At 43.7% G+C, this 144,179-nt stretch overlaps 2 protein-coding genes, 1 long non-coding RNA gene and 1 other non-coding gene across 9 annotated transcripts; 2 read left to right on the forward strand and 2 right to left on the reverse strand.

Moving 5' to 3' along the window:
- Nucleotides 1–1,937: 1,937 nt before the first annotated feature.
- RPL21 (ribosomal protein L21) lies at nucleotides 1,938–6,899 on the reverse strand. Its single transcript, XM_068424992.1, has 6 exons — nucleotides 6,805–6,899; nucleotides 5,617–5,695; nucleotides 4,962–5,023; nucleotides 3,731–3,843; nucleotides 2,929–3,079; nucleotides 1,938–2,074 (listed from the first exon to the last, which is right to left on the reverse strand). The coding sequence occupies exons 2-6, from the start codon at nucleotides 5,681–5,683 to the stop codon at nucleotides 1,985–1,987; spliced, it is 483 nt and encodes a 160-aa protein (XP_068281093.1). The 5' UTR covers nucleotides 5,684–5,695; nucleotides 6,805–6,899; the 3' UTR covers nucleotides 1,938–1,984.
- Nucleotides 3,539–3,671, reverse strand: LOC137660698 (small nucleolar RNA SNORA27). The gene has a single exon (XR_011047762.1). It is a non-coding gene; the product is annotated as a small nucleolar RNA SNORA27 (small nucleolar RNA).
- Nucleotides 6,900–7,314: 415 nt separating the features above from the next.
- LOC137660420 (uncharacterized) lies at nucleotides 7,315–19,524 on the forward strand. Its single transcript, XR_011047687.1, has 4 exons — nucleotides 7,315–7,425; nucleotides 7,559–7,698; nucleotides 16,440–16,543; nucleotides 18,735–19,524. It is a non-coding gene; the product is annotated as an uncharacterized lncRNA (long non-coding RNA).
- Nucleotides 19,525–24,603: 5,079 nt separating this feature from the next.
- USP12 (ubiquitin specific peptidase 12) lies at nucleotides 24,604–97,273 on the forward strand. Of its 6 annotated transcripts, none has more exons than XM_068425038.1 (10): nucleotides 24,604–24,808; nucleotides 37,208–37,288; nucleotides 45,521–45,734; nucleotides 49,259–49,485; nucleotides 57,360–57,436; nucleotides 57,641–57,724; nucleotides 60,715–60,912; nucleotides 61,769–61,897; nucleotides 63,410–63,488; nucleotides 97,224–97,273. In XM_068425038.1, the coding sequence occupies exons 1-10, from the start codon at nucleotides 24,761–24,763 to the stop codon at nucleotides 97,245–97,247; spliced, it is 1,161 nt and encodes a 386-aa protein (XP_068281139.1). In that variant the 5' UTR covers nucleotides 24,604–24,760; the 3' UTR covers nucleotides 97,248–97,273. The 6 variants fall into 6 exon arrangements, with proteins under 6 accessions (XP_068281139.1, XP_068281140.1, XP_068281135.1 ...); XM_068425039.1 differs by lacking the exon at nucleotides 97,224–97,273 and adding an exon at nucleotides 78,079–79,024; XM_068425034.1 differs by lacking the exon at nucleotides 97,224–97,273 and adding an exon at nucleotides 74,328–74,661.
- The last annotated feature ends 46,906 nt before the right edge of the window (nucleotides 97,274–144,179 follow it).

Below are 144,179 nucleotides of genomic sequence, written 5' to 3' on the forward strand. Positions count from 1 at the left end.
TGGAAGCACAGCTCTCAAATGAGACCACTGCATACTGTCTGGTCTTATTATTCCAAATTGTTGAAAATAAATTCAAAAGTTTAGAACTACCCACCACTTATACTGTTAACCATTTCATCATGATGCTACAGCTAATCTGCTCGAATCTTGACGGGTAAGTACAAAACACAGAACCAAAATAACTTACACAAGCATGCATCAGAAGAAAATTTAAAATACCATCACCAAAGATCACACCCAGTAAAACCTCCCACTTAACTCCTTCAGACACAAAGCCTAATGGAAAACGGTGCTTATCTTGTGAGTTAAATATCAATTTTAAATTGCTGTGGAAATCCACAAGCCAAAGAAGCCAATAAAGGGTCTAAGGCTTAGTATACAGATCTAGCCACTCCAAGAAAACCCCACTTGGTCATAAAAGCTAAGTGCATAAGCTGCAACAGAGAAAGTTAAGGGTTCATCACCCTTGCTTCAGGAGATGGTGGTGCACTCCACGCCTGATTACATATGGTGTCAAAACACAGTACTAGTGTCACGTATCAGTGTTGATGGGTAAGATTTGTTCCATCTTCAAGGCATTTCCGAAGTCATTCCAACTCTACAGCCTGCTCCATCTTCTGACATGGAAGCTTGCAGAACTTCCAAACATAGTGCCTGCTCACTGTGACTTTGAACCTCCAGTGCCAAGCCAGACAATGACATCAACAACCAAAAACTACATTCCATGAGAATGGGAACACCCCCAGTTGAATGTCAGGTAAACGCAAACAGGCATTAATCCCTTAATATATAAGCAATCTGTATGCAGTTGGACACTTCTGCTTACGGCACTTCAGAATTGAGGGGTAGTGCAAACCCATTACCTCTCCATTTCTTACTCCCAAACTTACTAGCTGTCCTACAATTGACTATTCAATAATTTTCAACAGTCAATACCAACAAATTGCTTGAGGTCACTACCTTCTCTAGTATTTTACTCTCTCTACATGTAGACATTAGTTTCACATCACTTACTTGAGGTAGCTAAGCAATGCCTTACATCACACTTAGAAAGGTAAAATATTATTTATCCATAAGACGGTTAAGCTTGTGTTTACGCACCTTCAAAGCTCAGTAAGCAGGTTAGCTTCAGCAGTTCCTTTAGCAAGCTTCGCACTGTTTCAAACAAAGCTCACAAAACCAGCATCAGTTAGCAGCAGTCGGCAGAAGGTGTTCTTCCATTGAAGGAACACTGGGCAGGTTTTTGTGAATTACCAATGAAATCAGTGGCATGAGAGGAATGCATTAGAACATCCAGGTCAATGTTTAGATTCCACAGACATGCAACAAACAAAATGCAAGTGTTCAGCTATGCCAGCCAATTCAAATGATGAAAATCAAATTACAAAGGATGGCAGTTTTGGAATTAAAGCCTTGTTTCTAAACTACTACTATTTCTTAAGAATGCTTATTGGCCTAAAAATGTTCTAGCACTCCTTCTTTTACAGGTTACAATGGTAAAACACCAAAATCCACCCACATCCGTTCCTCAAATGACTGCTTTCAAAAACTGTTTCCACAATTTTTCTCTGGTATTAATCTGAGTCCTCTTAGCCAAAAGCTTTTATCAATGAAATCTGAAGTCCATTACCCCTTTTCCCACAAAAAAATTAAACCTTCGAGTGACACTGTACAATTCTTGGTATATACTCTTAGTTTGTTGGTGAAATATTCTATGTTCTCTTATATTACCTCATGATCACCACTAAGCATCAGCAAATTTCAGTGTCGCCAGGATTTATGGTCTATATAAACAGCTAAACCGATCAGCAAAAGCCGCAGGTTATTTAAATGACCAAGCACTATGTAAGGCAAGTCAAATAAACTAACTTCAATAAAAGAAAAGTTTTCTAAAGCGTCTGTTCCAAAAAACTAAAGGAATTAGCCACAGTCACATACACTTGTCCAAAACCAGATCTTTAATTTATTCTTTTTTAAGCACGCATTATGCCATGAATTCATAGGGAATTGGCTCCAGCAGCTCTGGATCCTTGCCATTAGTTCTCACAAAGTGTGCTTCTCTTGGTGGAGCAGGCTGTAAACAGGGGAAAAAAAAAAAGAAAACTCATGGCACTAAAACTCAAAAGCAACCTTACACAAAATTCATTCTGACAACCATTTAACACAATATTATATAAACATTACAGCAATTTTACCATTCCTAGTCACTTTAAAATTTGACTCAAAGAATAGCAGTAAGAAAATGATCTCCTAGAAAGTGTGCTTGACTTTCATTGCTGAATGAAAAAACCTACACTCTACCCTCTGCAATTTACTAATCCAAATTATCACAAAGTGATGTATCCTGGGGTTCTGGAAGCAACAGCCATTATCTCCTCTCTAAAGTCTAGTTATTCATTCTTTTCTTAAAAGGGTTGCAACAGAAACTGTTGTAGCTAAATTCAACTAAACCAAAGACAACTCTGATCCTAGAAATCAGCCAGAGCTTCTGCTGGAGGTCAGCAACAGAACAGGAAGCATCCGTCCCCTTATTCATAGCCAAGGATACAATTTCCATCCCGGAACAGTGCAGTTCTGTTCAAGCACCAAACATCTCAGCTCAGATGCTGACACGCTGCATGTTGCCACTCTACTCTTAAAAATAAAAAGTAACCTCCCGTAAAGGATTGCAAACCCAACTGAGAGTGGTAGCAACAGACACCTCCAGCAAAAACTGCCAGACACACGGGTTTTTCAGAATACTGTAAGCAGCTTCATTAATCTCAGGTGGCTTTTTTTTGGTTTTGTCTTTTAAGGACAGAAAGAGCTCAGTTTACAGCATAACACACTTCTTTTGAAGAAAACATTTTACTCAATTTGTTTGGTTCTAGCTGGTTGTTGTCTTGGTGAACTGAATCAATGATGCGTCAACTACAATAAAAATATTACCTGACGTTTCAGTTGAACCCAAATGCCTTTTTCTTTTGCTTCCTTTTTCTTCCTTTCATTCTCCTTCACACGCTGCAGAAAGCTGTCTCTGCTCTTCGAATGTTTAATATGCTCAATACGCACATTAATTCTCTTAGCAAGAATCTTGCCCCTAAGAAAAGAAATCCGTTTTTTATCTACTGCACTTGAAAAAAGGCTATTTCAAAGCTAGTTTTATGGCCCCTACATGAGTAACTCCATAAGCTCAATAGCAGATAATTTTTATTTAAAGGGCAATCACTCAAAACACATTGCTGCAGAAGCAAATCAGATACAACTTATATAACTGAAAGCTTATTAATATATAACAATATGTGGACAATTTAGGATTAAGGCTGTGGAGAACACGTAATTTTAACCTTGTAGCATACAAACGAAGAATTGTATTACCACTGTACTCCAGTCCAGTTACTGGAAGAAAAACAACTTGTCCTTTTCTGACTAAACTATGCAAAACCCAGCTGAATACAGCTACAAATTAGTATTTCAGAAGGGCCCCAGTATCAGTGTGGAAGTCAGCTGAAAATCCCCATTAGGTAATGTCACTTTAAGTGCTGCTCAGAAAAGTAAAAACTGTTTCCTCTGACAGGATCCAAGTCAAATGAGCATCATTTGCTTGGGTTATAAAAAGGATATATACTTTACCCACCTTGAATGACCAATCAAGACAATAACTGTCTAACTGGCAAAGTGAAAGGAGGGTGCAATTAGAGATCAACTTTCCCAAATACAAAGTTTCAATAGATGGAATTTAATTACTTACTTAACCTGCTTGTTAACAATAATGCCCACAGCGTGCTGAGTAACATTATATACCCTTCCAGTCTTGCCATGGTAACACTTGTGGGGCATACCTTTTTGAACAGTACCCATACCCTGTTAAGACGTAAAACAAGAAGAAAGCATAAACTTTAACTTGGGGAGGTGTGTGTGGAAAAACAACATCAAGAATTTTTCTTTCAGAAGGCATTTAAAGTACACATTTCAAATTACCTGAGATTGTTTTAAAATTATTCCTATTTTACTAGTATATTAAAATTTATCACCATGCATTTTGTATCTGAAGACTACCAAATTCTGCTATGACAATTCTGGTTGCTTTCAGTGTCGGTGAAATGATTGATCACTTTGCTTTCAGCAAGCAATCATGGGAGAACATCATCATCAAGCTCCAGTGTGTCAAGAAGTGTTAATTCTGAACAGTGCAGCACTCTAATTGTCAAATAACAAACAAGCAAATTATCATCTTCTGTGTGATTGTTACGAAAACTCTGCATTTCAAATGAAACTAAAGGGTTCAACAAAGTTGGAATCCTTGGTGAAAGGCTCTCAGATTCACTACAACTTAATTTTGAAAGTACAGTTGATTTTAAAGGACAAGTTCTAGAAAATACCAAGTGATGGGAAATGCTGCCTCACTTTTTTCCCCTGTATTAATATATATGACATAGCCTTACATTTATTTCTTTCTAGTTTTAATGTGGCTTTGCAATCACCACCCCTGTACATACTTATTTTAAATATAGTCCTACAATGATACAGAGACACAGACATAACTATCAGTTATACCACCACGAACGACGGCTCTTCTGAAAAGCACGTACAAGTCAGGCAAAACAGAACATCTACTGAAACGAGAGCTGGGGTTCCTATGAAAGTAGTGCTAACAGGCACCATACAGCAACCAGAGTGTTAGATATGGCATCCTTCACTCCCTTTTTTCAGGTGAACACACAGTAACAGAGCATAGGCAAATACATAAAATACATACATACACACACACATACATAAAAAACCCACATAAAACAGCATGTGACACTGCTGCTGAACCAATAGAAATGCTTCAGTCATTCTATTATTGCTTTGAAAATGAGCAGCGGGTACTTGTGTTGACACACATGACCCGAGTAACAAAAAAGACTACCTCAGGAAACTGGAGACTGTAAAGGTTTACACTGCCCTAGCTTTTAATTACATAGCACCGTAGAAAGTACCTTGATATCAACTATATCACCCTTCTTGTAGATGCGCATATAGGTAGCCAGAGGGACAACTCCTGTTAAGAGATACAAATTTGGATACTCATGAAGCTCACAATTTCACACACACACACAGACACACACCCCCCAAATGGGGTGGGGGACACAGATCATGCACTTGATAAAGTTTTCTTAACCTCAGCCTCAAATTTAAATTTAATTTCAAAAATGTAAAACTGAGAAATCAAACCATCTTTTTTTTTCCAACTAAGGAAAAATTACAGCTTTAATCTCTTTCGTAATGCAGAAGTTGAAAAGGCATCACAACTGTCTGCTACTTCATTGTGAACGCAGCTGTTATCACTGCTCATTGCTAAGAGGCAACAAACTGTACATTTTAAGTAAGTGTAACTGTTGAAGTATTTTCTTCACCTTCAAATTAATTTCAAGCATTGACAGAATTAGCATTGTTACTACTGTGAAGCAACCAGAATACCAATATATAAGCTGTAAGAGCTGAGAGTTTACTTACATGCTGTTCTACAGTTTTTAACCCAAGCTGTCAGATATCCTTTCACACAAGCCTTTGTTTTACAAATGCTACTTAGGGACTGCTGACATCCAACAGTCAGTAATTTAACAGGGTGTTCTTACTATAAGGTATACTCACCATGTTTGCGAAATGGCCTTGAGAACATATAACGTGTCCCCCTCCTCTTCCCCTTTGTGTTCGTCATTTTGGCTGATTACTGTAAAAATGAATGCAAATTATTCAGAGCTACTAGTTCATTCACTAAAAATTTGACTGATAGCATTTACAGACATTTCAGAAAAATCAAGTCTTTAAGCCTATTCAGAATGACACCACTTCCAAATTGCTGGGTCAATTCAAACAGTGTTATTAGCTTAGACATTCATAGAAAACAGTATTAAGAAGACCATAGGGTAAGTCAGGTTAGAAGGGATGCTAGCAAGCCACCTAGCTCAACCTCCTGCTTAAAGCAGGCTGCTCAGGGTTTTGTCCAGTCAGGACTTGAAACCCTTCAATGATGGAGGCACCACTGCATAGCCTCCCTGGACAGCCTGTTTGGAGGCCTGGCTGTTCTTATGATGAAAAACTTCTTTATATCCACCCTGAGCTTCTCATTTTGACTTGGGCCGCTTGTACCATATTCTGCCACGTGCCCCTGTCAAGTACCAGAATACGACTTCTTGATAACAGCGCTGTTAGGTGTCCCCCAAATACACCTCTGCTCCAGGCCCAGTAAGCCCAGCTCCATCAGCCTGTCCTCGCAAGGCATCCAAAAGGCAAGATGTCCACTAGCAAATTCATCGGCCACTATTATACCTGACACACGGCGCACATACCCCGCTGGCCGACAGGGACACCAGCCACCATGCACGTTAGCAAAGCCCAAGCCCCGCCGTACCGGGTGGTTCCCACTCCGTGGCCTACCTGGGAAGCTGCCCCAGCCGCCCGGCCCGCGCAGGGCCGTTCCCCAGCACCTGACATCCCGCCGGCGGCCGCGGAGCTTACCGGCCCACGGCCACGTGCTGCCGCCTCGGCGGAGCCCTGCTCCACCGCGCCTGCACCCGCCGCCGGTCTCGGCGGTCTTCTCCCTTTTTTCCTCCATCCCTCGGTAGCCTCCCGGCGCGGCCCCACCCGGCCCAGTCCAGCCCGGTCCAGCGCCCCGCACCGCGGCCTACAGGCCGCGGCCTCCCCGCTCCCTCAGCTCCCCTCCCCGCCTCCGCAAGGCTGTTCCGCCCCTAGCCGGAGCCGACGGCCACCCGGCCCACCGCCAGCGCGGCGCGGCCCGCCCGGTCCCCTTCCCGCCGCCACCCGGAGCCGCGGAGGCACCTGAGGCCGGCGAGCGGGTCCCGGCGCACCGTCCCGTGACTGCCGACAAAATGGCGGGTCAGGGCAAAAGGAAAGAGGCGGTGCCGCGGCCGCCCTTAACAGCGGGGCCTTGGCGGGGTTGCCCGAGCCGCGCCTGAGAGGAAGTCCCGGGGAGGTGCCCGCCTGCCTGCCTGCCTGCCTGCCTGCGAGAGGTAGATCTGCTGAGGGGAGCCGTTGTACACTCATCCTGATAAACAACCACGGAACTCCCCCGGCAGAAGTCTGACCCTTTCGCTATAGCAGGGACAAAGGCTTTTTTTTTTCATGGCTGTGCCGTGAGACGGGGCTAGGAGAGGTGTGAGGGCGGGGTGGCAGGAGAGCGAGCCAGGTGTCTGTCAGGGATGCGGAGGAGTGCGGTGTGTGGCCGTCCGTAAGGAATTATGTTTGGTAATGTAAAATATAAGCAGCCATGAAGTTGTTTTGCGACATTAGAGAAGTACACCGAAATTTAAATTTGCAGTAATGTGAGCCTTCCGCTGCTGTGTGTCAGTCAGAGCTGCCTGACTGGAGACCCAGGCGGTCCTGGGCAGGGAAGCGTGGTGGGAGAAGCCAACCAACAGTAGAAGCAAAGAGGCTGCTCAGGTTTGGAGTTTCTTATTATTGTAATGGGGTTTCTTCTTATTATAATGCCGTAATCTCCAGTTTGTGTGGCAGATGTTTCCACAAAGATAAATAAAGTACCGATTCTGAACAAAGGGCCTTTACACGGCTACAGGTGACATCAGCTCTGTGGTGTCTGAAAATGAAGCGGACTGGTGAGCACCTTCCAGAGGCGACGGCGTGACTCACTGTGTTTGTGCATCGCAGATACTACAGCGGACAGGAATCATCATGGGAAGCTGACTGCAGGCAGGAGTGAGTCAAAAGAGGGCCTCCCTCCCCTGAGCTAAACATGCACGGACAGTTCAAAACTTGTCTCAGCGAGAAGTTGCCCTACTGCAGGAATTTTTGTTTTGAATGAAAGAAGCACTTATTTCATTTAGGGGAGGGTTGATTACTTAAATTGGCATATAAAAACATATTTGATCCTCTGACTAACTTCACAGTTATTCTAATGTTGTCTTGCTAAACTTAAGCCCTTTCTATCACCATTTTAAAGCTAGTTTAATATTTGTGGATCGCAAGAATGGATACAGAGGATTAAATACACTATCAGGTTCTGCCTGCAAAGCTAGCTGGCAGGGCATGTTATGACGGACAGAGGCCCTGTCTCCACACAAAATCTCTTGGAGTAAAGTGTTATATTTAGAAAAAAAATGTGTTTGTATTCCAGCTCTGAACCATGAAAAATCTAGAATTTACAGCACCTGATATCTACACAGAGAAAAATCTGTATAATTTAATATGCATTCAGCCTAGGTTTCCAAGCGTGAAGATAGTTATGAGCCTGAACAACTCTTAGGTGAGGAAGCATATTGGCAACAGAGAGAGACATTTCAGGGAGGATATCAAGCAAAGTAAAGACAGGAAGCCAAATCCTAAAAGGCATTATTTAATAAAGGAAGACAGGCATTTTCAGTGAGCTGAACTCCTTACTTATGCCAGTGATTTACATAGAGGGCAGATCTTCTCCACATCAAGCAGGAAAGAATGGGGAAGAAACTCCATGTGTTGAAACTCATGTCTACATATAGAGCATGTAAGTGTAATTCATAAGGGAGCAGTAACTGTGAACTTAATTGAACTCTGCTTTATTTGGGGCCAAGACAGACATTCAGGATTTGCTACATTTTTTTTCCTGAATAAATTGTGTGACAGGTTTATTCAAAATTTCAATAATGTTTTGATTCATAAAATTAACTTTGATTAGTACATTCCCAGGATCCTTCTTTAGCTCAAGATTTCAAAAAATCATGTTTCATAGTTTGTCTCCATTGAATCATTCACTGGGCATGCTGTCTAAGTCTGATCGAGAAGTCCATCCTATCTACCAACATTTTATACATGGTTTCCCAAAACTCTGGCCTACTGCAGAGCTCTTGTATGTTGCTCACAAAAGGAGGGGGAATGATTTTAAGCTGAAAGAGGGTAGATTTAGATTAGATATTAGGAAAAAATTCTTTACTGTGAGGGTGGTGAGACACTGGAACAGATTACCCAGAGAAGCTGTGGATGCCCCCTCCCTGGCAGTGTTTAAGGCCAGGTTGGATGAGGCTTTGAGCAACCTGGTCTAGTGGAAGGTGTCCCTGCCTGTGGCAGGGGGGTTGGCACTAGATGATCTTTAAGGTCCCTTCCAACCAAAATCATTCTATGATTCTATGATTCTATGATTAATAATGGCTGTCTCCAGCAGATAAAGGTACACAAGTTGTGGGGTGAGTTCTGGTGTGGAAACTGGAGCTAACAGCCAAGCAGATGTGGGGGAGACCTGCAGCTCTACATTCCAGACTGCAGGTGCTTCCTTTACTGCCCTGCCTCATCCCCTTAGAAACCCAGCCTGAACTGCTTCTTCCTTGATGAAACTGTAATTGTAGGACCCAGATTCCACTTTCTCCTAGGCTGTACAGCTAAGACCACATCTGTTCCTGCTTCAGAAACACCACATCCTCAAGACCGGGGTGAATGCGAGTGGCAACACTGATCTTAACGTGAAGATCTACAGCCCCATGAAGGTCCCAGGCTGGTGCTCCACCCATTAATGTACTCTGGAAATCTTACTACACCATGGTAGACTGTGTTTCCCTCCTACTCTCCCTGGCTTGGAGGTAGAGCAAGACAGGGAAAGCAGCTTCAATGGCAGCCAGTTCAAAAGTTGCTGGAGAAAGGAGCTTGAAGGGCTCATTAGAAGTTTGAGGAGTGGGGACGAGATAAACATCAGTTTGTTTTTCAGAGTGGAAAGTACCATGCCAAAAAAAAAAAAAAAACTTTTCAAGTCCCCAAGCTCCCATAGTCAGGATTCTGGTATCTTCTCTGGGGGAGCCCCTTTTTGCTTCTGACACTTCTCTGCAGCATCTGTCTGGATGCTCTCTAAAGAATAAATGCGCTATGACAATTCTGTGCATGGGGTTGTCAGGAATCCTTCACTGACATTTTAATGCACAGTAGGATCTGGCTTGCTCTTACGCTCAGAGGACCAAGTGATACACACAGAGATCTCGAGTGTGACATTCCATTTGTGTTAGGTTATTCAGCAGGGGAGTGGAAGGAATTTAAATTAATGAGAGTTTGTAAAGGCCTTTGAGGTGAAAAATGAAAAATATTCCCCTTCAGTAGGGTGTAGGTCTCCTGTGTCTCACATAACGCATTCATTACATGAAAAAAAAGATAGCTGATTATGACTGGAGCAAAATTTTAACAGAAATAACTGAGAATAGGTGTTAAATAGGTGTTCCTCATGCAAGTGGTAAATGAGCCCACTAGAGGAGGGGCCCTGCTTGACCTGTTGTTTGTGAACAGAGAAGGACTAGTGGGAGATGTGAGGGTCGGTGGCCGTCTTGGGAACAGCGACCATGAAATGTTAGAGTTTTCGATAGTGGGGGAAGTAAGGAGGGGCAAGAGCAGAACTTCTGCCTTAGATTTCCGGCAGGCTGACTTTAGCCTGTTTAAGAGGCTGGTGGACCGAGTCCCTTGGGAGTTGGTCCTGAAGGACAAAGGAGTCCAGGAAGGCTGGACATGCTTCAAAAGGGAATTGCTAAATATTCAGGAGCAGGCTGTCCCGGTGTATAGGAAGACAAGCCGTCGGGGAAAAAGACCGGCCTGGTTAAACAGAGAACTTAGACTAGAACTTAAGGAAAAAAAGAGAGCCTATTTGCTCTGGAAGGAGGGTCGGGTAACTCAGGAGGTCTATAGGGACGTGGCCAGGTCGTGTAGAGAGAAGATTAGAAGGGCCAAAGCTCAGTTAGAGCTTGATTTGGCTGCTACAGTCAAAGACAACAAAAAAAGCTGTTACAAATACATCAACAGCAAAAGGAGGGTCAAGGAGAGCCTCCACCACTTGCTGAATGAGGAGGGTAGTGTAGTGTCAGGGGACGAGGAAAAGGCAGAGGTGCTCAATGCCTTCTTTGCCTCGGTCTTTAATGTTAAGACTGGTTGTCCTCAGGAGACTTGGCCCCCAGAGCCTCAAGTTAGGGACGGGGGGCTGTGTGAACCCCCCGTAATCCAGGAGGAGATGGTTAGTGACCTGCTGCGCCAATTGGACACCCACAAGGCTATGGGCCTGGATGGGATTCACCCCAGAGTAATGAAGGAACTGGCAAATGAACTTGCCAAACCACTCTCTATTATCTACCGGCAGTCCTGGAAAACTGGAGAAGTTCCAGCAGACTGGAAATTAGCAAATGTAACGCCCATCTACAAGAAGGGCCGGAAGGATGATCCAGGGAACTATAGGCCTGTCAGCCTGACCTCGGTGCCAGGCAAGGGGATGGAACAGATCATCCTGAGTGCCATTACACGGCACATGCAGGACAATGGGGGCATCGGGGCCAGCCAACATGGATTCATGAAAGGCAGGTCCTGCTTGACCAACCTGGTCTCCTTCTATGACCAAGTGACCCGCTTAGTAGATGAGGGCAGGGCTGTGGATGTAGTCTATCTAGACTTCAGTAAGGCATTCGACACTGTCTCCCACAGCATCCTCCTAGACAAACTAGCTGCCGGGGCTTGGATGGGTGGACTCTTCAATGGGTTAAAAACCGGCTGGATGGCCGAGCCCAGAGAGTGGTGGTGAATGGGGCAAAGTCCAACTGGCGGCCAGTCACTAGCGGTGTTCCCCAGGGCTCAGTTCTGGGGCCGGTGCTGTTCAATATCTTTATAGATGATCTAGATGTAGGGATTGAGTGCACCCTCAGCAAATTTGCAGATGACACCAAGCTGGGTGGGAGTGTCGACCTGCTGGAGGGTAGGAAGGCCCTACAGAGGGATCTGGACAGGTTAGATAGATGGGCTGAGACCAACGGCATGAGGTTCAACAAGAACAAGTGCCGGGTCTTACACTTTGGCCACAACAACCCCATGCAGCGCTACAGGCTGGGGGAAGAGTGGTTAGAAAGCAGCCCAGTGGAAAGAGACCTGGGGGTGCTGATCGACAGCCGGCTAAACATGAGCCAGCAGTGTGCCCAGGTGGCCAAGAAGGCCAATGGCATCCTGGCCTCTATTAGGAATAGTGTAGCCAGCCGGTCTAGGGAAGTGATCGTCCCTCTCTGCTCAGCACTGGTGAGGCCGCACCTTGAGTACTGTGTCCAGTTCTGGGCCCCGCACTTCAAGAAAGATGTTGAGGTGTTGGAGCGAGTCCAGAGGAGGGCGACCAAGCTGGTGAAGGGTCTGGAGGGTCTGACCTACGAGGAACGGCTGAGGGAGCTGGGGTTGTTTAGCCTGGAGAAGAGGAGGCTCAGAGGTGACCTTATTACAGTCTACAACTACCTGAAGGGAGGTTGTAGTGAAGTGGGAGTTGGCCTCTTCTCCCGGGCAACTAGCGATAGGACAAGAGGACACAGCCTCAAGCTTCGCCAGGGGAGGTTCAGGTTGGACATTAGGAAGAATTTCTTTTCAGAAAGGGTTGTTAAACATTGGAATGGGCTGCCCAGGGAGGTGGTGGAGTCACCATCTCTGGATGTGTTTAAGAAAAGACTGGACATGGCACTTAGTGCCATGGTCTAGTCGACAGGGTGGTGTCAGGGCAACGGTTGGACTCGATGATCCCTGAGGTCTCTTCCAACCTGGTTGATTCTGTGATTCTGTGATTCTGTGATTCTGTGAAATAAAGTGGATTGAAATCTGCAGTTCCTCTTGTCATAATGCTGCAAAACCAAGAGTCTAAATTGAAAATCAAGATTGCAAAGTTAATTGGTTACCCCATGGCAAGCTCCATCCATAGAAGTGCAGCATCTACCATGCACTTTTGATCAAAAAGTTACTGACCAAAGTCATCTGTGTCACCTCTTAAGACGACCCTGTTGTTCCATTGTTCACTCTTTCCAAAAGGATCTTGTTATGTGCCATCTCAGAGTCATGCTTCTGTCCCCTTTCATGGTCTCTTTAGCTCCCCGATGAGTCTAGCTCTAACAATCTTTTTATTTTTGGTAGTCAGTTCAACTCCTTATCCATAAAACCCATTCTGTAAATATAAGCCTGAGCCTAGTTTCATGTGAGCTAATAAAATTTGTGTCTAATCAACCAATCACCTCCCAAAAATGATGGTTCAGACAAACTCCTTGAATGGTCTCACTGGAATTGCAGAAGTGGCAGTACAGGTGGCTGTACTGAGTGCATTGCCAGTGCTGCGTTTCATGGAGGGAGGAATGGAAAACAATGACAGCGTGCCTTTGAGAGAAATGAAAAGGCAAAAGCTGTATAGACCAAGAATTCTGATGGGGCCCAGCACGTCACACATGGGTGAAAGTTTTCGTTACAGTAATGTTACTTATACATTAATTGCTAATTCAAAATGTTACTAGATGCAGGTAGATTGATACTGAAGCCAAACAAATGGCCTTTTTTCCATCATTATCTTAACTGCCGCATAAAACCCGAAATACTGACAAGTTCCGTCATTCAACTGTATATTTGAATAACATGATATTCTACTTGTATATGTACATCAGTGAATACTGCATTACTGACCATACAGTAATCATCAGGAACTTGCAGCGAAGCTGTTGTGTAACTCTGACCAGCTTCTCACGGGTACCAAATGATATAATCCATTTATCAAACTTCAGATTTATCAGAACTCATTTCAAAAGCAATGCATGTCCCTTTCCTCCCTTACTAACCTAGTGGCTTCTCAGGAAGCTGGTTTCATTAATTCAGTGTTTTCTCAAACTTCTTGTAAGTGTTACTACTTTTTGAGGTCACCTGTCTCTGTGTAACCTCCCCTGAGTCCAATCCATCTAGCCAGGAACAAGCAACTCCTCATATTGTCAGCATCAACTTTGCTGTATATTTAGTTGTTTTGACTAAAATATATTTTTAAAAAATACGATCTTTCACAATCCTCCTTAAGCCCTTCGCTAGCCCTCCTGGGAGCTATTAACTACAGTTTAAGAAATAACTGGCTTAATGATTAGGAACATACTGCTATTTTCTGTTCATTTGTTTATGTCTGATCTTATGTGTACTTCTAGCTGGGAAAACAACAATGCTTGCCCTTCTTCTGTAATTATTTACACAGAAGAATGATATCCCCTTACACCTTTGTTCTACTAAACTAAATAATCCAGGTGCTTGGAGCCTCCAGGCACATAGCAGGCTCTGTGCATTTGCTCCCATTCCCACACGTCTCCCTTGAGTATTAGCGATCAGATTTGTACACAACAGTCCCAGTTAGCTTACTTACCATGCACCAATTATTTCTGAGATACTTCCTGTTACTACTGAAGATTATCACAATCCACGAAACACGAAGCTCCTGGGGCTGAAACATTTCAAGTGCTTGTCTTTAACCTGCTAGCTGGGAACTAGGAAGCAATTTTTTAATCTCACACTCTTGCAACAGCAGTCCTCTCAGTGATTTCAGTGTCACAAAGCCAGTTCTTGTATATTGATGATTTTGCTCAGGCAAAACTTTCGGTATCTTCAAAGAATTTTTGTCTATAAGGAATAAACAGGACAATTGATCTTTAATCACTTTAAAATAGATTGGCCAAAACGAAACAAATACACTCTAGGAAAAAACCACAGACTGGTGACGGCCAGACTTAGTTGACCTTTTCCTTATCTGATTTCTAGCATGTGACTATTTTATTCACTATAAAGTATAATTTTAACAGAAGCTCAACCTATGCCAATTGCTCTTTCAAGACAGGCTTAACTTTGGAGGGCAAAGAGATTTTGCTTTAAGTAGATCTGAATATGAGCTTTGCTGCTGAAATGTAATACCTGATGTAAAGTATCATATATTAGAACAGTTTTTATAATGGCACACTGAGTTTGAACTGATAAAATCTCACTGAAACTGTATTACAAAACAATTTTTTGGTGCTAATTCTCAGGTGAGTTTGCAGATGATACCTAATTGTTGGGAGCGGTCAAATCACTGGAGGGCAGGGCTGCTATTGAGAGGGACTGAGACAGGCTGGAGAAATGGGCTGACAGGAGCCTTGAAGTTCAGGACAGGCAAACAGAGTATCCTGCACTTGGGCTGGAATAGCTCCATGCTACAGGACAGGCTGAGGGCTGGCTGTATGGAAGGGGGCTTTGCTGAAAAGGACCTGAGGGTCCTGGTGGATGACAACAATATGCCCTTGCTGCAGAGTCAACTTCATCCAGGACTGTATTAGCAAGAGGTTAGCCCGCGGGGTAAGGGATTCTTCCTCTCCATTTGGCACTTGTGAGACCACATCTGGAGTTTGTGTCCTGTTCCAGGCTCCACAGGACACAAAAGACATGGACATACTGGAGCAAGCCCAGTGGAGGGCCACCAAGATGGTCATGGGGCTGAAGCACAGGGACATATGAGAAGAAGCTGAAAGAGCTTGGTTTGCTCAAGTGGCAGAGGAGAAGGAAATCTTATATATCTCTTCTGCTATCTCATAGGAGGGTGTGGAGAAGATGGAGACAGATACCTCTCAGGGGTGCATAGTAGAAGGACAAGAGGCAATGGACAGAAGCTAGAACATGGGAAATTTCTGACTCAAGATAATGAAAACATTTTTAATGTAAAGGTGGTCAAAAACTCAACCAGGTTTCTCAGAGAGATGGTGGAATTTACATCCTTGGAGCTATTTAAAACTCAACATGGCCCTGAGCAACCTGATCTATCTGGACCTGCTTTGAGCAGGGGATTGGACTAAAGACCTCCACAGGTGCCAAAGATTGTTTTGAGTCTATGATTCCAACTTCTCAACATCCAGTGCTGTAGTTTAAAAAGGCAACATGCCTGATGGATGCAACAGCATAAAGTAAAAACATAAGTGGAATCATTCTCTATTGTATACTCTATGGCATTGTATTAGCATATTGGTATCTGAGGTAGCCATTTGTATTTCTCATTAATTGTTCTAATCAGAGCCATGAACATAATCGTTTTTTAATTGCTTATGAAATGGCAAAGAACCTTGCTGGAAGGAAAGGGCTATATAAAATATTGCTAGTTTTATTGCAAGTGAAGGAATGTTTTCTACTTAGTGTTAGCTGAATTCCAGTAAGCACAAAGTTAGATTTATCTTCAAACTATGCAAAATTAAATGTTTTTCTGTATGAGTACATAAAGACAAAGTAGCATGTTTATGATTTTAATAGTGCTACAAAATGCTTTTTTTAATAATGCATGAAGTAACCAGTTATTGCAAACTCAGGTACTGAGCAGATTGTAACAATCTTTCAGTAAACATTATCGTCTTACTCTAGTTCTACATATCTTCTGGATGCTAAAAGAAAATCCCATCCTGCCTTCATAGCTTCTTGAAAGAAGAGGAAAGATGAATCAAATACAGAAACTAACAGGACTAAAAGGGGGTTGGACTAGATGGTCTCCAGAGGTCCCTTCCAACCCTAACCATTCTCTGTGTGTGTGTAAAAAGCACACTGTTCTCTGCCTTAAAGCACTTCACATGTGATTATAATTCCAATTATATATTCTTTCCTAGGTGCTTTAGCAGAGTTTGAATTTGTGATCAGAAGGTGTCAGCCTTCACTGAGTGATTTGCTTTTTGCAGGTCAGCCTCCTTTCCGAAATGGGAAATGGTCTGTAGGTTCTGCGGTCTCACACATACCAGTATCTTAAATGATGAACGTGAGACAGACCCCACAACATCACAAGGTACAGATGCTTTAAAATAGTTGTATTTTAAAAAAATACGTATGCTTTTATTTTCACCTTGTTTTGAACATTTTCAGTCCTGCCATCACATTTTTCAGTTTTCTAGCTTATTGAGCCATAAACTTGTTAGAATAAGCAAAAGGTTAATTTCTCAAGTAATCCTCATCACCTGAACCCAGGAACTGTGGTTGCAAGGGAACTATCAAGTATCACAAGGCTTGCGACAAAATGAGAGTTGGCTACGCTCTGACAACCCCTGTCAATGAGACAACAACAGCTGCTCTGAACAAATACTACAGCCCGAAAAGAACAAATTAATGGTCAGTCAAGGAGAAGTGAAAAGAAGAATTAACAAGGGATAAACTTCACCAAGCTACAATCAACCAAGGATAAACTAGACCAACTTTCCCATATGTATAATAGGAATAATAGCACATATTTATGGAGCAGGTTTATTGTTAAGGATCAATTCATATTTGTGAAATGCTGTGGAGTCCTTCACGGAATATGCAAAATAGTAATGTGAGATAATTAGCACATGTGCTGCTCCAAGGTAGCCACAGCTTAGCCAAGGGAGAGAGACATTGCAGGTGAAGGGGCATAACAGGGGAAAACAAACACAGGGCAAATGGCAAGAAGTGCTGCAAGAGGAGAAGAGGAAATGAATTCGCAGGGGAAATGGAAGGAGGAAATGAGGCCATATGGGACAAAGAGGTTGTGCCTGGGTTACTGCAGTATAAAGACCCAGGGCACAAACCTGTATGAAATTGAGCTTTATTAGTTCTGCTGCTCATGCAATAACCTGTGGTTGGTTGTTTGTTTTGGGTTGGTTGTTTGTTTTTTTTTTCTTGTTGGTTTTTTTTTTTAGAAAAAACTAAGTATAACCAGAGAAAAACAAGTATAACCAGATGAGAGTATTTAACTGACCATCTGCAAGTACAGAGGGGAACTGTGGGTTTTCCAGGGTATAAATCTTCCAAGAGAAGAAATCAAAATCATTCTACTTCTGTATTGCTGACAAAGAGAGCATTGTTTGAGAACTGATTGCAACACGCACTTGAACAATAGCTTTAGATCAGCGGAAGCGCAAACTATTGCTAACTGTGACATAGGTTTCAATTAAAACAAAAATAATTAACCACCCATTAGTGTAATGAAAAACACAGGCTGTTAACAGTAAATGCCTTTTAGCAATTTTATTATCTCCACAAAGCTGTTTCCAGTATTTTTTCTACCTCTTATTGATAATTTTTTCCACTGCGTAGCTATCTGCATGCTGTTTTACATATTCCTCCTCAGCTTCCTTTATATCTTGGTACTGTAGAGAACTGATTAGTGAGGGAGACTGTAATGATACAAGGACTCTTCACGCGGAGGCTGCCTGTTGTCACATTGTGCGTCACTGTTGTTATTACTTGACAGCTAATCTTGCTTTTGGAGAACTGCTGCAAAGATCACAAAAATACTGTCTTGCTGACTGCAGCCAGAAGCTTTGTTTGGTATTCTGGTAGAGAACACAGAGACTGAAGAAGCATCTTGTACTTCTCACCTCTAGTAATGGATTTTCCAAGTTAGTGTTAGAGCACTGTCACTGACTCCTGAGGTTTTCACACTAAGGAGAAACTGGAGTTACTGAGACAATGGTTTGCCTAGTGGCTGTGTCAAGGATCAAAGCCATTAATTTTTTAAGAAAAGCTTCTATGATTGAAAGTATTTCATTACAATATTAAACAACCTTATTTCTAAAGATACTTGTGGCCCTATTCCTCCAAAAGATTCTGTTTAGAACAACGCCAAAAAGCACAAGTGTTTTCGTGCCTAGCCCACATCCTTTCATATTGAGATCACTGAGACCCAAACTATACACATTTCTCTTGCAGAATACAATGACAACCTTCAAAGGAGTTACCATTTTATAAGTGGACTCTTTTTCTAAGAACTGTAACTTTATTTTCAGTTAGAATTACACCTGCTTTTAGGAGTCTAAAGACTCAGTGATAACAGTTTAGAAATCTACTGTTATTTTCAACACAACTAAATTCTTATATTTTACAGTCCTATTGGACATCTCTCTTAACTGATGTATATTTTAAGTGCCATTGGTAGAAATTTGTATTCAGTTTAGTAGCACAAAATTTTTTATTTTCTCTTCTAACTTTTCAGATGTTGGTAATCCTTTCTGTAATAACAGGTTAATTGTTTGCCAGCTATATATATATAACAAGACGCCCAGTATCAGCTGAGCTGTGAAAATGAAAGCATCAAAATGTCCCCATGTGTGAACTCTGCAAGAAACAAATATTACCCTCTGCTTAAAAAAAGAAAAAACACAAACCAACAAAGAGCAACATCCGAACTGAAGAAAGCTTTGGTCTTCTGAAATGAGTGTAAAGGAAAAATCATCATGAGCAAATTTTACCCTGTCAGAGAACTCTCACCTAATTTATTCTGTTTACAAATTTGGTCTAATAATGATTATTTCTCACACCTCTTTGTAAAATATTCTGAGATTTACTGACGAAAAGTGCTAAGGAATAAAATTATATTTATCTATTGTACAATTACAGTATCATAATTATAGTTTGTATAGTTTTCTATGAGAATTTATTAATGTCTTGCTGATGATTACAATAAAGACTGAATTTATTCTTTTGAATCTATGAATAAAATGTATCACTTGTTTAACTACTTGCTCAAATCCTCCCATATCCAGTTAGTCTACCATCACCCCCCTGTCATGGCTCCCAGAGAACATGTACAACTGTTATGAAAATAGTTGTATTTTCTGAAAATGTACCATTAACATAATTTACAAAGATTAATCTACTAATATAGATGCTTAACCACCTGTCAGTCAGTACAGGATGGTTTGATATAACATGACTTTCTAAATACATTTCCTGTTTGTCTCTTTTGTTCCCCAGAAGGATCCAATTTCACTCACATCATGTGTTAAGATGCCAGTTCTGTTTAATTTGACGCAGCTTCATGTTTTCTCGGAATTCTGAAATACAAGTTGGGGAAAATTTCCTTTATGTCTTACTCTCTGTTACTCATAGCACAAATCCTGCAACACCCGTTGCCCACAAAGTAAGGTGCATTTCCATAGCAAGGCTCGTTAATGTATCGTGAGAATGGTGGGTGACCTTCACTGGGCTACATGTCAGTAAAAATAGAGATGGTGAATTCAGATGTTTTTCTTGCAAGGACCAAAACCCCCCACTATTATGTCTGGATCCAAATTTAAGAGCTTCCAGAACAAGTAACGAGGTATATATACACAAAGCAACCTGTTCTGACCTCAGATCTGACAATGCTATGAGCAGAAGGTTGGACGAGAAACCTCCAGAGGTCCCGTCCAACCTGAATTATCCTGTGGTCCTATGACACTATCATCTTGCAGTCATGCTGTATACTAGTCCAACAACAGATGTGGTATGTCTGCATTCAGATACTGCAGCAATAGTCCGACCAGTTGGTGGTTTGACTGGTTAGCGGAGCGGGTAAATAGATTCACGGGACAAATTCTGTTGTCAAGCAACATTAATAAAAACCTGACATGTCCCAGACTCAGCAAAACCATCTGTAGTCCCAGACAGATGATGCAGGCACAAACATACCTGTACCATGCCTATTCTTCAATTTCTAAAGCCAGCCTACCCACGCACCCCAGAGTAAGCTGGGCTTCTGCCAAACCACAGGATTATGAAACAAGGAGAGGCACAGGATAAGCAGCAGCAGTTTACACTTAGTTGTATTTTCTCTTTGCTCCTCTGTGGCTATTGGTGTCTCTGTACATTTGGAGTATAAGTTTTTCAGAAGATAGAATGGTGTTTTCTCTTAATGTCTTATGTAGTTACTAAGGAAGTGAAGGGCTCTGGCCTCTGACTTCTGTTTCTAGGTGTTATAGTAATTCAAATACTATGTAATGACAACAACTATACGCTCTGAGAGACTTTTAGGGCAGGGAATTAATTCTCTCTGTTCAACTAATGTACTCCTGTGAGAAAAGTATCTATTCTTTGACTGAAGCCCTTAGGAGATACTGGATGTGCCATTTATCTTGGCAGAATATTCCAACCATTAATGTCTTCCACTGTTAAAAAATGTGCGTAATTTCTAATTTGAATTTGTTTTATTTCGGTTTATAGTTATATTTTCTTGTTACTTGTTTATATAGTTCTATAACTATATAAAATATAGTTATATTTTCAAGATTAAAGATCACTGTAGCCACCTTCCAGTCTTCTTTTTGATAAGCCAGACAGATTGTGCTCTTTAAGTCTCTCCATGCAGAGAATTTTCTCCAGCCTCAAATAATTTCTCAGCATTCTTTTGACAACAAGGACACCAGATGCTAGTGCAGTATTACCACAAAAGTCTCCCCAGTACCATATGTACAAGGAAAATAACATCTTTTCCTACTTGCCACATCTCTGGTTGTATAAGCAAATAATGGAATCCTTGACTATACCATAACATTAGACTGGAAACTGATTTTTACTGGCTTGGCCAGTGTCAAGTCTTAATTACTTTTCAGTCACTGCTCTCCACAACACAGCCCCTCATCTCTGCAGACATGACCTGCTCACTGTATTTTTAAGTAATTCTGCTCGTGCCTATATTAAAACACACTGTATCTGAATGGGATGAATTTACCAAACAATATACATCTTATGATAACCCCAGCCTTAATTTAATTTTCTATTTAGCCACACTTTTTCTCTTCACAGCACATCAGTTTTGCTTTCCCATTGCTGAAAACACAAATACATTTATTTGTTTTTCTCAGTATTAGGATCCTTGTGCTCTCCTGCCACATTTCCTGAGCAACTTTACCCTTCGGAGCTGCTGTTCAGTGGATCCCACCTACCAGTTTCCTGAATAAACTGGTCTGTTCCTCTAAAGCCAGGGTCTGTATACAGTCTACTGCTGTCCTTCCTCAGCCCCCACAGGATCATAAACTCCACTCCTCAGTTGCTACAGCCCAGGCTTTGATAACCAAGCCACTGATTACCACATCCCCCAGTTCTTCCTTGTTAGTGAAGAGCAGATCCAGCTGTGAATCACCCATGGTTGGCCCAGCCAGTATCAGGACGTTGTCCTGGATGCCCTCCAGAAATCTTGACTGCTTGCATTCTGATGTGTGGTGCTTGTAGCAAACGTTGAACAGGCTGAAATTCCCCCAAAACCCAGGGTCTATGATCAAGAAACTTCATTGTTCCTAGTTAAAGTTCTCCTCAGCAGGTTGGCTAGCCAGCTGGCAAAGGTGGTCTTATCGCATTTTGTCAGGTGGATCTTGTCTCTCCCCAGTGATACAACTGATATCTTGTCTCAGACAGAGTTAGTTTCCATACTGATCTTCCATTACTGTCACTCTGTAACTGTTTCCAAAGCTCTGTCTTCTCAAGCATACACAAACACACGCACACACATCTACCTGCTCTGTTTTTCCTTAGCTGGTCAAATACCTGCAATAATTAATTTGTGAATAATGCCAATCACCCAAGGGGCTTAATGAAGACAATTAGTGATAATTTCCAATTCTCTTACTTGTTGCCTCATTTTATCTCATTTTAATGGTCGATGGTATAGAAAGTATTTCTGTATTTCCCCTCATTCTATGTGGCATGAGTTCAATTTGCTCATAACGCAGCATCTCGGTTTACACGGCATTTTAAAAAAAAATCAGCCTCTCTGTATGTTACCAGTTTAGCATCTTCCGAGCTCCTCTGCTTAGTCTCCAGCCACGATTAGCCCACACCTGTCAGATGCAGGCCAGCATAGCCATACATCCCCCACTCTTTTTGAAATGCGGTTCCATACTCCACAGTACCTAAATTTTCTCTTGGAACTACAGACAGAAAGAGCACTTCACATGAAGCTTTCTCTAATTTATGGGTAGGAAGAAACTTCAAGGCAATCTCTGGCTTTCTGTTTGAGTGCCTTTCAAGATTCCTGCCGTTTCCTGTGGCCTGTATAGTTCCACTTGATGCCACATAATTGGTTCTAAACTGAATTATCTCCCAGACAATCTTACAAGCTTCTGCAACAGTGCAATTGGTTTTTGTGGTTTTGCTTTGGGGAGACAGCATGCTGTCATGTTTTTGTTGTGTCATTTTTTGAAGACTTCATCCACTCTGGATTATACAGGAGTATCTCTTGTAGCACATCTGATTAATACTGTAAGGAATTGTATTACAGATGTGTCTTGCAGCGTTGTATTTCAGTAGATGAACTGCTGGATATCTGAAGGTTTGACACTTCTAGCTGGCCAAATAGCCGTTCTTGCTTTTTTGCGCATAAATGGCCAATCCACTTCTTTTGTTTCTATTCTTTCTTGTCCTCCTGATGCTGTCCTCCCTCATGGTTTCTGTGGCAACAGTTTCTGAATGGAGTCATCCAAGAGGCATTCACTTTCTCAAATACTGTACTTTTGAAATATACACTTCTAGAGCACAGATATTATTATATAAAAGAATTCCTTGAGGATATTTCAGGTTGCAATAGAGTTCAGTTTTAAGACTTTCTAAAGTCATATTCTTTATGTCTCAGCTGAATGAAAATTTACTATTTCCATTAATTTAGTTGCTAAAGAATGTTTACTTCTGAAGATTATAGAAAGTATATGATTTAATGTTATAGATATTAAAATATCTTTTTTACAGTGAAAGGATGCATTTATGATCTAGGCCTTACGTTCATCGACATTATTCTTAATAATAATGCATCTTGATCTGCTAGATGTTTCCCGTATATGAAAAAAAGACAGGGTGGAACACTCCATGTCAAACATTGGAACAGGCTGCCCAAGGAGGCAGTGGAGTCACCATCCCTGAAGGTATCTAAAAGACATGTAGATGTGGTGCTCAGCGACATGGTTTAGTGGTGGACTTGGCAGTGCTGGGTTAACAGTTGGACTTGATGATTTTAAGGGTCTTTTCCAACCAAAACAATTCTGTATCTTAGCTAGCTTTATGCTTCTTTAATGCAGATATCAACATCTTGAACAAGTCATCTAGATTTCTGTTACAGTCTGCAGATGAACAGGCACATCTAGAGGATTCACCTCACTCCCAAGCAGACACCTCAAGTTTTTGATATAAGTGACTCCTATACAGGCCAGCTTCATTTTCCAAGATGTCTGAGGCTGGGGCACATACACCCAGACCTACACAAACCAAACAGCTGGTGAACTAAAGATGAAGCAAAAAAAGGAAAGACAGGAGGAATTCACAGGTACATGCCTCTCCACATCCCCCTCTTCCTGGGAGGGACCTTCAAAGAATGGCTCTCACAAGACAACTGCTGTTCAGATGTCAGAAGTCACTTTGAAGTTAGTTTGGCATTTGGGTGATTAAATTGATAGGAGGCAAAAAAGTTTTCTTAGTTATTTTTTTAATTTGCTTGCATCGTTTGGCCGTGAGTTACACCTGCTCACTCTCCTCACCTCACCAGGCCGCAAGGGAACTCCTTCCCTGGCAGCTCAGCACCTGCATTAAGGAAACACCCACCAACTCCCCACGCCCCAACCTTCCACCACCAGCGCTCACCCAGCAGACGCCCCTTAGATTTCAACTCTGGGGCCAGAGGAGAAATAAAAAGAAAAGTAAAGCCTGAGCGCCGCCAGAAGCGGCCCGCACGCCCAGCGCCGTACCCACCGCCATGCCGAGGCTCGACTGCCCGGCTGGGGAGGGCGAGGCTGCGCCCCCGCCCCTTCCAGCGGCCCTGCGCGCGCCCTCGCCCCGCCCCCTCCGTGCCGCGCATGCCTGCTAGGCGGCGCCCCGCGCCTCGGGAGGCGGGGGGGGCGGAGCCAGGCCCGGAGAGGAGCAGGCCGGGGGCGGGGCGCGGGAGCGCGGCGCGAGGCGGCGCCGCGGCGGCAGAGGAGCGAGTGGGGCGCGGGCCGCTGACCCGGCGGCGCTGGGGCCCGGCGGGAGGCGGGGCCGGACCGGGCGGGGCGGGGCTGGCTCGCGGGGTGCTGGCGGCGCGCGGGGCGAGGGGGAGCGAGCTTCTGTGGCGCCGGTGGGAGCCGCGCGCCCGGCCGTTGGGGCCGCCGGGGCCGCGTGCGCCCCGCGGCGGGCGCTGGCGGGGGCTGTGAGGGCTGCGAGGGCTGGCCCCGCCGCCTGCCTCCCCTCTCCTCCTCTCCTACTCCCGCCCGGCCCGGCCCGGCCCGGCTCCGCTCGGCGCTGTGATTGGGCGGAAGATGGCGCTGGGCGGATGGAAATCCTAATGACAGTCTCCAAAATCGCCTCCATCTGTACCATGGTGAGTGAGGGGCCGGGCGGCCCTCTCCTGCCCTGCCGGCTCCGCGGGGGTGGGGACGCGGGGCGGTGGAAGGGGCTGAGGGGAGGCCGGGTGTGCGCGGCGGCGTGGGGACGGGGTGGCGGGGAGGCGTCCCCGGCTGGCGAGCGGGAGCGCTGCCGGGGGCGGGGATCGGGGCTAATCGGCTTTGGGAGGCTCAGCCTTGGTGCAGGCGCTGATGGGATTGCGTTGGGCTGGGGGCGAGGGGGGAACCCTGAGTGTGGACGGTGCCGGGAGCTGGGAGGAAGAGCTGTGGGACATTGCCTCGAGTCCGGGGTTGCTTGTTGCGGGGATGTTGTTTTTAGGGCACGGTTTCTAAAAGCGCCGTCCTTCTCCCGATCCACTTCGTAACTGTCCCCAGCTCTCCGAGCACGGTGCTCGTGGTGGGGCTGTAAGTGCAGTGCCGGTCAGCAGCCGGGTGCTCCTCCGGTTACCCGGAAATATGTGGGCATCCCGCGTGATCTGTACGGCCGGGCACGCTCCGCGTTGGCGTGTAATGTCACTTGTTTGCATCGATCCGAGTCCCGGTAGGAGGCTTCTTCCAGTGATGGCTTTTTCATTACTCTCTCCCTTGGTAAATTAGAGCTATAAGCAGATACACAGATGTGATAAGGCTCTCTTGGGGTTTTTTTAAAGAGGGGTGGGGAGCTCAGTAGATTCAGTGGTGGAGGAATGCTGAATTTAAGGAAGCAAATATCCCTTAGTCAGTAGAAGTCACTACTTGTCATGGCAGAGATGTGTTGGTGGTTCATAGCTGAAGATCTTGCATTTGTGCTCTTTTCTACCTATTCCATGGCCAAATTAAAGTTCTTGTTCCCAAATCTGTTTCCATAGAGGAAGGGAAGAGATGATTAATGGTAGAATCATAGAATGGTTTGGGTTGGAAGGGACCTTAAAGATCATCTAGTGCCAACCCCCCTGCCATGGGCAGGGACACCTTTGCACTAGACCAGGTTGCTCAAAGCCCCATCCAGCCTGGCCTTGAACACTGCCAGGGAGGGGGCATCCACAGCTTCTCTGGGCACCCTGTGCCAGTGTCTCACCACCCTCACAGTAAAGAATTTCTTCCTAATATCCAATCTAAATCTCCCCTCTTTCAGTTTAAAACCGTTACCTCTCGTCCTATCACTACATGCCTTTTCCCCATGTTAAGGGGAAAAAAATGCAGTCTGTCATCTAGTTTGTTAATTTGCTGAACTGGGATTATAACATATAATAATGTCAAACAGTGGGAAATGCTTACATTTTGTATTATTGGAAACTGATTTATGGTTTTAATAAATCTTGCTGCAGAGAGGCTTTTAACATCTCAAACAGTTATTTCACAGGTGGCCCATGAGAATTTTGAATGAATGTCTGTAAGCCCATGGGATGAGATTGCCAGATTGCCCAGGTGGTTGCTGATCAGCTGGAGTAAATGTTTTTTTGTGATATGGGAGATCACATCTTTTCATTTGGACTTGGAGAGTCTGACTTCTCGGATTCGTGAGCTGTATACCAAGATTTTTATATGGCCAAATGTTGTAAGACGTACACCATGTACTACAGGAGTTTTCGTTCTCTGAAGTAGTTAGATTTTAGCTTAGACTGTTGAGGAGTCAATGGGATTGATCCTTGACCTAGGATGATCTCATTTTATTGCAATTCCAGCTAACATGTTTTCACCCACGGCTGACCACTAGCCTTTGTATCAATGCAAATTCAGTGCTGGCCTCTCGATTTAGGTCCAGTATGGGACCTCACTTTGCTGCTGCTGGAGAGCATAGAAGTTGTAGATCTGGACTGGCCAAGCAGCTGGTTTTAAGATTATTCGGTATGTATGGTTATTAGAAATTACATTATGTCATTGACATTTAAGTCAATCCCAAAACATTTTTTTCAGCTAAAAATCTTCTTATGATTGAAGTGACTATATCCATGAAGCTGAAATTCTGATGGCATTCTGTCCAATGCACTGAGGTGGATAAACTCCAGGCATAAGATATTTCCTGTGCCTTTCTGATGCATGAGCTGTGAGATGGGACAGCTAGCATAGGATACCTGCTGTAAAAGTTTTTTCAACACTTAAAAGGTAATATACGATTGTGCTTAAAAATATTTCAGTAAGGAGAGTGTGAAGAAGCACTTGGTATTTACTGTGGAGTTGTTTAGAACAATGTGGTTATAGTCAGGCAGATCTTTTTAATTTTAACAAGAGTCATGTACTCATGTTTAAGCATATATTTTGCAAAAGCAAAAAGGAATATAATTGCTAAGTAATACTGTCTTTTTTCTAGCAATTCTTCTTTGTGTCAACCGACTGTTTGATAAACTGCCAGACAACTTCCTAAAAATTCTTACAGGTTTTTCGTGCCATTCCCAATGTTTCTTACAAGAACTCTCAGGCTGTTGCTTCTCATCTTGTATTTGGTTAGTACAAAACCAGTAACAGGCAATTTTTGTCAAGAGACAGTTTGTGCCTATGCAAACCTAACATGCACGTACACTTATAATCTGTAACAGAGCAGTGTGGAACTATGCTGAAGAAGCTCTTCCACTGCAGTCCTGCATTTCATTACTTCCTTTTTTGCATCCAAATTCAAGTTTCGCTTCTGCTGACTCACTTATATTTTATGCATCTTATCCTTGTTCAAGCTGTGAATATTAGAAAGCAATATGTTACGTTTTACAGTACTGGCAGGCTGTGTGGGTACAGTGAAGAGTGATATCCAGTATTTTTAGTTTGTTAACCACGGCGCCTTTTGAGATGGTCTTACAAGAGCATATTCTGTCTATAAAGGGTTAGTTCTTCTGTATGCTTCATTAGTTCATTGATTATACTCCAGTGTTCATACCAGTGATGGCAGAGCTCTTCCTGTAGTACTGTCTCCTAGTGTTGTATCCCCTTTAAGCTTCCTTGGACTTCTTTTCTGTACATCACTACTCCTGTGGTTCCTTGTGCTGTAGTAAGTCTTAATTACATGGCTGGAGATTGTGGAAAAGCACTGGAAAATACCTTTGCCCTTGAGTGGTTTATCCACTGTTCTTGTTGCAAAATGGATGAGGTTAAAAGTGTATGGTCTTTTTTTTTTTTAATGTCTTTGCAGTAAAGGTAGAACTTGGTCTTTTACTCTCATTCATGCACTAAACTGCAGTCAGTCTTACCTGACTGAATTGTGTGGGGTTTTTATGCATGGCTGAGAAGTGGGAAAGTAACTCGTGCTGACTGCAATGAAGATGTGCCCCAAGCTATACTCACCATAGAACAGAGACTGAATCTAGTACTTCTGACTTTTTCTTCTGTTGTCTAGAATCCAGCAAACACTTACCAGCAGTTGAAAGGCATCAAGTCTTATAGTAGCTGAAATAAAGAGAAGATAGAAATTATCTTTGTAGCTTAAAAGCTACAAAGACATCCGTGTCAGGCATACAGAAGGAAGTTGTAATGGTAGTAGTACTTGTTTTTCAGCGTTTCTTCTAGAAACTGGTTGATTATGTTAGCACAACCTGAAAAAGTTTAATGAACTTTAAAACTATGCTAATCTAGAAGCTGTAGCATCAGACATGAAAATAATTTCCTCATGTTTCAGGTATCTATGTGTTCCCTTCTCTATCTGCTAGTTTAGCATCTTATATAGAGGGTCAGTGTCACTGAATGTCTTCAGTGATTGATTCAGCCCTTCAACACTGACATCAAATACATAGTTGTAGCTAGATGTGGATTGCATGATGTAACAGTGTGTTCTGCATAAGAATTCTGTTCATATCTTACAATTCAAATTTTTGTTTTCCTTTTGAAAGGAGTAAGGCTTGTGGAATCGTGCTGAATGGCTGGCTATTGTCCTTTTCCTGCCTGTCTCCTGTTTAAGGGTACTGTCACGTTTGACAAGGGTGAAGAAGTATTGGAGATACTTAAGTTCAAACAAGCATGTGGGGAAAAAAAGGCAACTTAGAGGAGACAGACCCTGTAAGTGCCCAGCTGAGGGAAGGTTGCAGTGCACCTACTTCAGATGTCATAGCAGAGAGGCTTTATAAAAACACTTAATTGTACAAAAATTTTATAACTAACTGTGAGATAGGTATAAATATATGGACTTCATTACTGCTTAAGGAATTACTTGTTCACAATAGGGTTTTCAAACCTGATTGTGAAATCTGCACTTAATGTAAATTAATGTTTGCCAGAGTTTGCAGTCAGCCAGAAATGGCTATGATGTACTCAATCCTGTTCCCTCTAATTGCACTGTCTCCTCTGAAGCACAAATTATAATACTTAAACATTAATTGATGATCAGGTTAACAGATTCCACAGGAAAGTGTACAGAAGACTCGTGCTGGAAGAAGTGAGAATTGAGAGTTGCAGCAAGAAAAGAAAAGTTGTGGAAAAACAGCTTCAAAGTGAGGAGGTGATAGAAAAGAAAGCAGAGGAGGAGAGGACTAAAGTAACACAGAGAAAACAGCAGTGTTATGGTATTCCTTTATCCAGCTGTCTGACTTGCTCATGTAGCAGAGTTGGCAAGAAGGAACATGTGCTGTGTCTCAGACACTGCGTTTCACTCTGGCATCATGACCTGAATCCGCCTTGATCAGCGGAGTGGAGTGTTCAGGCACGTGTTCTGTTGTGGTGATTCTGTTGCAAGCACATTAAATTTTGGAGAAATATTTGTTAGACAGTTGGAGTAAGAGCTTAAACCACAGTAGGGAGGTTCACTCGTCTGTTGGAGTTCTTATCAGGAGAATATTTCATGATAAATATGACACTAAGACTCAAGCATGATTGTGGCATTTGTCATCATCGTTTTTGTAACATGGTACAATATGATAATAAAAGATGAGTCTGTACATTTGCTCTTTAAAATACTGGGTTTGTGACACTGCTTAGTGTACTAATTAATTTAGACAAATTTGTTTTAAATTTACATCAAAATACAAATTTGACTCTAAATTAATATAAAACAAATGTCACATGTGAGACACGAAGAAAAAATTCCTGAAGTGTGTAGCTGTAAAGCAATATTTATACCAGCACAGAGAATTATTTAGTTGGCATATTACTTAGTTGGATAATTTCAATTATATAAATGTTCCTTTTTCTTTTTACCTGTATGTATACATACACTCATCTTGCAAGTTCTAAGCACGAAGAAACAATGAAATACGAACTTGGACTCTAGTCTTGCTGACAGAATTTTTAGCTGTGTCAGTGGGAATAACTGATCCTATTACTAGAAAACCTTGAATATTTAGATCGGTTGTTTATATAGTCTTTGCATTTACTTTTTAAACTACTGAAGCAACTAATTTGCATTAAAACTTCTAGGAATGTTTCTGTAGAAGTGTTGTGAAAGGGTGTCTGTCCATTAACTGATATTGTCTACTTTTCTCTTTCAAATTTGTTGAAGGAGAGAGGTGTATAAAAGACCTGTACAGGGGGTAACTTTTGTTTTCCTAGCTTAGGAAGTTTGCTAAAGTTAAATGCTTTGAACAAATGATTTATTTCAATAAGGTCTATCTGCTCTTTCAGTTGAGTAAAAAAAAAAAAAAAAAAAAGAGATCTTTTTGTAGCATAGAACTAGAATGATGTGTTAATATAAGTAGACCAGAACTGGAAAACATTTTTACCATTTTTTTCGTAAACTCGAATTCTTTTTATAATTCCATGAAAATGGGAAATTATAGAAGCAACATACTTCTTTTTATGAAACAGAAGTTATGTGGGTTAAAAAAACATGTGAAACACACCACAGTGTGCAGTTTATCAACAAAAGCGGTTGAGCAAATGTGTTGGGTTTTTTTCCTTTTTTTTTCTTCCCTCTCTGCATTTTGGGTGATTAGGTAAGTCTGATTTTTCTAAAAGATTAATGTGATGCTTATAACTGTCTATACTTTTTAGGCAGTGAAAGATTTCTAAGGCCACCGTCAGATCCTCTTTTAAATACATCCCGCAGACTTCCTATCTTGTCTGCTAGTGTAATTCAACCTTTAACTAAAAGTCTTTGAAGGTAGTAGTTTTGATCTTTTGGGACTCCACTTAGTGGATTATGAGATGTGTTGCATCAATGCTATTGAAAATCCATCTGACTGGAGGAAACTGAAGCAAAGGCACCTGATCTCATAAGCAGCGTTACCCTAGGAATTTTCTGGAATTATACAGTATAAATGCGACTTATCTTGTTGGCAGTATTTTAGTTTTTAACAATATGATTTCATTCTGTATTGGGCGGGTAGTAGACGAAGTCCATTTCAAGTCTGGCAGCAATTGAGGAAGAACTGTAGAAGCCCAGAGCCCTAATTCTACGAGTCAGTTTCATATGTGAGAGTAACTTTGACTTCAGTATTCAAAACAGAAGGAGATATGACCATAATCTAGTTGCTATGAATGAAAATGTTGTGTATGCTCAGTGGGGCTCAAAATGAAGGGTGTGGTAGACATACCGAATGTGAAGAGAAGGTAATTTTGTGCTATGCTATCATTTTCCTTGCCCAGGCAGAGATGTTTTTACTTTGTACTCAATAAAAAACCTTTTGTCTTAGCTACACGTGATTAGAATATACAAAAGTATGTCTTAAACTAATTAGTTAAGAAAATAAGTATTTTAAAAATATGAACTGAAGCTATCCAAATATTTCATAATTAGATTATCAAGTTGTGTAGTACTAACGCATGTTGTTTTGCAAGTAAATAAACAAGGATTATTGAATTCCACTCAGCGTATTTCACTTCTGCTTCCTGGTCTAGAAACAGTATCGAAAGAAATGCGTTTCCATTTTGGTTGCAGTTGAAACAACAGATATAAACTGATTTAATATAGGTATTCTGTTTGCTCTTAATCCTGATCTATATAAATACATGGAAAAGTATGAATTCACGTATTCTGATAAAACATAACTGGAAGTGTAGAATTACGTATTTCTTCTTTAACAGACGATTCCATCGGTCACAGTGCATTAATTAGTGTAGGCTATGAAATTCTGTATACTTTCACTAGTGGCACAGACAAGGAAGAGTCTTCTAATACATGGCAAAAAAAGTGAAAGCACTAGTAAATGAGTGCTTCTATACTGAGATTTGCTAATTATGAATAATTAATTTAATTTTACACTTGTTTTATTCTTGTTCAGGGAAACATTGCTATTCCTGGTTACTGATTTTCCTTTTACTTGTAATACTGTCACTAGAAAGAATAAAAGTTGTTTTGTGGGTTTTTTGGTTGTTGTTCACTTACCTATAGCTAAGGTCATGTTTAAAAAAATGGGCTTACATATACCTATGCAACATGGCTTAGTTATGTGAGTCACCTTTTATCTTTATTGTCCCTTGCTTCTTGAGGGAGGTGGAGAGCATTGTAGGGAAGGATCTAGCATAGTGCATGTGTGAAGGGCGGAATGGATCTTCAGAATTTTGACAACAAATGTGTGTTTTGAGATAAGAAATTTCTTTTAATGGATCTTCAGAATTTTGACAACCAAGTGTGTGTTTTGAGATAAGAAGTTTCTTTTAAAGGTGCAATTTTTGGATTTACTCTGGAAATTTATAACTCAATGCAGCTAGAGGATAAAACTGTTACAGCAAACTACTGAAAAGATGACCCACTGAGTTATCAACTGACATTTATTCTAGAAAGGGATAGATCAAATACCCCTATCCCACCCCAATAAGACTAACACCAGTTTAATCTTCAAAGCACATTAGGCTGGTTATGAATCAAGTCTTTGTAAGACAAATGCTGGCTGCTAGCTTGGGTGATAACAACAAGGTAGGACACTTTAAAACTGCAATTGTTTGCCTGCTTGCTGACATGTTTTTAGACAGTATTTTTAATATAGGGTGCCTTTTTTTTTTCTTTAGACAAGTGCTGGGTGCATTTTCGTCAGTGTTTTAGTTCAGGTAAGGTGTGTGCAACTCTGAAGTGAGTCTCCCAGGCATCCCAATTTACCATACTTTGGTTTGCATCTTGGAGGGATCTTAGAGTACACAAATTAGATTCCTTTTGGAGGAAACTAAATCAAGAAACATGATTCAGCTGCAACAGGGTGTTCAGTCACAGAGCCAGCCTAGAACTGATCTGGCAAAAACCCTCTGAATCCCAAAGTGTGTATGTCAGATCATAAGCACCAACTGATGTGCTTTACAGATTGGCTCCAATTAGCTTATTCATATGTTAGCTGTTAGTGTGTCTCAGGAGCACTAGTTCAACATGTAGCACCACAATAGTGTGACCTCTGAGGCGGTGAGAAAGGCAATAATAGAAGTGGAAATAGCATTTAACAATCTTACTGCTTTAGCAAGTGAAAAACTAAACAAACAAACAAAAAACCCCATCATATGTCTGCACTTTATTTTTTCCCCCCTTTTCTATTGAAATGTACAATGTCAGAGGTTTTTTAGTTTATTTTAGACCTTTGGGAGAATTTATATCTGTAAAACTTGAAAATCAGGAAATTTCAGCTGTACTTAATTAAAAGATACTACACTTTCCTCTCCCACTGTTTTCTGGGCTTTGATTCCACTAAACTGAAATAAAACACTCATTTGGTTAATGTTAAATGTGTTAATTTATAGAAACCTCAAGGTCTTTCAAAAATAAAAGTTGAGAAACTTAATTAAGAGCCTTCCATGGTAAACATGGATTTTTATCCCTTCTTTAAGAAATTAACATCTAAGGGGATCTTTATTAAATCCAATAATACAGCCTTTTTCTTTAACTGCATGAGCGAAATAAGCAATAAATGTTCAACTTATTTGAACATAGTTAAACTAAGATTACTCATGATTTATCTTGTATCAGTTTGAAGTTAAACACAGGATGAAGTGTACAGTAGTTCAGCTTTACTTTCATTATGTATGAGAACACTGTTTTGTAACCATTGGTATTTTAACATTGTTTCCAGAATCATTTTCGATACGAAATAGAAGTTAAGCAAATCTTGATTTCATACTGTGTTCTTGTATACACGTCTTAGCTGCTGAACTTCCCACTTTATAAAACTGTATTGCGTTAACTATGACAAATACGTGTTCTGTGTGCCTGTATAATTATCTCTGTGCTGGAAGCGGGGTAATGTAAGGCCATGTTTGGTGATGTAAAGGTTTTATACTAATATGGTGCAAAAACTGGTAAGTGCCAGTACTATCACAATATTAGCTTTTCTGGACTTCTGTTGTGCCTCTGTTCCTTCCCACTGCTGGGAAGGAACCTTACGTGCTTTTGCTCAGAAGGGTGGGGAAACTGGAGGTGAGTGTACTGACTGAAGTTTATGATGTTCCTTTCTGTCCTCTGCACCATGTCAAAGCCAAGTTGCTGTGTGGGGACTGAGCAGCTATTGTATGGGTTGTTCAGTGAGCCCCCAAAAAGAGAGGTTCACATTGGGATCTTCCCACATCCCAGTTAAGTGTCAGAGAAAGAAGTTCTATGCTCTGCAGCATGCATCACAGACTGAAATCTCCCAAGTCTAGATCCCAAGCCCAGTAAGTCCATCTTGGCTGGTGGAAAGAGATAGACTCCACTTCTGCCTTAAACCTCTGCTGTCCTCTTGTCCAAAAGCTGATATGGTACCATAATAGTTGGTGGTGTTGCGGTGCTTCCCCTCTGCACCTGTATTTGCATAATGGAGGAGTCAGCTGGGACTGATAATGTGTTCTGTAATGCTGAATGGGAAACCTTTTGTAGCAAGGGATAGTTAGGTTTTAAAATAGCTTTTACAGATCAGGTGTGAATTTGCATTTTAGCATACTCTTCCAAGCCCCTGCTGCATACTATGTTTTTACTCTCTGCAATCAACACACTGTGCACAGTATAAATGATTCCTTTGAGGGGAGGAATAACTTCCTTTGTGATAGACAAAAAGAGAGCTGTAGAGGGAAGTCTTAACTAGCTTGGGGGGTTTTGTATTGATGTAAAACATCCGAGCTGGTTTGTAGTAATAAAACATTTGTAAAAACTGCATTCAAACATAGGTAATGCTGTGCTTTGAAATCATGTGAAAGTCTAAGCCTTGAATGAAACAGCCTTGAATAATCAGAAAACCATAACTATATTGGAGTATCTTAGCATGTCTTTCTAATTGTCAAGTCAGGATCTTTATTGTACTAGAAAACTAAATACAGTGTTTAGGTCTGTACAAAACAGAAATATCAAAGTTTATACCATAATTTTCTTCCTTCTAAAGATAGAATAAAGCAACTACTCCACCCTAGCTTTGAAAAGACAAAGAATTTCCTAAAAGTCTGATCTTTAATTTATTTATTTTTAAAGAAGTAGAGATTTTAACAATAGGATGAAAAAGCCTTCACAGATCCTTTTTTTCTAGTTTATTTGTAAATAACATCCACCTTGCCAGAGCTTATGAGTGTATTTCAGTAAGGCTTCAAAACTAAATATTCAGAAGTTGTGGAATGCGTTAGTCGTGAGGATTTATACCCCTTTTCCTTACCACCAACATCCCCATTTGAGAACAGCTACTGAAGTAGTAAGCCCCGCAGCCAAATCCCCAGTAAAGGAGAGGCTTTATCGTAATTGCAGGGGATATGACTGATGAAAAAGCAGCTGGGGCCATGTTGTGAATGGAGCAGAGCTGTACTGTCTCGAGTGTGGAGTTAAGCTATCTTTTGCTCTATTCTAGTTGAAGTTGTTACCTCCTAATGGGCCTTTGACCATGTGTTTCCAGTTTCAGAACTACTAAGCTAGATTGTGTGACCACTCTGAAGTTCTGCAGTACCGCAGTCACGTCATGGCAGATACCACGTAATAGAGTTTCATTTTAATTTTATACATTTTGATACAGTCCTAATTTTAATTCTGTCCCCCTTCCCCCTATCGGTAATTAATCTGTGAAATCCTGCATGCTGTCTTTAATGCAGTTTGTGATTTTGATTTAATTTTATTGTTGTAATATCCAGGGCTATTTGCTACATCTTTGGTGTAAAGAAAGAACTTGTTGGGGAGGAGCCGCATCTGTTTCTAAGATTCTTTGTTGTATACTATGTGCTATTTTAGCTTGACTTCGGCCTGACTTTAGACTGGAATATTCATGCTCATGTATTAGTTTGATGGAGGAGATATATCTTGGTGGTGTTGTATGCAACAAAAGGGATTTAGAGTTGGATACATTTGCTTTTCTCTAAAAGCAATCAGTGTAAGAGCTCATAGAAAGCTAGTGTTTTTGTTCTCTGAGTTTTCAAGAGTAGAGGTTTTTCTGTCTCTAAATAAAAAACCCTCTCTTTCCTTTGAAACCCAGTGTTTAATTGTACCAGTTCAGTCAACAGTCATCGGTTGGAACCGCAGAGTAACCAAAATTACCTTATCTGACTTCTCTTTGTGGATCAGACAGATTTGTTGGGCAAAGGCTGCAGCATTTGTAACGCACACCAACACTAGCTGTACTGTGTTGTCTTTTAATTTTACAAAGTTCAAGGTATTTAGCAAAGCACTTTGAACATTTTATAAAATTTCCAGTGCAAGTGGAACAGACCAGTCTCTTTGCTTCCTATGAACAATCTGCATTTTTTAACTTCTTTCTGAAATGCGCTACGCAGTATGAAAATTGCACTTGTTAGGAAGAGCTCACCATTTGGTCTTGTATCACCTGCTTTGCAATACTGTATAGTTTGCAATTGTTATTAAAGAAGCTCCACTCTGAAAATAATAAATACAGAACAACAAAGCATTGTAATTGCATGAAAATACATGAAAATGTCACTTACTTTGAGATGTTTTTGAATACAACGTATTTGGAAACACATATCTCTAAGGTATTTTGGTTTATGTTGAAATAATTTTCTTGTGGTGGAAGAGTATAAGTATCAAGTTATGGCACAGAAGACTTGCAGTCTGCTTTAAGACCTGTGTGACATGGTTTTGTGGACAATCTAAACATTCTGAGACTGCAAATCAACAGAGAACTCAAAGGACCGATTTTTCTACGTTCATGGCTGATATTATCTTACCTACAACCTTGCATTAAGCAATAGACTAACTAAACGAATGTTGTTAATTTGCCGTGTATGATTGTTGAGCTGGGTCACAAACTGCCTTTCTCCCCACCTCCAGGGTACAGACAGGAAGGTGTTTCATCTGTTTTCAATATTTTCAATATTTGAATATTTAGTTTCTCATTTATTTTTGTTTTCCTCCCTCCTGACTAGAGAGAACTTCAGTGTAAGTAAGTTTAGTAAACCCGAAGTCTTATGCTCTGAGATCTGAAGACACTGGTTTGGTGTTGGCAAGGTCTATAGATGTGACCAGGGTTTTGGGGGGTTTTGGTTGGTTGGTTGGTTTTGGTCATTTATTCTAGCCAAAAAACTTCGCTTTTTTTCCTCAACTATTTAAATTCACTGTGTATGTAGTTGCAACGCTAACATTCTACTGCTTTTGGTTTTTCTAGGGCGCCAATGCCTCAGCTTTGGAGAAAGAGATTGGTCCGGAACAATTTCCAGTCAATGAGCACTATTTTGGTTTGGTTAACGTAAGTTTTAGTCCATAACTTCATTGCTTTGTAATGCCACGAGTGGATTTGTTAAATTACAAGACTGCGACTGAGTGAATAATTAAAACACTGAAAGATATAGTCACTGAATATATATACTTACTGAAATGTGTTTCGATATTTTTTTAAAATATGCTACTGAAATAATTTTTGAAATTGGACTGTGTATTTAATACTTCATTTCATTTTACTAATTGTAGAGTATTTTTAAAATCGCTTTCTTGGTATTAAAATGTATAAGTCCTAAAAAAAAAAAGCTGTTCAAAATATGTAGCTTGTAGTTCATAATATGCCAATCTAAGTTAATAAATACAGTAAAAGAAAAAAAAAATCTGTGAAAGGCAGTTGATGATATGAAGTGTTAACATCTGGTATTTGTATTAAGATTTTAAAAAAATACTGAGCCCAAAGGGGAAAGCAGTTATGGAAAAAACACACTGAATTGTTCAACTCAATCATTAGTTTTAAGGAATAATTTAAATTTTAATTTCTGATGTTACCCATGAAAAGTATATCTTGTTAGAAATTGCATTATTCTGAAATGAAATATTAAATTATTTTCTTTATTGGGGCTTCAGAAAGTACATACTTAAACCCAGTTGATTTAACAAGAGCTATCATCTTGCATTTCTTAATGAAACTAATTACTTGTAATGCTGTCCTGCTACTATAACACATCTCCACCTCTAGGTTCTTAACACTGACATGGGTCAAGAGTCTGCAATCTGAGTATACACTGTGCAGTCAGTAAACACTCTTACTGATAAGCTGACTTTCATGCATCTCAAATGCCGTGACTTAAATTAGTAATTTTTTTTCTTTCTCATGAAAGTTGAAATACCTTCAAAATGATGGGTTGTTTCACTGAAAAGAGGAAATACAGTACTTTTAACTGTTAATACGTGTTGTTAGTTCTGTAGCAGAGCTTAGGCTTTCCATCAAAGCTGTTCTTACCTTTTCTCAAATCTGTTATTCTGTTGACAGATAACCTGTTTCCCTAATTTCTTGTCCACGTCCAGAGAGGATTTAAGACTTAATAGTAAAATTGTATTATATGCCTAATCTTGAAGTTTTACATATATTGTACTGTTAAGAAAAGTTTCAGTAAAGGACAATCTTCCTAATACATAATGAATATCAACAAATTCTGGCTTTCTGTAGTCCAGAGGGAGTAAGAAATTTGAGTGGAGATCTGTCTTTGAGTCATTACCCTCAACCATACACATAAGAGGCAGGTAGCTAAGATATCTGAGAGTGCTCTTAACTTTCTGTGTAGTACGGAAATGTTGCTTATTTTAGCTTCAAACAATAAAGTTTTATGCACCTAAATTCTTTGAATTGTAACAAATAGTAAAATAGGATTCCATTACATCTATGGCATGCTGGTGCCGTGGTTTTCAGGTACAGTGGTTGGCTAAGGACGTACAGTCATATTGTTGCTTTAAATCTATCAGGAAAAGGAAAGGTAGTGACCTCTTCATTAGCAAACTATGGCCAGTGGCCATTCAGAAAGAATGACAGAGCTAATGATAATTAAAAGAAATATTAGATAATTAGATAATAAATTAAGAGTACTATTAGACTGAGAAGTGATAGAAATCACAGTTTTTTCCTTCATTGATTTCTCTAATTGTTTTATAGCAATTACAAGAAGTGAAGCTCTTAGACACTCATTAACATTTACTGCTAAATTTTTCTAATTTGTTTATTGATTTTGTTTGTCCTAACTTTGTTTAGAGTAATGGAAAAAATGGAGATAATGTGGAAATCAATAGCTCTCTTCAAACTGTGTGATAGCTAGCCATTTGAGATGTCTGGAATGCGGGACAGGATTTTACATAACGATGACAATTCAGAAATAGAGATCTGTCAATGGTAAATGTAGCATTTATCCAGAGGTAGTATAAAAGAAGAAAAGGTAGAAGTACTATCTTATCTCCTCTCCAGCTTTGTGGTGGAATCTAGGGATTATTCAGAGGATGTACTGAAAGAACAATTTGAGAGGTAAAAGAAGAATTAAGAAAGGGCAATTATGGGGAAGCATGTGGAAGACCAGGTGGTTTGATTCTGTCAATGAAAGCTCTAAATGGAAAATTCAGCTTAGGCTTGAAAGGACAATACCATTCATTAAATTATCAGGAAATGTTTAAGATATGTGGTAAGATGAAAATGTTAGTAATATGATGTCCCATGCACATGGACAATCGTGAACATTCTTTCCCTCTACAGTGCAGTAATGCAAACTATTCAAATCTATGTGCTTCACAAATCAATTATTTTATCCAATGAGTATGAAATAATGAACATTTTTAATCTCATAAGAGCTACCCTAGTAGCTCTTCAGCAGTTTACCAGACTTACAGAGCAGAAAGTGTGGTTATTTAGTCTCTTGCAATGGGTCTGTATGTTTTGGAGAAATCCTATTTACTGGCGTGGCTCATTGCAACAGAAGCTGTCAGAGCTGCCAGTGCATCAGAGCTGGGAGGAGTGCTGCACAGACAGTGTTCTAAGCGGATCTCAGTTCTTGTAGGTCTCTCGTTTGTTTTTGTAGACCTCTGGGGTTCAGCAACCATGTTTCTTCCCAGCTGTATGTTGCATCAGAAGAGTAAACTATAAAGCTATAAGCTTTAGTGAGTGTGTGGTGGTTTTGTTGCAGCTTTCCTAATTGTCTAAATTTTAATTTCCACCCGGTTTTGAGTGTTGTAACTTTGATTTTAGAATTAAAAAAAAAAAGAGAGAGGTGTGTGGGAAACATACAGAGTGCAGTATTTTTGTGAAAGGAAATAATCTGATTTCTCAGAATTTAGAACAGAAGAACAATATGAACTGAAAAAAAGAGAAGAATTGTTTTTTTACTTTACTTAGATATGTACATCTTAAGATGATCCTCACAGAAACAAGGAGGCAAACAGTAAACCAGCTGAAAACATAGGTTAAAATAACTCTGCTCTATATAGTCTCTATTGCCTTACCCTGAATGAGATAGAAGAGGAGTTTCAGTAGCCTATACAGGCTGACAGTTTAAGATATAAAATTACAATGATGATCTTTCTTAGTTTTCTACTGTAATTCTGAGGCAGACTTTAATTTCATTTTCCTACAATTATATTTTGAATAAAGCTAGCTAATTTCTAAAGCTAGCTAAATGTCCTTCTTGTTTTGAATAGTTTGATGGGCTTCCAGTGCTGTGCATTTTCATATTTCAGAGTAGTGTTGGGTCGTTTCGCTGTCACTACAAAACACACAGATTATGGTTGCAAATTTCTTATTATACCGTGCAGTGCTTGTGCATCTTCTTGCAAGTGCTGTTCTTCTGAGGCAGTGCTAACTGAGAAGTGGGGGGAGAAGCACAGTGTCTGTCGGCCAGGTTAGCAGGAGAGCTGAGTATTGATGAAGCGGAATTAGAAAGCGAGGGATGGGTGGTCAGTAGGTGCTGGGAGGATGGGGAGACTGGAGCAAGGTCTTGGGTGTTTTCTAAATGAGCTCTGTGCTTTTGTATTGGAGTCAAAGATGGGAAGTAGAGTAATAGAGGTGGTAAGACCAGCATTTATTCGTGTAACAAATTCCCTGTTTGCTTAGTCTAGAAACTTCTCCACCTTTTCCCCCTTGTTGTTTAATACGTGTACTATTATATTTTTTAAATGATTGGAAGCTTTTATTTTAAAAAGATTTTAGGTTTTGAAGCGCTGAAGATTGATGCTTTAGATATAAACCAAATGTGAACTAATTACGTTTTCTTCAGGAGTTTGTTAACAAACAGTCTTCTATTGACTACTGTCTTTCTGAATTCGGTTGAAGAAAACCTTGTATGAACGTAATCTCCTTGCTTTTATTTCCTATCCACAGGCATATAGGTTAACATACATTCATATTAAATTAACCTCCTGAATTTGTTCAGTGTTCTGAGTTCTCTGTTGCTTCATATTTTGGTTGTCTCTCACTGCATGTTTGCCATTCTAATTAATTTATCATCAAACTGTTCCGTTTTAAAATTGGAATGTTATGAAATTTCTAATTTGCTGCCTTTTCATGTTTTGACACTTGCTGTAGAAATTTTAGCACTTTTCACGTTTGATTTAACTTTAAGAACTGTCTTAGCATTTTGTTGTAGTTCTCCTTTTATGGCTATTTTAAATTATAAACTCATAAATAGTTAGCTTACAATATTAAATGTTTTGACATAAACTACTGTGTGATTTCATCTGCTTCCTTTAAAGAAAAAAGCCCTGGTTTCCCTTTTAAGTTCGTTGACCTACTTGAGTGCAGATTTGGACCACAAAGAAGCTAATATAAGCGTTTTCCCTAGCTTGAAGAAATATAAATAATGGGTGTTAATTTCCTCACTTTTTAATATGGAGATATTAAGACTTATTAATATTTCTTTTTTTAAAATACACTTTTTACTCCTTCTTGGAGTGTGTCTTGGGTATTCAGAAAGTAGTTCTTCATATTTCATTAATTTAAAATAAAGGAAAACAAACTTACTTTCCAGTTTTCTGAAATTGCGTGGTGCTCTTGTTTGTCATTGTCTTAATTGGGAGAGAGCAAAGAAGTTACTTCCCTGTTATTCCTAAGATGTAAAAGTTTTTAGTTTTTTTTTTCTCTGTTGAAAGAACCTGCTCTTAAAAGTATCTCTAAATGCACTCTGTTTGCTATAGAACAGTCTCTCCATCAGGCCTACTCAGCCAGCCGTCCTCAGTCCAGGAGGTTCCTCCAGTGCATTGATGATAACTTTCTGATGCAAATGGTGGATGAGCCAACTAGGAGAGGAGTGCTGCTGGATCTTATCCTTACTAACAAGGAGGGTCTGGTTGAAGAGGTGAAGGTTGAGGGCAGCCTTGGTTGTAGCGACCATGAGATGGTAGAGTTCAGGATGTCATGTGGCAGGACCAGAATAGCTAGCAGAATCACAACCCTGGACTTCAGGAGGGCCAACTTTGGCCTTTTCAAGCAATTGCTAGGGGAAATCCCATGGGACAGGGTACTAGAAGGTAAGGGGGCCCAAGATAGTTGGTTAGTATTCAAGGACTGCTTCTTCCGAGCTCAAGATCAGAGCATCCCAGCAGGTAGGAAGTCAAGAAAGGGTAGCAGGAGACCTGCATGGTTAAACAGGGAACTGCTGGGCAAACTCAAGTGGAAGAAGAGGGTGTACAGATCATGGAAGGAGGGGCTGGCCACTTGGGCACTTGGTCTGTTGTCAGAGGATGTAGGGAGGCAACTAGGAAAGCGAAGGCCTCCTTGGAATTAAACCTTGCAAGAGAGGTCAAGGACAACAGAAAGGGCTTCTTCAAATACATTGCAGGTAAAGCCAACACTAGAGGCAATGTAGGCCCACTGATGAATGAGGTGGGGGCCCTGGAGACAGAGGATAAAAAGAAGGCGGAGTTACTGAATGCCTTCTTTGCCTCTGTCTATACTGCTGGAGGCTGTCCTGAGGAGCCCCGGACCCCTGCGGCCACAGAAGAAGTCAGGACAGAGGAGGAATCTTTCTTGGTAGATGAGGGCTGGGTCAGGGACCAATTAAGCAATCTGGACGTCCATAAATCCATGGGCCCTGATGGGATGCACCCGCGGGTGCTGAGGGAGCTGGCGGAAGTCATTGCTAGGCCACTCTCCATCATCTTTGCTAAGTCATGGGCAACGGGAGAGGTGCCTGAGGACTGGAGGAAAGCGAATGTCACTCCAGTCTTCAAAAAGGGCAAGAAGGAGGACCCGGGTAACTATAGACCGGTCAGCCTCACCTCCATCCCCGGAAAGGTGATGGAACAACTTGTCCTTGGTGCTGTCTCTAGGCACATCAAGGATAAGGGGGATCATTAGGGGCACTCAGCATGGCTTCACCAAGGGGAAGTCATGCTTAACCAACTTGATGGCCTTTTATGAGGACGTTACCCGGTGGATAGATGATGGTAAAGCTGTGGATGTGGTCTATCTCGATTTCAGTAAAGCGTTTGACACAGTCTCCCACAGCATCCTCGCAGCTAAACTGAGGAAGTGTGGTCTGGATGATCGGGTAGTGAGGTGGATTGTGAACTGGCTGAAGGAAAGAAGCCAGAGAGTAGTGGTCAGTGGGACAGAGTCCAGCTGGAGGTCTGTGTCTAGCGGAGTCCCTCAAGGGTCGGTACTGGGACCAGTACTATTCAATATATTCATTAATGACTTGGATGAGGGAATAGAGTGCACTGGCAGCAAGTTCGCTGATGACACCAAACTGGGAGGAGTGGCTGACACACCGGAAGGCTGCGCAGCCATTCAGAGAGACCTGGACAGGCTGGAGAGTTGGGCGGGGAGAAATTTAATGAAATATAACAAGGGCAAGTGTAGAGTCCTGCATCTGGGCAAGAACAACCCCATGTACCAGTACAAGTTGGGGGCAGAGCTGTTGGAGACCAGCGTAGGGGAAAGGGACCTGGGGGTCCTAGTGGACAGCAGGATGACCATGAGCCAGCAGTGTGCCCTTGTGGCCAAGAAGGCCAATGGCATCCTGGGGTGTATTCGAAGGGGTGTGGTTAGCAGGTCAAGAGAGGTTCTCCTCCCCCTCTACTCTGCCCTGGTAAGGCCGCATCTGGAATATTGTGTCCAGTTCTGGGCCCCTCAGTTCAAGAAGGACAGGGAACTGCTAGAGAGAGTCCAGCGCAGAGCCACGAAGATGATTAAGGGAGTGGAACATCTCCCTTATGAGGAGAGGCTGAGGGAGCTGGGTCTCTTTAGCTTAGAGAAGAGGAGACTGAGGGGTGACCTCATTAATGTTTATAAATATGGAAAGGGCAAGTGTCATGAGGATGGAGCCAGGCTCTTCTCAGTGACATCCCTTGGCAGGACAAGGGGCAATGGGTGCAAGCTGGAACACAGGAGGTTCCACATAAATATGAGGAAAAACTTCTTTACAGTGAGGGTGACCGAACACTGGAACAGGCTGCCCAGAGAGGTTGTGGAGTCTCCTTCTCTGGAGACATTCAAAACCCGCCTGGACACGTTCCTGTGTGATATGGTCTAGGCAATCCTGCTCCGGCAGGGGGATTGGACTAGATGATCTTTCGAGGTCCCTTCCAATCCCTAATATTCTGTGATTCTGTGATCACAATGTAGTCTTAGAATTTGCTACCCGTACATGCTACTATCCGTATATAAAACATAAATATGAACGTTATTTTCACATTTTGCAGAATGTGTGTAGCAGGTGTGGTTTTCAATTTGCAGGTTGAGTGGCTGCAGCTGAAAGGTTGGATTACTTGCTGAGGGCTTGTAAAGATTTTTTCGCCCTTTCAGTGTTAGATGATAGGTTTCGCTGGAGGAGGGCAGCATAAAATGAGAGCAGCTCTATCCACTGACAGCTCGTGATGCCTTCACAGAGGTGATGGGGAGGTTTGCAGTGTTGGGGTGAGCTAGAGACAGTGTCAGTGATCACGAGTCAAGTGCCTTGGAGCTTCAAGGAGTCTGGGAAGGAGGGACATCTGGAGTGTCCTGGTACAGAGGAGGTTACGGATGCTTTTCTTGCTGACTCTGCTTGCCCCATCTCAATTCATTTGCCTCCTTCAAAATGTGCGTGCCCAAATTGTGCGTCCTTTTCCTTTCAGTCTTGATTTGAAACTACCACCTGTGCCATAGCTTTGAATCCTAAACAAGCCATGTTACTTTGTTTTAAGAAGACTCACAGAGTGGTTGGGGTTGGAAGGGACCTCTGGACTGTCACCCTAAAATGAGAACGAAAACGTAGGAACAGGTGAAAGCGGTTATTTCTGACTTTGATCACAATGAGTAAGATTTGGAGAATCCAATTTCTGGTGTCTGAGAAGCTCTCAATTTACAGCTGAATTTCAGTACAAGGTCATGCTATGCCTGTTACTTACTGTTGTGGCTGACTTGTCGTAGATGGATAGATATTTTTACCTGAGCACATTTTGGGAGCTGTGAAGTTGGTGGTATTTGTTGAATATTTTGATGCAAGTAAATGCAAAATGTTACTAATAAATTTACAAGTGAGACAAAATTATATAGTATTGTTCAAATTTATCTGTTTTTTTCTTGCATTTACTTACAGTGTACTTGTTAATCCTTTTTGAAACAGAAATATGCTTTACTATCTTAAAATCAAGATGAAATGACTTGCAGAAAATTTGCCCCCTTATGCATTCTCTTATACTTTGGATTTGATTTTACCTTTCTACAGTAATACAATGCAAGCTAATAAATCTCTCTCTCATTTTCTAGTTCGGGAATACATGCTACTGCAATTCAGTTCTTCAGGCACTTTATTTTTGTCGACCATTTCGAGACAAAGTCTTAGCATACAAGAGTCAACCAAGAAAAAAAGAGAATCTCCTTACATGCTTAGCTGATCTCTTCCACAGTATAGCCACCCAGAAGAAAAAAGTTGGAGTAATACCTCCCAAGAAATTTATAACAAGATTACGAAAAGAAAATGGTAACTTTTTTTTTTTTTCTTGTGTAATGATCATAGCAATTATGATTTAATTCTGAAATTGACATAGTGTTACACATGGAAAGTGTTCTTGGTCCTGCAGTATAAAGAAGAGGTGACCCTAGAATAAGGGTGTAACCCTGGAGCCATTTTGAGAGAGAATCCTTGTGTCTCTCTCTTTATGTAGAACTGAGTGTATTGTCAGTAGCTGCTTATGAAGTTGCTCGCTAATTTTGCCTCTCTAAGAGTTGTATTTTTATAACCAAAATTCACTGTAAAGCTTTTGTTCTGTGCTTAAAAAACATCACTCTTTGAATGCAGGAATCAGTCTCCCAAACTGAGTGTGTAGAAAGGACATTAAGACTTCCTTGCAGAATCTAGCTTAAAAACACACAATTTTTTAAATTCGTTTAGAATTTATGCAGTACTTAGCGTGGCCTACTTTGTAAAGGATTAATGAATTTTAAAATCACTAAGTAGTTTTGGCTAATTTTTTTTTGTGTAATTGATATCCAAAATTTCAGGAGATTTCCAGAGATTTTTAACATTTCTTGTTTCTTATCTGCATGTCTAATTGTTCAAAATGCTTTAGAAAATAATTTGATGTTAAAATATAAATGAAACCTTGTAATGTACTACTCAATTTGTATATACTTTTATAAAAATATAACTTTTTTTTCTGTAAAAAATAACCACTAAATTTAAATAAACTGTATGAGGTACCATATTTAACACGGCTGCAATAGACATGTTCATACTGTTGTAATCTCTCCAAGACTATATATGTAGACTAAAAAAGTGTTTACATGTTATGAAGACCATCTCTGTAGTAAAAACAAGAAATAAAATATTACAATGACATCCCTAACTTGAAGTGACCCCTCCAGCAAATGCACACCATGAGTTGTAATAATATTGTTTAAAAAAGCTCTCAGATAATGTACAATCTCTTACCTATGCAGAATAGAAAACTGTCATTCCACTCTTCGGTAAGTATATTTGAATAAGTATGCTTGTATGTTGATGCATTTACAGAAATAGTTGATTATGTCAATGAACGTTGGCTAACTATGACAAACATGGAGAATGGTTCAAATGGAAAGCAGAAGAAAACCACAGGAGCCATTAAGTTATTTTTAGAAAGTATTCTTTTTAATGCTTAATTATGTTATGACACTAAAATGCTAAGCAGGAGAAGGCAATTGGAAAATCTTCCTTAGAGAAATCAGATGTGAAAGTTCAGCTCTTTTTGGCTTTTGGGGTCTCTTAATGATGATACTGTCACCTTTTCTACAAATAAATGGCTAAATTGTCTGGCAGTGATTACGTGGACATCATATATGCTATTAAGTGCTTATTGTAAAGGTAAGTAAGTTTGAGCTTTAAAGAAGAGTTAGTTAAAGAATCAGGTAGGTATGCAACACTGATCTAGATTCTGTTCCAGTCAGTATCCACCTATACCAAGGTGATGACTGAAAACATCTTAATATATTCCAGACTACAATACTGCTGTTTCATCTTTATTTTTAAAGTCTGAATTCAACATACTTACATTAATGCCTTAAAGCTTAACTATCTGGGAAGCAGCTGCTGACTTGAAGTCAGCTGAAGGTATACTGTTATGTTTGCTTAAATTTCTTCCAATCGTAAAATGAACACTGTAGCTTTCATTCTGTTGTACTTAATGCTAATTTACTGACTGGACACATAGCCCTGAGAGGTCCATAATGTAACACTGTGAAGAATCTCTGAAGTGTTTTACCTCAAGAGACTTGTAGCTCTTGTTCTGCCTTGACTTACTTGATTGAATAAAGACCTTACAGTTGGCTAGATTAAGAGTGGAACTTACTCTTGCTTCTTAAAACAAGTGTAGTAGTTCATTAAATAAACTACTTGGTTCATACTCTTGGCTGACCTGTTGCACTACTTAACCTCTCCAAATGATCTAGATTAGCATCAAATTCTCCTTACTTTGCTAATAACTCGGGATTTTTTTTTCCTGTTTGAAGTTTACTCCTGGATGCCATCAAGTGAATGATAGTAAAGCTTCCATGTAGTTCCTGTATGCACTTCAAAACAAGTTTCACTGAGTATCTTTTTCATTCATCTTTCCAGTCCGGGGAACTATCCCTCCGCTGAAGACCAGTTTCTTAGTATATTCTTGTACTGCAAGCAAATTGCAAGTTATAATTAACCGAAGTAATTGCACATTAAAAGATTTGTATGCTATTAGCCAGTGATATAGAATGCTTTTTAAATCAGCAGGTAAATTTCCTTGTAACAATTCCTGGGCAGAGAGAGAGCTATTACTAAATCTGATTCAATGCCTTTACAGTTTTCTTAGTCCCATTGCTAATGTGAGGATTTGTAGCAGCAGAGGATTTCTCAGGTTGATATCCCAGGGGACTACAATAAATTATGTTTTCAGGGTAGTGCCAATTTGAACATAAACAAGAGGGTAGATTTGTAAGAAAGAGAATTCAACTTCATGCTTTGATCTGTAGCATTGCTATACATTGCACGTATGTACCAGTGAAACTATTCCCCTTCCACTGAATTAATCCTAAAACTATTATGCTTAGAAATGTTGACAAACTGAGGACATGAAGCAGAAAAGCATAGTGAATCCGTTATTATCTATCCAACAAGTCCACCAGTAATAAAGGTGCCACATATACCAATCAACGCAATATTTCAGATCTTGAAAGACAAATCTATTTACTACTTAAGTCCTAATTTGAAACCTGTTTGCTCTTGCTGTGGCTAGAATTTTAGGCTAATTTGACATGGCTTCTACAAACACTACCTTACTTAAAAAGCTTTGAGAAAGAAAACAGTTGTTTAAAAATACCAGTATCTTTTAAGTTTTTAGGCTTAATCTTATTTTCATTGCTAGTATTGATAGCACTGTGCTTATGACAGAGCAGCAGTGGACTTAAAACCCTAAAAGTGAAAATAAATAAAGCAATGTTTTGAGCATTTATTGTTCATGTTCTTCCTGTGGTAGAACATACAGACGATGAAACATTTCCTGTCATAAGTTCTCAGTGCATTTCTGGAAAATATCAACATCTAATGCCATTTGAGATGCCCTGTGTTATCCAAGACATTGACCTAAGCTTGGCAGAGATAGTATAGCCTCTGTAGGAGATCCAGATCATCGTGGATTGGCATCTGGCGGTTGGACAGGATAAGCTGTAACATTTCAGGTGGCACTATATGTATACCTGTGTTCAGGTAGTTGAATCATGCTCTAGTTTTCTTGCAGAATGGTTCACTCTTCCGTTAATTCTGATCAGCTGAGAGATTTCGGTGAATGTAAGCTGACTTGCCCTCCCCTCTTCCCACCCCCTTTATTTTTGGATTAGTTTATGAAGTACGCATTTTGGGTTGGTGTTGTATTGTCGTGAATGATTCAAGACGTGAAATAAAGACTGGTTTTGAAATTCGACTTCCTTTAAAAAACTTTTTTGTAGTATAGCACTAACCGATTAATTAAAAAAATCTTCTGTTGTTTTATCTTGTAGAGCTTTTTGATAACTACATGCAGCAGGATGCACATGAGTTTTTAAACTATCTATTAAATACAATTGCGGATATCTTGCAAGAGGAAAGAAAACAAGAGAAACAAAATGGTCGCCTACCTAATGGCAACATCGACAATGAAAATAACAGCCCGCCAGACCCAACATGGGTTCATGAAATCTTTCAGGGAACATTAACTAATGAAACCAGATGTCTTACGTGCGAAACTGTAAGTCTGTACACACTTGATAAAACGAATTCTTCCATGTTTCAGAACTTCATGTTTCATGATTCATTTATCTCAACAGACTAACATACTAGATTAGTTTCTTTCTTTAGAAATCTTACATTTGTATAACATTTGCATTTTTTCTTTGTTAGTGAGAAAATTTCAGCAGATGATGCATGAATTGTAGGAAAAGGCTTTTGGTCAATATTAGGAAAATGCCCAATTGAATGTTCGTCAGTGTGATGATAATCAACTTCAAAATTTATATTAGAGAATTCTAAATTGATGTATTTGTAAAAGCAATGAAGCCTGCTACTTGGGGATGTGGAGTTCTTCTCAAATTTGATGTCTTAATAACTATGTCATGCTTAGTGATACATTCCATAAATAAGTATTCTGAATCAGTTTCCACCGATTTCTAGTTTTTAAGTTTAAAGCCATTGAAATCAAGATACTATGGTTGACTTTTGGCACTGAAACAGTAGACTGGGATTCTCAAAGAACATAACTTAATGTGCAGGAAGAGTAATCCTTTCCAAAATGTCTGTCCACAGGAATTCTGCTAATGCTAGACCCTGAGAAATAAAATTCACAGAATCACAGAATGGTTAAGGGTTGGAAGGGACCTCTGGAGATAATCTAGTCCAACCCCCTGCCAAAGCAGGTTCACCTAGAGCATGTTGCACAGGGTTGCATCCAGGCGGGTTTTGAATATCTCCAGAGAAGGAGACTCCACAACCTCCCTGGGCAGCCTGTTCCAGTGCTCTGCCACCCTCAAAGTAAAGAAGTTCCTCCTCATATTCAGATGGAACTTCCCATGTTTCAGCTTGTGCCCATTGCCCCTTGTCTTGTCACTGGGCACCACTGAGAAGAGTCTGGCCCCCTCCTCTTGACACCCACCCCTAAGGTATTGATAAGATCCCCTCTCAGTCGTCTCTTCTCCAGGTTAAACAGACCCAGCTCTCTCAGCCTCTCCTCATAAGAGAGGTGCTCCAGTCCTTTGATCATCTTTGTAGCCCTTCGCTGGACTCTCTCTAGTAATTCCTTATCTTTCTTGAACTGGGGGGCCCAGAACTGCACACAGTACTCCAGATGTGGCCTCACCCGGGCCATGTAGAGGGGCAGGATAACCTCCCTTGACCTGTTGACCACACTCTTCCTAATGCACCCCAGGATACCATTGGCCTTCCTGGCCACAAGGGCACATTGTTGGCTCATGGTGGACTTGTCCACCAGAACACCCAGGTCCTTCTCTGCAGAGCTGCTCTCTAGTAGATCAGCCCCCAACCTGTACCGGTGCATGGGGTTATTCCTTCCAAGGTGCAGGACTCTACACTTGCCTTTGTTGAACTTCATGAGGTTCCTCTCCGCCCAGCTCTCCAGCCTGTCCAGGTCTCGCTGAATGGCAGCACAGCCTTCTGGTGTATCGGCCACCCCTCCTAGTTTTGTGTCATCAGCAAATTTGCTGAGTGTGTACACTCTGTTCCTTCATCCAGGTCACTGATGAATAAGTTAAACAGGACCGGGCCCAGTCCTGACCCCTGGGGAACACCACTAGCCACAGGCATCCAACTAGACTGAGCACCACTGATCACAACCCTCTGGGCTCTGTCGTTCAGCCAGTTCTCGATCCACCTCACTGTGCACTCATCTAAGCCACACTTCTTGAGCTTTCCCATGAGGAGGTTATGGGAGACAGTGTCAAAAGCCTTGCTGAAATCAAGGTAGATAACATCCACTGCTCTCCCCTCATCAACCCAGCCAGTCATGTCGTCGTAGAAGGCTATCAGATTGGTCAAGCATGATTTCCCCTTGGTGAATCCATGTTGACTACTTCTGATGACCTTCTCCACATGCTTAGAGGTGGCATCCAGAATGAGCTGCTCCATCACCTTTCCAGGGATGGAGGTGAAGCTGACCAGCCTGTAGTTGCCTGGGTCCTCCTTCTTGCCCTTTTTAAAGACTGGAGTGACATTGGCCTTCCTCCAGTCCTCAGGAACCTCTCTTGTTCTCCATGACCTTTCAAAGATGATAGAGAGTGGCTGGGCAATAACATCTGCCAGTTCCCTCAACACTCATGGGTGCATCCCGTCGGGGCCCATAGATTTGTGGGTATCCAGTTTGTCTAAATGATCTCTAACTTGATCCTCCTCAACCAAGGGAAAGTCTTCCTTTCTCCAGACTTTCTCTAGTACCTCCAGGGTCTGGGATTCTCGAGGGCTGGCCTTAGTAGTAAAGACTGTGGCAAAGAAGGCATTCAGTAACTCCGACTTCTCTGCATCCTCTGTCACCAGGGCACCCTCCTCATTCAGCAGCGGGCCCATGTTTTCCCTAGTCTTCCTTTTGCTGCTGATGTACTTAAAGAAGCCCTTCTTGTTGTCTTTGATGTCCCTTGCCAGATTGAATTCCAAGCGGGCCTTGGCCTTCCTTGTCGCCTCCCTGCATACTCTGACAACCTTCCTGTATTCCTCCCAAGTAGCCTGTCCCTTTTTCCACATTCCGTAGACTTCTTTCTTCCATTTCAGTTTTGTCAGAAGCTCTTTGCAGGTCTCCTGCCCCCTTTGCTTGATTTCTTACTCATAGGGACGCACCGATCTTGAGCTTGGAGGAAGTGATGTTTGAATATTGACCAGCTCTCATGGACACCCCTGCCATCTAGAGCCCTAACCCATGGGATACCCCCAAGAAGGTCCTTGAAGAGGCCAAAGTCAGCTCTCCTGAAGTCCAGGGTTGTGGTCCTACTTATTGCCCTGCTTCCTCCACGCAGAATCCTGAACTCCACCATCTCGTGGTCGCTACAACCCAGGCTACCCCCAACTTTCACATCTCCAACCAGACCTTCATTATTTGTGAACAAAAGGTCTAGCAGAGCACCTCTAGCACCTTGTTTTCTCCACCACCTGTGTCAAAAAGTATCGTCAACGCTCTGTAGGAACCTCCTGGACTGTGGGTGCCTAGCTGTGTTGTCTTTCCAGCAGATATCGGGGTGATTGAAGTCCCCCATGAGAACTAGGGCCTGCAATCGCGAGGCTACTTCCAGCTGTCTGTAGAAGGCCGCATCTACTTCCTCTTCCTGATCAGGTGGCCTGCAGTAAACCCCCACAACAGTGTCACCTGTGTTAGCCTGCCCCATAATTCTCACCCATAGGCTCTCTCTCATTCTTCATCCTTCCCTAGGCTCAGCCTGATACATTCCAGTTGCTCTCTCACATAAAGGGCAACTCCACCTTCTTCTTTGAGTGAGCTACACTAAAATTTTCTTCAATAATAGTTCTACAATAAGAGAAAGCACATATTTCAGAAAAACTTATAATTGCATTTTAACTGCTTGAGAAAGAGAAAAAGCAGCACAATTTGAAAATTACAGTAATTCTGTCATCATCTATGCCTTAGATATCATAAAAAGCTACGTGACTATTTTTTATATGACTCTTCATACCTATTTTCCTTAACTCAATTACGTAATGCATATATTTCAGCATGACATTGGAAAGGAGGAATTAATCAGATTAAATCTGTATATTTCACGTGTAATTTTCTCTGTCTTCTAGAAATACCCACCTCTCAGTTATTTCAAAGAAAATAGTTTCCTACTGTCATATGTAATGTAACTGCAGACTTCAGTAGGTCATGGTCCTTTGAGTAATTTAGGTGCTGATTTCTAGCTACCATATTTTCTTTTCTGGTAGATTTCCCTTCCCTAATAACTATTTCATGGCAACTGTCAATTGCTTTTCTTTTAGTTCTGGAACTGATTTTTTTTTTTTGTTCTTGAAACATGAATTTAGCTTAGTCTCTTAACATGACTGACATCATTGCCTTTCCTCACTATGGCATAGTGAATTACCACTGTCAGGAGTTTGTATTAAGGACTGCACCTAAATCAATTTGAAAATGCTGATATGCTCTGTACCAGCATATTTTAGTAGTTATCAGCCCTGTCACAATTTTGAGAGTTTTACTATTATTGCTCAGTTCTATTTTTCTGTCAGCCATTGCTGAACAGGACATGCCATGTCTGTTTGCCACTGTGCCTCCTTGGCCAGTTGAATTTTAAATTCAGTGTTCTAATACACTTGTTTTAGTATATTAGAGCCTTTGTTTTCCAAGCCCTAGTAATCTGGAAACTATTTTATCGGCTTCTATCTATTCAGTATATCAGCTTGTGTCTAACTAAAACACAGTGACCTAAAAATGGGCACTTAGAACACATTTAAGTAATATTACTGTGAATAGTGTCTTATTTTCAAATATAGTAAGCAAATATGATTGTTTTAATGTTTATTGGAAGCTGTTGGCGTTTAGTCTTTCCGTGTTTAGAAATATAACTTAAGATGTCAGGAGCACTTGCATATAGCTCATGTAGAAGATTACACAGCAATAGAGGATGAATTAGTGCTTCTTAATGATAAGACAATAACCTTAGTAAATTTTTTAATTTAAATTTGGAATTTAATGCATGCTTAAATATAAAGCGTAATATATCTTTGCTCTGAGTGAGAATGATCATCTTCTAACTGGCCAAACCTACTCAAAGTTCCTAAAATCAACATGGCAAGATTTTATTCTGATTTCAATTGTTCTGATAATAGAAAAGAGCTTCTTTCCAGTACACACTGGGCTCATTGATAAAAAATGAACTGACTAAAGATTTATCCTCAGTTTAAATATGGACAGTGGAATATAAGGAACATAGATATGATTCTTTAACAAAGATTTGTGTCGTGGATCAAGCCACACTATAAAATAAATAAGTTACAAAACAGATTGTAAGTTGTCTTCACATGCTTTTAATGTGATTTCTTGTTATCATGCTTTCCCCTTTCTTTGATAGAGGCAGTATGATGAAGTAAATATTACAATTTTTTGTGACTAATTGATAAAAATGACCTAGAAGTTCGTTGGTTTTCCAGATTTCTCTCACAATTTAAGGAAAGAAAAACAGCAAACCAGAAAATAATGTAATTGACTTCGTTAAGATTCAGTTTGAAATGGCTAAATGTGGGCAGTACTTCTACAGAGAAAAATAGGAAATTGTCTTGGGTTAAAAGCACCAAACATATCAATAATATTTTCTCCAGCTGATAATCTTGCTCTTGTGTTCAAATGACTCTACAAGGTGTAAAATTCTTTGGCTCAATTCTGCTTTGGACTGAGAGAAGGCAATAAGGAAGATCTCAATAGTCTCTCTTACAGGAATACTATAGAAGCCTCAACTATGCCCTACTTTTTTTTCCTCTTTTTTTTTTTTTAAAACCAAGATAAATCATGTCCTTTGTTTCAGCTTCATTTAAAAATAGTTTCTGTCTTAGCACACATGGGAGCCTACAGTTGCGAAAGCTTTTTTTCAGTGAGCTGATTCACATTGCTAGTGAAATTCCAAACTGAAAGAAATACAGTTTCCATGAGTGTTACCCTTCGGAGTTTTCTGTTCTGTGCAGCATCAGTCATCAGAGTACAGCTGAGCTGTTTGAGTGTAGATTATGTCCATGATGTGGGAACAACATACCATCCCCTTTAGCCAGAATACTGCAACACCCAAATTCTTGACTATTATTTGGGTGCTTGTATTAGGAGCACTCAGATGGATTTTTGAACACATCAGGGCTTGATTCTGCAAGTGGTGAGGTTTTCTGACCATGTCAATCTTTGTTTCGTTCTATAGATGACTGAAATATATAGCATTGGCGACTTCAGTCTAAGGAACTTAATGATGTTTATTCGAAACAGAACCACTACAGAGGAGGGAGGGCGTGGTTAGGGTGGAGGGTGACTTTTTTATCATTTTTCTTTTTTTTTAAATTAAAAATGTATGAGTTAATGTGGGGGGGAAGAGGCACTGTTTGAATACTCATGTTCAAAAAATCTTAAAAATTAAGAATAGCAGTTTCTAAATTATCAACATAGACGGAAAAAATCCACTTGACTATTCTTTCAGTAAAACCTTTAATTGTTCCTCATGATGCTAAGTGCACAATGGACTGGTTAACCTGAGAAAGGTTCTTTAAGGCAGTATTATCAGTATTATCACTAAGAATGGAATAATTCCTTTTGTGAGCTTCTGGTTTCAGTACTCATCTTTTTAACCAAGCACAACACGTCCCTTTCCTGTTCTCCATCTCCTCCCCACCCTTACAGCTTCTGCGTGGGATAAATCTGCCTATGAAATCTTTATTGTTTCATGGAATTTTCTTTGATTAGACCAAGAGAGGAAGAATTAACTAATTGCATGTCTGAATAACATTGATCACATGACTCCTTAATTCCAGCTGTCCTAGCTGAAGGTTGCAGCAGGGTATTTTCTAGAACTGATTTTTTTTTTTCTAAGCCATTCTTAATCCCCAGGCTAAGATGATTTCCACCAGAGTTCTTAGTGTTACAAACTCAAGTTTGATAATTCCAAAAGTGGTTTGCAATGGGATATTTTGAAGAATCGTCCACACACCTGAACCGCAGTACATCACTGAAGACAGGAAATGTGCAGCGCACACTGAAGATCCAGATGGCTTTCTTTTTTCCACCCTAAAAATATCTTGGAAGTTTTCCATATATGTTCTGTTATCCCTTTAAAAGTATAAACATTACACTTCAGCATCTAAATGATGTAGTAGATGTGATGTATACTGGCATAGTAACATATTTTTTGTATATGTACGCTTACTTTTGGAAAGATTAGCTACAGAAGAGTGGGAGGAATCCTTGCCCAGTCCTCTCTCAGATATTAGTAGAAGCTTTTAACTTAATTTCATAAGTTTTTGGATTTGCCCAATAGTATTAATTCTCAAAAACAGTTGTCTTGACCACCTGTATTTTTCTTTTTATCCTCCATGTATGCTGCCCCTAGGAACTGTGTGTTTTTCATCTCTTGATAATCAGAGAACAACTTTCCAAATTTATTTTTGTTCTGAGTTGAGAAGGGAACATAGATCCTGGTGTGTTTTAAAGATCAGCTTACATTAGTTCTCCTGTAGCTGTTTAACATTTCCTACTTTCAATCAAGAAATGGCAGCCAGGCATCTTTTCTAAAAGCATTTACTGTTGTACCTAGGAGTCATAAAAGGCAGAGGACATTCTCATCAGTGGCATTGAGTATTTCTGAATACAGAGAGGAAACACTAGCGGACAAAAGTTAAGGTTGCAGATTGCTATTTTCTAGACCTTTTAATAACATAGTTGGTTTTCAGGGCAGCTGTGGATTTCATCCATCACCATTTTTCAGGATTTGTGATGGAATTTGTTTTCTTCTAGGATTTTCTTTTTTACTTTAATTGTTATTCTTGCGTTTTTGTAAGAAATGGCTACGCACCATTCTGTCTCTATCAGACCAAGTCCCAGGCTCTCATTTACCAACAGATTTGCTGCTCATTGAAGAGTATGAATCTAGCCTGGAAGAGGATTCAAAATATTTGTGCTCTTTATTAGGGACACTATCATAAGCAAATACATAACTTTCGGTTGGAGGGAATCATAGAGGAAGAACAGAGGTGAGAGCACTAAACAGAATAATACTAGTGATTGTATTCTTTTTGAAAAGAGTGAGTTGTAGCAGGAACTTGGCATTAATGTTGTTGAGCTGAAATCACAGAATGTCACAACTGACTTTATATACCCCCACAGATACATATACACTTTCTTCTTCCTCTTGATGATCTTAAAGGCCCTTTACAACTAAAATGATTCTATGATTCTTTCTGAACAAAATCAGAGACAGAGATTTAGCAAATCTCTGAAATAGAAAGGCTACTTGTAACAATTTTTAAAAGACTGTTGTAAGGTCAAAGATGCATTCTGGCAATAGAAAATGGTACTGAAAAACAGAGGTAAATTAGTATAACTAGTTTTAACTATAATATCTTGATTCTTTTTTCCTGCAGATAAGCAGCAAAGATGAGGACTTCTTAGACCTTTCAGTTGATGTGGAGCAGAATACTTCAATCACTCATTGTTTAAGGTAGATGCAAAAATCTGTATTTTCATAATTTTCTTATATCTGTTACCCAAAAAGCAGGAAGTAGAACTAAAAGCTCACAAGCTTAGCAAATTTTAGCTTATGTAGACTTAAGAGTATAAAATTATGTTTATATTGTACGTGTTTATATGTGTATTTCAGATAAGAAACTAGTATCTATAGATTTTCTTTTTCTTTTTTGTTCAGGGGTTTCAGCAATACAGAAACTCTGTGCAGTGAATACAAATATTACTGTGAAGAATGTCGCAGTAAGCAAGAAGCACATAAAAGGTATATCAGACTCACAGAGGCAAAAAAATAACCCAATGCATTTCATGAGAATACTCTTGTATTTCCTTGTGTTGTGTGTATGAGGCAGTAGGAGACTGTTCTTTTTCCCTTAATTTTTCTTACTCTTCTTCCACTTAACGGTAACTTGGTTGTATTCCTCTTGCTTGAAATCAGTGAGCCTACTTCCATGAGTAGTGATAATCCATATAAAGCATTTTGGGACTCCTTTGATCATTACTTATTTTATGAATGAGAAGAAGAGTGATCCTAAGATCAAAAATAAGTTAAAAAGACAAGTTAAAACAAACTGCCAGTGACTAATCAAAGATTATGGGTAATGATAAAAAGTCACTGATTTCATGTGACTTTTTAAACTTGGTTTTGTCTTGATGATAAAATCATTTTTCCAATTGCTGTAAGAATCAGTTTGATAGCACTTTTTTCTGATTCAGTCAGAATGAGGTTTGTAACTTTTTGTTGACTGAGTTTTTGGTTTCTTAAAAGTGTTTAGTTAGTTGTGGTAAACTTCTGCTTGACAGTGCTCCTGAAAAGCATCACAAGCTCTGTGGAAGCCTGAAATACATTATGTTTAAAAACAAGTCTTGTCCGCCTAATAATTTTTCTAGTCTTGTTTACCCCTTTGAAAAACCTCTGATTTTGTGTACTGTGTGGTATTTATTATCTGAGAAAGTATTTGGCTGCTCATGGATGGGTTGGAGGGAAGGGAACACTGACGTGCTCTACTCGTTATACCACTGATTCTGGTTATTTGGTTTACCATAGATTGAGCATATGGCTTTTGGCATATCTCATCTGCAAGGTCTGCCTTCACACGTTGCCTAAGCTTACTAATTGACGTGTATTAGAGGGTTGTGAAGCCAAGTCTGTCCTGTTGTTTTCTGTTGCCTGAGCTCTTTTTCTGTGTGGGAGGTAATGTGATCCCTGGGCATTAAAAGCTGTGTTGAAATAAACCTGTACTGTAGGCACTGCCATATTGGCAAAACACAGCTTTTGTTGTTTGGATTTTGCTTTTCATGTGGGGCTTGAGTTCAGTTTCACTACAGTCATAATTTTCTTCCACCTCTATAACATGGAGCTTATCTGTGATAGCGTTTACTCAACTAGCAACGGTGGTGCACTGAATTTCTTCACCAGTGAAAGAGCTGCTATTATCACAGTTGCATTATAAGAAGAGGACTTTCATTTTGAAAAAAAGAAATAGAGCAGAAATTATATCCCTGTCTCACTAATATAATAAAAATGTAACTCTCCCTAAAAATAGTCGCTTCTGTCATCTTTCTGCTCTTCTCAAGGTTTTTCATTTCCTAGTTCCCTTGTGGGCCATGGAGAAAATTTGGGTCTAGTGGGGTTTCCTACGGGTTACTATCAGTCTAAGTTTAATGAGAAAAAGGGAAGGAAGGTGAATTTTCAAGGATTTTGTCCCCAGTCTCCTATCCTTTGAAGAAGGATTGTCTTGTACGAAGGTATTTCCTGACATTCTGAAAACATGGTCTTAGTAGACATGTCTGAAACCTGGGCTGTATTGTTGAGACTTTTGAGCTGCCTTTCGGGGCTGAAGGCGGTTTGACACATCCAGCACAGCGCTGATCTGAGGTAATTAGCTGTGCCAAGAAGCAGAGCACTCTAGCTTGGTTGCCCTGTTAGTATGGGCAAATTTATTGCCCAAAGAGTGGAAGTCTGTTTGCTGCCAGGCCAGCTGTGGTTGGCAGATGAGGATTTGTAGGCACTGATGAGAGATCTCCATACCTCAAACTAGGGAAAGAGACCAATGAGCCCTCAGTAAAACTCAATTATCACTTTCTGGCTTTGACTGCCATAAAATAATGCTGCAACATTTGTACAAAATGATTGTGCTAGGGGGGGTCACAGCTGCAGGGGGGAGCGGACAGGGCAGGTGACCCAAAATTGACCAATGAGGGTATTCCATCCCATACACATCATTCTCAGTATAAAGCGGGGGGGATCACGAGGGTCTCGCTCTCTTTCTGCTATGGCCGGTGTCCAAGGAGGACTCCGTCTGTTTTCCTGCTGCCCCCGATCCCGATCCATGCATTCCTGAATCCAGCTCTCGACCGTCGCTAGGCCCAGCCCGGGCCTTCCCGGAGCCTGCCCTGCAGTGCCGGTGGTGACGTGGCTGACTTCAGGGGAGCTCAATCTTGGTTTTGTATATATATTTGTATATATTTGATTATTTCTATTATTGTTATTATACTCTTTTTCATTATTATAGTTTATTAAAACTGTTTTAACTTTCCAACCTGGAAGCCTCTCTCCCTTTTCCCTTTCCCTTTCCCTCTGGGGGGAGGGGGGGGGATAAGAGAGAGCATCTGCCGCAGGTTTAATAGCCGGCCCAGCTTTAAACCGTGACAACGGCGTTATCTTGTTTGGGTAGCATGAGGTAAGGTGAATAACAGTGGCCTATTTGTATCACATGGCAATGTTAAATAAATGGCTTGATAGAAAATCTGGAGTAATCCATATGTAACAAAGTGGTGTAACAAACCTTATTTTAAAAGCCTGTTTGACTTGGCTAGTTTACTGAGAAATTCAAGTGGAACAGGATCTCTGGAACAACTTTGTTGCAATACCTCCACGGTATACCAAGTGGGATCTAGGTTCTCCTTTGGGGAACTCAGGAAAGCTATGGGGAGGTATGTTTAAAAATGAATTCTGTGCTATGCAGTCATTGTGTCTAAATTATTATGTAGGTTCATCATGGCTGTTATATTATTATATATTATAGCTTATTATTTTAAATACATTTGAAGTTCTTTCAGTGGTTAAAATCCACCTTTAGTTTAGCAACACAGGACACGTTTGTTATTTGATAAACAGCCAATTATTTGAGCTTCTTTTAATGCTTGCAAAATTTTTTAAAGACTTCAGTAAGACAGGTTTCCTGTTTGTTGATATCAACTGAATGTTTTGGCTGGATATTGGAAAAACTGTTGGTTTGGGTTTTTTTTCAGGATGAAAGTAAAAAAGCTGCCTATGATTCTAGCTCTCCATTTGAAGAGATTTAAATACATGGATCAGCTGCATCGATACGCAAAACTCTCTTATAGAGTAGTTTTTCCTTTAGAGCTTCGTTTATTTAACACCTCAGGAGATGCCACCAATCCTGACAGAATGTATGACCTTGTTGCTGTGGTAGTTCATTGTGGAAGGTAATAACTCTTATTTTACACAAGGGATTTTTCTTTAAGTTTAACTGTGTTTAAAAAACAAAATCCAATATCACATAACTCTAGTAGCATTTAAAGACCTCTTAAAAGTTTCTTAGGAAAGAAAGCATTGTGGAGAGATGCTACCAATCCCGACACAACGTACGGCTTTCTTACCATGAAAGTTCTTTCTGGAAAGTGATAACAGTGTGTTTCACGTGATGGATCTTTGTATGAACCTAACTATGTTTAAAAAAACCCACAAAACACGTTGTATCATATAACTGTAATAACATTTAAAGATCATTTTTTTAAAAAAAGTTTCTTAGGAAGGAAGGCATTATAGAACAGAATCCTTTATAAAGGATTTCCTTTAGGGTGGGTTTTTTTTTAAGGCTTAAGCAACATTTTCTGAAATATATCCATAAATTATGAATTTTTTTGATTACTTTGTTTCCTTGCTTTCAAAATATGACTGTTAAATTTGTATTTGATTTTGCTATATTCAACAAATATTCTTATGGTTTCATGTCTTAAAATCAGGGCTGGTGCACAAACTGCTGATTGAGTAGATAAAGGCCCCAAAGTGGAAAATGATGACTTAACACCTAGAATCATAGAATAATTTACATTGTAAGGTCAACTACTTAAAGCTCAAAGCAAGGCTAACTTTGACATTAGATTAGGTTGAATTGGGCTCAGTGTCATGACTAGGAATGCTGATTTCACTGCCTCTTTGGGCAGTTTGTTCCAGTCCATCGGTGTCCTCACAGTGATTTTTTTTCCTCTATATCCACTCAGAATTTCCCTTGCTGCAGTTTGTGACCACTGCCTTTTGTCCTTTTGCTGTGCATTTCAGAGAAGAGCCTGGTTCTGATTTCTTTGTGACTCTTCTGGATTGGGTGGTGGCAGACAGCAGTTGGATTCCTCGTTTAGTCATCTCCAAGCTGAATAAAGCCAACTCCCTCAGCCTGTCTTCATCCATCTGGTGCTGTAGCCCTCTGACAAATGTAGTGACCTGCCACTGGACTTCCTCCAGTTTATCACTCTTTCCCTTTTAAACTGTGAAGGTCATGTCTGGAATCCCATATCCAGTTCTGGGTCTCAGAATGCAGAGGGGGAGGGTGGTTATCACTTCGCTGCTGGCTCTACTCTTACAGTATAGCCCTGCATACACTCAGCCCTGTCACCAAAATGGTGTGCTGCTGGCTAACAGCTCATGTTCTTGACCTCTTGGGCCCATGTAGCCAATTGGTTTGCAGCTGGTGCTGTTGGATGGAGTTAGTCTGGCACATGACTTTTCGTTTGTACTTGTTAAACTTCACAAAGTTCTTACCAGCCCATTCTTCAAACTTTTTGAAGTCCCTCAAAACAGCAGACCTGCCCTCTAGTTGCCAGTTACTGCCCTTTGTTCCACCCCCAACCCCATTCCTCCCTAGACAGACCTAGGATTAGACTAGAGATAAGATGTCTAGATCTCAAGTTGGCCAGGACAGTTTTGGAAAATAAGCCTTTGTGCCACAGTCTTCTGGGACACTCTTGTTCTGGATTTTAGGGAAAATAGAACCTGTCCATTTCTGACCATTCTGTCCAATTCAGACCATTTCTTGCTCCTTCATTCAAGCTGCAGTCTTGGAAACTTGTCCATTCTCAGAGCCATGGAAGGAGACAAACCCTGTTTTCATTGGGTTATGTGATTTGATACACAGACATGTCCCGCACAGATGGCAACCTTCCCTTCCTGATCTAGACATAAAAATTGTGTGAGTGCTTTTAGGTGGTTAAGACAGTTCCAGAACTGCTTTAACTAGTTGTCCACTTTCAGTTGTAAGGTTCAGCTATTTCAGAAAGTGTAATATTTCTTTACTTAAAATCTGATTAGAAATAGGACACTCTTAAGGTTTTTTTTTTCTGTCATAGCTGTGGAAAAATCTCTTGTCTGCCATAAACTAAAGAGCTGTGCATTGTAACAGTTTTAATTTAATTGGGAGCCCTTCTCATTGCTGTGAGGATTCTTGAGACTTCTGAGCAGTCAGTTTAATTCAGTTTTTGTTTACAGTGGACCAGATAAAGAGATTCCTGATTGAGACTGTAAATGAACAGCAGCTCTACAGCTTTTTCTTTCTGAAGATGAGAAATAGTTTGGGATCTCTTCTGTCCCTATGAAACATCAGAATGTTTTCTTGATTTCACTTCTCTGTCTCTCTCTTTTTTTTTTTTAAGATTTCATTTATATTTTCAGTGGCTGTGCTGCTTATACCTCATTTGGAATTGTAATTATTTTTTTAGCACAATATTAAACGTAGAGATAAGACCTCATTATGAAGATTATATGAGTGGAGGGGAAAAAAACAAAAGAAACACCCAAACAGAAATTGTACTGGTAGCCATTTTAATTACTGTTAAGTATTGCTTTTCTACAGGGGAAAAAAAATAATGAAATACATTTTTACATACATGTGTGTTATTGTCTGTGTTCTTTTCTAATTTTATTTTACAGTGGCCCTAACAGAGGACATTATATTGCAATAGTGAAGAGTCATGATTTTTGGTTGCTTTTTGATGATGATATTGTTGAGGTAAGCTTTGTGTAACCCTGGACTTTTTTCTCATACCAACCATAGCGCATGCACCACCCCCCTTATGTATATCATTACTTAAAGTAAAAGGATTGGTATGCTAATGAAAAGAGGGTTCAACATCAGTCTAAATGAGCAATAACTGTGAGTGCAGAGTTGTGCCTTACAATTTGACTGTACAATACTTTGAATTGCATTTTGGTTTTTATATTTCTTAAAAGAAGCTTCTTTGTTTACGGCCACTGTCTTTCACCTTTGTTTAATAAGCTGTTCCTGTGGCCAAAAGACATGGCAAATGAAGATACAGATAAACTGGGTTTACTGCGATTCTTTTCTGAGGGAAGATTTTTGGAGCAAACCCATTTGTTCATATTTTCTAGGCTTATGATTTAATGGAATGGATCAGTCTGGTAGTCTTGTTTTATCAAGCATCCTGTGTTGTTTCAAAGGTATAACAAATATCAAAATAGGAAGAAGTTTCAGATTTTTGAGATTTCACCCTAAAATTTAAAATTTAATCCCTGAAACAGGAGCCTTTTGCCTCTGATGGTATTCTTGCTAATATTAGCCATGCTTCCAGGAATTCTTATTATTTTAAAAAAAAAGGTTTCAAACTAATTTCTTGGAACAGCAGAATTTCCTTCACCAGTTTTGACTTTGTCATCTTTCTGTTTCATCAGTTATCTTTTATTCTTTATTGAGAGAAAGAGCAGAAACTGCTGGTGTCCTTATATCATCTCAGGTTTTTTGCTTGTTCTGTCATCTTCCTTTTTTCCCCCTTGTCTACACTTATGCATGAAGAGAAGTATGATTCTGCTGTCCAAGTCCTTTTCCTGACTTTATTTGAATTAATTAGGTTAGACATTAGGAAAAATTTCTTCACAGAAAGGGTTATTAGGCATTGGAATGGGCTACCCAGGGAGGTGGTGGAGTCACCATCCCTGGAGGTGTTTAAGAAAAGACTGGATGTGGCACTTAGTGCCATGGTCTAGTTGACAGACACAGTGGTGTTAGGTCAAAAGTTGGACTCGATGATCCCAGAGGTCTTTTCCAACCTAGTTGATTCTGTGATTCTGTGAATTAAATCTGTAAAATGAATAGTTTACATTTTCCCTACAATACACAAGAACTGCATAATTGAAAAGAAGAAAAATGAGTGAGACTGGTATTGGACTTACATTGTTCATTGACAGGATGAGTCAAGGGTATTGAAGAGTTCTTCTCTCGTGTCACATTATGGACAGTTTTTCACACAGGAAGTGACAAACGTGGAAATACACAGAGCTATTGGGAAAGTAAAAGGATTGCCTCTGGGTCTTACCAAGATACACAGTAAATTGAAATGTCTCGATAGGGTCAAAAGCTCACTTTCCTCCAGGGAAAACAGAGCGAGCTGTAATAGATCTATCATTTCACAGACACCAGGGACAATCTCTCCGGTTCCAAAGCAGTAATGCCTGGCAGTAACGTATTTTTTTTCGCTTAGCCCTTCGAAAGAGGAAGGAAGGAATCTTTTTGTTCTTAGATCTAAAACATTTCATTGACATTTAGGCTCATGGTTGATCAAGTTGGAATGGCTCACTCCTTCCTGAGAGAGGTTCTATTCCAAATAATGGGAATGAGATTAAATAAAATCTGCCTAAGTGAAGGAAAATTTCTCTTTTCACCTTTTTGTTGTTTATAGCCTCATTGCCCTTGATTTAACATGTGGCAAGAGAGCTTGCTTTCAGTTTCTTTTGCAGCTGAAAATGATGACAATGAAAACCAAACCCTTTTTGTCTTCTTAGCAGAAGTTCTGCATCTTCCCACAAGCGTCTTGGTTATAGAAGGCTTTCCAAGCTACCAGGATCACAGGCAAACATTCTATGTGAAAAACATAGAAAAAGTTAGCCTTCATTCTCTGCCTTCTCCTTATTCTCCTCTGCACTTGATTGGCTTACACTGCCTAGATTTAGAAATGATAGTCTGTGCTTACTTTCTTCATATTGAATTTAAAGTCTCAATGGGATATGGTTGTCTTTAAAACTTTTCTGTGTGAAATTCACACAAGCAATGCATGTAAGGTTGCACTCGTAGTAGGTTCACTTGATACTTAAAAATTTATATATAAAACGTGTATATCTGCTACCCTCTGTGCAGTTGATGGCAGAGGGGAAACCAAAACCTAACAAGTTTAAAAAATATTTGGATTTTATTACTTTATGTAATTATGTGAAAGTTATTTTTGTTTGACAATAGTTTTTAAAGTGGAACTTAATAACATGTTTATGTTGCACAAGATATTCTTACTTTAAATTTTTGGGTTTTTATATACAGAAAATTGATGCACAAGCTATTGAAGAATTCTACGGGTTGACATCAGACATCTCAAAGAACTCTGAGTCTGGTTACATCCTCTTCTATCAGTCTCGGGATTGAGGAGCAAACTGTAGTGAAGAGCATTTTTTATGCCTCACATCTTCTCTATCTTGGAATGGAGCAAGCACTGAAAAAAAGGAAAGCAGGGAGCTCCAGGGGCAGTAGCACAGTTTGCACACAATTAAGCAAAGAGTTTGGGATTCTTAAAACCTTTGTATCATTTTCATTTTATTTGCTCAGGTATCATGCTGACTATACATCTTCACTGCATCCCTTAAGCAAAAAGAGAGATACCAGCCACTCTTGCAGGAGCTTTCTGTTAGGTAATACTATCTTTATAGTCCTAATTCAAAGCCCATTAAGGTCACTGGAGAACCTTTCATGGATTTCAGTGGAATTTGAATCAGGTTCTAACTGCACTGCCAGATTGGTGCAATAGGAGCATTAGAAATCTGTATTTTATACAGACTTTGTGTGTAAAAGGTAAAGGACTCTTTGTGAACTTAGTTTCCTGTGCTTAAGTTTAAAAGAATGAGGTTGGGAGGGCTAGCATGTAAGCAAGAAGATATATCTGGGCCCAACACAATTGCCTTCGTGATGGTAGTAGTTTAACTGAAGATATAAACTGGTGTCAGGGAGGCAAGTATGTTTTGCTTCTCTGAAGAAGCTTACGTTATTTATAATGTATGATCGGGAACAATCAGTCAAGATTATGGCTTTTAATCTCCGTATGGGGAAAGATTTGGTTTGTAATAGTTTATTTTTATTTATAAATTATTGTAACTTAGGATCTTGTGTATTGTCCTTTATTCTAACAAGTATTGGAAATTTTATATATTAATTTGAATTAAAAATAATTATGTTTAAATGTTAAAGAAGAGCCAATATAAATTCTAAAAACAATGCCTACAATGTCTGTAAAAAATTAATAACACAGAAGAGAGATTTCCTTCTGGAGGAACTGGTATCTAAGTGAGGTACTTTATTTCGTTAAATTAGAGTATACTCTTTCCATTAATGAGTGAAAAAAAGTGATCAAACTATTACATAGAAGACTTTTAAGAATGCGTATCATAAGAAAATGATGGTGCAGTGGTGATATACTGGTCTTCATAGTTCTTTAATAATTTGTTAGTGTTTCATACTCTAAGTGAATTAGAATGATTTGGACCAAAGTAAGCTGTTATCAGTATATTATTCCCTCTCCTAAAAATGGATCCACTTCTGTTCCCAATGGCATGGGTGACTCTCTTAAAAACCACTCAAGGTCACAAGTATAAATTATGTCTGAGTAATAAAAAGAAATAGACTTGGAATTTCATGAGACTGAAGATACCACATTCCTTTAAAAGTCCTACTTAAGTCCTGTAGGGTGAAAATTTCTGAGGCTAAGCAGTTTACCTTGCTTTAGGTTTATGAAACAGCATTAAGAATTAAATCTTGACAAAACACCTGATCTGTAAGAAATGTGAACTATTGTGATTTGACATTCTTCCACTTACCAGTACGTTGTTTGACAGTAGCTGAATGTAATTTCTGGAAAGTCATGGGATGTGCATTCCAGATTATGGCAATCAGGTCTTGGATGTCCTTGTCACTCCCTCTTCAGCTAGTGATTTTTACGTTATTGTAATTTTCTAAGGTTATTTTATTGGTACTGTTACAACTTTTAAAAAGAATGTCTCCTGTCTGCTGCTATAACTGACTATTTACTTACCTGTATCTTTTAGCTCAGGAAATGACTTCACCTATTCACTCAGTTGAACAAATCTTTAACAGGGTCACTAAATAAATTGGGCTATTTAGCAACTGTCACACTGTAACAAATTGCTTTTGTAAAATGCAGTTTCTAAAGCCTTGGTCTGGCTAGAATTCTTTTATAGAAAATTATGTATCATGATTAAACTACCAGCATTGTAAAGTAAAGCTTAAATATTGTTGGAGATGCAGAAAATATGATTGGATTTTTCTTAAAAGATTCAAATAATTTAAAAACCTTTTTTCAGCTTGCAGTGGGAAAAGGGTTAAAGGGTGAGTCAGTTGGATAATGGTGCACATTAGAAGGATGAAGTCTTTTGCATGATAAAGGTACAGTATTGTAAAAGAACTGTCACATTACTTTTTGCTAACTGAAAATGTTTGGTCTTTTTTTTTCTTTTTTCTTTTTTTTTTTGGTGTACTTAAAAGCTGAGGCTAGTTGCTAAACATTTTATACCCTACCAAAATTTAAAACATTTTTGTTGTATCACTGGTTTTACTCCTGCAATGTATTTTTATAAGATACTGACTTTTATTTTATATAGGGTTTTTGAGATAGTATTCCAAATTATATATTTCATTTTTCTTTTAGTGCAGCTGAAATAATTGTAAGTTCTTAATTAAACTGATATCAGAAACTGCAACTTAAAAAAACAAGAAGAGAGGCAGGGAGAACAAAATAGAACTGGTTGGTATGTGAAACATTATACGATTTTTTCTTGGCTGTAATACAGTGGGGAGCGTGGGAAAGTCATCAGTTGTTGTAAATGGTGGAAATTATTTGCTGTGTAACTATGTAAGTGTTAATTGGGACTACAGTCCCCTATTTTGTATATTGGAGCAAAAAACTTCTATTAAATAAAGTATGTTCTCTAAAGATAAGTACTGTATCCTTTGTGGAGCCTGAACGGTCGGTCAGCTGCCTTTTGTGCTTTTCAGTGTTTTCAAACCTGAAAAGTATCTGGAATTTCCTGTATTTAAGCTGGCTGCCCTGAGCCATGGAGGGAGAAGTAGGTGTAAATACACTGCATTATATATCTTTCTAGATGTGTTGTTATTAAAATAGTTCAGTGGCAGCTATAATTTTGGTATACTCCTCTAGAATTAGTTTTTAAGTAAGTTGTTGGTTTCTGAGGTAGAGGAGAAGGGAGTGTTTTGAAATACTGTTATTTCTTGACTTCTGTTTTCTCAAAAAAAACTCTACCTTGCTATAAAATATGCAGCTGGGTTACCTATGGGATTTCTTGGATAGCCACCTTGTGGGAGGGAAAACAGAAGGAAAGAAAAATAGGAGTGTTTACAGCACTAACATAAGAGAGAGACTGACCACAGAACGGAAGTCCAGCATCAGAAGAAAACGATGCAGCTGGTTACAATATCACAGAATCACAGAATCACAGAATGTTAGGGATTGGAAGGGACCTCGAAAGATCATCTAGTCCAATCCCCCTGCCGGGGCAGGATTGCCTAGACCATATCACACAGGAACGCGTCCAGGCGGGTTTTGAATGTCTCCAGAGAAGGAGACTCCACAACCTCTCTGGGCAGCCTGTTCCAGTGTTCGGTCACCCTCACCGTAAAGTAGTTTTTCCTCATATTTATGTGGAACCTCCTGTGTTCCAGCTTGCACCCATTGCCCCTTGTCCTGCCAAGGGATGTCACTGAGAAGAGGCTGGCTCCATCCTCATGACACTTGCCCTTTCCATATTTCTAAACATTAATGAGGTCACCCCTCAGTCTCCTCTTCTCTAAGCTAAAGAGACCCAGCTCCCTCAGCCTCTCCTCATAAGGGAGATGTTCCACTCCCTTAATCATCTTCGTGGCTCTGCGCTGGACTCTCTCTAGCAGTTCCCTGTCCTTCTTGAACTGAGGGGCCCAGAACTGGACACAATATTCCAGATGCGGCCTCACCAGGGCAGAGTAGAGGGGGAGGAGAACCTCTCTTGACCTGCTAACCACACCCCTTCTAATACACCCCAGGATGCCATTGGCCTTCTTGGCCACAAGGGCACACTGCTGGCTCATGGTCATCCTGCTGTCCACTAGGACCCCCAGGTCCCTTTCCCCTACGCTGGTCTCCAACAGGTCTGTCCCCAACTTGTACTGGTACATGGGGTTGTTCTTGCCCAGATGCAGGACTCTACACTTGCCCTTGTTATATTTCATTAAATTTCTCCCCGCCCAACTCTCCAGCCTGTCCAGATCTCTCTGAATGGCTGCACAGCCTTCCGTTGTGCCAGCCACTCCTCCCAGTTTTGTGTCATCAGCGAACTTGCTGACAGTGCACTCTAATCCCTCATCCAAGTCATTAATGAATATATTGAATAGAACTGGTCCCAGTACCGACCCTTGCGGGACTCCGCTAGACACAGACCTCCAACTGGACTGTGTCCCATTGACCACCACTCTCTGGCTTCTTTCCTTCAGCCAGTTCACAATCCACCTCACTACCCGATCATCCAGACCACACTTCCTCAGTTTAGCTGCGAGGATGCTGTGGGAGACCGTGTCAAACGCTTTACTGAAATCGAGATAGACCACATCCACAGCTTTACCATCATCTATCCACCGGGTTACGTCCTCATAAAAGGCTATCAAGTTGGTTAAGCATGACTTCCCCTTGGTGAAGCCATGCTGAGTGCCCCTAATGATCCCCCTATCCTTGATGTGCCTAGAGACAGCACCAAGGACAAGTTGTTCCATCACCTTTCCGGGGATGGAGGTGAGGCTGACCGGTCTATAGTTACCCAGGTCCTCCTTCTTGCCCTTTTTGAAGACTGGAGTGACATTCGCTTTCCTCCAGTCCTCAGGCACCTCTCCCGTTGCCCACGACTTAGCAAAGATGATGGAGAGTGGCCTAGCAATGACTTCCACCAGCTCCCTCAGCACCCGCGGGTGCATCCCATCAGGGCCCATGGATTTATGGACGTCCAGGTTGCTTAATTGGTCCCTGACCCAGCCCTCATCTACCAAGACAGATTCCTCCTCTATCCTGACTTCTTCTGGGGCCTCAGGGGTCCAAGGCTCCTCAGGACAGCCTCCAGCAGTATAGACAGAGGCAAAGAAGGCATTCAGTAACTCCGCCTTCTTTTTATCCTCTGTCTCCAGGGCCCCCACCTCATTCATCAGTGGGCCTACATTGCCTCTAGTGTTGGCTTTACCTGCAATGTATTTGAAGAAGCCCTTTCTGTTGTCCTTGACCTCTCTTGCAAGGCTTAATTCCAAGGAGGCCTTAGCTTTCCTAGTTGCCTCCCTACATCCTCTGACAACAGACTTATATTCCTCCCAAGTGGCCAGCCCCTCCTTCCATGATCTGTACACCCTCCTCTTCCACTTGAGTTTGCCCAGCAGAAATGATTTGGTATATTTGATACCAATATGATTTGGTATCAAGTCATTCTTCACTTGGAGTATACACTGCTGTTTGTAATGAATATATGTACTTACTGTTTTACAAACAATTCATACACTGCCATATTTGTAGTTGTGGCGCCCACATCCATAGCCTTTAACTGCATGAAAATAGTGACTTTTAGGTTTTCAGGTACGTATATGAATGGTTAAATTGAACTGTGTTTTCGGAAGTTTGCCATAAATCAGATTTCCTGTCTTTAGGTGGCATTCAGATGTTAGCACATAGGGATTTGATGCCACTTTGGATCTTCTCTGGATGTGTTTAAGGAAAGACTGGACATGGCACTTAGTGCCATGGTCTAGTCGACAGGGTGGTGTCAGGGCAACGGTTGGACTCGATGATCCCTGAGGTCTCTTCCAACCTGGTTGATTCTGTGATTCTGTGATTCTGCCATGCCCTTTGACATCTGCATAGTATTGGCAGGTATAACACAAGATGCACAGAAGATCTGCATCCTTCTGGAGCAGCAGCTTGAAGCCAGACAGGACATCCTGGCTTGTTCCCCATGTCTGTCTCAGTGTTTCCACAAGCACCATTGCATATGCACTATTTGGATCATATACAGATGAACGTCTGTATTGCTTGGTTACTTTCATAATTCCCTTATTAAAATTAAAGGAACTTTATCTTGTGCTATTTGGTCCAGTCTCTCAGCTGTAGGTTTAAGATGATCATGTATAGACTTATTATTAAGCTCATCCTTGTAACTAAAAGAAATTTTGATATGTGAAACCTTCAGTCTCCATTTACCAGAACTTAACTTAGCTTTGTTTCTTCTTACCGTTTTCTACGGAAATTTCAAATTGCCCTTACCAGAAAAATCTTAACTGTGTACAGTTAATGTCATAAACAGATCCTCATAACTTTCTTCATAACTGTTCATTCAAAATTAGTAGTTGTCCCTTAGCATACTATACCTCCACAACATGGATATGGAAGAACAGAGATGAATTCGTTTATACACAAAGCTTTTTCTGCTTGCACACATGAAGAGGTGACGTCTTTTTTTCTGTTTAACTGCTGCTTTGTTCAATGACAGAATTCAGCTTGGGCTGAAAGCCTGGGAGTGGGAACTTATACAAAGTGCTAAAAATGCATCAACAATTGAGGATGCCAAAAAGGGTTGGGTGGTGGTTGGCTTGGTTGGTTTTTTTTGGTTTTGGATTTGTTTTGGTTTGGTGGGTTTTTTTCATTTTTGGGGTTGTTGTGGTTTTTTTTAAGTTCACAGAATCACAGAATCACAGAATCACAGAATGTTAGGGATTGGAAGGGACCTCGAAAGATCATCTAGTCCAATCCCCCTGCCGGGGCAGGATTGCCTAGACCATATCACACAGGAACGCGTCCAGGCGGGTTTTGAATGTCTCCAGAGAAGGAGACTCCACAACCTCTCTGGGCAGCCTGTTCCAGTGTTCGGTCACCCTCACCGTAAAGAAGTTTTTCCTCAAATTTAAGTGGAACCTCCTGTGTTCCAGCTTGCACCCATTGCCCCTTGTCCTGTCAAGGGATGTCACTGAGAAGAGCCTGGCTCCATCCTCTTGACACTTGCCCTTTACATATTTATAAACATTAATGAGGTCACCCCTCAGTCTCCTCTTCTCTAAGCTAAAGAGACCCAGCTCCCTCAGCCTCTCCTCATAAGGGAGATGTTCCACTCCCTTAATCATCTTCGTGGCTCTGCGCTGGACTCTCTCTAGCAGTTCCCTGTCCTTCTTGAACTGAGGGGCCCAGAACTGGACACAATATTCCAGATGCGGCCTCACCAGGGCAGAGTAGAGGGGGAGGACAACCTCTCTCGACCTGCTGACCACACCCCTTCTAATACAGCCCAGGATGCCATTGGCCTTCTTGGCCACAAGGGCACACTGCTGGCTCATGGTCATCCTGTTGTCCACTAGGACCCCCAGGTCCCTTTCCCCTACGCTGGTCTCCAACAGGTCTGTCCCCAACTTGTACTGGTACATGGGGTTGTTCTTGCCCAGATGCAGGACTCTACACTTGCCCTTGTTATATTTCATTAAATTTCTCCCCGCCCAACTCTCCAGCCTGTCCAGATCTCTCTGAATGGCTGCGCAGCCTTCCGGCACATCAGCCACTCCTCCCAGTTTTGTGTCATCAGCGAACTTGCTGACAGTGCACTCTAATGCCTCATCCAAGTCATTAATGAATATATTGAATAGAACTGGTCCCAGTACCGACCCTTGCGGGACTCCGCTAGACACAGACCTCCAACTGGACTCTGTCTCAGTTGCCTGAGAGCAGTTATTTGAAACTAGCATGTCATCCGTTTGGATGTATTCATAGGTTAAACCAGCAGTACATGTATCTCTTCAGTTACCTTTATCTGTAAGAGGAGAAAACTTCATTTCAGCACGTGTTAATAATCTATGGGTTGCAGTATTACATTTTGTGACTTTTTTGTAAAACTTTAAATAATCCAGATATGATTTCTTTGCTTTCAAAGAGTGGCTTTATAGCATAAGCTGTCCACTATTCCCCCCACGTTTATCTGGGTTGATCTTAAGTTTGTGTGTCTTAGAAATTCAGTCTTTGTTTTCCCTCTTGATAATGCAATATGCACATTTACGGTTTCTGTCTTGTAAGGCTTCGAAATCCCCTAACCTCTCACAGTATAACGTGAGATGTGTAATACATTAGTCTCTTTACACGCAAGTCCCCAAGTACTCCATTATTACTGAAATTAATAGTCTACGTAATCTGTATTCAAGGGTCGTTCATTTTGCAGCAGCTTTGCTACTGATTGATTGTTATAAATGAACTGTGGAAGTCAACTACCATGCAAACAAACACAGGCTTCATCTTTTAAATACAGAGATCTCTGGAATCTCTTGTTTCCAGTCTTAATGATAGAGTATGGTAAGGCAGAAATAACATTTCTTTGTTTTATATTCAAACAAGTCTGCAAAATTGTCTGCCTGTTAAATTTTTTTTTTTCTTAAGTGAGTTAATTTTTCGGCTAAGCCTAAGAGTCTGCTACTATAGTTGATGAATCCCTTTGGGGCAACTTGTGTAAGAATGTGTTGGATATAGAAGGAGGACTGTTTGCAGACATCACCAGTTTTGAAACAAACTGGGTAATATCTTCCTGTTTCTTCCCAAAAGTAGAAATAATTTATAGTCTTTCTTTCCCTCTAATGCCTTGTGATTGCTGCCTGCATAACAGATTGTAAGAGCTCAGAAAGGGCAAGGTACTTTCTACCTATCTGTATAGAACTCGTGTTGGCAGCATTAGGGAGCTTGTAATTACAGAAGGATCATCAGTCGTGTCCTTGATCTGCATTATGCAGGTTATGCAATCCCGGAGAGAAAACGCACAGCAAGAACTGACAAGAGAATATGGAGAAGGAGCTTTACAATTATTTACTAACACACTAGATGTAAAAGCAGCATTTCCCAAAAAAGACAAACTATTACATTTAATGCAGATTTCTGGTGTTTGGAGAATTTCAGTGGTGCTCAGAACATCCTGCCATGCTAGGCTTTTGTTGCTTATTGAAGTGTCATGCCTTTGTATGTGTGTTCAATTTGCTGTTTAAGCCTATATTTGAAATTTCCATCTGTACACAAATTTGTTAGGTTGATATGATTGTATTAATGAGTGCTCCTCCAGAAACAATTCATGCATATATGTCGATCAAATGGAATATAATCTTTTAATGGTCTTATCTACAAAGCATTTTCAGCTATTCACTAGGATTCATTTCTGTATTTTCTGTATTTTCTGTTACTGATTTTAAGTTAGAAAAAAGCTATTTTATTAGCATGCTATATAATTAAGTGATTCAGTATCCATGGATGCTGGAAATCTCACTGCTGTCGCATATCGGCTATTCAGAATTTGAAAGTCGTCACATCGTAACACAAGCTGATACACATCAACTGCTTTGAGCTGTGATCATTAAGTTATTGCAACTCTATTTCACTAAATGTTGCTTTATTGTAATGGCTGCTTTAATCAGCTCTTGTGTACTAATGACATTCAGCTCAAGTTGCATACTTTCATGCGTGCACATTTATTTGTGTTTCTAGAAGCTGATTATCCTCATGTTACGTCACGTCAGTCTTCTGTGCATCTTTCATGTCAGGGAGGACCGCTGATACGCAGCTACAGGCAATGCTTGCTAAATTACTGAGTATTTCAAGTATAGTGCTTGCTAAATTACTCTGTATTTCAGAGATGAGATCAATGTTTTTAGATTTTTGCACTGAAAATAGCTGGAGCTTTTTGTGTTCTAATCCTTATGCCTCACTGGTGAAAGTACTCTTCAATATCAAAAACACTTTTTTGGAGTCACGGGATTGAGCAAATACAACCTTGATGTACCCCTTTCTTCCTCTTTTTAAGGAGACTCTGAAAGGCATTCAGCATTTCTCTCTAAGATTGTTACACAACCAGAAACATATTTGAAAAAGGAAACATTTGTTTTCCAGAAGATACTCTCCAGATTATTTTTGAGTTTGCTTAGAGTTCAGTGTGGCGGCATGGCGATATTACACAGAGGTCTATCAGAATGAGTAGCAGGTGTGTTAAGACCTGTTAGGAGCTCGATACCAGTGAGGTATCACTCTGCTAATCCCAATGTATTCTAGCAGGACTCAAATTCTGCAGAGCAGCCACCAAGACCCTGCAGTGAGTATCTAGAGAAAACCCACATTCAGCAGGACTGTGCTTGCTAAGCATATGCAAGGTGCTGAGATTGGCCACTGCTCCTTTTCATTCCCTTTTTTTTGGATAAAAGAGACCACTTTGAAGATCCAATTTTGTTATGTGTAGGCTATGTATTCCCTCACTTTTTTTGTGATGAAATTCTGGTAACTTTTTCTGAATTGCAGAGTATTAGGGGGAGGGACTACAGGTTGAGATCAAGAAGTATGTTCCACTCATATCTGCAACACGAATTAGCCCTTTTTTTCCTGTATATTACATACAGAAAAATCCGTAGTTCAGCAGAGGAGAAACGAGACAGAAGTGACTATAGTTCCTAAGCTGTCTTTTCCTTAGGGGATTGTGTGCAAGATAATATGTATTTGGGGGGGGAAAGGTTAAAAAAGAACTTGGGCATTAAAAAAAAACAATGCATGATAATTTTGTGCTTCAGTGAGTAATAGTAATTGTTAAAAGAATATAAAGCAGTGAAACACTGCTTTTGGCCAAATTTGGTAACTTTTAAAAATAAAACTACCTGGCCTACTGAAAGCTTATTAATAAGGAACAGAGTGAGATGAAAAAAAGCCCCAGAGGCTTGAAATCTTCTAAAAATGTTGACCACTCTACCAGACTGGAAAGAAAAACTGTTTGTGCAGGCTGATAGGGACAGTCTGTATTATACAGATTATCACAGCCAGCCCTATGAGCCTGCGTGGCCGTAAAATGGCATCCAGTATTTATGCTGTATGTCAGATACATCTACATACATCAAAAGCTGTTCGCTCAACAGGAGACTTCCATAAAGAATGTGCCTGTGATAATAGTTGCAGCACATGAGTATTTGTCTTTAACTGCACAAATATCAAATTCGGTTTTGGAAATTGAGAAGGAATAATGTGAAAACACAGCTGCCGTGTGTCCCAAAAAGAGAAATCTTGGCTTTATGGGGATGCTGAGTGTCATTCTCCAGAGTCTTGAATAATTCAGTGTTTCCCTTCAAGAAAATGTGTTTCAGAGCTGCCACAAATCTTCCCCAGAGAATGCCGGCCTGCCTGCCACTTACTTCACTGTAGTCTAGCATTGCAGCCACTGTTGAATTTGGCACTGTGTCCCCTACGCAAAGTGTACATAAAAATAAATCTTAGAAAACATTCCTTGCAAAAGTAAGACTGCGTAGAAGGCTGCATAAGCTGGTTGGCTGCACTTCCACTTGTGTGCAACAGGTAGAGCAGCTTCTAGGATTTATGCATATCCTTGGTGGTTTTTATATTCAGGTCATCCTTGTTCTAACTTGCTCTTTAGTGGTTTCTGACTGAGGGGCATTTAGCATTTGTTCATGAAGGTTATCTCATTAAACCACGATCTGACTCCCAATTTCCATTGCTGGCAGAGCATGGCTGGAAGGCACTTCCTGATGTTTCATGGCTATTTATACAAGTGCTAAGAGCAGCACTGCATTTTCCATTTAGTTCCTTCAAGGGCTGGATAAGATGGTAGGGGTCAGCATGCAGGGAGATTACAAAAATCCAGCTAATCATTAAATTTAATAGGAGTTATGTATTTTAAGTATTTGTTGATAAGGACCACAGATAGTATAGTGCAAAAGCTGTAGTAATTCTGGTGGAAGCAAGGAGCGCTGAAAGTTTGTGGTCTTGAATATCCGAGAGAACAAACCTTCCAAGTGCTCCGTAAGAGCATATGGACCCTCAAAATGCAACAGCTCTCCCTGAGCATCGTCTTGGAGATGCTGATTCAGTGCAAACGACTTACCTTCTCTGGTTACATGAAAAGCAGTGAAGCATTTTTCCCATTCTGTAAGCAAGGTCTAAATGAATTTTGATGCTGGAGATGTTTTTCATTGAAAATTAGTTTGATATTTTGTGATTAATAATTTACTGAAATACTTCTCATAGATGATCAAGTTATGTGAATTAAAGTTCTAAGTCACCTTATATCAATGCTGGTTTCCCATTGTTGCTGTTATTTTTTTAATTATAGTAAGGAAATTCTGGAGATTAGAAGTCAGCTGTCACATTAGCATTCCATTTACTTGGCAGATTGGTCTGTTGTGGATGTCTAGATAATTATATGTAAATTACTGATTCTTGCTAATGGCCAACTTGAGGGTTTTTTCTACAAATCTGTCAGTTCTTGAATGTTTCTCCTAAAGTGTGAGGAGGAATTAAAAAAATATTTTGACATACTGGTGCAAATATAAGCTGAACGTAGACATGCAAATGCTTAAACACTGCAGTATCTAACTATAGATGTTTTCAAAGTGCTACTTTTATACTAGAAAACAGGGAAAAAAACTTTTGAAATGCAAGTGCCTGGAGCTAATTGCTTCAATATGAATTAAAATTCTACTTGTCTTCTGAATATTTTTTCAGTGTTAACAGTAAAAGTCCCCTAAAATGGAAAAGAGCTACATAACCTCGATGTCTTTGGAAAGGTCATTTTAATGTAGGTGCCCAATACAGAGTTGGAAGCCGAACTTTTTACACAGAGGTGACAATTTTGGCCTGATTTATTAATAGAAGAATCCATCTCATGATGGTGGTGAAAGTCTACAGTTCCATATAATTGAAAAGAAATTTTTGCATTATTAAATCCTAGTTTTCTTAAAATCACTGGAGCCAGCAACAGTCAAAGCGTTAGGAATGTTCTAAGTGTGGCATAATAGCATAGCATATTCAAACCTGTGTGAGCACAGATTTGTGTTTATGGATGATTAATGCTATTCATACAAAAATACATCAACAGCAAGAGCTTTCACACACTAAGCGTGGGAGAGAAGTTCTGTCTTCTTTAAATAGTCTTCTGAAAACAGTCTTTACTCATAACTTTACTGTGCTCACTTAATTGCACAAATCTTTCCCCAGAATTTAATCTAGTCTCCTTCAGACAGCATTTGGGGCTTGCAGGAAACACTCCCAATAAATTTGGATTCCTTTATAAACTCAAATGTATGAGTTTCATACTAAAACTGAGTGAAGAATGCAGTCAAACAAAGTTACAATTAGTTCATTCACAGTTCACTAATAGCTCTCTTGTTACATAAGGATTTTTAAATCTTCAGAACTGAATTAATAATGCTTGGAGAACTGTGCTTATTCTGTTTTCTTAGACTGTTGACCTTAGCTTTTTCAGTTTTGGTAACCATACATGCTATTTGAGAAGAAAAGCCCCCTTCTATGACATGTAATAAACTAAAGTACAAAGTTACACAAATATATACTTGTATTTCTGTGAAACTGTGTATGTCTGATTAAATATTGAAATAAACATTGATGATGATGTTGATTAATAAAGTGCAATTCTGAGCTATAGAATGGCCATCTGACTGGAGGGTTTGGTTTTTTTGTTTTGTAAATCATACGTTGGTTGCTGAATGTAAATACTGGCCTTTCCCTAATGCCTGTCTTGTGCTCTTTTCAAAGAGCGCTGAGAATAAAAACTAAATCTGGTGTTCCTGTTGCTGGATTAGGGCTGGTAAACAAAGGGGAGTACTGGGATTGTACATAATATGTGTACTCAATTTCATACAAACTGTGATTAGTGTTACCCCATATGACTCAAGAACAAGGCAAACAAACACTATGGTTATGGAACGGATTTATCCAAATTAATGATTTCATGAAAAGGCAATAGCAGGTTCACCCTGGGACTAACCATCAGTGCCTCCCCAGCAATGCTGACTGGAGAGAGCAGGCGGTCCTGCCGGGATGCCCTGCTACCTGGGCTCCAGGTACGGCTCTGGCTGTCTTGTGGGAGGACAGACATTACACTCTGCCACTGAATTCAAACACTCTTGTTAAACCAGTCCTCCCAAGGCAAGGCCACATACGATAGGTGCTAAGTATTTGATTGTCATCAGGAATTTCACTGATGACTAACTGCGTATTAGGGATTTTTAGTTTAGAGTGCTGTTGTGAGGAGAAGCAGTTGCGCTCGTGTCAGTGATACGTGCTTTTAAAAGCAGGGCTGCACGAGCAGCTTTGTGAGAAGAGGGAATCTAATTCTCTTGAAACATGTTTCTCTTTCGGTGTCAAAAATGAAATCCAGCAATTTGCTTGAGCAAACAACAGGATTGCAGGAAGGAGCTTTGGAGAAGTTCCAGCTTGTTGAGCACGCAGTGGGCCACCTACCAAGCTGCCCTCGTCACAGTAAACATAACACCCCAGCGCACTGAGCCCTGTGCAAGCTTCCAGTCAGATACTGGCTCAGATCCATCGTGCTGCTCCTGGTCTTCAGAGTGCCGATGGAATGTGCCTCAACTTCCTCAGATCCCATCCTTCTCTCACCGATTAGAGGCAACAGAATGGAGATCACCAAACTGCCAAGGGCCAGGGTAAAATCCACTAGTGGGGTACAGTGCTTTCTGGAGAGGGTCAGCTCCTGTTTTATTTGCACAGTTGTGTCTTCAGAGCTACAACTGGGTAGGAGTTTTCCAGCAAAGATAATTTTGTCAGAAATCAGTGAGTTGTGAAAACTGAAATGTTTTGTGGTAAAGTCATTCACCAATTTGTGGTGAAACAGCTGCAGAGCGAAGAGAGTGATGGGTTTGCTTGCCTCCCAGGTCCTCGGACAGGTTTATGGGGAGCCCAGATTTCAGGGCTCAGGCATAGCTTTGCTATGTGAACTCTTCAGTGGCTGGAGATCCCAGCTGGTGGAGCCCTTAGCCCACCAGGCTACTGGGTAGTCATGAGGGTCTAAGACAACACAAATTTCTTGAGGCTGCTGTGATTGTTTAAGGTCTCCACAAGCTACAGTGGCTTCAGTCTAAGCATTTGGGTGTTACTGTGTATGCACTAGGAGGCTGGGTTAAGATTGCCTTCCTCTCATTTCTACCCTTTGCACGCGTGACTTTGCAAACACGATAATATTCGTTGGGGGTTGTTTGTAGCTTTCTGGATTTAAATGAAAGGCGATGGGGAGAAGAAGCAGAGGTGTTCTCTTGTGCTGATAATTTATCAGTCCCTAGAAGGACAGGAAACCTTGGATCTGTCTGAAAAAGAATGGTATTTGAGCTAACAGAGCAAGACATAGGATGGTTATCTTATGAACAGTTTGGTATGAAAAGAAATGAGTTATATGCAATAGCAAGTGGGCTTCACAGAGACTTTTTTTTGAAGAAAATTGGTGACCTTGGAGCAAGCTTCTGACTCCCCAGGCTGGAAGAGATTTTTTCCAACTTAAGCTTCCGTTGTCTCATGCCTGCCCTTGGCAAGGTTTTTGCATTGCTTTCCCATGCCATCCTCTTGTTTGCTTTTAACTGGGGAATTAAACAGTTGGTCAGTGAAGGAGCAGTAACTATTCCCTTCCCAAAGCCCTGTTCAGACAGTGTCTGTGGTCAGATCAGGTTGCTCAGGGCTTTCTCCATTTGGGTCTTGAAAACACCCAAGGCAGAGACTCTACAGCCTCTCTAGGCAACCTGTGCTTGACTGTGTCCTTGACATGGAAGTTTCTCCCCGCGAGTCTGAACTTCTCTGTCTTCAATTTATGACAATTCTCTCTCATCCTCCCACCATGTACCACAGAGAATAGCCTAGCTTCCATTTTCTACGTTTTAAAACCAAAGAACATTATTACTTTAATGTGACCTTTTGTGGTACATGACTCTTCATTTAAGGTGCCTCTTCACAGAATCACAGAATCACAGAATGTTAGGGATTGGAAGGGACCTCGAAAGATCATCTAGTCCAATCCCCCTGCCGGAGCAGGATTGCCTAGACCATATCACACAAGAACACGTCCAGGCGGGTTTTGAATGTCTCCAGAGAAGGAGACTCCACAACCTCTCTGGGCAGCCTGTTCCAGTGTTCGGTCACCCTCACCGTAAAGAAGTTTTTCCTCATATTTATGTGGAACCTCCTGTGTTCCAGCTTGCACCCATTGCCCCTTGTCCTGCCAAGGGATGTCACTGAGAAGAGGCTGGCTCCATCCTCATGACACTTGCCCTTTCCATATTTCTAAACATTAATGAGGTCACCCCTCAGTCTCCTCTTCTCTAAGCTAAAGAGACCCAGCTCCCTCAGCCTCTCCTCATAAGGGAGATGTTCCACTCCCTTAATCATCTTCGTGGCTCTGCGCTGGACTCTCTCTAGCAGTTCCCTGTCCTTCTTGAACTGAGGGGCCCAGAACTGGACACAATATTCCAGATGCGGCCTCACCAGGGCAGAGTAGAGGGGGAGGAGAACCTCTCTCGACCTGCTAACCACACCCCTTCTAATACACCCCAGGATGCCATTGGCCTTCTTGGCCACAAGGGCACACTGCTGGCTCATGGTCATCCTGCTGTCCACTAGGACCCCCAGGTCCCTTTCCCCTACGCTGGTCTCCAACAGCTCTGCCCCCAACTTGTACTGGTACATGGGGTTGTTCTTGCCCAGATGCAGGACTCTACACTTGCCCTTGTTATATTTCATTAAATTTCTCCCCGCCCAACTCTCCAGCCTGTCCAGGTCTCTCTGAATGGCTGCGCAGCCTTCCGTTGTGCCAGCCACTCCTCCCAGTTTTGTGTCATCAGCGAACTTGCTGACAGTGCACTCTATTCCCTCATCCAAGTCATTAATGAATATATTGAATAGAACTGGTCCCAGTACCGACCCTTGCGGGACTCCGCTAGACACAGACCTCCAACTGGACTGTGTCCCATTGACCACCACTCTCTGGCTTCTTTCCTTCAGCCAGTTCACAATCCACCTCACTACCCGATCATCCAGACCACACTTCCTCAGTTTAGCTGCGAGGATGCTGTGGGAGACCGTGTCAAACGCTTTACTGAAATCGAGATAGACCACATCCACAGCTTTACCATCATCTATCCACCGGGTTACGTCCTCATAAAAGGCTATCAAGTTGGTTAAGCATGACTTCCCCTTGGTGAAGCCATGCTGAGTGCCCCTAATGATCCCCCTATCCTTGATGTGCCTAGAGACAGCACCAAGGACAAGTTGTTCCATCACCTTTCCGGGGATGGAGGTGAGGCTGACCGGTCTATAGTTACCCGGGTCCTCCTTCTTGCCCTTTTTGAAGACTGGAGTGACATTCGCTTATCTCCAGTCCTCAGGCACCTCTCCCGTTGCCCATGACTTAGCAAAGATGATGGAGAGTGGCCTAGCAATGACTTCCGCCAGCTCCCTCAGCACCCGCGGGTGCATCCCATCAGGGCCCATGGATTTATGGAAGTCCAGATTGCTTAATTGGTCCCTGACCCTCATCAACCAAGACCGACTCCTCCTCTATCCTGACTTCTTCTGGGGCCTCAGGGGTCCAAGGCTCCTCAGGACAGCCTCCAGCAGTATAGACAGAGGCAAAGAAGGCATTCAGTAACTCCGCCTTCTTTTTATCCTCTGTCTCCAGGGCCCCCACCTCATTCATCAGTGGGCCTACATTGCCTCTAGTGTTGGCTTTACCTGCAATGTATTTGAAGAAGCCCTTTCTGTTGTCCTTGACCTCTCTTGCAAGGTTTAATTCCAAGGAGGCCTTAGCTTTCCTAGTTGCCTCCCTACATCCTCTGACAACAGACTTATATTCCTCCCAAGTGGCCAGCCCCTCCTTCCATGATCTGTACACCCTCTTCTTCCACTTGAGTTTGCCCAGCAGTTCCCTGTTTAACCATGCAGGTCTCCTGGTACCCTTTCTTGACTTCCTACCTGCTGGGATGCTCTGATCTTGAGCTTGGAAGAAGCAGTCCTTGAATGCTAACCAACTATCTTGGGCCCCCTTACCTTCTAGTACCCTGTCCCATGGGATTTCCCCTAGCAATTGCTTGAAAAGGCCAAAGTTGGCCCTCCTGAAGTCCAGGGTTGTGATTCTGCTAGCTATTCTGGTCCTGCCACATGAGATCCTGAACTCTACCATCTCATGGTCACTACAACCAAGGCTGCCCTCAGCCTTCACCTCTTCAACCAGACCCTCCTTGTTAGTGAGGATCAGATCCAGCAGCGCTCCTCTCCTAGTTGGCTCATCCACCATTTGCATCAGAAAGTTATCATCAATGCACTGGAGGAACCTCCTGGACTGGGGATGGCTGGCTGAGTAGGCCTCCCAGCAAATATCAGGGTAGTTGAAATCCCCCACGTCAACCAGGCCCTGTAACTGCGAGACTGCTCTCAGCTGCCTGTAGAAGGCCTCATCACCCTCCTCATCCTGATCCGGTGGCCTGTAATAGACACCCACAACAGTATCACCCCTGCCAGCCTGCCCCTTAATTCGCACCCACAAACTCTCAACTCGCTCCTGATCCGCCCCTGGACAGAACTCAATACATTCTAGCTGCTCACTCACATAAAGAGCAACTCCACCACCTCTCCTTAGCGGCCTGTCTTTCCTGAACAAGACATAGCCATCCATGACCACATTCCAGTCATGCGAGGCGTCCCACCAAGTCTCTGTAATTGCCACTAGATCATAGCCCCCCGACCGAACACGGATTTCTAACTCCTCCTGTTTATTCCCCATGCTGCGTGCATTGGTGTACAGGCATTTCAGGGAGCGAGCTGAGCACACCGATTTCACCCCAGGGGGATGGGAGGCCTCCTGGTCTACCTCAACACTAGAGCGTTGCCCCAGTGGTGCAAGCCCAGCTACTACCCCATCCCCCTTCGAATCTAGTTTAAAGCTCTCCGAATGAGCCCTGCTAACTCCTGTCCCAGAACCCTTTAGTCCCTACGACATAAACCTTTCCCATGTATTACAGTCACGCCTGTTGTCTTATAAAACCAGCCATTATCAAAGAACCCAAAGCCCTGCCTGTAGCACCAGTCTCGTAGCCAGGCATTAATAGAGAGAATCCTACTATTCCATCACACATCATCACCTGAAAATGGAAATAGGGAGGAGAAAACAACTTGTGCCCCAGACTCTTTCACCAACCGTCCTAGGGCCTTGTAGTCTTTCTTCATCCCCCTCAGACTACAGGATGCAGCTTCTTCCCCACCTGTCTGGAAGATCAGCAGGGGGTAGTAGTCTGTGGCCTTCACCAGGTTGGGGAGTTGCCTGGTGATATCCCTGATTCGGGCTCCAGGCAGGCTGCAGACCTCCCTGTGATGGGGGTCAGCTCTGCATATTGGGCCCTCAGATCCCTTTAGGAAGGAGTCTCCAACCACTAAAACTCTTCTCTTCTTCCTTGTGGAGGAGGTAGCTATACGCCTGTCAGGTTTTTCTGACTGTGGTGGGACCTCTGATATAGGTTGCCTCTCCACCACATCCCCATTGGACCGGCTGTATTCCACTAGGGCTTCATATCTATTGCTCAGAGGCACCTATGGAGGCAAGGTAGGCAAGGAGGACACTCGCCTTTTGCCACGGCCATAGACTTGCCTCCACTCACTCCTCTCCTCCAGGTTATTGTTTTCCACCTGAGAGGGGCAGAGTACAGGGGTCCCTCGATCCTGGGAGCTCTCCGGCAGGTGCTCCCATTTTTGTTGCAGGGAAGGCAGAGCCTGGCTCCACCAGTCTATCTCCATTTCAGCCTCCCGAATGCTCCTAAGCCTTTCTACTTCGGCTTGAAGCCTTTCAACCTGGCTTTGCAGTTGTGCCGCTCGGCCGAGCAGATCATCTACCTGCTCACAGCGCACACAGCCCCCTGTCACCACAGAGACGCTGTAGCATTCCCTGCAGCCTGCAGGGAAATAGCCTGGTTAGAAATGCCTCTTGCTGGCATTTCTAACCAGACTACTTATTTGAACTCAGTACACTTCTCTTGCTGCCTTTGTACTTCTCATGATACCTCATAGATGGTCAGTCTGAACCAGCCATTTCCTCCTGTCCCATCTGACTAGTCTCTCCCTCCCCATGTTTGCCTTCACCTTGCTCTCCCTGACTCTGGTCCCAATGTCTCTGTGCACGTGAGTCTCAGTTTCCATATGACCTGCTCCCCACCTCCCAATGCTACCTGCGTCTCAGGGCAGATGTCTGCACCCACACAATGCTGCTCTCCGTTCCTCTCTCTGCCGTCCTCAGCCCCCACTTCCAGCCTGACTCATCCCACCAGCTCCAGTCCTACTCTCCTCTTGCTCTCTCTCTCCCCTCCTCTGGAGTTGGTCTCAGACTTGTTCCCTCTGCGTTCCGCCTAGAAGTGCTTGGATTCTCCTTGCCCAGGCTCAGCAGCAGGATGCTTCTGCTGCAGGTTCAAGCCTAACCCCCAACCCCAGCATTTGACTTGTGACTCCTGAGTCCCACCTCTGCGACCTGCAGATTCACAGACTCAAGCTAGATAGAATTCTATGATTCTAGTCCGTGTAACATGGGGTTACACTTCGCCAGGGCCTGAGCAAAGCTGCCTGCCAGAGGGGACACTACCATTTACTCTGTTTTCAGCCTGGACACCCACTCTCCTGTGCAGTGTTTTTGTTGTACTATACAAAATTTACGTGCTTTAGCTCCAAGACTCCCTACCTGTCAGTGGCCTGCTCCTCATCTCTATCTGCGCTCTGGCTTGGACAACCATGTCAGCTTAATTTTCCTAACAAAAATACCTTTTCCTTCATTTCCATTTATGTATAGTATGAGTGATCCCCTTAAAATTTAGTCAATTGTAAACTAAAAGCATTGGCATGATGACTTCACTTCATTATCTTCTTCCTAAGCAAAATTATCCTTGAAACTCACCTGTAAAATCATCTGATGTACTGTGTCTGATGCTAATAATATCATAAGTATTTTATGTTCTAATTTTAAATTTTCACCTCTCACACCTGTATATATCTTCCAGTGAGTTACTGTGTTATCCTTAAATTGTAGAGGGGACCAGGTTATTACTATCTGTTTATACAGCATGAGTCCAGCGGGGCTGGGGCCGTATACGCTGTGGAAGGGCAATCATAGCAATCATTATCTGTGCAGGATTTTAGACACTCAAATAGGAGGCATTCATTAGTGTTAAGCTTTTAACTGTCAGATTCATACTGTATTCCCAGTGACAGTGATGGAAACTATATTTTTTATTTTGTGGTGCTATTAGTTCAATATTATTCATAGAATCATAGAAAGGTTTGGGTTGGAAGGGACCTTAAAGATCATCTAGTTCCAACCCCCCTGCCACGGGCAGGGACACCTTTCCACTAGACCAAGTTGCTCAAAGCCCCATCCAACCTGGCCTTGAACACTGCCAGGGAGGGGGCATCCACAGCTTCTCTGGGCAACCTGTGCCAGTGTCTCACCACCCTCACAGTCAAGAATTTCTTCCTAATATCTAATCTAAATCTACACTCTTTCACTTTAAAACTGTTCCCCCTCGTCCTGTCACTACATGTCCTTGTAAAAAGTCCCTCTCCAGCTTTCCTGTAGGCCCCCTTCAGATACTGGAAGGCTGCTAGAAGGTCTCCCCAGAGCCTTCTCTTCTCCAGGCTGAACAGCCCCAACTCTCTCAGCCTGTCTTCATAGGAGAGGTGCTCCAGCCCTCTGATCATCTTCCTGGCCCTCCTCTGGACTCACTCCAACAGGTCCATGTCGTTCTTATGTTGGGGGCCTCAGAGCTGAACGCAGTACTTATTTCTAGTTTATTTTTTTCCTCCTTTGGTGGTGATGGTGATTTCCATCTGCTGTGGGGTTCCTCATTCGTGGCTCCATGTAATGCACTGCCATTTTAATGGTCTGTCCTGCAGAGCAGGCTCATTGGGGTTTCCTGCTGCTGTAATTAAGCCATGGCGGTGGAGGCCAGTGTCATTGCGGGGGTCCGGGGAGGAGGACACAGGGTGCAGTGCTCCAGCTGCACTGCTGCAATCCCTGGCTTCAGGGCAGGACAGCTTGCCCAAATAGCATCACCTGTGAAACCCAGCAGATGATGGGTAAGGCAAGGAGGAAAAGCTGCGCTAAAACAAATGGTGTGTTTGAACAACTTTTCTGTATACAGCTGTCTTATCACTGCTGTGTTTCACAGCGGGCCTGTCCCGTCTCTTCTGCAATAACAAACCCAGCTTGCTAAAGGACCGCTTTCTGCTTAACGATGAGCATGCAACCAGCACTGAGAATTTCTGGTTTTCTGTCAACAAGTAACGAGCAGATGCAGGACAGACCCCTGAAAAGTTGTGCTTTTGTGCTTCTGATTGGGAGTGAGTTGTTACCATCCATCCAAACAATGCTACAGTTCAACGCACTGGTTTTCAACGAAGAGAGATGGAGTTTCCAGTCACTTGCTGAGCAGAGGTTGCTCACGGGATGCTCCTGCTCCTACCTTAGGTGACAGCTGCCTCTCCAGCCCACTGCTACAGCGGCTCCCCAGGATGGCTAACCACTGCCTTGGGGGGCACATCATAGAATCATAGAGTCATAGAATCATTTTGGTTGGAAAGGACCTTTAAGATCATCGAGTCCAACCATTAACCTAACACTGCCAAGTCCACCACTAAACCATGTCCCTAAGCACCGCATCTACTCGTCTTTGAAATACCTCCAGGGATGGTGACTCCACCACTTCCCTGGGCAGCCTGTTCCAATGTTTGATAACCCTTTCCGTGAAGAAATTTTTCCTGATACCAATCTAAATCTCCCCTGGTGCAACTTGAGGCCGTTTCCTCTTGTCCTATCACTTGATACCTGGGAGAAGAGACTGACACCCACCTCGCTACAGCCTCCTTTCATGTAGTTGTAGAGAGCAATAAAGTCTCCCCTCAGCCTCCTTTTCTGCAGACTAAACAACCCCAGTTCCCTGAGCTGCTCCTCATAAGTCTTGTTCTCCAGACATCTCCCCAGCACCCCCCAACTCCTTTTTCGTTGTCAAAGTATCAGCTCTTGTCCCCCTCCAGGAGAGGTGAACAGCTTGGCAGCAAGACAAAAAAACATGAGAAACAAACTGTCCAGGCAGGGTTTTATAAACATTGCGCTAATTCTTTACAAGATCACATGAGGCTGTAATCAGGAGTAATGAGAGGAGGTGCAGTTCCAGCATGCCACTAATTAGGTACTAAAAACCTGAGCACAGTTGTCAGCACCTCTCTCTCCAGTGATAATTCAAAATGTGGTATTCCTCCCCTGACAAATCCCCCTTGATGAATAAATAAAGTGACATTCGTTTATAATCACCTGAAGTTATGGCAAAACCCATTCATTTTAAGCTGTTACACATCTAAGGACAGTCTCTGGCAAAGTCAAGAGGACTCGTTCCACTTACACTGAAACATGAAAATATATTGCTATCTTGTTCATAAACAGTTACTGAAAATTGCCCGTGTTATTTCCCCACAGCTGATGGCAGCAGTGCTGCTTCCTCGCTTGGCTGGGCTCCAGCCCCAGCCTGTGCCGTGTCCCTGCCGTGGCTTGTTTGGGAAATCAGCTCCCAAGCCGTGATTTATCCCTCCAGCTGGTGCCTGTGCTGCAATACTGTAGGGATGTGCTAGTTACCTGGTATTAATTCGAGCAGAGATGAGCACACCGCGCTTTCTAATTTGTAGGTAGGATGAAGAGGTTGGACATCGGTCCTACCTTTAACAGCCTTATGGTTTGCTTTGGTGGTTGTTGCACTGGGCAAAACAGATGTTAGCAGCTTGCAGGAGATTTTGATATTTGGATTTTAATTTTTTCTATCCCAGATGAGAACAAATACACAAATGTTGGAAACTTCCTCTGAGTCAGAAAGCCTCAACATGCTGATTTCTAGAATTTAAAAGTTCCTGTGAAGTGGATGTCATTTGGGGATTCATAGTTGTACTTTATAGTGGTTTTAACAAGCCATGATGCAAAGGGTGCAGACAGTCCATATTTATTGCTGAAATCTTGGGGGAAGGGAAAGCGACTGCTTCTGTTCAGAAAATCTTCTCTTTTCTAGATCACACTCCCATCTGCCGTGTTTCCAAAGGGAAAGTGCACACACCCAGCTCCGGGCTGGGCAGAGAGAGCTGCTGGGTTCCTTGAAGCTGTCTGGCAAGCGAGGTCTGTCTGTGAGGCACTGGTGATGCTCGAGAGGCTTCTGGTCCTCGACCGCAGCTGTGCTGGACCCTCCCTGCCAGCCAGTGTCTCCCCAGGGGCCTGGGGTGACAGCCTGCCCCAGCTAACCGAATCTCCCAGACTGGGGGACACCTAACCGTGAGCAACAGGGAAAGGTTTCATCCTTGATCCCTAATGGATCGAAAATCCCTAAATGATGGGAATCCTGATGGTTGGCATTACTGTTCTTGGTAACAGGTTGGATTAATGGGGAAGTCTAAGGGGGCTGTAGCTGTTGGACATCCCTGTCCGTGGCTCCCTGGTGCACTGCCAGGGGCTCAGAACCCCCCTCCCCTTGTTCCTGCTGCTGCCAGCCATGTCCTCAGGGAGAAGTACATTTCCCAGAGCTCTGAAGGCTGGGAAACTAGAGGTAAAGGTGCTTACCTCTTCCTCTGACATTTACCATAGAAGCAAGAACAAAACCCAGATCAGCGATGGCAGACAGGTCAGCAGGAGGTGCCGACCCAGGGGTCTGATGAGCTGAGCACATGGGTTGCTTTTGCTTCAGAGAGGAGTGGGATTTGGGCTCTCAGCCCTCAGTGATGTGCTGGGGTGCCAGCTGCCACAACAATGGGCTCCATGGGATCCTCTCCTTGTCCTCTGCGCCCAGCAGCTCCTCCTTGCTGCAGGGTGGCTTTCCTCACCTGACAAACCATACCATAGAAAAGCTTTCCCCAAATTTTTTGCCTCACCCACAGCATTCCCTCCATGCTGTTTCTCCAGCAACTTTTGAACCAAACCTGAGCAAGGCGCAGGAGTCTCAAAGGTCGTCAAGTTTCTCCACACTTCGTGCATGCTGGTGGATCAGCAAAGGAGAAGACCCAGATTAATTTTTCCACTAGTTGTTTATTTTAAAGTTTTCATAATTTTAATTTTTCTTGAGGAAAACCATCTCTGAGAGCTGAAGATAGAAAAAACAGCTCCCCACCAAATGCCAGTGACTTTGCCCCAAATCCCAGGGGTGTCTCCTTAACATCACTGGCCTCCCAAACTCTTCAAATAATTCAGGTTTTTATTACAGCACTTCCTCTGTACAGAGGGGACTATGCATTTTTTTAGGCTGAATCTCATTTTATTTCCATCCTAGTTTGTATTTGCCATTTAAAAAAAAATTCTTCCTCTTATAGCTCTATCAAAACACATGTCAGTGCTCATTTTTGCTGATTATTTAGAGTCCTTCATTATGTTTATGCTGGGTCTTTTCTGAGAAGCTTCCATTAGGGGCCCTCAAACCTCAGCGTGAGGAGGCTGGTCAGAGGTGGGGCAGGGTTAAATAATGGCAGGATGTTTTGATATTAATATTAACCCTGGTACCAGTGGCAGGGCCTTAGTTGTGGTCAATCTGCCTTGCACTGCGTGGCTGGTGTGCAGCTCTCTTAGGAACATCCTAAACTAGGGCATGCTCTTGGTATAAGAAAATATCCCAGGAGTTTGCAGCTGCCTTGACCTCCGAGCCCTCTGCTGTGGACAATGAAATTAAGGTCAGCACCGGCAGCCAAGTGCAATACCTTGTCTGACACCAGCCCGCATGCCTTAGGGCAGCCCCAAGGCTGTGCCACTGTGCTGCGGCTCTGCACAAAGCCGAGAGCCGGCTCCGCTTCCCACCCAGCTGTGCTGAGCAGTGATCGAAGTGGTGAGTCCGGCCAGTGTTTGTATTTCTTTCGGTGGTCCTCTAAGCCCTTAAATCACACCTCCTGCTTTGAGGCTAGACGTGGGTATTAAAGTCCCACAGGTGTTTCAGCTGTCATCAAAGGCAGAAAGATATTGAGTAGGCAGTGACTGGTTTTTAGACCTGATTATAAACCCATGGAAAGGGTTTTGCAGTTGTATCCATGAATATCTTTCCACTCAATATGAATTATGAGGAGCAGCTGGGGGAACTGCGATTGTTTAGCCTGGAGAAAAGGAGGCTGAGGGGAGACCTTATTGCTCTCTACAACTACATGAAAGGAGGTTGTAGTGGGGTGGGGGTCGGTCTCTTCTCCCAGGTATCAAGTGATAGGACGAGAGGAAACGGCCTCAAGTTGCACCAGGGGGGGATTTATATTGGATATGAGGAAAAATTTCTTCACAGAAAGGGTTATCAAACACTGGAACAGGCTGCCCAGGGAAGTGGTGGAGTCACCATCCCTGGAGGTATTTAAAAGACGTGTAGATGTGGTGCTTAGGGACATGGTTTAGTGGTGGACTTGGCAGTGCTAGGTTAACGGTTGGACTCGATGATCTTAAAGGTCCTTTCCAACCAAAATGATTCTATGATTCTATGATTCACCCACTCTGCCACAGTTTGCTTGTCTGGAGTAGGCAGTGACTTGGACTTCCAGTCACAAATCCTCACTCGCCATGTCTGAGGATCCCTCCTGGCATGGTTTACACCAGCTGGCTTGGCGATGGGCTTGCATCAGCCCCACAAGTATGTCTGACTAAGGCAAGGGAAAGACAAGGGGTCTGCCAGCTCGCTGCCATCGGCGGGGAGGAGGAGGACTTGGCACAGCAGAGACTGGAGACCAGGGCTCTTCATCTTTCCCCAAGAAGCTGAGGGTTGTGTGCTGCTGTTAGCAAAATGGACCGTGCCCCTCTTCTTTAACTCTGAAAAATATAACCCGTTCTTCTGCCAAATACTTCTAAAAAATCAGTGGCTGCGGGGAAGTACCAGGTAGAGGAGAAGTTCTCCAGGCAACAATATAGCAGTCACCCTAGTAGACAGGCATGTCTCAGGTCTGTGGTTAACCAGTCTCTTAGTTAATCGATTGATGTTTTACAAATTGTTAGAATATAAAGATAGATGATTCTGTTATCAATGCAGAAATACTAGAAAGAAAGCAAGAAAAGGCCTCTCGGCTGCGAGGAGCAGTGGGTGTACAGGTAGCGCCATGAGCAGTGTTGAACACGTAGCAGCTGCCAGACGTGTTTTCCCGTGGTATTTAGGGCCTCTGTGAGAACCAGGTTGCACTGAAAATGCTAAAAACTGCTTGCAAGCAGTCCTAACAGTGATACCGAAACTTGAGCAGAGATGTGCTTGATCTGGAATGAAATGAAAAGCCCTTGGGGGTGGGCATGAAGAGGGCCTTCACCTCCAAGTGCTCCTACCCCATGCCCCAGAGCCTTGCCAGGGTTTTTTGCAGGGAGCAGTGTTAAAGACAACCATTGCCTCCCTGCCAGATTTGTTGCTACCCAGGTCTATTACGTATAAACTATATAAAGAAATCAGGAACAGGACCCCTATCCCTCCGGCTGAGAGGACACGACCGGTTGGCTATGAGAAGGTTTCCCCTTCCTTCGTTTCCACCTGTGTGTTGTGTTATTTCTTGTACCATGCCGCAGTTCAGCAGGAGAAGCGCTCGGGCCACATGGTCAGCCAGCCTCCCATCCCCTGGCCGGTGCCTCAGTGCGAGCACCGAGCCACATGTGGACACGGGCATCACCTTGCAGGCTGGAGACAGGAGCCTTGAAAAGAGATGGCAGGTTTGGGTCACTTGCTCTCTGCAGCATTTTCTTCTGGCTGGCTCGATGCAGCTCCCTGCTCAGAGGTCAGGACTCTGGGTCTGAGCGTCTTTTTGTGTGCGCTGTGAGCAGGTAGATGATCTGCTCGGCCGAGCGGCACAGCTGCAAAGCCAGGTTGAAAGGCTTCAAGCCGAAGTAGAAAGGCTTAGGAGCATTCGGGAGGCTGAAATGGAGATAGACTGGTGGAGCCAGGCTCTGCCTTCCCTGCAACAAAAATGGGAGCACCTGCCGGAGAGCTCCCAGGATCGAGGGACCCCTGTACTCTGCCCCTCTCAGGTGGAAAACAATAACCTGGAGGAGAGGAGTGAGTGGAGGCAAGTCTATGGCCGTGGCAAAAGGCGAGTGCCCTCCTTGCCTACCTTGCCTCCACAGGTGCCTCTGAGCAATAGATATGAAGCCCTAGTGGAATACAGCCAGTCCAATGGGGATGTGGTGGAGAGGCAACCTATATCAGAGGTCCCACCACAGTCAGAAAAACCTGACAGGCGTATAGCTACCTCCTCCACAAGGAAGAAGAGAAGAGTTTTAGTGGTTGGAGACTCCTTCCTAAAGGGATCTGAGGGCCCAATATGCAGAGCTGACCCCCATCACAGGGAGGTCTGCAGCCTGCCTGGAGCCCGAATCAGGGATATCACCAGGCAACTCCCCAACCTGGTGAAGGCCACAGACTACTACCCCCTGCTGATCTTCCAGACAGGTGGGGAAGAAGCTGCATCCTGTAGTCTGAGGGGGATGAAGAAAGACTACAAGGCCCTAGGACGGTTGGTGAAAGAGTCTGGGGCACAAGTTGTTTTCTCCTCCCTACTTCCATTTTCAGGTGATGATGTGTGATGGAATAGTAGGATTCTCTCTATTAATGCCTGGCTACGAGACTGGTGCTACAGGCAGGGCTTTGGGTTCTTTGATAATGGCTGGTTTTATAAGACACCAGGAGTGACCGTAATACATGGGAAAGGTTTATGTCGTAGGGACTAAAGGGTTCTGGGACAGGAATTAGCAGGGCTCATTCGGAGAGCTTTAAACTAGATTCGAAGGGGGATGGGGTAGTAGCTGGGCTTGCACCACTGGGGCAACGCTCTAGTGTTGAGGTAGACCAGGAGGCCTCCCATCCCCCTGGGGTGAAATCGGTGTGCTCAGCTCGCTCCCTGAAATGCCTGTACACCAATGCACGCAGCATGGGGAATAAACAGGAGGAGTTAGAAATCCGTGTTCGGTCGGGGGGCTATGATCTAGTGGCAATTACAGAGACTTGGTGGGACGCCTCGTATGACTGGAATGTGGTCATGGATGGCTATGTCTTGTTCAGGAAAGACAGGCCGCTAAGGAGAGGTGGTGGAGTTGCTCTTTATGTGAGTGAGCAGCTAGAATGTATTGAGTTCTGTCCAGGGGCGGATCAGGAGCGAGTTGAGAGTTTGTGGGTGCGAATTAAGGGGCAGGCTGGCAGGGGTGATACTGTTGTGGGTGTCTATTACAGGCCACCGGATCAGGATGAGGAGGGTGATGAGGCCTTCTACAGGCAGCTGAGAGCAGTCTCGCAATTACAGGGCCTGGTTGACGTGGGGGATTTCAACTACCCTGATATTTGCTGGGAGGCCTACTCAGCCAGTCATCCTCAGTCCAGGAGGTTCCTCCAGTGCATTGATGATAACTTTCTGATGCAAATGGTGGATGAGCCAACTAGGAGAGGAGCGCTGCTGGATCTGATCCTCACTAACAAGGAGGGTCTGGTTGAAGCGGTGAAGGCTGAGGGCAGCCTTGGTTGTAGTGACCATGAGATGGTAGAGTTCAGGATCTCATGTGGCAGGACCAGAATAGCTAGCAGAATCACAACCCTGGACTTCAGGAGGGCCAACTTTGGCCTTTTCAAGCAATTGCTAGGGGAAATCCCATGGGACAGGGTACTAGAAGGTAAGGGGGCCCAAGATAGTTGGTTAGCATTCAAGGACTGCTTCTTCCGAGCTCAAGATCAGAGCATCCCAACAGGTAGGAAGTCAAGAAAGGGCACCAGGAGACCTGCATGGTTAAACAGGGAACTGCTGGGCAAACTCAAGTGGAAGAAGAGGGTGTACAGATCATGGAAGGAGGGGCTGGCCACTTGGGAGGAATATAAGTCTGTTGTCAGAGGATGTAGGGAGGCAACTAGGAAAGCTAAGGCCTCCTTGGAATTAAACCTTGCAAGAGAGGTCAAGGACAACAGAAAGGGCTTCTTCAAATACATTGCAGGTAAAGCCAACACTAGAGGCAATGTAGGCCCACTGATGAATGAGGTGGGGGCCCTGGAGACAGAGGATAAAAAGAAGGCGGAGATACTGAATGCCTTCTTTGCCTCTGTCTATACTGCTGGAGGCTGTCCTGAGGAGCCCCGGACCCCTGAGGCCACAGAAGAAGTCAGAATAGAGGAGGAAATCCATGGGCCCTGATGGGATGCACCCGCGGGTGCTGAGGGAGCTGGCGGAAGTCATTGCTAGGCCACTCTCCATCATCTTTGCTAAGTCGTGGGCAACGGGAGAGGTGCCTGAGGACTGGAGATAAGCGAATGTCACTCCAGTCTTCAAAAAGGGCAAGAAGGAGGACCCGGGTAACTATAGACCGGTCAGCCTCACCTCCATCCCCGGAAAGGTAATGGAACAACTTGTCCTTGGTGCTGTCTCTAGGCACATCAAGGATAGGGGGATCATTAGGGGCACTCAGCATGGCTTCACCAAGGGGAAGTCATGCTTAACCAACTTGATAGCCTTTTATGAGGACGTAACCCGGTGGATAGATGATGGTAAAGCTGTGGATGTGGTCTATCTCGATTTCAGTAAAGCGTTTGACACGGTCTCCCACAGCATCCTCGCAGCTAAACTGAGGAAGTGTGATCTGGATGATCGGGTAGTGAGGTGGATTGTGAACTGGCTGAAGGAAAGAAGCCAGAGAGTGGTGGTCAATGGGACACAGTCCACTTGGAGGCCTGTGTCTAGCGGAGTCCCGCAAGGGTCGGTACTGGGACCAGTTCTATTCAATATATTCATTAATGACTTGGATGAGGGATTAGAGTGCACTGTCAGCAAGTTCGCTGATGACACAAAATTGGGAGGAGTGGCTGACACACCGGAAGGCTGCGCAGCCATTCATAGAGACCTGGACAGGCTGGAGAGTTGGGCGGGGAGAAATTTAATGAAATATAACAAGGGCAAGTGTAGAGTCCTGCATTTGGGCAAGAACAACCCCATGTACCAGTACAAGTTGGGGGCAGACCTGTTGGAGACCAGCGTAGGGGAAAGGGACCTGGGGGTCCTAGTGGACAACAGGATGACCATGAGCCAGCAGTGTGCCCTTGTGGCCAAGAAGGCCAATGGCATCCTGGGGTGTATTAGAAGGGGTGTGGTTAGCAGGTCGAGAGAGGTTCTCCTCCCCCTCTACTCTGCCCTGGTGAGGCCGCATCTGGAATATTGTGTCCAGTTCTGGGCCCCTCAGTTCAAGAAGGACAGGGAACTGCTAGAGAGAGTCCAGCGCAGAGCCACGAAGATGATTAAGGGAGTGGAACATCTCCCTTATGAGGAGAGGCTGAGGGAGCTGGGTCTCTTTAGCTTAGAGAAGAGGAGACTGAGGGGTGACCTCATTAATGTTTTTAAATATGGAAAGCGCAAGTGTCATGAGGATGGAGCCAGCCTCTTCTCAGTGACATCCCTTGGCAGGACAAGGGGCAATGGGTGCAAGCTGGAACACAGGAGGTTCCACTTAAATTTGAGGAAAAACTTCTTTATGGTGAGGGCTACCGAACACTGGAACAGGCTGCCCAGAGAGGTTGTGGAGTCTCCTTCTCTGGAGACATTCAAAACCCGCCTGGACGCGTTCCTGTGTGATATGGTCTAGGCAATCCTGCTCCGGCAGGGGGATTGGACTAGATGATCTTTCGAGGTCCCTTCCAATCCCTAACATTCTGTGATTCTGTGATTCTGTGATTCCCTGCTCTATCGCCGTGGAGTGTATTTTATTCCAGTTGGGGAAGAGAGATAAGCTGGGACAGCTGCTGGAAGTTGCTGTTGCAAGTGCCTCGGTCACTTACCAGACCTTCCTGTGAATTATTCCCACTTCACATGAAATTTCTTTGTTTCAGGTATATGATGTGAGATGTAATTAAAGAACAAGAGGTGCCCAGACGTGGCGGTGCAGTGATGAGTGCCTGCAGAGGAGAGCAGGAGGTGCTGCCTGCAGCCACAGGAGCCCAGAGGAGCTCCGTGCCGGGCAGCCGGGGCCAGCTGTGGGCAGGTACTACTAGGCATCTTCCTACAGCTCTGCAGAGCCCCAGCTGCCACCCTGGGCCCACATCTTGGTAGCTGAGCTCTCATCTGGACAAGGGTGTTCACATCCCCCAGCAGCCAGGGCAGAGGTAACATTCCCTTCCAGAGCATCAGCTAGAATCTCCCCAAAGAGACAGCCAGACCCAGCTTGGGTTAGCTAAAGCAGCATGTTTATTTTAAGGCACAGACAAGTAAAAGATTCAGCAAGACCTACAGGGAGGTTTTAAAATATGTTTTTTAAAATCCAAGTCTGTAGGAAGCAAAGATATTCCATTGCAACGTTCACATCAGGCTGTTTGGTTTAGTAGGTCAGATTGAGCACAAACGTAGCTTCATTCCTCCCTCTTCTGCCTGCTGTCTTCACAGGCCAACTTCCCTTCAGATACAGTCAAACGGTAAAAGATCTGATTTCCAAAGGTCCAACCTATCTGCACTGCCTGCTGCCCTCAGCAAAGGTCAGGAGCTCCCGGTGTGCATGAAGAATCAGATTCTTGGTACATCACACACACAGCCTTTTCTCTGTAGGTCCGCAAGAGCCTGAAACCAGTTGTCATGTGAGATCCCTATGGAGCAAAGGATTTATCCGATTCAATGACTGGTTCAGGGTTGTCCTTTGTTCTCCTGCTCTTCAGCTGATGGCTGCAAGACAACCATGGGCCGCTGTGTTTTTTTTTTGCGGGGGATCGTAGAGTAACTTGGAGAAACAACACATAAAGGCTAGGGTCTGTCAGCTCAGTCCAGGTACCCTCTGGGGGTTCCCTGATTCACCCCGCTGGCATCTCCTCCAAGAAAGGTTCTTGCTGTTGGGAGGTGGGAGAGGCCCTGGGAGTTCTTCTGCTTGGGAAAAACAGCAACTGGAAAGAGGGAAGAGGAGGAGCACCCTAAAATGAGACAACACGAGCGGAATATCCTGCTACAACTCAACTGGAGGAGCAGCACAGCAGTGGGAAGACAGAAAGTCTTCACGCTACTTCTCTACAGCCCACTCCATCATCCCCCACCTCTCTGGGGAATGACTTCAGTGGGACTGCCTCAGAGAACTGGGCATTTTCTTCTTCAAAATGTGCAGATAAGCACAAAGGTTTTTATGAAACTCTTGGCATTACCATCTCCATGCGGGGAGTACAAGACAGCACAGCAAGAGTGGGCTGATAACTCTTGCTACACAAATTTGCTGGAGGGCCTGGGGGGAGACTTTGCAATGTGCTGGAGGGGTGCGAAAATGTTTATGCCCTGTCCTTCTGGGAGGGTGGGGGCACCAGCAAGTCAGAGGTTTTGCCAGCTCCTTGCCAGCATGAAACCTCTTACGAAGCCTCATGAAGCCTTAGCAAGGCTCTTGCTAAGAAGGAGTCCCTGCTGCTCTCCACCAGAAGAGCAGCATGCCCCTGTGTGCCTCCCTTTCCTCCCATCAGCTCACGTGGGATCCTGACCTGCCTGCTGGGATAGCTTTAGTGCAGCTATAAATACTGTAGCAATATTATTTATTTCAATTAACCTGGTTTCTGATTAGAGCGATCAAGCCAGTAGTCACACATTTCATAGAAAGGACCTTCAACATATCTTTTTCCGTCACTAATGCTGTTGGCTGAGTCGCAGGAACCTGGGATCCAAGCGCTGAAATGCCCTGGGCTTGCCGCCTTCTTGGTCCTATGCCGACCACAGATGCTTTCTGGCACCCAGATGAGTCAGTGTGTCATTGCCATGAGCACTGGGACAACTGTGAGGAAAAACTCTCTTCAGCAATATCAGTATTTACTTGTGCAATCTGTAATCTCCAGGATAGCACACACTCAGATCCTGGGCTGAAGCTGCAAGTGAGAGTTCATAGGATCACAGAATGGTTTGGGTTAGAAGGGATCTTTGAAGATCACCTAGTCCATGACAGGCCATGGGCAGGGACATCTTCCACTAGATCAGGTTGCTCAAAGCCCCATCCAACCTGACCTTCAACACTGCCAGGGAGGGGGCATCCACAGCTTCTCTGGGCAACCTGTGCCAGTGTCTCACCACCCTCGCTGTAAAAAATTTCTTCCTTATGTCCAGTCTCTACTGAAATCTCTTTCAGTTTAAAACTGTTGCCCCTTGTCCTGTCACTACAGGCCCTGCTAAAAAGTCGTGTCCCCCCTCATCATCTACTGTATATGATATGTGGGTATGGGACCATGGTCCCTCCTGTGCCCATACTGAGGTCAGTCCCTGTCTGCGGTTCAGGTGGGGAAGGACCAGGAGGTGGTGGCTGAGAGTTGTGGCAGCTCCTACCAGCACTGCTCTGTGGGTGCTCATCTGAGGCTGGTCTGCAGGAAAGCTGCTGGGGTGTCAGGAATACGCCTTGTGCCAACAGTCGTGGTGAGAACCTGCATCTTGTTGCTTTTCTGCTCAACAAATTTTATGTAGGTGGAACCAATTATATGTAATGTACTTCAGCTTCCTAAATGCAAAACATAGGAGGCTAAAATGTGCCCCAGATTGACGTCAGCAGTATTTCAAGTGTGTAGCTGAAGGCAGCATCCCTTTGATATCCATCTATTAGTATCTGTTTTGCTGATGTCATGGGTAGTTTTTTTCTTCCATTCATCTGTTTAGAATTTTTTTAAACTGTATTTTAAGTAATGATTTTCAGCAGCAGAATGAAAGAGAATTAGCAAAGACCTGGGGAGGGGCATGTGACAGTTTCAAGAACATGATGGTGCAGAAAACGTTCCTTTGAACTTTCTGGGTTCAGAAATAAGCCCAGAGTCACATTCTTTGGAGGTGCAAAGTGAGCCCTCGTGAGCCAGTGGACTTTAACCTCTGCCTGTGTCTCCCGGCTCTTGGGAATCCATGTAATGGTTTTGCTTTCATAAGCACATCTATTCAGTAAGAAATGGTTTCTCAGCAGCTTCAGAAATGCCAGAGCTGGCTCAAAGCTGTGCAGGCAAACTGACTTCTGTTGCAGGCAGCAGCCAGGCAGTAGGGAGGGAGGAGTGGGGGGGAGATGGTGGGGCATGTATTTGAGGGCATTGAGGATGGGGATTGGCCTTCAGTGGGCAGGGGCTGGGCTTTCCAGGGGCTGTTGGTAGGATGCATCTCTCTTCACCCCACACCATCTCCTCCCTCATTCCCCGCTGGAAGGGAGAACCCCACATTACCCTCTCCCAGGTCTCGGGACCAGAGCCACCCTTCTCTCACCCCACCAAATCAACCCTCGAGGAGAAGGTAGGGGATGCACAAGCAGCTGGGCAACTCAGTTCCCTGAGACATGCAGGAACAGCAGAGTCTTCCCCCAGGTAAACAGACACAGGTCCTGCGAAGGGTGCGAGATGCAGCCTTCCAGCAGCTCTACAACCTTAAGCAACCAAATGGAAGTGCCTGGGATTGCACGGCAGACTATTGGAAGATGCACACTTCTCACTTGTATGGAAATTACTATTAATTCAGACAAGGACAGATGTTCATTTATGAGATGCTGGGCTTACTTAGCACACTCAGTAACCAACCATCTCTTTTGCACCAAAGTTCACCATCACTTCAGGCAGCCCCCAATGCCTGTATCCTTCATTGCTACTGATGTTTTCACTGCGTGAAGGAAAAGATGGAGAAAAATAACAAGGAGATCTGTCTGTCTTCAAAAAAGGCCGCACTTCAGTAGCTGCTGACAACCTTCAGTCATACATTTCATGTGCTAATGGAATATTCATAGTAATGCTTCGTGCTGTGGATTTGCTATAAGCAATAGCTCTACATATGCTGCTGCTTCAGAAAACTCATATCCACCAGCTAATAAAGGGTAATTAGTAATTGGGGCCTTTAATGATGTTATTTTAAATAGGTTGTTCTCTATGAATGGTAACAATGTCAGTCCATTCTCTGTATCATTTCCTTGAAAGCTCTAACAGGTACTTCTGCCCTCCTGATAAAGCCACTGCTCCAGGAGTTGAGAAATGAGGAGCGAACCTGAGCACACAGGCAATTAGTTGAAAGTACATCTTATCCCTTCAAAAGCTGCTCCTGTTAAAGCGCACTCAGGCCTTACGGCAAATACCCCAAGAGATCATTTGGGAAAATTTGTTATGCAAAAACAACACGTACCAAAGCCACTCAGGTAAAAGGGCATTTGGGTTCCTGAGAAGCCAGCAGACATCACCCTGAGGGCTGTCTATGCCAACAGCTCCTGGCTGCCCCCATTCCTCCCAGTGTCCCCTCATTCCTTCTCAGCACCCCACAGCCATCATACATCCCCGTACCCAGTAGCTCTGCCCATCTCACGCCCCCAGCCATCCTTTTGCCAGCTCTCCAGTACCACCTGCGTCTGACTTCAACCATTTCATCCATCCTCCTGCCCAGTTCCCAGGGCTGCCCTCTTACCCCTGCCTGCAGCCCCGCTTAGCGCTGCTGGTGATACCAATTACCTAGTGCTTATTGCTGAGTTAAAAGTTAGCCATTGCTTTTGCAGGTTGAGCTAATTTTGAAAACAATAAACAATTGCCTAGTTAAGGCCAAGAAAATGTAAACTGATTTCTGGAATGTCAAGGTCCAGAACAAAGACATAACGATTTGATTAAGATTTCTCGTGCATATGGCCAACTTGGCAAAGAAAGCAGGGATTTAAGTGTCCTTAACTGAACTACCTTCATTATAATGCTAAAATATCCACCCACAGGTCAGGAAGACCCTCGCCCAGGTGAAGACCCTTCTTCTGGGTGGGCACAGTAGTGCGAGAAATGACTAAGCAGATATTATAATTATATGCTAATTGCTAACCAGTCACTGTAACTGGGACTGTATGATCCTGTAATGCACGTGTTAAAAGATATCACGGTGGTGATTTCTGGTGTGCCTCATTTGTGGAAAACCACCGAGCATACAGGATTGCGCCAACCTGAAATAAATAAGCAATGTCTGTCCCGAGTGTGTGACAATCGGCTCGTTGCACACCGGGCCATGAATTCACTTTTTGGACAGCACTGGTGCAGTTCACTCCTGTGGCAGCAGCAGCAGTCGAGAGGGTCATGGGTGGACGGGGAGAAGCTGCTGCCTCAGTGCTCAAGCCCAGCTGTGTGGGATGGAGACTGGAGCTGTGAGTGGATGTGGAGAGGGATGAAGCTGTGCAGAGGGATGTGTCTGAACATACTGTGTTCAGGGAAGAAGGAGATGGGGGCTACTGAGACATCTCTGCCAAACAAGTGCTGACTGAGGTTTAGAAGCTGGCCAAAGCTGCATGGAGGTATGAGTATGAGTACTCCTGGCACACCAGTCACATGGGCCAGCAGCCTTGGGGATGGAAACATTTCTCCAGAAGCAGGTCCTCTGAGGCCCCTAATGCTGAAAACCATTGTAGTTCCCCTTATTTCATGCTTGCAACTGGAGCAGAGCAATTTTGGCTCAATCTGTTCCAAGTCCACCTGCATCTAATACCCACCCTGGAAAAGTTAGCACAGAGTTAAAGTTGATAAATTTAGACACAAACAAAACCTTCATAGCTGGAAGTGTCTGCACAGGGGGGAAAGGCGCAGCCTTACCTAAAACGAGTCTCCTGAGCTGGGGAGCATCTGTCCTCAAATGAGTAGGAGGAAGATAAGTAAACTGCGCTGATGCAGACCGAGTAATGCCACTTTGTCCTGTCTCCTTGGGGGAGTCACTAGGCATGCTGCATTTCATCTTGGTGAAATATCCAGACATAGGCTTTCACTAGGTTTATTTTCTTTCTATTGTTTCTTTCTCAGTCCCGTCCAGAAAATGTACCCCACCCGACTGATAAGGACTGCCACAAACCACACCATGTTTGGTGTTAAATGCAGGCAGATAATTTCCTTGGCCTCCCTTCAGTCATCTTTACACATGAAAGCTGGCAAAGGGTACAGCAGTAACGAGCAAGGCAGCAGAAAGATCAGCAGAGCAGGGATGCTGCAGCAGGGACTGTGGCAGGAGAACCTCATTAGTCAGAGGGACAGTCATGCTGGGGTGACTCAGCTTGGGAAAATGTGCTTTTTGGATGACTTAATAAAAGATTGTTTAGGGTTTTTTTTAATTTAAGTAGTTGCTATTACTGACTCATTGCTAGTGGATGTCAAGGACGAAGGGAGCATGATGGCACTAGCTTATCTAGCAGACTTGTAACTGTCACTTCACAGTATGCTCCACGTGGTGCCACCTGTAGCTTACACTCACATTTACGCTATCTCTGTGATTTTGGTGACTTTACAGTTTTGCCAGCTAGGCACCATTTGAACTGAGTTTTCCCATGCTGGTGGTCTGTCTTGAGCTTGTTATTAGTAACAGGATTGTGGTGTTTCAGCTGTTTCTGAGAACTAAATTAGGCGGAAATGTTTTGCAGATGACTGCTTTGTACATCACAGGACCAAACAGTAGAAGTTCTGGCCTCAAAACACCACCACAAATCATCAATGCTTTTGAAATTTATCAGCCTCTGCTTTCTCAGATCTCACATGTTCCCCAGAGACTTCTCCAAATTCAGCATCTCTGTGGATGCTCTATGCTGACGCTGAGCCTGCTCTGCCCCGGCATGTCCCTGGTGCATTGCCCATCCTGCACACAGGCCATCTCTAGGGGACACTGACTCACGCTTCATTCACAGGCCAATGTCAGAGTAGGACTTCCTCCGCAATAGTTTATTTCAGTTGCTGGGTGCCATGGACCAGAGGCCAGAAAGCCTCTCAACCCTCTGCTTTTGATACTTCTCCCATTGGCACAGAGAAGCAAGGAGGGAAAGGAAGTGTCTTTGTTCAAATACCAGACAGAAATAAGTTCATCCAAGGATAAAAGGTATGGGAGGAGGAGGGCATTAGGAGACAGACAGACTGGAGACAGAAGGGGCAGAAGGGGTCAAGCTAGCTTGGAGGGGATAAGCAGATGAAGAACAGCCTGTAAGCAGTACAGCACACTCCTTTCTTGAAACCTGGAACAGGACCCAGCACTGGCAAGTCTTCACATTCCTCTGCAACCAGCAACATCTCTGCCATCAGCTGGTGGAGATGGAGCGGGGTCAGCAGTCAGGATGCACAAGCACTGGCCTGTGGACATCCTCCATGGTTTCTGCAGCAGCTTGTTGGCCACAAAGCCATGCACTCAGCTGCCGCATCCCTGTTGAAAGCTTGTGTGAGGTTCCTGGGGTTCAGCAGATGGGAATTACCGCTGGTATGTGCTCTGGAGAGAGAAGGAAGGAAGGAAGGAAGGAAGGAAGGAAGGAAGGAAGGAAGGAAGGAAGGAAGGAAGGAAGGAAGGAAGGAAGGAAGGAAGATAGGAGAGAAGGGGCTGTACATACCGCTGTCCTACAAACCCTTGGCAATGACAGAGAAGACATGGCTGAGAACACTGATAGCACCTGGGAAGTGCCACCACCCATGCGATCTCCTCTCCATTCCTCAGAGAATAGGAACGATCCTTTCTCATTTTATTCCTCGTTTGAGTAACCCCATGCTTTAATCAGCAAACCTGAGTGACTCCAGGAGCAGAGGCCTACAGCATGTCCCCTGCTGTTATGGCTGACAAACTCATCCTTTCCGTAAGTCATTCGAGTCATCAAGGGAGACAACTTGGGTCTGGTCTTCTTGCTCATCCAGGAAGACTCTGTCCCAGGCTCTCACTTTTCACAGCACTCTTCAAATTCTGATTGACAACCTCAACTTATTCATTTACTCTCAGGCTTTTCAAAGTCCAGGGTACATCACATACTATGTGAAGGGCAATCTCTATGCTAATAGGTGATATCCCAAAGAAACACCAACCTGAGAGTCAGAGTATGATTGATTTTTTTTTATTGCTTATTCTCCTATTGCTTATATTTGTAACACTGAATGTTTTTAGAGATATTACTGTCTGTTAGCTGGAGTTATTGCACCAGACTGAACTTAAACAGCAGTGGTGTGTTGCCAATACTGAAAGTCCAAACTGACTGAGAGCTATGAGTCTACTGATTTTGTTCTTGTTTTGCTTAAACTTAAGCCCAAATCATCTCAAAGAGGACAAGAAATGCTTGTGAGAGCTGCAAAATTAAAACTTAATCTGTATATCTGCACAGCTTTCTGGAAGATGGATTAGACAGTGAATTTGTTTTATTGGCCATTTAAAATGTAACTAAATAAAGCTATAAGAATGTGCTCTAAGAATAATTCAGCATTGGCAGAAAGACCGATTGTAACATCTCTGGGCCATCTCTTCAACAAGTTTTTACGATTCTCAAGAAAAGATTCCCAGTTCCTGAGAATGAAAAATGTGTCTCTAGAGAACTCCCAGTTGCAGTTGTGTTGGTCTAATATTGTGCCAACGCAGCCTAGATGGGAGCATGGGGACCTGCGTCCAGGGTCACAGAAGAGTATCTCAGCTTTTACAGACATACCAGCCCTCTGGAACCTTGTTTTGCCAAAGAAACATCACAGAACATAAAGTAGTTTTATGGGGGCAGATCTACCACCAACAGCCACTCACCTCCTCCCCATGCCCTAGGAAGCCCCACTTCAAAAATTCCAGCTCTCTCTCTCCCTGCAGCTTTCCCATGCCCACCTAGCCTTGGCACCAGACCTTGCTCTTGGGAAACATTTTCTGCCTTCCCCTTTTGTTCACATTTTCTTTCTTCCTCTTTCCTTTCTTCCTCACCCTTCTCCCCTTCTGCAAAAGCTGGTATTTGCTTTTCCTCGCCTCCTTCACCATCAAATCGGCGAGCGTGCACGTGTGTATGTGTCCGTGCTCCCCTGGTCTAGTATGGTTATTTGCACACTCTCCTGTTCAAGCATCCTTACTCTCCCCAATCCTACTGCTCAGTCTTACAGGCTCTTACTCTCCCCACCTGTCCCCTTCCCTCCAGCATCATCTAAATCACTTCATCATCTCCATCAACTCTTCACTCTCTATTCCTTCACCCTGCTTCAGGACACCCCCATGCTGGTGCCTTGCAATGTGTAAGCTGGGAGCCCGAGAGGGTGCACAGACCTCTGCAGACATCCTGTGCCCATCATTGACCTCCTTGTGCCAGCAGGACTACCCAGCTCACGTGGACTTCAGGTCCATCATGGTGTTGGTCTCCACACCATGGTTCTCCTTGCAGCAGGCTCGTTCCTGGTGTGCCCCGCATGTTCCTGATACCTCAGGTTATGGCAGAGACCAGCCTCCAAGAGAGACACCAAATTGCTTGTAAGCATCATGTCCTGGACACCCCAACCTTTCTACCACAGCTGGTCTCGATGTCCTTCAAGCAGGTGATGACCACAATCACCTCCCACCCCACCACCCAGCCGGAAAAACAACTGGGGGTCCCCAGAAGCCCCGTACCCCACTTCTTAACAGTTACGGCTCTGCTTTAACTGCAGATAAAGGTGATGCAGGAGATGGAACCATCTTGGGGGGGGTGTCCACCTCCCCCTCCGCGGAGCATGGGTGGACACACCCTCCGCCCGGGAGTGGAGCACGCGGTGCCACAGCGCCACCTGGTGGACGAGGGAGTGGTGGACATCACCCTTGCACCGGTCCCCCCCCAACCCCGGTGCCCAAAGAGTGGGTGAACCTGCTTCGGGCACACTCAGCCCCACATAGCTGCTTTCTCAATCCTTCCCCCAAGTGGAATGGGGTGTGTGTGGGAGGAATAGAAAGGTAAATAGTGAGAAAACTCATGGGCTGAGATGAAGACAGTTTAATTATTAATAAATTTTCTTTAAAAAGAAGAAAAATTAAAAAAAAAACAAAAACAAAGAGAGAGGAAAATAAAACCCAAGAAAAACAAAACGCTTGCTCACCACCAACCTACCGATGCTCAGCCAGTCCTCCAGCGTTGGCAGCCCCCTACTAACCTCCACACCACTCAGTTTTATTGCTGAGCACTATGTCTTATGGTATGGGATATCCTTTTGGTCAGTTGGGGTCAGCTGTCCCAGCTGTGTCCCCTCCCAACTTCTCGTGCACCCCCAGCCTACCGTCTGGTGGGGCAGTGTGAGGAGCAGAAAAGGCCTTGATGCTATGTGAGAACTTCTCAGCAATAACTAAAACATCCCTGTGTTATCAACACTCCTTTCAGCACAAATCCAGACATGGCACCATACCAGCTACTATGATGAAATTTAACTCTATCCCAGCCAAACCCAGTACATTCTCCCGCAGATAAATGGGGGACTTGAGACTCCCAGTAATGTACAGCCCCGAGGATGATTTGAAATTCATCACTAACAGCCTGTGTTGTAACAGCAGGCAGTGTGACACACACACCTGTATCATACGGATTGATCTTAAACCACGGCAGTTTGTCAGCTCTGCCCATCAACCTGGAGAGAAACGTGACTTGGCCTTGCGTCCACACTAGTGCCGTTGCTTAGCAAGAGGGGCTGTGGGTCTGAAAACTCTGGTCCCTATTGGTGTTGAAGCAGTTACAAGCTTCACTCGCCTCTCAAGCCTGAAAAGGGTTGGAAACTTGGAAAAACCTTGAAAAACCTCAAAAAGCAATGTCTTTGCTTACAGACCGTGCACAATGTTTCCTTCTGTACAGGTGACTCGGAGGAGGGTTAACAAGGCACTAGCAATAACGCAGCCAAAAGGCTTCTAGGGTGTAGATGAAGGTCCCCCAGCAGAAAATTTGGCCGAAGCCACTTCCTGCGCAACTCCGAGGAGTGCTTCTTGGAGGGCGGTGAGATTCCCACCTCTTCTGTTTCCAGCCTTGCCGTCTATATGCAGAACATTCACACACAGAAGCAAATGAAACTCACTGCTGCCCAAGCTGTTACAGATCTCCTGCTCCCTTGCTCATACCAAAGACAACTGCAGCCTATTACAACTCACCCCCTTCCGTTCCCATTAGAAACAGCCATGCATTTTCCTTGGCCTTTTGTAAAATTCCTGCTGTAGGTCCTATGGGAAGTCAGATGGAGGGACAAGCTCGGGACATGGGGAGGGGCTGAACAGGGGCTCACGAATTGTAGATTATAACTCTGTCCTGACACACCTGCATGTCACCCTCATTTTTTCTACCTGCAAAATGGTAAGAAACAGGGAGCCCTTTTTTTTAGCAGCCTAATGAGGTCCCCAGAAAAAAAAACATAGGCTGTGGAGGAACGGTCTGAAGGTCTACAAGTGAGACGTAAACATTTTGTGGAGAACTGTGCTTGTGGGCTCTCCTTTAAGTGGCAGATGAGTAACCTGCATGCAGGCAGTGTGTGCCACGCCCCCGGGGTCAGCAGACCCTGCCACTCTGCCTCCCGGGCCTGCTGCACATATAAATGTGCCATCGGAAAAGTTATGAGCTTTTTATTGTCACTTGTGGAGTGAGATATTGAACCATCGAAGTGCTTATTCATTTCTGGTTATCTGATTGTCGTAATGTTTCTAAACTGCCAGTTGAAGGTAAGAGATAAACTCCAGCCAGCCTCAGACTGAAAGGCGCCTTTGACGTAGCTAGGTTTTTTTTCATCAGGGGATGATATATTATTTATTGACCCACACAGGGTCACCTGGAAATACTCCATGCAGGGGATCGAAAGGGAAGAGTAAATACCGAAATCAAAGGCCTGCAGGACCTCGTTTTGCCAGTGGGACGGTTTTTCTCTGCTTGCGTGGCCGTGGTGGACCCAGCCTCGTGGTTGGTGGCTCTGGTTCTCAGAAGGAAGAGAAACTCCTGTGCACTCTGTCATTCAAAGACGAACAAATGCAGCACAGAGCAAAACAGGCAGCTATGTTATTTATTTCTCAAAGAATTCCCTTTCCCTGTTTCCATAACCTCACTCTTTAACACCAGCTTGGAAATGGTAAGCAGAGATTTAGGGGCCAAACTGCTGAAGCTACTTGAAGGAGTGAACAGCAGGGATCTCGTTGGGGATGATGGGGAGACCCGGCATTGCTGCCGAAGGAGATCAGGCAGGAGGGAGCCTCACTGTCCTCTAGATTTCCCAGGTTTGCTCTCTAAAAACTAATCCAAATGCATCCCCGTGAAACAACATTCACGCTGTAAAATGAAAAAAGGTTTTTCCGAGGCTCAAGGGAGTTGTGTGTGTGCAGGGGCCTCAGAGATAACAATTTTCTGAACAAATCTTTGATGTTAGCCTTTCAGCATACAATTTCAATGGAAGACGGGAGAGCTATCCATCTGCTAAAGGGAATATTTACCCCTTCCATTCTGCATCTCGCTTTGCTGTTGCTATGGTCGCATGTTGTTATAATTGTCTTTTATTAAAGAGAATCTCTTTTAAAGACTTTTCTACCCAATGCAGCCTGCCAGCTTTCTGCTTCATGAATGTCTATTTACCTATTTAGCCTGTCTGATGATGGCATTTTTAAGGCCCTAAGGTATTTGGTTTCTAAGCACTGATAGAATTAACAGAGAAATTCCCAGCATGATCATGATTTCCTGAAGTCGATGGCAAGTTGGAAGTAGTGGGGATGATTTTTTTTTGTGTATGTGTTAATAAATAAAATGCCCCTTTCTGAAAAAGAAAATACGTGAAGATTTTGGCTTTTTATCAATCAGAGATCAAATATAATAGGCTGAAGGAGATAATTCAGTGTAACTTGTCTGCTTGGATGGCTTCTGACAGAATTTTGTCTAGCCTGTTCCTCAAAGGCCTCCAATTGGCCCTCTGTGGTCTAGATATGGATCCTAATATTTCCCTTGAGTTGTCAGTACCCTGGGAAAAAAAAGTCTTAATTTCAAAAGCAAATTGCTCTGCAGCAAAGCCTTGGTGCACACCAGGCTGTGTATGAACAGTGAGGCCTTCTCCATAGGAGCTGTTGGAACATGTGACATCTCTGTCCCCATCCCTTGTGCCTGGCCATCCTTTCAAAACCAGGATATCAGGAGATGAAGGGTGTGTGCACCTAGATCCTGTTACAAACTGCAGCTGGGACATGGCAGATGGATCTAGAGCCTGGGAAGCGTTCCTGTGTCCCATGGTTTTTACAGAAGTCAGGTTACTTTTGTCCTACTGTTGGTAGAGACAGAGAATGTGGCTGCTGTACTTTTTATAATGACCTGATGCTTGCCTGAAGACTCTTGACATATTACTGTCAGTTGTCTTCCTCAAGAATGCCAATTTGTGCATATTATTTTGCATGAATTTCATCTTTCTGATTTCAGGCCATTTCTGCACTCAGTCCAGATCATACGACATCCTAATCCCATCTCCCAAACCCTCCTGGTTTGCTGACATGGGCCAGTTTTATAAGGGTGCCCTTTACTCCATCATCCCCTTAATCATGGAATCATAGTATCACAGAATGGTTTGGGTTGGAAAGGACCTTTAAAGATCATCTAGTCCAACCCCCCTGCCATAAGCAGGGACATCTTTCGCTAGACCAGGGTGCTCAAAGCCCCATCCAGCCTGACCTTGAACACTGCCAGGGAGGGGGCATCCACAGCTTCTCTGGGCAACCTGTGCCAGTGTCTCACCGCCCTCACAGTAAAGAATTTCTTTAATTCTAAAGAATTTCTTTTATTCTAAAGAATCTAAATCTACCCTCTTTTAGTTTAAAACCATTACCCCTTGTCTTGTCAATGACCCCATTGAATGATACCTAATCAGAGCAGACCCATGTTAGGCTTCTCTTCATGTGTCCTCCAAGATGGTAAATTAATCCTTGGTAACTACTTATTAGCCTTGTTTGGTTTGATCATGCAGAGCAGTTGAGCTGGCAGTGCCCCCTCTGCGTTGAGTGTGAAGCGTTGGCTGAGTTCAGTCTGACCTGGCAATGGGACAGAGCTTTCAAAGAAAATCATGTCTGTATAAATGTCATGAAAGTGGATAGCTAGACTGGGACAAGGACCCTTTTCAGTAACTTTGCTGAGTAAACAGCTGTAGCTGACCTCTTGGCTTATCAGACGCCAAGGAACCTGCATAAGTGAGAGCTCTTATGAACCCTCCAGCCAAAAGCAGAGCTGGAATCAGGCATTATCGCCTCTGATGCTGGAGTCAGTCTCAAGGCAGGTCTGCAGGCAGGGCAGGCTTTGGGAGGCCCAGGGCTGAGCACAGCTCCTGAAGCAGCTCCAAATCTGTCTTACCACCACTTCACCTCATTTGCTGGGGAGAGCCCTGGGTCGGGCAGGCTCAAAAGCACCACATTGATCAGAAGGAATGGAAAGCAGCAAGTCTCACCCTGCAGTGAGGCAATGATGCTGATAGCTCTGTTGGTCAGTGCGCATGGGCTGCTGGGTGGCCGGTATTGCAAACAATAGCTGAATCCTGAATGAAGAAAACCCAGCTCCATAGCCGTGTCCTTGCTCCCAAGGTGACTTGTGATGCCCAAGTGAGTGAGTAAGAACCACATTATGGCCCAGGCTGTGTCCCGTGCAGCTGAGGAAGCCTAACGGGCTGTTATACCCCTTCAGACACAAGGTCTAGGCTCTGTCCAGCTCAGTACGTCCTTGCCCACTGCAGTCCAGCCGACACGTTCAGCATTCATGCCGAGGCACTGTTGGGACCAACTGCAGCCGAGGCCTCCCCAAACTGCGTTGCTATTACAATCTGTGCTCCAGCCTCATCTGTCTTGGTCACCTGGCACACAGCAGGTCTCACTTCCTTCTTCTCATGTCTCTCATCTCTCCTGCCCTGATCTCCGTGGTGTAGTAATTTTTCTTTCCATGATGTTTTACAAGCCAAGCCTCCGTGGTCCCAGCTGGACTCTCTGCAGTAGCTGCTGTCACACAAGCCCCTTTTTACAGGGAGTATCCATCCTTGCTTTTGTTGGACCGCTTTGCCACAGTGTGCTTGGCAGTTGCAGCGAGAGCTGTGCTGGGGCTGTTCAGGCACTGCAGCAATTACATCTGAGCATTTGTATTAAACAGTGGGACTGCGGAGAGCATCAGAGGCCAAACTCAAGTGGCTTTAATGATTGGGAGCTTTGTGCTCAGGGGTTGCTGCGAGGGTAAAATAATAATGGGGTTGCTGACATTTTGCTGGTGTCACAGAGTGGTGGCTTTCAGGGAAAGTAGGAAAGAGAAAACAACACTCAGCTCCATGCTGCTGAATTAGTTGGGCAGAATCAGAGCGGTTTTATCTTGCCCGATACCAGTCATTGATCATCTGCTCCTAAAATCAGCCTGCCTGTAGGTGCCACCTCTGCCATGTCCATCATTGTGCGTAGCTGTTTTGAAACACGATGTGGATGAGAAAAACAGGTGATGGAGAGGCAAAGGTGAAACTGCATAGTCTGAAACTCACCCTTCCTTTTCCTGGGGTGAGGAGGTAGACGGGGAGGTTGAGGGGGTTGCGTTCCTTCTCCTGATCCTCAGCATCCCCAAGTGCAAGGAGCACTGCCAGACCCTCAACAGGGGAGCAGCTGCGAGAGTGCACCTTGGTCCCATGTTCAACTGTGTAATTATTTGCAATTAGCTCCAGCAGCTGGAGTATGATGGGAGTTACCTGACCCAGTTTCTGAGCAGTTCTCAAAATATTTAGAAGAGCATTGCTAGTCACTAAACCAGGATGGCACAAGGATGATGGTGAGAACATAGGAGTGGCCATACCAAGTCAGCCCCAGCGAGCCCAGCACCCTGTCCCCAGCAGATGGCTGATGAGAGATGGAGGCTCTTTAGTCTTGTTAAGATTGTGTTCATGCCCATCTCCAATGCAGAAAACCAACAGAAGTGGCTCAAGGAAAAGTGGAAGGACCAAGCATATTGAGAAGTTTCCAAAAAATTTGTTCCATCATGCAGCAATCTATGGCTCGGGGACCTCTGGGGCCTTTTCATCTAAGACACCTCAGTGGATTTCACCTCCCTGAGGATGTCCAAAACATACATGAACTTGTTTACATTTGCCTTACATTCATAATGTCCTCTCACAGGGAGCATCACAGATTTAAACACTGTGCAACTACATAAATTCCATACTGTATAAAAATAAACCTCAGTTTGTTTTTCTTGAAATTGCAGCCTGCTGGTTTTGTTTGAGTCACCTTACCTCTTGTATTAAAAAAGGCTGATGCGTGGTTCCTTCTTTATCTTCTCCGTGTCATTCGTAACTTATAACGTGCTAGCATATCCTCCTGTCTGTTTCTTGGACTAAGGAGTTCTCTCTACCTGTTTTTTCCATGCACAGAAGCCTTTCTGTACCTTTGATCACCTTTGTCAGCTTTCTCCATATCTTTCTAGCCATAAAGCAATATCCCCTGTCACCTGTCTATAATGCTGTGTAAATGCTAAGTAAGGCCAATGTGTACCATTCATTAAGCCCAAAGGAAATCTTTGGAGTGGTGTGAACTCCACAACACTGAGGTGCACACAGAGCATGTCCCTGTGTATGGGAGTGTGGTTTCAGAGCAGACGGGCCAGAGTGGAGACCAGAGTGGAAGGAAGGAATATCTGTAGGACTGGAGAGTGAGCAAATTCCCATCCCTACAGGGACAGAGCATCCTGCCACAGCCTGAAATAGCCGATAAGCAACGTGAAAGTCACAGAATCACAGAATCATAGAATGGTTGGGGTTGGAAGGAACCTCTGGAGATCACCCAGTCCACCCCCCTGCCAAAGCAGGTTCCCCTAGAACGTGTTGCACAGGGTCACGTCCAGGCAGGTTTTGAATATCTCCAGAGAAGGAGACTCCACAACCTCCCTGGGCAGCCTGTTTCAGTGCTCTGTCACCCTCAAAGTAAAGAAGTTTTTCCTCATATTGAGATGGAACTTCCCATGTTTCAGTTTGTGCCCGTTGCCCCTTGTCCTGTCACTGGGCACCACTGAGAACAGCTTGGCCCCATCCTCTTGACACCCACCCCTAAGGTATTTGTAAGCATTGATAAGATCCCCTCTCAGTCGTCTCTTCTCCAGGTTAAACAGACCCAGCTCACTCAGCCTCTCCTCATAAGAGAGATGTTCCAGTCCTCTGATCATCTTTTTAGCCCTCCACTGGACTCTCTCCAGTAGTTCCTTCCAGTTCTCCGTACTGAACACTGGAGAACACCTGCTGAATCCTTGGAGGGATCAACCTGAGTCAAAGGGCTAAGCCCCTCTGCAAAATCCAGGTGTGTGCAATGAGATTCAAAGAGCCTGTGTTGGCTCTTAGGGGTGAGTACAACATTTAAGTGCCTGCCTTAAATTCCCAGAAGGGCCTGGATTATACAAGGAACAGTTTCCAGGTGTGTGAAGTGGAGTCTGGTCTCGCTGTTCACATGATGCATCAGCCTGGATCCTAACACAGGGTCCTCCTAGGTCCTTGGAGGAGTGTCTTTCTCCTTTAATGGCTGTCATTGAAACATATAACTATAAAAGCCAACACTCTTTTATACCCAAATATAGCCCTTTTTTACCTCCTAGAGCTAGAAGAGGCATCTGTTGTTCCGGGTGGCTTTGCAGACCCCATGTGCTGGTGACACCAGCATTAATGAACCACAGACCGAGGCATCACAGCACTTTCCTTCCTCTAATGCTGTCCTCAATTTGCCTGCCCGGCTCTGTGGCTAGTGCAAGCCTCGAGGATGGTAGAGATGCGAGTCCAGTCCCTGCCTGAACACATTTCAGTCCACGTGTCCATCTTGCCAGGAGAGGTCTGTGCTGCCTGCCATGCAGGTAGTCAGCATACGTAAGAAAGAAAAAGAGTGCAACGGAACAGTTCTAGGTCATTTGAGCATTTGAAGAGGAAAAGGTCTTTCTTAGGGGTTGATTTTTCTTCCCCATTGCAGGTATCTGTGCTCTGGGTAGAGCCCAGTTGTACGCCGGGTGGGACAGCTTCTCGTCCTCTGCTGCAGGAGGAAGCCCAAGGCCCCTGACTCAGATGTAGACCCTCATGTGGCCAGGTGAGCCCTTCCCCATAGCCCCAGCAGGCTGCTTTTAGGAAGGCAGAGAAAACGGTTACCCTCAAAGATGCCTGGTAGGAATCCGACAGGCCAGGGTTTTGGTTTTTTTAGTTTCTGGTCCTTGGCCACCAGCCTCGCTCCCTTCTGGCACCTCAGTGTGCTGTTATTTCCTCCTTGGCTGCTTCCCTTACCATGACACAGAGATCAGCTAAACTGAAAACTGTGTGGTTGTGTCTTTATGCAGTGAATATTGAGACTTAATGACAAAAGGGTAGGCACTGTTGTCTTGAAAATGTGTTGCTAAGAAGCAAATGAAGAGGCTGAAAAATGCAAAATACAGGCAGCAAGGGAAAAAACAAGCACAGCGATGGAAGGAGGGAAGAAGCTGTGCTCATAGCTCCCTATGATCAGGTACTGTAAGGTTTAAAACCTTGTTTTCAGGAAAATCCCAAAGCCATTTTTATTTGAGGGCCTGGTGCTATCATCAATAAGTATTTTAATCACAAAGTAGAAATCAGCAAGTAACTGAAACAATTCAATAGTGTTTTCACCTTCTTCTCAGGGATCTTCCTGGAAGGTGAAGGGAGAGGTGTGGGACGGGTGAACATGGGATGGAGTTTGTCTGAGGCAGCATTATATTTTTTCCCATGTTATTCTTGGATAATGTTAAGAGGTCAGTGAAGAGTGTTTGAAACATCTGTCTGAGCCTCAGCAAAAGCAAGAATGGAGTCCAAAACATTTTAACCTGTCATAACAAATATTCCAAAGGTGCTTCTAGCTGCGTGCAATGGCTTCTACAAAAGGTATAAGCATTTATAGTGCTCTACATACTTAGTGTGCCATGTAAACACCAGCTAATTAATCTAAGTAATATCATAAAGCAAATTAAACTATTTATCTTCTCAGAGATAAACCAGGAAGCAGAGTTTAAAAAAAAATTAGCTCCCTAATAGCATGCTTATTTAAAAGGAGAAACTTAGGGTGTTTAATTTATTTCTCCAGAATAAAGACATTTCCTGGTATTTCTGCTATAGACAAGTGCAGAACAAATGGAAGGGTTACATTGCATTCATTTGCAAGGCTTGTTTTTCCTTCCAGTGTTACACCAACATCAGTCCATTTTTTTCAGAAGCATTGCTTTTTTCAACTGGTGTAAGCGCTTGGAGAGCCTGAGTCCTAATTCCAGTGATTGCTCCTTCAGCTATTGTCTTCCTCTTTCATATGCGTACAAAAGCAGACTTAAACAATATGCACAAAAATATTCTGGTGCTGAAATCAGGTTCAGCTGCCTTTCTATTCCCCCCCGATCTCTTTGCCTAAGCTAAATGAAGTGGGTTTTCATGGGGCTGAATTAATCCAGCTTAGCAATCACTGTCTAAGAGCTGGGCATTTATTTTATTGCGGTCTTCCAGTCTCTCTCACGAGCCCATGAGCAAGAGCATGAGCTAGAGCTGGCCATGTTAACAGGAGGCCACAGCTCCCACTGCCTCTACAAACCCGCACCTGGGCTTTGGCAGAGCCATACTTAGCTGAATAAAGGCTTTGAGGATGTGGCCATATAAACTAAAGTAAATACTATATAACGACTAATCTTCATTGTAGAGGAGGAAGTAATGCAGCTTTATGAGCAGGAAGGTCAAGGAATGTTATCCGCTTTTACCCAGGAGTTTTGTGGTCTCCATTTACATTTTATCCATTTGCTTTTCTGTTGACACTGGCTTGGGATAGAGGAAACTCATGCAAAGATCAGATTGCCCGTCAAGATCCTGACAAAGGAAGGAAACGGTTGTTGATTACAAGGGACCTGATCTGGCATTCCTTGTGGAGCTCCTTGCCCCATAGCACAGCTTGCTGGCCCTTCGCGGGCTGCTTTAGGCGCCCCAGCAGTGCAGGAGCCTCACGCTAGGCCAGGGCTGGCAGTGGGTGTCTGGTGTATCTAGCGGACTACATGTTATCACCACGCTTGGGCAATTTCAACTGCAAGAAGTAGTCAAAGTGGTTCTTATCATTCAGAAGAGAGCTGAATTTGAACCGCAGCAGTATCCCTGCATGTCTGTTTGCTGACCCCGTGACCAAAGGGAAAACAAGAAGGGTCAGAAGGGAACTCCATCTCCACCACGCTCCCATCATCTGCCCCCAGTGTTCCACCTTCTGGAACATGTTTTTAATACAGTGGAGCATAGGGAGAGTGACAATAGGCACTTCTAATCATTCTGATCTCATTACAAGCATTCTTTCTAACTGTTCATCTAACAAAAGAACACATTTACATACCATTATAGATCCATTATATGAGACAGACACACACACAGAGTTATATACCAAGAGTAACCAGCTTATGCAGTAGAGTTGAATGTTTTTTAAACACCTGTTTTCCAAAAAGTTATGAGTGTGCTTTGTAAAACATGGGAAAAATTCCTAGGTGTTATGATTCTAAAACATAAGACCGAGGGAAAAATTTGCATGGGACCCACAAGTAACTGGAAATTTATTTTGCTTTGGAAATTAACAATTTAACAGATAACCATTTAGTTTCAGGATATGCACTGGTGCGTAATGTGGTACTTAGGGATATGGTTTAGTGGTGGACTTGGTAATGTTAGGTTAATGATTGGACTCAATGATCTTAAAGATCCTTTCCAACCAAAATGATTCAATTATTCTATGATGCTATAACACAACACTCAAGATTCTATTCTATCAGTTCAGGTCAGATTTGCAGATTCTGCTCTCAGTCAGGGGTCCAAAAGTTAGGAAAACTCCAGTTGCCTCCAATTTCAGATTTACATCCATGAACCAGAGACCAGAATCTTGCATATTTGTCCATCACAGAAGTTGTTAGGGAAATGGCAACCCTGCCTGATCCCTTATGCTTGTTTCTGCTCTTGGTTTTAAGTGTAAGAGTAGAGAATTTTCTACCAATGCTGAAAAAATCAGGAACACTGGGCCATAGTATGTGTTGAGTGAAGAGCCCACCAGAAGAGAGGCTTTACCCTGCAAAGGGTTTTCTGGGCTTGGGACAGATAAACTTTCCCCTTGACGTATGGACATGTGTACAGGCACACACACACAGAGCTGGCCAAAGCCTCAGGGACTTTTGCCACCATCCTGTTAATCATTATTGAAGCAGAGCTGTATTCTTTGAGATCTCTGACCTGTTTTGCAGCCCTGAAGGGTTTATTGCAGCCAGCACAGCCTTGTCCGTTGTTTGGATTGCGTGCTGACAGCCAGCCAGCTGGCTGTGGTTCAGAGCTCAGCGATACAGAGCATTGCAGGACTGCCCGTTTGTACTTCTTGGCCTCTTGGGAAAATGGAGCAATTCCAGCTTCCATCAGCCAAAGGGCAGTGGGTGGCCCGAGGGATGCAGGGAGAGGAGGAAGCAGACAGGTGAATTTTCCTTAGGTGATAATGAGGTCACGTGTATGTTGTGGTTGCAAGACCATGGATTCAGGACCAAAAAGCAGTCAGGTGAAATGGGACGGTGCAAGGACTGGCTCTGTCTTCAGTGAACTGCTCTGAACACATGAAATCTCAGGCTTAAATCTTATGAGATTCACACATACAGAAAAGGTTTCTCCTGGAGGTCTTTGTTTAAGTCCATTTATTTTCTGTCTTTTTTTTTCAGGACTCTGGAAGCTTTTCCTGAAGACTTGGTGATTTGCTGAAGCCTTGAACTTCAGCAAGAAGTTCATTCAATCTTGAATTCATTCAAAAATTTAAGTACTGTCCTATTCCCACTTTCCTAAATTGTAAATAATTTCAAACAAAGAGGAATCAGAACCATTTTGTCAATCATTTTGATGGGCCAGTATCTCTCTGGCTCCTGCATATCCTTTCTGGTTGGTGACTCTCAGGATAGACATCTGCTTCAAATCCCATGAAAGTGAGACAGTAAAACATCTGTAAAGAAGTGGAATTAGGAGTTCAAACCCAATAGGCTTGCTGGTTAAGGGACCTGTGGCTAGATATTCTTTAAAGGTCCCTTCCAACCCAAACCGTTCTATGGGTCTGTGAGTCTATGAAAAGTGGGTGACCATGCAGTCACTCAGAGAAGCTCCTCTTTGGAACACATTCCTAAGAGGACATAAATAAAGAAAATAGTTCCCTCTTCTCAGTACTGGAAACTCATTAAAATCATCTGCACCAATTCTAAGGGAGAGCACCAGCCATGCTACATAGAAGGCAACTCCATGGGGTCAAAAGGAGGGAGCAGAGTTACCTATCTCCATCACAAGAGTTTGTCTGCCCTTCTGAAGAGCATGTTCCCTCTACTCTGACTAGTGACAAAGCTGCTCAGGCTGACAGATTTATTCTTTTACATTTATCAAGAAGGCGTTAGAAAATGAAGGAAGTTTCTTTCCCACCATCACCCCGGTAAATTTTCACCTGGTTTTGTCATATCTCCATACATCCAGATTTTAAGGTCCACTGCCTTGCATGACACCTGCCTAAGGCACAGAGCTATGGGTAAACATGAGCATGTAGTAATAGACAGCAATCCCGGTATCAACACCAGCAAGGCCTGTCAGCTAGACCAGGCAGACTCACTTTCTGCTCGAGTTGATCAAACCCCTGTAGAAGCTTCCAGAGAGCACAGGGAGTTGCACAGTGCCTGATCCTGGCTGCTGAGGTTCACACTTTGGTGGGGCCGGAAATGATCAAAGGGGTTTGTGTGGTTCCAGGAGGCTGAGCCCTTGCAGAAAAGTGTGTGCTGCAATCAGGACATTATCTCCTGTAATCCTTCTTTCTTTGAAACACAGAAAGGTGTGACATTTTCATGAGACCAGGAAAGGGCTCTATTGATTTTTTTGTGTGTGTGAAACAGCAGTGCAATTTTGAGCCTCCCCTGCTGTCTCACTAGTTCAAATCCCGATGCTTTGCGGGAATGGCAATTCTGTGCAGTATGAAATCACTTGGCACTAACCGGTACAAAGAAGGCTGCGCATTATTGACAAAAACCTTTTCCTCAGTTACAGCCAGCTGTCTGGGTGCATACTCTGAAAACCTTTGACATTTTGGGGGGTGAATCACTGTGGTTGCATTTATCCATCATCTTCTTCAGTATTACTCAGGAGTTTGCAGTAAGCAAATTTTACTCATTAGGGATAATGAACATAATTCACGTGTAGTTCTGCTCCATTTTACCAACTACATCACAGGCAGTCATCCTTAAGGTATAAAATATACATGTTCAGTAAAGGCTTATTTTACTGCAGTCAATAAGACACAACGGCACCATGTGCCCAGGAAAGAACAATTTAGGGAAATTACGAGCTGTTTCATGAACGCGAGAACAAAGCTCACTTTCAGCATCTCTCTGCTCTGTGGCTTCTCTGGTGCCTAAGAAAAGGCAGCATGTATCCAGTGGGGACACAAAGAGTGTACAACTTTCCGCCACTGAAGCCATCTTTAGATCTTGAAAATGGAGATGCTTGATGAGTGGAGAGAGGGCATTAGTGTGCACCAAGGACAGTCAACAGCCATGCACTTCTCTGTGGGTTGCCTTTTTGGGGTCTTTCTGAAGGCCAGCAACCCTCTTCTCAGAGGGAAAATGTCCAGTTCACCTCCATGGGACAGAGAGGTGAAGTCTTTGTGAAAAAAACCTTTGTGGGGACACTTTCCCAATTCCAAGTGGAGGAGAGGGCTGGGTTTTTTTTCCAGTAACACCTGATCTCCCAATCTTCATCCTGTGCAAGAGCAGAACAGAATAGCCGCTGTATTCTTTTTGAGCTGGTCTAAACAGAGCTCTGCGTTCTCTGCAAATGTCTTCAAATTCTGCTTTTAAATGAACCAGTCCTGGAAGATTTGTAAACCCTGACTCACCTGGGCTAATGTTTGGTGGGACAACACACCACGCTGATTCCAGGTACCTTAACCATTTGCCTTTAGCTTTTACTAGGATTTCGTACAGAGTCCCTCTTGGCACGTAGCAGAGCAGAAGATGATCTACACTGCACTGAAATCCAAAGGGTGTGGGGAAAGCAGATTTGCTCTTCCCTTGATATAGATCTGTATGGAGGCAATGATGCCACTCGTACATATTATTAGTGGAAGGGACAACACAGTATGCTGTGTATGCTTTTCTCTGACCCCAAGAAGGGAGCGCTGTAGGTGAATACCCCAGGACACAATGTGCAGAGATGCAGATGCACTCACTTTTCTCCTGTATGTACCCAGCTTAGTTATTGTGACCACCACGGTGGCTGAGGCCAAGCAGGTGATGAGCAATCCAGACTGCTCTCCAGGCCTGCCAGACATTACCTCCTTCCTCTGTCGACAGCAACGCTTAGATGAGGCACTTTGAACAAGCAGCCTAAATGCAGCCCATACTGTAGAAAGATAGGATAGAGCCAAGTAAGAGTGTGAAGGGTGTAAGGGCAGAAAGTAGGAGAAATGATACTAGCGACAAAGCCCTGCCAGGATAACGCAGGATTGCAAAGATATGCAGAAGAGAGAGAATGAGAAGTATAGAAGTGGGAAAGTCTGGAAGAGTGAAAGAAACAGAGGAGAGCACAAGGGTTAACTTTGGTAGCAGTGTCAGTTGAACAGGGAGGGGGGAGAAGAGCTGAAAAGAACAGAGGAATAAAGAACAGATAGCAGAGTCTCCGGTCCTCTGATTTATAGGACCCATATAAATGCTTAGTCACACAGCACTTTCATTTTCCAAAACTGCCCGGTCATGGTGCAGAAAGCACTCATGCCATCGCTGCGCAGTCTCATGCAGGTTCCCTCTCATTCCTGGTACAGGGTACAGACCTCCGGTGAGCATCTCCACAGACCTTGCACCACAGCCTCAGCACCACCCTTTCCCCTATGGTCAGAAGCCATGCTGATGCTGCAGGCATGTGCGGTGTAGAATTTCTACCTGTTCAAGTTAAGTTTTCCAGACATCTTGCTCTGCATTCAGCTCCTTGTGCACATCTTGTCACTATGGTACACAGGATTTTTCATGCAGAAAATGCATGGGGCTTTGAGCAACCTGGTCTAGTGGAAGGTGTCCCTGCCCATGGCAGACAGGTTGGAACTAGATGATCTTTAAGGTCCCTTCCAACCCAAACCATTCTATGATTCTATGATTCTATGATAATTTAACATGATGTTGTGGTCCCACATCCTACAGCTCCCCAGTGGAAGTCCCTGGCTGGAGTCATGCTGTTTGGAGCAGGAGGTTCCCATTCTCCTTGTTAGTTGATTCAAACCCTTCTTTTCAAATCCAAAAGCAAGCCAACAGCAATTTCATGACCTGTGGTCACCTTCAGAGCACTGAGGCTCACTAGAAAGCCACCCACACAGGATGCTGGACACTGACTTTGCACCAGGGTGAGCTTCTTCCAAGCTCAAGATCAGAGCATCCCAGCAGGCAGGAAGTCAAGAAAGGGTACCAGGAGACCTGCATGGTTAAACAGGGAACTGCTGGGCAAACTCAAGTGGAAGAAGAGAGCGTACAGATCATGGAAGGAGGGGCTGGCCACTTGGGAGGAATATAAGTCTGTTGTCAGAGGATGTAGGGAGGCAACTAGGAAAGCTAAGGCCTCCTTGGAATTAAACCTTGCAAGAGAGGTCAAGGACAACAGAAAGGGCTTCTTCAAATACATTGCAGGTAAAGCCAACACTAGAGGCAATGTAGGCCCACTGATGAATGAGGTGGGGGCCCTGGAGACAGAGGATAAAAAGAAGGCGGAGTTACTGAATGCCTTCTTTGCCTCTGTCTATACTGCTGGAGGCTGTCCTGAGGAGCCCCGGACCCCTGAGGCCCCAGAAGAAGTCAGGATAGAGGAGGAGTCGGTCTTGGTTGGTGAGGGCTGGGTCAGGGACCAATTAAGCAATCTGGACTTCCATAAATCCATGGACCCTGATGGGATGCACCCACGGGTGCTGAGGGAGCTGGCAGAAGTCATTGCTAGGCCACTCTCCATCATCTTTGCTAAGTCGTGGGCAACGGGAGAGGTGCCTGAGGACTGGAGGAAAGCGAATGTCACTCCAGTCTTCAAAAAGGGCAAGAAGGAGGACCCGGGTAACTATAGACCGGTCAGCCTCACCTCCATCCCCGGAAAGGTAATGGAACAACTTGTCCTTGGTGCTGTCTCTAGGCACATCAAGGATAGGGGGATCATTAGGGGCACTCAGCATGGCTTCACCAAGGGGAAGTCATGCTTAACCAACCTGATAGCCTTTTATGAGGACATAACCCGGTGGATAGATGATGGTAAAGCTGTGGATGTGGTCTATCTTGATTTCAGTAAAGCGTTTGACACGGTCTCCCACAGCATCCTCGCAGCTAAACTGAGGAAGTGTGATCTGGATGATCGGGTAGTGAGGTGGATTGTGAACTGGCTGAAGGAAAGAAGCCAGAGAGTGGTGGTCAATGGGACACAGTCCACTTGGAGGCCTGTGTCTAGCGGAGTCCCTCAAGGGTCGGTTCTGGGACCAGTACTATTCAATATATTCATTAATGACTTGGATGAGGGAATAGAGTGCACTGTCAGCAAGTTTGCTGATGACACCAAACTGGGAGGAGTGGCTGACACGCCGGAGGGCTGCGCGGCCATTCAGAGAGGCCTGGAAGGGCTGGAGAGTTGGGCGGGGAGAAATTTAATGAAATATAACAAGGGCAAGTGTAGAGTCCTGCATCTGGGCAAGAACAACCCCATGTACCAGTACAAGTTGGGGACAGACCTGTTGGAGACCAGCGTAGGGGAAAGGGACCTGGGGGTCCTAGTGGACAGCAGGATGACCATGAGCCAGCAGTGTGCCCTTGTGGCCAAGAAGGCCAATGGCATCCTGGGGTGTATTAGAAGGGGTGTGGTCAGCAGGTCAAGAGAGGTTCTCCTCCCCCTCTACTCTGCCTTGGTGAGGCCGCATCTGGAATATTGTGTCCAGTTCTGGGCCCCTCAGTTCAAGAAGGACAGGGAACTGCTAGAGAGAGTCCAGAGCAGAGCCATGAAGATGATTAAGGGGGTGGAACATCTCTCTTATGAGGAGAGGCTGAGGGAGCTGGGTCTCTTTAGCTTAGAGAAGAGGAGACTGAGGGGTGACCTCATTAATGTTTATAAATATGGAAAGGGCAAGTGTCATGAGGATGGAGCCAGGCTCTTCTCAGTGACATCCCTTGACAGGACAAGGGGCAATGGGTGCAAGCTGGAACACAGGAGGTTCCGCTTAAATATGAGGAAAAACTTCTTTACGGGGAGGGTAACCAAACACTGGAATAGGCTGCCCAGAGAGGTTGTGGAGTCTCCTTCTCTGGAGACATTGAAAACCCGCCTGGACGCGTTCCTGTGTGATATGGTCTAGGCAATCCTGCCCCGGTAGGGGGATTGGACTAGATGATCTTTCAAGGTCCCTTCCAATCCCTAACATTCTGTGATTCTGTGAAAATGCCATGATTGTCACATTTTCGGTAAACTACCACACGACAGCATAAGTGCATTGCCTGTATCCCTCTGAGTGGTGTTAGATAATGTGTGAACATTTAAAAGACCTTTTTATTTCCCTGTAGAATAACATAACCTGATACAGGGACAGAGCATGTTCACACAATTAAGATGTGCTACAAAGCGACAGTGGTTGATCAATCAACTGACTAATTGCATCTGACTGTGGCAAGTAGAGATTCTTCTGTCCTGAGTTTGCTTGCAACGAAGCAATGAAGAGAACCTGGTCGCCTAAATGGCGTGAGGCACAGGCTAGCCAACACAATCAGTCACTTCGGTCAGTCCCCTTCACTGATGGGAAAATGCAGACAGCTCTCTGGTACCCCTGGAACCTTTATCCGAGACAAAAACATTTAGGATTAGAAGCATTTCATATTTTTTATGTATTTCTAAAAAGTAACTGTTATTTTATCACCTAATCAAGGTATATAGTAGTGTTTTATTACCAAATCTGAAATTTATTACAGTTGTTTTGTGATTATACCAAGGATTGAATTAGTGCTTTATTACTATAAGCAACTGATAACACATACCTAATTAAGGTATCTTTGTATCTGTCTCTCTTGTTTGGAATTGTTCTGACATCAAGTTCTTTCTAGTACTGAACAATTGTTATAATTAGTGACTTCAATGACCTGAAACAAGACTGAATTAACAAGGTGGAGAAAATGTGGTCGTGCTAACAAACTTCTAAATAGTTTGATTGGTAAATAATACAATAATACCAATTAGAACATCACAGCTCCTTATCCTACGGAGGTTACACGATAAAATAAATGTGTAGCTGTTAATATATTTTGTTATGGTAGGGTGTAGTCCACATGATTTAAATGACTTATAGAAATAATTAAGGTTTTTTATGAAATCAGATATCAGAAAAAATAGTGGTCTGCACCCCAACTTTGTGAATACATCATCACAGAAAACACAAGCAAATTAAAAAAACCTTTTGGGCCAGGTGATTGACCAGATATTATTTTGTGTTTCTGAGATAATAGAGTAGAATAGAATAGAATAGAATAGAATAGAATAGAATAGAATAGAATAGAATAGAATAGAATAATTTCAGTTGGAAGGGACCTACAAGTTCCATGTAATATTTCTTGTGTTATTTTGTGTCTTTGCTGAAAAAAGATCCCAAAGAAAGCTGGAATATGCATGAAAAATGTGGCCTCATGGCACCAAAGGGAGAAGGATTTGATCTTGGCGGTAACCAGACGTGGGGCTTTGAGTTGTGAACTTAGGGTATATTTTGTCATTGCCCTTCCTGTGCATTGAGAAAAATCAAGATTTTGAATCCTCTGTGTGAATAACAGGACTGCAACAGATACACACCTGATCCTAGCGGCAGTTCCTTTTCCAACTGCAGGCCAAAATTTTTCCAAATTTTCCCAGGCCAAAATTTTTCCAAAGAACAAGAAATAGCCCAATGAGTGACCGACACGGTCCCCTGCATGGTACAGCTATTTAACTTCCAGCTGAGGAAGATCATGGTGCTAATGTGGACATCGTGCTTCTGAGAGGTGCTCTGCGCTGCTGAAGTAAGCAGAAATCACTGCACAGCACCACAGCGTGATCGTATTCTTGAGGCTTAGGTGCCTCAGGGTGGATGCTGGAGGCACCTCATTTTCTATTAGGGATTTAGTCTTTTGGAAAAAAATTGAGAAAGAAAACATATGCACAGAGAACATACAAGGCGGGTCAATTTGATTTCCTTATAAAAAAAATAAGGAAGAGACAGGGACTGTGACTTGTTCAGAGTCATAGTTGCAGTAACCGGGAAAGATGCGAACAGAAGGTGGGTTTCATTATTTCCCACCCCACGCTCAGACATGGGACCAAACCCAGAGAATATCACAAAATTCATCAAGACTAGGAATAAAAGGACCAAAAATATTTCAGCTCAAACTTCAATTTCTTCCTTATTCTGGAAACTGTCCTGCCATTCATTTGGCAGTAACTTTCTTTCCTTCTTCAGTTATAATTTTACTCAGTTCCTCTCCTCCTCCCCTCTTCTCCCTCCTACTCAGGGACTGGCAAGTGGGAAAGGCAAATGGTGAAGGCCAGTACCTGCCACACAAACTCAGCAGGCACCAGGGCTGGTGAAAATTCCCTGCTCACAGCTTTTATGGCAAGGTGCAATCGGTGGCCTGTGTTTGCTATTTAAACAAAGCAGCCTTGGAGTTAGAGGGAAGATCTTCCCCAAGAAGCTGCTGACTCCTGAAACCTGATGTCCTGCTCCTTATCAGGCCAGTTTATGACAGGTTTCATAAATGTTTTATGAGGCCCTGATGACTGCATCGCTGAGCAGGGTGGTGGCAGCTGCTTCCAACTTTGTGCGTTGTTGACAAAAGATCAAAGACCAGATTTACCACCCTGATAAGATCGGATGGATAAGAATCCTGAACTGACTTTTTCCCCGTTTCCTGCACGGACAAGCACGTTGTGGGACTTATTGACAGAGGCTCAATCCTGAAGACCTTGTTTGGACAAAACTCCTACCAATTTCTACACCCCTTCCCCTAGGCCTAGTGGAGGTTCCTTGAAATGGGCAGTAAAGTTTGAGACCAATGTTGATTTAGGGCTTTGACTGAAAACCCTTCTTCAGAGAGTCCCTGGACAAAGGAGCGCTGAGGGGATCGTTGGTCTTGGTGGGGTCAGGCTGATGGGAACCGCCATGCATTGCCAACTTCCCAATTTGTTAAAGCTCTGGTGCACAAGGCCTCCCTCCAGCCATTGCAGAGCTCCGTCTCACTCCCCTGTGTAGTCCTCTGGCTGGGATCTGCTGATCAGTGGTGTCCCACCGGCTGAGCCCAGTGGAGGCACCAGCTGGGAACAAGGGCTGCATGACAGAGGCTGGCCAAGCCTGTCACACACAATGTGTCTGATTTTAACACATCTGATTTATAACAATCCATTCCCCAGGAAGGTCCTGGGATTGGTCTGAGCCAGGGCTTTAAGTGGTACCTGTCCTACAGGAGGAGATGTCTCTCCTGGGCATGTCCACCAGCACCTCCTGCACCAGAAGCACTGACTCCCAGGCTGGGCACTGAGGTCCCAGGACCTAAAGGCTGTAACGTGAGGAGGCCACTCAGTGCTGTCAGAGCACATTATACCTGCCATGATTTAGGACATTAGATGTGTCAGCAAGCTAAGGAAAGCAGATGATAAGGCAGGGCTGCAATGTGTTTCAAACATAGCTAGAAGTCAGAAGAGTTGACTTCTGTTACTATTTTTTGCTGTAAACTTTCTGGGTAATCATCAAAAAAATTTATGCCTCTTTTCCTTGCCTGGAAAGAGAAATATTTGTAATTTCTTGTCGGAGGATTATTTCATTATTAATAGAAAGACTTTTTGAGACAGCTGAAAATAAGTTATTGTAGAAACACTAGGCTCAGTCATTCTGTGTTTGTTGACTTTTTTAAGCAATGCATGAGCAGAACAACCGTCCTTCAATGACACAGGGCATGCCTGCACCCTGAAGTTTGTTTCCCAGGAAGCCTAACTCCTCACTCAAAAAATGTCCAATAACACGGGTTAGCCAGACCAAAGTATCTCAGAAATTGCCTTCAGAGCCACTTGACCAGCAGAAAGAATGGCTCAAAGCAATAGGCTGGCCCACAGCACTTAAATACAGGCAACAGTATGAAATAAAGAGAGGTACAGTGGGATCTAGATTTCCATCACCAAGTTCTCAGAGCCAGAGCCCATAGTAAATTGGAGAAAATCCATTTCTTCGCTGCCAGCTATACCTGGCCAGAGAGAGACTGATGTTCCTCTGCTTGTAGAGCAGGGAAGGACAATCCGATCTCATTAAGAAAGATTTAGGTTTTCTTGATCTGCTAAATGTCAAACAACAGTTGGGCAAATGAGTGACACCCCAGGTTTGAAGTGTGCAGTTTGCTGAGAGCTGCCGTCTGTTTTGAGTTGCATTTTCTTCAGTCTCATTGAAAATCAAAGATTTTAAAAAGCACAAGTTTAAGCGTTTTTCCACTGTCCCCAATGCCAGAAGCTTGCTCCTCTATAGCTCAAAGAAAGATACATCTGTGGAAAGGCAGGGCTTGGTGGCCATAAAATGGCCCATCAGGTGGAGATGATTGGGCTTTATGCTCTCTTTGTGGAAGTATAAGTAACCCCATAAAGTGTGGAGAGTGAAAAATCAAGCCTAGTGTCCTGAAGTACCTGAGGGACTTGGTTTTTAAAAACAGCACATGGAAAATTAACATATATAATCTACCATGGTTTTGCAGGAGGTAATAAGAACAAATATCCTGTTATACAATTAGGTAATCATTTCGCTTCCAGTTACTTAAGCCCCATGCCTGTTTGCTGCTATGGGAAGTAGAGGTAAGACTCTGCACAGAGTTTGGTAGAGCAGTTACCATCCCTGTGCAAGCAGGGGCACAGTTGGAGCAGAGCTGGTGGGGCCACCACCAGCCCTTGCGCCTGGTCCCACTCTGCCCCAGGGATAGGTCAAAAAGCAATGCTGGGGAGAACCACTGCTCCCCGTGGGCTGTAGGGCCCCACCGTCCCGGGCTGCAGAGCGCCCCGTGCTAAAATACATGCCAAGCCCTGACGTTGCTTGGGTCTGCTGCTTTTCCACGCAACATAAAAGCTCTTTCCCAGGGGAGAGGCAGCAGGGGCAGAAGCAGCCCTCTCTGGGGCAGGTCTGGCAGGGCAGGAGGGCAGGCAGCAGAGCCGGCACAGAGGCTGCCAATGCCGCCTTTTATAGCGAGCCCAGGCAGGTGGATGTGGATCTTTATCTTCTCCGAACTTGTTTTCTAAACATTATCAACTCAGATTACTGTCCACAAATTTCACTCCAAAACTTGAGAGTAATAGGCTTTTACAATGCAGTAAAGAAAGATATTAACTGATTCAGGGATTGACTAGACAACCATTTACACCGCTCTTTTATCAATATTGCCATAATTTGACACTTCTGAATGGAGGAGGATTGTAAAGCGCCCGCAGACCCTGTAAAACATGTTAAATGGAGATTAGTCTTACTGCTTAGGTTAAGCCTAGTAAAAGATAATTAAATTGACTGATGCAGCTGTCAATCTCACTTTTATCAAATCCTGGCTCTCTTTGTCCTTATGATTTTACAGCATCATTAATGTTGATGTGACAATATCATTAATCTCCTCCTGCTGTTCAGAAAATGAAAGGCAACCAGCAGACACTATATAAAGCAGCTCTTCCCTCATTAGCGTTATCTTTTCTCCCTTCTTGACTCATACAACTCAGATACAGATTTCATTCATGAGGTGATTTCATAAGCTGAAAATTAATTGTAAATACACCATACTGTTTCTTACGCTGCTGCTTGCATGAAAAGATTTTATTAGATTTTTTTTTTTTTTGTGCAGCAAAAGGTGATTAGGAATAATTCTTCACTGTTCTTCAGTGTTTTGGTTTGTTGGGGTTTTTTTATTTAACTCTGTGTCAGCAGTACAACACGAGAGACCATCAAGCCTACAAGTGGAGGTACACTGCTGGTTTGGAAATACTGGGAACCCCAGCTTAAGTCATCAGAGATGCATTTTTTATTTTTCCTGATTGGGCAGAATTAATTAGACAGGGATGATTGATTGACTTTTTTCCACTTCTGGTTTCCAAGTGAGGACTGGGACTGAGCTGGGTACGGGGAGGAGGTGAACAGTCTGTATGGGGAACTTGTTGCCCGACACCACTGCATAAGAGATCCCAATGTAGTAACTGGAGCTTCTCAGTTTGCAGAAGGCTTTGCATTCCTGCAGTTCCCAGTGGGCAGTATACATGTGACAAGGACTTTAGCTATATGGACTCAGGCCAGCCATGCTACTTGCTCTCCGGGCCCAAGAACTCACCGTGGTCCTTTTTATATGCTAGTCTAGATGGAACCACCACATGTTCCAGGTTTAGGCTCACCAAGGGGAAGCTGTTCTGCTGGGAATAGCTGCAGAAAGCTGGGAAAATGATAGGTATGGGATGCTCCAAATTCCTACGATAAAGTGAAGAACCAGCAAGCTTTTAAGAGACGATTGATAAAAAGTCTTCATAGAAGTGACCAAAGTACCTGTCCTGGTGTTTCATAGCAGTCACCAAAGGCTTTGGGAAAACCCTGGAGGCATGCAAACCTCATGACTGCCGGGGAGGTGTCATGCTGCCTCACCACTGTAACTCAGCTCAGCATCTCCCCACAATTATTCCAGCTTTCTTTCCTTTGTGTGCTTTTCCTCTTCATGATTGTGTATGAACCATGCAGCCTGAATCATATGGGCTTTTAATTTCTAAATCACTTTGTTCTCCAGAAGAGGATCACTTGCCTTCCTGAGATGTAACTGTGGGCGCTGGGTCATGCGCCTTAAGTTGGTCAGGGCACACAGAATCCCCTCTCTTGGTGTGAGGTGGGCAACATAATCCCACCTTAAAAAACAGGAGACTTGAGATAAATTCAGATAACCACCCTGTCTGCCTTCCCCAAGGTCAGCTGGCTCAGCAGGGCTTTATCCACATTACCTAAGATATTTATCCGCAACCCAGGACTAAATCCCTTCAAAGCTATATTTCCACTCAGGCACTTCACCTTGAGTGGTGGTTCTCACATGACTGAAATTTCTTGGCGTCTTTCTGAAACAAAAACCAACAAACCCCACAGTCTGAATGCTGATTGAAGCCAAGTGGCTCCTCCTAACAAAGGATATCAGCAGGCGAACTATGAAGTTTGCAGCTAGGGTATTCTCACTGGCCATTTTCTCTGGCTATCTGTATTTTCCTGGTTAATTCAAGGTTTGAGGCTGTCCCTTAGGTCTAATGTATAACCAGAATTGTGCTGTTCTTGGCTAAAGTCAATGGAACAAATTGGGTATTTTAGCTCACAGTTTATGGGGGGAGAGTTTATGTAAAAAAATATTTCGGAGTTCATAATCTGGTGTTTAAATTACAGTGAAGCCTAAATATAGTGCTTTAATCATCAGCAGCTATAATTTCACTCCAGTATTTCTTTAAACTGCGTGGTTTGAAAGTCCAAAAGATAAGCAGCATTTCTCAGCAATGCAAATAGACACAGAGCACGGGGTTCACCAGAGGCCATTCCTCCAGCCAGTTCTGTGCTTACATTTCCAGCTCCCAGGTAACTGGGAGGAAGAAAACATGGAGCTCCCCCCAACCTCAGCTCTTTCAGATCCTCAGGGTGGGCAAGGTTTGCCCCTTTGCAAAGATCCAGGGCAGCCCCAGCATGTCTTTTCTGCACTGACCCTGTAGATAAGCAGCCAGGATGGTTCAGAGGTGGTCTCTAAGCTCTGCAAAGGGGAGGAATTTATGGCGAGAGTACAACAGGTAGCAATGTTCTGGGATGAAGGGGTGTTGGGAACAAATACATAGTTTACTTTGGGTACGCTGCGTGCTAGGCTTAGCTATATTCTTATACAAGAATATGTATAAAGGGAGCTAAACAGTTTATTTATAGGAGCTGTGTAGTTGATGCCTGTCAGGGAGTGTTCTCCACTGTTGTGGAGGATTCATCTCACTAGACGGCTAACTTCAGTCCTGCAAAATGTAGGTGTTTAGCCTTAAACCGGTCATCTGAGCTCTCCGAGCAAGCAAGGGAGATAGACAGACATCTCCTGAGGACAGTTCATCAGAGACTAGGTTTAACAATGCCCTGGAGGTACCTAACTCTCTTCGTTGACTATGCAGGAAGACATCTGGCTTGGACTAGATGCGTGACATAGTGTGGGCCCTGCCCAGTAAAGAAACAATCAGGAAAGAGAAACCTGCGTGAGCAAAACACACAGATGACCATTCAGGAGTCCCAGGTGTGGCGCAGGCAGGTCCCTTCCTTCTGCTGCCTGGCAGGGGTTTCGGTCACACAGCCAGGCCCTGGTTCCCGCTGCCTGGGGCAGGCTGGGAAGGGGCATCATGTGGGGATGTCAGCGGGACAGGAGATGTCCTCTTCCAAGCAAGGGTCTGGGTGTCCTCACAGTTCTCTCTCTATGCAGAGCTGACCCCCAAAGCCTGGGGGGACCCTCCAGCAGAGCCCCCTGCCCGGCTCATTTCACAGGCGCTGTGACCTCAAAAATCCTCTTAGCTGGGTCAATAGGTGCAGATGCTTGAAAGTCCAAGGGCAGGGTTTTGCCAAAGTCCACCCCTTTATGGTGCACAAAGGTCCACCGCCACGGCCGGGCGGCTCCGCTGCGCCCAGGGGTGAGGCCCCAGGAGCCGTGGGCTGCCCTGGCTCCCGGCGGGTGCCAAGAGAGAGCCCTCTCTGCCCTGGAAAGCATTTGTGCCCAAGAAAAGCATTGCATTTTTTTCAAAACGTGCTATAAACCAAGCGTGTAGCCACAGCGCCAGGTCCCGATGGCACCAGCGAAGCTCGGAGGCGCAGTCTTGCAGCAGCTGGAGGGGCTCCAGCGTCTGGTCCCAAACTAATGACTCAGAGTACCTGGAAGTGTAAATAGCAGAAGATACTGCTAGTAGATAATGTTGTTACTCCTCAATAAAAGGTGCACATTATTTGATTCTAATTATATTTAGTTCAAGTTGCTTCCTAACGATTAGCATTTGAAAAAGATGTCAACAGTTTTCACTTTCTTTAAATGAAGGGTGATAGGCTTTTATAGCAGCGTATAAAGATATCAGCTGGGAAATCTACAGCCATCAATGGCTTTATTTCTTTTCCCTTTATCTATTGATATGGCCCTAATTTGACACTTGTCTGCTGAGGAAGCTTGTAAAGAGTCTGCTGACCCTGTAATGTTAAATTTAGATTAGTCTTACAGCTCATTTAAAGCCCAGTAAAGTGATAATTAAATCCACTGTTGTGGCTGTAAACTCTCAAGTACCTGGAATTAGCTCTATTCCTGCCACTGGCAATTACAGCTTCATTAGAGTTCATACTGTCCCCTGCCTCAGGGCCCCTCCAGATGTGGAGTGCAGGTGAGCAGCTGTCTGACCACACTGCCCAGATCCTGCAGCCTCATCTGGCCCATCCAGCCTTATGAAATGCTGCACAGTCACTGCCATGAGTTGCTTCTGAGCCTTGGCGCAAGGCTGATATGACCATCCTTATCTCTAAATTCAAACCAGAGGTTTTAATCTGGGTCAAAACCATTCAGTTTATCTGAGAGAAGAGATAGCCCTGCCCTGCTGTTGGGGCAGACAACAAATAATTTATGTTATCCTATCTTGGCTTCTACGTTTAAGCAGCATTAGTCATTTGGGAACTGAAGCTATCAGACTTTGGCCAAGGTTTCATTGTGTCTGTGCCCCCGCAGCCCCATGGGGACAGTGCAGGGTGAGCTCAGCACCAGAGGAGAAAGGGAGCTGGAGGAGAGAGTGGCAGTCTGTCCTTCCGTCATAATGACTGGTTTCTTGGGTCATTTAATTCTGTCTCTGTATCCCTGGCATCAGATTAGGAAACCTGGAGCAGGGCAGCTGGCTGGGAGACAGAGAAAGCTGCCTTGCAGCAGAACCTCACATGTGCCACTTGGATTGGAAGGATGCCTCTGCTTGTTTCTTTGGTAGGGAAAGGGATGTAAAATACCACAAAACTGCTCTCACAGATACCAAAAGGAAAGAACTGCACACCAGAGAAAGTCATGCAAAGGAGAACAGGTTTCAGGTTTGGTCACTGTGACTCAACAGGCGGCTCATGATGAAAAAAGCTTGAAAAACATTCAGTACTCTTCGTTGTCTCCCTTCAAGTTTTGTCCGATATCTTGTTTGAATGTCAATCATTATGATAACTTAATTTTCAGGCAAGCATCGGGCCACATTTTCTAAGAACAACTACTTATTACTTTTATTATTTTCTCATCATTCATGGTTCACTTTGATCCATAAACAGACATCATTTTGCATACTTTCTCACTGAAAAACATATAATACTACAAATCGTCAATGAGCAGCAGCTAGAGAACCACACAGCCCAAAATAGAATGGCCACCAGGTAGAGGTGCCTTTCTTGAGCCCACGACTCAATAAGGATGAGATTTATCCCACCTGGCTTTATACATTTTTCACATGAAGACCTCTGCATCTGAGCTACCCCTTTCTTTTCCTTGTGAAGTCATGGGAGGGAATTTTGGTTTCTTTGACATTCTGGCCAGAGAGGTCATGCTGAGAAAGTGCCCAGTGCCACATCTTCCTTCTCGTCATACAGCCTGACTTGTGTCTTCATTACACAGACAGCTACTTGGAAGAGGGGTCTGCTCAGGGGTACTAAGCCAAGGAAAAGCCTCTGAGCTGAAAATGTAACAGGGGCTGGGTGAGGGAGGTATTACAGACACTTGTCTGTCCTTAGTCTTCCTTTGGCATCTGCCACTAACTGTATCAGCTAGAGGCAGGAGGTAGATGGAGTATGGGGCTGAATTTGAATGACCAGTTTCCAGTTCTCATTTTCTAAATTAATTGAGAAACTGGCTGAGTAGCACCCACCTTTGGTTCCATACCAGCCCGGTGGGCCTGTGCTGTGTTACATCCGTGCTGTGCTCGGATGCAGAAGGATAAGTCTGTCCTGAAGTAGCAAAGAACAGTTGAATTTTCAGTGAAACCCCCTAAATTTACCAGCCTGCCTATAGGTTGTTACATGCAACCTGTAGGTGAGACACTGAGGGTGGTGAGACACTGGCACAGGTTGCCCAGAGAAGCTGTGGATGCCCCCTCCCAGGCAGTGTTCAAGGCCAGGTTGGATGGGGCTTGGAGCAACCTGGTCTAGAGGAAAGGTGTCCCTGCCTGTGGCAGGGGGGTTGGGACTAGATGATCTTTAAAGTCCCTTCCAACCCAAACCATTGCACGATTCTGTGATTCTATTCTATACAAGCCCAGCCTCTGAGCTCCCCTCACAGGCAGTGCTGTGATCAGGGAGCAGCGTCGCCCACCCCCAGGCTACCAGGTTGGTCCTCCAGACCACCAGCCGAGCTGGGCGGGCTGCTCTGACCAGGTCGCTGTTGATGACGGGTGTGTCACACGCTGAGTGTGCAGCTGGGTGGCCGAAGTGTGGGTGTCTTGATCTTGGCCCAAATGCTTTTATTGTAAAAAGGGGATAACTCATGTGAGTGCCAGTCACCGTAAAAGCTCCGGGCGCCTGACCCTCGTACCGCACGCTGCGCAGCGCGGCGGAGGCACGAGAGCGGTCTGTACGGCCAGGTGGGGGCCGGGACACACGCCTCGTTATTTCCCGAGAGCTGCTTAACGTTGCTGACACTCAGGACGGCACAAAGGACACGCAAGTGCCGCAGAGCGAAGCCCACGGCCGGGAGTGGAGGAGGGTGCCCGCAGCCGGACCCCCCCGCCCCGGGCTGGGCGGCTCCCGGGGCGCGCGGGCGGCCGGTGGGGCGGTGCTGCCCCCTGGCGGGGGAGCGGGGCCCCGGGAGGAGTCCCGCCCGGGGGAGCCGGTTCCTGCCCGGGGGAGCCTGTTCCTGCCCGGGGGCAGCCGGTTCCCGCCCGGAGGGAGCCGGTTCCCACCCTCCTCGCCCGTTTTTTTTTAGTGTTATAACCCCGAAAGGGTGCCACGGGGTGGGCGCAGGGTATGTACGGCATCCTGGGGGACTGGGAGCCCCTAAGAGTCAAGGGTGAGAAGGAAGAGTGTGCCATGAGAATAAATCATGTTATTAAATAGCTTTCAAGTGGTTATTTCGCTGGCCTCGTACTTTGAGTACAAGAAGAAGTAGAGAGCTTGACAGCTGCTACCAAACCAGGGGCGAGGAGCTGGGCGTTGTTTCTGCAGCAGGGATGCTCCTCCGTGCAGAGACTTGCCCCTCTGCCTTGCTGCTGCTCCTTGGCTTCAAAGCACACGTTCACGTCTTCTTTCTGCAACCCACACCTATGCGCCCGGCAAAAGTGAAATGGCCCTGCCTGGAAAAGATTTGCATTTATGAGTTATTTTCCCTTTGGGCTTTCACTCCCCCCTCAACAGACATGGCCTCAAGAAAGGACAAACTGTCCCTGCCTGGCCAGCAGTGTGCCCAGGTGGCCAAGAAGGCCAACAGCATCCTGGCTTGTATCAGCAATAGTGTGGCCAGCAGGACTAGGGAAGTGATTGTCCCCCTGTACTCGGCACTGGTGAGGCCGCACCTCAAATACTGTGTTCAGTTTTGGGCCCCTCACTACAAGACATCGAGATGCTGGAGCAAGTCCAAAGAAGGGTAATGAAGCTGGTGAAGGGTCTGGAGAACAAGTCTTATGAGGGGCGGCTGAGGGAACTGGGGTTGTTTGGTCTGGAGAAAAGGAGGCTGAGGGAAGACATTATCGCTCTCTACAACTACCTGAAAGGAGGTTGTAGTGAGGCGGGTGTCGGTCTCCTTTCCCAAGTCACAAGTAACAGGACAAGAGGAAATGGCCTCAAGTTGTGCCAGGGGAGGTTTAGATTGGATATTAGGAAAGATTTCTCCACAGAAAGGGTTGTCAAGCATTGGAACAGGCTGCCCAGAGAAGTGGTGGAGTCACCATCCCTGGAGGTATTTAGAAGACGAGTAGATGTGGTGCTTAGGGACATGGTTTAGTGGTGGACTTGGCATTATTAGGTTAATGGTTGGAGTCAATAATCATAGAATCATAGGATGGTTTGGGTTGGAAGGGACCTTAAAGATCATTTAGTTCCAACCCTCCCCTGTCATGGGCAGGGACACCTTTCCACTAGACCAGGTTGCTCAAAGCCTCATCCAACCTGGCCTTAAACACTGCCAGGGAAGGGGCACTCACAGCTTCTATGGGCAACCTGTGCCAGTGTCTCACCACCCTCACAGTCAAGAATTTCTTCCTAATATCTAATCTAAATCTATCCTCTTTCAGTTTAAAACCATTACCCCTCATCCTATCACTACACACCCTTGTAAAAAGCCCCTCTCCTGCTTTCCTGTAGGCCCCCTTCAGGTACTGGAAGGCTGCTAGAAGGTCTCCCTGGAGCCTTCTCTTCTCCAGGCTGAACAGCCCCAACTCTCTCAGCCTGTCTTCATAGGAGAGGTGCTCCAGCCCTCTGATCATCTTCGTGGCCCTCCTCTGGACTCGCTCCAACAGCTCCATGTCCTTTTTATGTTGGGGGCCCCAGAGCTGGATGCAGTACTGCAGGTGGGGTCTCACGAGAGCAGAGTAGAGGGGCAGAATCACCTCCCTCGACCTGCTGGCCACGCTGCTTTTGATGCAGCCCAGGATACGGTTGGCTTTCTGGGCTGCAAGCATACATTGCCGGCTCATGTTGAGCTTCTCATCAGCCATCACCCCCAAGTCCTTCTCCTCAGGGCTGCTCTCAATCCATTCTCTGCCCAGCCTGTATTTGTGCTTGGGATTTCCCTGACCCATGTGCAGGACCTTGCACTTGGCCTTGTTGAACTTCATGCAGTTCTCACAAGCCCACCTCTCAAGCCGGTCAAGGTCCCTCTGGATGGCATCCCTTCCCTCCAGCTTGTTGACTGCACCACGCAGCTTGATGTCATTGGTAAACTTGCTGAGGGCGCACTCAATCCCACTGTCCATGTCACTGGCAAAGATGTTAAACAGGATTGGTCCCAATACCGACCCCTGAGGAACACCACTCATCGCTGGTCTACACTTGGACATCAAGCCGTTGACTGTAACTCTCTGAGTGCAACCATTCAGCCAATTCCTTATCCACCGAGTGGTCCATCTGTCAAGTCTATGTCTCTCCAATTTAGAGACAAGGATGTCATGTGAGACAGTGTCAAATGATTTGCACAAGTCCAGGTAGATGACATCAGTTGCTCTTCCCCCATCCACCAGCGCTGCACCCCATTGTAGAAGGCCACCAAATTTATCAGGCATGATTTGCCCTTAGTGAAGCCATGTTGGCTGTCACCAGTCACCTCCTTGATTTCCGTGTGCCTCAGTATAGTTTCTAGGAGGATCTGCTCCATGATCTTGCCAGGCACAGAGGTGAGACTGACTGGCCTGTAGTTCCCCAGGTCTTCCTTTTTTCCCTTCTTGAAGATGGGGTATATGTTTCCCCTTTTCCAGTCAGTGGGAACTTCACCAGACTGCCACGACTTCTCAAAAATGATGGATAGTGGCTTAGTAACTTCATTCACCAGTTCCCTCAGGACCCGTGGATGCACCTCATCAGGTCCCATGGACTTGTGCACCTTCAGGTTCCTTAGATGGTCTCGAACCTGATCTTCTCCTACAGTGGGTGGTTCTTCATCCTTCCAGTCCCTGCCTCTGCCTTCTGTGACTTGGGCGGTGAGGCTAGAGCACTTGCCGGTAAAGACTGAGGCAAAAAAGTCGTTGAGTACCTCAGCCTTCTCCATATCCCGGGTAACCAGCTCTGACGTTTCCTTCCGGAGAGGGCCCACATTTTCCCTAGTCTTCCTTTTGTCACTGACATACCTATAGAAGCATTTCTTATTGTCCTTGACATCCCTGGCCAGATTTAAATCTGTAAGGGCTTTAGCTTTCCTAACCTGGTCCCTGGCTGCTCAGACATTTTCCCTGTATTCTTCCCAGGCTACCTGCCCTTGCTTCCACCGTCTGTAGGTTTCCTTCTTGTGCCTGAGTTTATCCAGGAGCTCCTTGTTCATCCATGCAGGCCTCCTGGCTTTTTTGCCTGCCTTCCTCTTTGTCGGGATGCATTGCTCCTGAGCCTGGAGGTCCTTTCCAACCAAAACAATTATATGATTCTATGATTCTATGACTTTGTGTCCCATGCCAGGGGAGTTGAAGCTATCACCTACCAGTCACCAGGATGGTATCCATCACTTCTGTTTGCACAAATGAAACGGTTGCTGCTTATTCTGCGCATCAGGGACCACATGATGAAATCTTTGCCTTGACCTTGTCTTTCTACATCTGCCTCTCTGCAGGGCGTACAGGTCTTATCCCAGCGCTGTGGGGTGGTGGACCAGCAGCCCCACCATTCCACCAGCAGCCCTTCAGCAGCCCCAGAATTCCCAGCTTCTGCCTTAAACCCTTCTGCTCCTGTCTCATCTTCACCAGTGATCACAAGAGAGAAAAGCAGAGGATGTAAAACACACCAAACAGGAACATTTTAATGAGAGGAGGGAGCACAGCAATGCACAAGTGCTCTCTTAAAGCAACCCAGAGTTAGACACTGTCCCATGCTATTTGAAGACATAATAAAATTTAATGCATTAGCCTTTCAAGAGTTACCAGTGCACCTCCCTTTGGCTACCTTCAGAAACACTTCTAAAATATTGAAAATCCCACTGAGCCTTCACTATGAAACTTTAATGGAGACAGATTCTCTGAGCCTGCTGAAAGGATTTCTCTGCAGCATATATTGCTGCATTTCAGTTAATTTACTGCACTTCCTTCTCCCCAGCATCTTCCTCTCCAGCATCTTTCTTCTCTCTCTCTCTCAAGAGCTAGTTCTGCTCTTTGTTTCATTTTTCATTTCCTCTTCTCTTTCTAGCCAGAATTAATTAAACTTTCTAGCCAGCTTTTTTTTCTCCTGTTTGATTTTAGGCTAGATCTTTTCCACTTTTTTCCCCTTTGGCTTCTACTTTACATCATCTCTTTCCTGTGGCTTTAGTTGAGCTCTTTTTCTTCTGCCTCTTTCTGGGTTTCCATCTTTTCTCTGACAACCAAGTTTGCAATGGATGGCTTAAAATAAGCTGAGTGAGCCATCCTTTGCCAGATCACTGTAGCGCCGGAGAACATCTAGCTGCTCAGTAAAATATGGGTTAACATAGGTTATGGGGAAAGTCTTCCAGGGCCTGGCCCGCTTTGTGCAACATTCTTTGCATCACTGGTCAGATCTCTCATCTGAATTTAGGTAACTGTGATAAGGCATCAGTCCCTGAGGGACTTGTCTGACACCCTTTATAATCTAAGGCAAGAAACAGGCACTTTGAGGTATGATTCACTGGACCAATTTTAGATGTCTGTTTGGATGTTAGATGATTGTCTGCTTTCTACCTAACCTATTCCACAGAGCCTTAGACAGTAACTGTTCAGATTTTCTTGCTGTGATCACTTACTTCTTGTGGCATTTTCTCTGAATACACAGATTATTCAGCATCTTTCTTGAGCTGTGGACATTAGACATGAACACAATATACAGATAGTGCTTATAACCTATATACCATATGCTATATAGTGCCATATAGGTTCATGCATGGCTGGGCAATGGCTTATTGTGGTGTGGGGGATGGAAATCTTGTCACCAGTGGAAAGGCTGCAGCAGGTTCAACAAGGCCAAGTGTTGGGTCCTGCACTTGGGGCACAACAACCCCATGCACCGCTACAGGCTTGGGGAAGAGTGGCTGGAAAGATGCCTGGCAGAAAAGGACCTGGGGGTGTTGATTGATGGCCGGCTGAATATGAGCCAGCAGTGTGCCCAGGTGGCCAAGAAGGTCAACAGCATCCTGGCTTGTATCAGAAATAGTGGGGCCAGCAGGACTAGGGAAGTGATCATCCCCCTGTACTCAGCACTGGTGAGGCCGCACCTTGAATACTGTGTCCAGTCCTGGGCCCCTCACTGCAAGAAAGACATTGAGGTGCTGGAGCGAGTCCAAAGAAGGGCAACGAAGGTGATGAAGGGTCTGGAGCACAAGTCTTATGAGGAGCAGCTGAGGGAACTGGGATTGTTTAGTCTAGAGAAAAGGAAGTTGAGGGGAGACCTTATCGCTCTCTCCAGCTACCTGAAAGGAGGTTGTAGCAAGGTGGGTGTTGGTCTCTTCTCCCAAGTAACAGGTGATAGGACAAGAGGAAATGGAAGTGGTTGAGTCACCATCCCTGGAAGTATGTAAAGATGTGTAGATGCGGTACTTAGGGACATGGTTTAGTGGTGGACTTGGCAGTGTTAGATTAATGGTTGGACTTGATGATCTTAAATTTCCTTTCCAACCAAAATGTTTCTATGATTCTATGATTCTATGTGGACCTCAGGTGCCTTCCTCAGTGCCCTGTGTCTTACAGCACTGCAGCAGCTGGGAACAACCAGTTTAGATGAGGAGAACTCTGGTTACCAATAACAAATATTTAATTCTGAAAATGTGACTATAAAGGAAAAAAGAAAAAGGAACTACAAAACCACGTATCAGTTCAACTTCATTGTCTTCTGTTGTGTCCGCCTTGAGGAAATCTGACAAGAAAAAGTTGCTAGTTCAAGTGAAATGAAGCAGAAATTACCTATTGCTGGTATTTGGTCTCTGATACCACATTGTTAACTGGGGATTCAGCTGCAGCCCATGAACACACATTACTTTTGTGAGGCCCAATTCCTTACCATCCTCACTGAAATTGTTACCAAGGACAGGGTATGGGGTTGTGGTGGGTTGACGCCAGCCAGCAGCCAAGCATCTGCACATCTTCTCACTCTCCCCTCTCCTGCGTGATGGGGAGAAAAGAGGAGGAAGGTGAGAAGATGCGTAGATCGAGATGAAGGCAGTTTAGTAGGTGAAACAAAAACTGCACATGCAAGCAAAGCAAAAAGAGGCATTTGTTCACTACATCCCTTTGGCAGCAGATGTTTTGCCATCTCCTGGAAAGCAGGGCCTCAACACACGTAAATGTTACCTGGGGGGACACATGCCATAACCATGACTGTCCCCCCTTCCTCCTCCTTTCCTTGAGCTTTTACTGCAGCATGCGATGTCATGAAAGGCATGAAATAACCCTTCAGTCAGCCTGGCTCAGCTGTCCTGGCCATGCCCCCTCCCAGCTTCTTGCTGACCTCCAGCCTACTGGCTGGTGAGACAGAGTGGGAAAAAGAAAAAAACTCAATGTGGTGCAAGTGCTGCTCAGCAGCAGCCAGAACACTGTTGCGTTATCAGCACTGTTTTACTCACAAATCCAAAACTCAGCACTGTATGGGCTGCTGTGGAGAAAATTAACTGCTTCCCAGCTGGGCCCAGTACAGGGAGTCAGCCGGGAGGTTCAGCATATAGGCAAGTATCTCCAGCTGACCTGTCCTCTGAGCTCCCATGATAGATCAGGGGGTCTCCAGGGGCTCAGCTGGCACATGGAGGCCCACCAGCCCTCCAGCCACTGTTCCCCAAGAGCATGGGTCTCCATAAGTCCTGTCCCATGTTTGCCAGCCCCAAACAAATGCCTTGGAAACCCTTGGAGGGAAAGGGATAGTGCCACCATGCACATGCAGACACCTACATCTCCTCTCGTGCTGATTCCCACGCAGCTGCATGAGAACTGAGGGACGGACCCTTCTTGGTGCTAAATCCAGGGCAGTCCTGTCTGCCTGAAGTGACCTGGCAGGAGGCAGCTGGTAGAGCACCCAGGAACATCACCCAGGGGAGAGGTTCAACAAATTACTTTTAGACCCCCTCACACCTTTTAGATTCTGTTCTCTGTACCTTGTGTACTCATTTCCAAGCATTCCTTAACTACTGTGGTTGATATATTAAGTTATAATTTCTTCTAGCATTTGCTATCATATTATCAAAGATACCTTGTATCATAAATTAACTTCCTGCTTTGTTATTTAAAAACTTAATTATTTAACCTTCCATTTCGTCATTTAAAAAGTAATAATTCTGTTCAATATCCCCACTGTTCATACTCAACCATGCATAGAAAATATAATGTCTTTGATTTTTCTATCTAGCCACCAAATAAAGCTACTATCACCTTTCTGGACAAATGCTTAACAACTTCCATATATCAACACAATCAAGTTCAGTTCACTGATACCAAATACATCTCTCAGACACAAATTTTCCCTGACGGTGTTTCTACAAGGTTAAGAAGTGTTTCTATAGGGTCACAGTCTGGACATTGTGCTGATGGATAAAGCTGCTGCAGAAGTGTGGTTTCTTTTGGCTTTGAACACTCCTAAACTGGAAAATTGAACTTGCCAGAGCCACTGTGGAGACATAAAATAATCCCTCCTCTTCCTCAGCCAATGCAGCTCCTGATCTGAAGTAGCTGCTGCTGTTTCAGTCCTGAAACCACTTCGCAGTCTTGTCGAAGTGCTTCGGGTCTGCCATGCAGCTTCATTTCTCATCGACTCTTTGGAGACAGTGGGACCAGCATAGGCCAATTAAGGAGACGAGGTAAAAATTAAAGGATCTGAGAAATGAAAGGAAGTGGTTGGAGAGGGTATGGCTCATTTTCAGTGGTCTGGAGATTGAAGACAAAACATCAGCATTCCTTCTGATATTTGTTTCTCTGTCAGAAAGACAGCTTGGAAGGGAGAGACCCCACACCAGGAGGAACAAAATCTGTCCTTGTAAGAAAAAATGGAGGCTCAAACTACCGAAACAATTCCTGGAGCATGGGCAACAGATGGATTTAAAAGACATGAAATGCCATCTGAAAACTTTTGATGTTGATTCAAACAGATACCTTGAGAAATAATAAGTAACAAACTGGCATGACAGAACTTTATTCCATCAACCGGACCTTTTTATGACCTGAGCACTAACTCTGTAAGACATTTCTTCATGCTGACAAATTCCTCTTTTGGTATTTCGCCAGGAATCAGCCTGGCAAAAAACTCAAGTTACAGGGAGGAAGAGCTCAGTGGAAATTCATGCATTTCATCTAGGAGTCACTTCACTGAATTGTAGCCATCTGAAAGGTGGTCACTGGATCAAGTGGTTCTGGTATGTGGGCAAGGAAGCTGGCTGAGACATGGGGTGGGAATCTAGAGGTGCCTCTTTCTTCCTCTTTGCTGATGAGGGAACCCAGAGCTCAGACAGTCGACTTCAGGTGGGTTGCAACGTCCGT

This window comes from Nyctibius grandis, chromosome 2 (genome assembly GCF_013368605.1).
Source record: "Nyctibius grandis isolate bNycGra1 chromosome 2, bNycGra1.pri, whole genome shotgun sequence".
NCBI classification, from domain to species: Eukaryota; Metazoa; Chordata; class Aves; order Nyctibiiformes; family Nyctibiidae; genus Nyctibius; species Nyctibius grandis.

Bases quoted from the DNA above. Each gene is read 5' to 3' on its own strand.
- USP12 (XM_068425034.1), top strand. From the start codon at position 24,761: ATGGAAATCCTAATGACAGTCTCCAAAATCGCCTCCATCTGTACCATG. The intron at 57,437-57,640 runs GTAGATGCAAAA...TTTTTTGTTCAG, and splicing joins TCAATCACTCATTGTTTAAG to GGGTTTCAGCAATACAGAAA. The intron at 63,489-74,327 runs GTAAGCTTTGTG...TGCATTATGCAG, and splicing joins TTGATGATGATATTGTTGAG to GTTATGCAATCCCGGAGAGA.
- RPL21 (XM_068424992.1), bottom strand. From the start codon at position 5,683: ATGACGAACACAAAGGGGAAGAGGAGGGGGACACGTTATATGTTCTCA. The intron at 5,024-5,616 runs GTGAGTATACCT...ATCTCTTAACAG, and splicing joins AAGGCCATTTCGCAAACATG to GAGTTGTCCCTCTGGCTACC. The intron at 3,080-3,730 runs GTAAGTAATTAA...TTCTTTTCTTAG, and splicing joins ATTGTTAACAAGCAGGTTAA to GGGCAAGATTCTTGCTAAGA.